The 144,179-nt window shown below is 40.0% G+C and overlaps 3 protein-coding genes and 1 long non-coding RNA gene across 4 annotated transcripts in view; 2 read left to right on the forward strand and 2 right to left on the reverse strand.

The window, feature by feature from the left end:
* The window catches only part of LOC137272291 (sodium- and chloride-dependent glycine transporter 2-like), a 19,360-nt gene extending 4,902 nt beyond the window's left edge, over positions 1 to 14,458 (forward strand). Inside the window, exons 8-14 of the mRNA XM_067804656.1 lie at positions 425 to 549; positions 2,435 to 2,547; positions 2,865 to 2,993; positions 3,451 to 3,550; positions 13,056 to 13,156; positions 13,357 to 13,524; positions 14,321 to 14,458. Of these exons, the coding sequence (XP_067660757.1) occupies positions 425 to 549; positions 2,435 to 2,547; positions 2,865 to 2,993; positions 3,451 to 3,550; positions 13,056 to 13,156; positions 13,357 to 13,524; positions 14,321 to 14,458 (874 nt within the window). The remainder of the gene's footprint in view (positions 1 to 424; positions 550 to 2,434; positions 2,548 to 2,864; positions 2,994 to 3,450; positions 3,551 to 13,055; positions 13,157 to 13,356; positions 13,525 to 14,320) is intronic.
* Positions 14,459 to 59,622: 45,164 nt separating this feature from the next.
* On the reverse strand, positions 59,623 to 61,002 carry LOC137271600 (uncharacterized). Its single transcript, XM_067804042.1, has one exon. It carries the CDS (start codon positions 61,000 to 61,002, stop codon positions 59,623 to 59,625), a length of 1,380 nt encoding a protein of 459 aa, XP_067660143.1.
* An 11,300-nt stretch (positions 61,003 to 72,302) lies between these two features.
* On the reverse strand, positions 72,303 to 110,501 carry LOC137273305 (aminopeptidase B-like). The gene is made up of 14 exons (XM_067805862.1): positions 110,232 to 110,501; positions 102,045 to 102,163; positions 97,064 to 97,166; positions 96,576 to 96,685; positions 95,607 to 95,807; positions 94,652 to 94,864; positions 93,576 to 93,638; positions 92,307 to 92,426; positions 89,711 to 89,890; positions 89,140 to 89,216; positions 86,886 to 87,018; positions 85,930 to 86,076; positions 74,878 to 74,962; positions 72,303 to 74,282 (listed from the first exon to the last, which is right to left on the reverse strand). The coding sequence occupies exons 1-14, from the start codon at positions 110,395 to 110,397 to the stop codon at positions 74,128 to 74,130; spliced, it is 1,872 nt and encodes a 623-aa protein (XP_067661963.1). The 5' UTR covers positions 110,398 to 110,501; the 3' UTR covers positions 72,303 to 74,127.
* A 27,696-nt stretch (positions 110,502 to 138,197) lies between these two features.
* Positions 138,198 to 144,179, forward strand: part of LOC137272292 (uncharacterized) — a 10,695-nt gene continuing 4,713 nt past the window's right edge. The window contains exon 1 of the long non-coding RNA XR_010956083.1: positions 138,198 to 138,280. This is a non-coding gene — a long non-coding RNA (uncharacterized lncRNA). The remainder of the gene's footprint in view (positions 138,281 to 144,179) is intronic.

A 144,179-nucleotide genomic window follows, 5' to 3' on the forward strand; every position in this document is an offset into this window, starting at 1 on the left:
CGTCCCTGTCTTGTGATCAGTCCCAACTCCTGCTTGAGTGAATGTTCTTCAAGGTTCTGTATACAGAAGGGAGTGGCAAGTCTGCCATCCATTTTATTGCATTTGTTACACTCCTTTCAAAAACATCTAGGACCAGCCTTGTTTTTCTGTTCTGTTGTCAAATCTGTCTTGTCAATAAAGGGAGCCGTCTGCTACCCCAAGGAAGATAACTCTTGACGTAGTAAGGTTCATTCTTAAGCCTCCATATTGAGTACCTGACAACATAATGAAAACCTATATATAACTTTTTGCTGTCAGTATTAGGAAACAAAGACTTTATCAATAATTTCTGGGAAAACTGAACATTTGTTGCGGTAGAAATGTATGTATGTGAACATTCCCGTCTCAAATGTGATTTGTACATGCTTTATGTTTGTGAATTTAGGAACGCTGTATTTTGCACATTTGTGTGTGAAGGAACAAGCATGTTTGCCGGTCTTGTAATATTCTCAATTCTTGGATTCATGGCACATGAAGCTGGTGTGCCCATGATGGATGTCGTGTCATCAGGTACGCATGCTATATGCTGCTAGTCTTGTTAATCAAAAATTCATTTTAGAAACATCACTATCCCTGCTTCCCTGGACAGTAACAATTAACAATGGAATTTTAAATTCTTGTTATTTACCACTGTTACCTTTAAAACCAAATCCACGAAGGCATGATGTAGGAAGCAAATACACTGAAAGTCCCCATGGTCCTTAGTATGGTGGTCTAACTTAAGTTGTTAGCAATCTATGTCCTGTTTATACATTGTCTTGTTATTTCTAGTTAACATGTTTTAAATTTAAATACTAGTTTTAAATGGATATCTGTGATACACTAGTGGTTGTACTATTCTTCGTCATCGGGGTTTTAATTTCTAATAATTTCTAATTATTAACGGGTTGCTCCCCACGATATCTTTAAAGTATTGCAGGTGTAAATATGAACTGACACACTCTTTAAGGACAATGTTGACATTGTGTCCTATAGGCTATGTTACTTTGCTATTGAGGGCGATGGAGTGTTAGTTTCTATAGTAACAAAATTAGTCTAGATTAGTCTGGGAGTCTCTAGAACAATTTAGACTAATCTGTCCTTGAAAAGACTTTTCTTGAAACCTTTCATACACATTAGATCACGGGAGCGTGCCTTAGGGATCAAATTAGATGATCGGCGGATCGTTTGTCACCCTGAATTATCCAGGATGGGTCCTTTATTTCTATCACTACTGACATCTCAAATTATACTAAAATCGTAATCCAGCTGACAGAGTTGTCATTCCTTTGCAGTATTCTATTTTAGTGTATCAATTGTGTGACACTCCAGTGTTGTTAAAACTGAAGCAATCATCTTGTTCCCTGATATTACATATATATACTTCAGGCGTAGTTAAGATCGTGGAAGCATGTCTCTACTTGGTTTTCTAGATCTGTGTACAACATTTCGAACTATTCACAAACACACAAGTCCATATCTTCGACAGGAGGAGTTTGGTATTGGTATGAGGACTATTGCTAATTGCCATCACCTCCCGCCGCTAACTGCTAAAATAGTCGACAGTGCTTTCTACGAACTTAGGGAAACTTAGGTAAATCCAATAAGACCCACAGAAAGTAACATTTGTCTGAAAATAACGGCTTTTGCATTGTACGACAGGCTTACCTTGATCGAACCTTGATTAATCAGAATGAGATACAAAATTAATCCAGCTAGGACATAGCAAAGCCACTGTAAGTCCTTGTGCTTTCCAGTGTGGTGACCAACCTTCGGTTGTAGCTGATCTATAGTCAGTTTTTGTATTGCACTGTTGTCTATAGTGATACATTTTTATGATAGTACACTAATTTTAAATTACGAGCTGTGATAATCTGCTGTTTTCACTGTATTTCGATGACACGTTTTACGTTGTAATTTTATTGATTTGAATATTGATATTCTTGACACGATATGGCTGCAATATTGCCGGTGTGACGCTAAATGTGAACTCACGTACTCACTCAATATTCAGAACAACAATAGCAAGTATAGCCACTCTATAACATTCTGTATGTTCTAGGGGGGTGATGTAAATCCAACTAAGGTCCATGCAGGCAGCAAATGTACTGTAAGTCCCCATGGTCCTTAGTATGGTGATCTACCTTCAGTTGTTGGCAAGCTATAGCTCATTTTTATATTGTACTGTCCTCTATAGATACATTGTTTTAGGTCTATTCACTAGTTTTACATTCTACTCTGTGATATCCTAGTTAGTTTTACTGTCCTTCGTCGACAGGGTTTTACAATGTATGTGCTATTAATTCATTTGTATTTTCATAATTACTCGTTCTCGTCACGATATGGCTGCACTATTGCCGATGTGACGTTAAATATTAACTCACTCACTCACTCACTCACTCACTGTATGTTCTAGGACCTGGATTAGGCTTTGTGATCTACCCGGAAGTCCTTGCTCAACTTCCGATTCCTCAGCTGTGGAGTTTCATCTTCTTTATCATGGTCATAATGCTGGCACTGGATTCCATTGTAAGCGCATCTGACACAGTAACACATTTCAGAAATACCCATTTCCCCAATCTTAAAACCATCGTTTTAATACCATCTGTTTTAGAGGTTTCAGTCGTTAGTAAATGGCATTGTTAAAGTATGTGGTGTATTCTCGTCATTTGAAAAATTGGTTTGGAACTAGATGTTTTCAAATATTACAAAATTGCAAATTAACCATTGTGTTCCTCTTTTCCAAAACTGTCCACCATGCTGGTCATTTATTACAAACCATTATATCATAGCGTTATAGCATTCCACGTGTCACATGTCTCGTATCTCGTGTAAATATTTTCTAGTTCTCAGCAGCTGAAACTGTGATAACCGCCGTCACTGACCAGTTCCATTACTTGTTGAACTGGAGAGTTTTGCTAACTGCAGCTTACTGTTCATTGTGTTTTCTGGCTGGTCTGGTAATGACGACTCAGGTTTGTGACAAGCATTAGAATCTCTTTTTTTGTGTGTGTGTGTTTAGTGTTGTATGAAATAGCCTCTGCTGCTCACCTAAAACAATGGAGCGCAAAACTCTTTAATGCGGTTGGGCAGCCTGGCGTTTTTAGGTCGAACTCAGCGATTATATCTAGGGGCCGATTTCACTTATATAATACATTGTACTTGAGTCATCCCGCTCAACTCTTTTTACTGCGGACATTTTTCTTCCCACATTTCAATTAGGACATGTTTAGACACTCGAGACACCCCTTATATACCTTACTGGGGACATGTTACTTCATTATTATACTTCAGACGTGTTACTTTAAATATAACTGGAGAGATGTGCGAGGCCTAATATGTTTTCTCTGGGTACTTCTTTGGGTTAATTGGTATGTGATAACTGTCGTGGACTGTTCAGTTAGACAGTGATTATTTTCCCTCTACTTTCAGGGGGGAGTATATGTTTTTCAGTTGCTGGACTGGTACCTCTTTGCTCTTTTCCTCATCGTCTGTGGTTGTGTGGAGTGTATAGTGGTTTCGTGGGTGTATGGTAAGTGCTGCGGACCTCATGTTTGACCTAATGTTACGGGAAAAGAATTTTGGAATTTCTTTAGCCACCTGATAACGTCTTCCTCAATATGAGCTGCAATGTTTTTATTTGTTGTTATTTAACACCACACGCACTGTTCTATGTATCAACGGTTTGTAAAACAATAGAGTCCAGGACGGACAATCCAGTGGTCAACATCATGAGCATCGATCTACGCAGTTACGATACGATGACAGGTGTGAATCAGGTCAGCGAGCCTGACCATCCGATCAGGGTACGACAGGCATAAATTACTGAAGACCAATTCTAACCCGGATCTTCACGGGTCACTTATGTTTTTACATGACTACATGAATACTGGATGACACGATACACATTTGTCTTAGAAAAATAAATATTGGTTGTTATGTTATTTTAGAAAACTACACCATTACCATCAAAGGTTGAATGTTGCTGGTTACAACTTTTGTTGATAACATTTCAAAATTTGATGCACCAGTGACAAAATGATGTCTTCCTTAGGAACGCCGTCCCCCAGAAGTTATATATGTCACATTTGTAATATGAAAACACTGACAACAGGAATTTGTGGAAATAATATATACAAGAAAACTACAAAAATCTTTCAGTTAGTTTAATATATCTATGTAAATGTTCAAATAATAATTCGTTTTCATATAGTGAGAGAGCATGACCAAACAACAATAAATCTAAATCAATGGGTGTACGATGTTAACGACAATATTTACAAACAAATCTTTGCGCTACGTTGTATGTAAAGGACATTCTAAAAGGTAATACCATTAATTTGAGAAAAATAAAGTCACACACAAGAAGTATCTGGTCTGTAATTAATTGTGAATAAATTGTAATTTAGAGGAGTTGTATTGTACCTTAGTTTTGTGTGAATAATGTCCATTGACGGAAAGAAAGATGGGGCTGCATTTATGTTACTTTGAATTTTCAATTTAAAACCAGTTAAAGAATCCATTTGTCATATTTATATGGGAATATTGTTCCACATTCGTAAAGTAGATGGAAAAGAGATGAAAAGGAAACTTTCAATATCGTACATGGAAGGGAGAAGTTTTAAGAGTGGCGTAGGTTGTAAGATGATTTTTGGCCTACAAATGTAGGTAATATTTCCTGAAGGTAAAGAATCTTAGAAACGAACAAAGATTCCTCATTCTCATATGTTCGCTAAGAAGTCAACAAGTTTCAAAAAATAAATGATCACGAGAAGTATCTTTTGGAAGTCCTGTTATTGTACGAGCTGCTTCTAATTGTATCTATTCTAGAGAGTTAGCTTGTTCAGCTGTGCATCTATCCCACAATTCACACGCATGTTCAAAATGAGGAAGAATGAAAACAGTGTTGATCTTATTTAGCGTTGTTCGTTTTAAAAATACTTTAACTTCCTCATGGGATTTATCACTTTGGAGGTTTTCTTCTAAATGTCATTAATGTCATGAGACCAGCCTCCATTTGAAGATAAAGTTACATCAAGATGTTCATGAAAAGGTACAGATTTAATGTTACAGCCGTCAAGATGGTTAGCTTGCCACTTGCTATTGTAGAGAACAACACAACTTCAGTCTTATCAGGGTTGTATTTGTGTAACCAGTTCTTAGTCCAATCGCTTACGTTTTCGTTCATAGTTATGTGTAATAACTGCATGTTATTGGAATGTGCACTCTTGTTGAACAATTTAATACATTGGCTATTTCATTCACATACACAATGAAAAGAAAAGGACCATAGACTGAACCCTGTGAGACACCGGCTTGTATGTTTTCACAAACACTGATTGGGTACGTTTCCTTATATAACTAGCCAGCCAGGTTGTATAAAACCAACCCTTTCAAATATTTTACCGACGCAACTGATAAGTGATATCAGCCTATAATTAGATACAGCTGAATTTTCTCCTTTCTTAAATAGCAGCCTAACATAGGCCTTTTTCCAAACATTTGGGAAAATACTCGATCGAGGAGAAAGATTGAATAATGAACAAAGAACTCTGCCTATGGAGTTGACAGCCTTCTTCAACAATTCATGACTAATTTTATCTGGACCGGTTGCTTTCTTGGAACGAATGATATTAATGATATTAGAAATTTCCCTCACTGTTATAGTTATCAAATTAACTGATGCATCGGTTCTCTGAAAATATTCAGGAAGTTCAATGTGTTCATCATTAAGGTTTGAGACTGATTGAAAATATTCATTGAGCTTGTCAGGTTTACCCGATACAGACAAAAATAGATGGGCTCTCATCGTTACTGTTATCGTTTAAACCTGGAATAGTTGAGCAAGACCCGAAAGATTTCACAATGTAGCGTACAGGTTTCCAATAAGACGAATTGTTTTCTGCTTACATTTCAAATAACAGTTCATCTAGGTTTGAGTAAAAAAACAATTTTGGCATAGATTTTGATGTTATTTACTTTGTTACGTTGCTTCCTATATTTTGTAAAGTGACCATACTTCCTTTTTCTTAAAGCTTTTTTTTCTTAATCTTTCTATTTTCCTGCTTTCTCTTCTTAATTTTGAATCTTACCAGATTTTATCATTGGGTCTGATGGTGACCACCTTTGTTGGGATGCACTGCTTTGTGATAAAACTGGCACCCATGAAGAGCCACCTCCTCGTGGTGGGTGCTGGGTATGTGCAGAATGTGTCCACAGCACCCCATTGCTTGTCGTAAGTGGCGACTAAATTGGGCAACCTGCTTGCCGTGGGTTGCGTCCCGTGTCGGTGGAGGACGGGATCCTGGTGGTTGAGGGCAGTTGGACTTTTAACTGCGTTCCATTTGCCCAACACACCACTTCGGCAATTACTTCACCTAGACGGGTGGTTGAATTGGCCCGATTCAACCAATCGGCTGGTCATGCCAAGCCCTGTGCATGGACTATGTATGTGTCATTGCACAAATTTGATTTGGAATTGTTGTGAATTTCGGTCTTGGCACTACTGTTGATCTGTAACTTTTTCGATTGTGAATTATGCAAATTATGATCATATGAACTTCGCCTAGAGTCGTATGCCCAGAGGGCGGTGGCTCATGGGTCAATCTGGTAGATTAATTATTTATAATTCCTCTGCTGGAGTATATCATCCGGGTATCCTTGGTGCTGCAAGTTGGAGACCCACTTGCTTTTAGCATTGTCCTCGTGATACTCCGTGGTGGGCGGGGAGCTCGGATGATGAACCGTATTACACTAACCATGGCTTATGAAATCCCACCAAAAAACAAAATGTCCACTGTTGATACTGACCACAGACCGTCTGCATCGATTGAGTATTGGTCACGTTTCCTTATAATTGAAACTCCTGACAAGAAACCATTAAAGTTGAACCCTTTTGCAGTATCTAAGGGTATTGAATGTATTACTGGGGATGTTAAAAACATTAGACGCTTACGTTCGGGTGCCCTGCTAGTTGAGTGCAGAAAAAACCCAGCAAGCAACCAATCTCATGAGTATTGAATCTTTCATGGGCATTCCGGTCACCGTCTCTGCTCACCAAACCCTGAACACAAGTAAAGGCATTGTCAGAGATAGTGATCGACTGTTTGCTGACATGTCAGAACTTGACATGGCATGCGAAATGAAAGATCAAGGTGTGCTTTATGTCAAGCGTTTTTCCGGAAAAATAATGAAACTATCCAAACAAACACGTATCTCTTTTCATTCTCGTATCCAAATGTTCCTAAGTCAGTGGAGGCAGGTTACTGTAACATCCAAGTCAAGACATACATCCCCCAACCCGCTCAGGTGTTTTAAATGGACACGGTGTATCTAGCTGTACATTGTCTGTTGTGTGTGCTCACTGTGGTGAGAAGATACACACAACAGAAGATTATGACAGTGATTTTAAAAAATGCACGAACTGCTCAGGCGACCATTCATCTTCTTCGAAACAGTGTCCAATTTGGAAAGAGCAAATGGAGATAAGCAGAATAAAGTTCACCCAAAATATCTCTTTTCCTGAGGCAAAAAAACTCGTGAAGAGATGTGACCTTACAGAAAGTTATGCTTAGTTAGTCCAAGATTTTACACCTTCAGCGATCTGACTCCAAGGGACATATTTAAAACAGACAGGTTCATTTCACCTTCGTCATTGTAATGCTTATCATTGTTTTTCACCTCCAGGTGATAGGGCGGATCATCCATTCTAGTCAAACAAAACGTTATATATAGCCCTGTTTCACTTATTATTAATATACAGGATGTTGTAGTGAGCATTACTTTACATGTAGCGTTTACACTATGCTCTCTCTATATCTTCCGTCTTCGACGTTTACCAAAACTGATCTTCTAGCTCTATATGACCAAGTCCCGAAGCCCTGTATTGTAATGGGAGATTTAAATGGACACAACCCACTCTGGGGTAGTATAACTATAAACGCTAAAGGTAAATTGTTGGGGGACTTTTGTTCTGACAATGATTTATGTATTTATAGTGATGGTTCCAACACATACTTACACGCTGGTACAGGGACCTATTCTGCTCTCGACTTGTCACTCACAAATTCTGAACTACTAAATGAATTTGAATGGTCAGTCCACGATGACCTCTGTGGAAGTGACCATTTTCCCACTATACTAAAATCTGTAACTCCATCTGATGTTCCTCCACCATCAAGGCGGAATTATAAAAAGGCTAACTGGGCTCTACATGAAACACTATGTGCTGAAAAACTTAAACCTAAACGTTTTATTGACGTTCCTGATGCTATTAAATGCTTTTCGGATGAATTGAACTCCATAGCTGATGAGTGTATACCAGATTCCTCTGCAGTTCCACATATTCGAAAACCATGGTTCAGCGATGACTGTAAACAAGCTTTTAAATGCTAAAGCACGGCGTACTTTTAAACACAACAAACGCCAATCTTGGTAAAATTATGTATACAAAATTAATTCTCGGACACCCATGTCCAAGGTATGGATCATGGTTCAGGAAATCAAAGGTAAAGGTACTAAATCTGGTGTCCATCATCTTAAACATGGAGATCAGCTGCTTACTGATAAATCAGATATTGTTAATAAACTGGGTGAAACCCTCGCTAAACACTCTTATTCTTCGAATTACTTACCTAAATTCCAGCAGTATCAAAGACAGCAAGAAAAAAAACTCTTAATTTCAACTCAGATAATGGGGACGATTATAGAGAAACTTTTTCTATTCATGAACTCCATACTGCTCTTGATCAAGCTCATGACACTGCTACAGGAGCTGATAACATACAGTCCTGAAGCACTTACCAGAATCCTTAAAGCTAAATGTCTGAAGGCACTAGATTTATTGAAAGTTGTTTCCAACTCAAAGTGGGGAGGGGATCAAACTACCCTCTTGCACCTGTATCGCTCGCTGGTCCGTTCGAAACTCGATTATGACTCCATCGTATATGGTGGAGCCTGCAAAAGCAACCTTAAACTTCTTGATCTTGATTCTGTCCATCATCAAGGTTTAAGACTTTGTCTTGGGTCTTTTAGAACTTCCCCTATTGACAGTCTCTACGTTGAGGCTGGTGACCCAGTTCTTGAGCAGCGCGGTATAAAGTTAGCTTTACAGTACACTACTAAATGAATGAATGAATTACAGTACTCTAATGAATCTAACCCTGCCTATAACTGTGTTTTCAATCCAGCCTCTAGGATAGCATTAAACCATTTCTGTCTTCGGCCGTCATTGAGCTGGAAAACATAGCTTCCTCCCGTCTTCTTTCTTCTCCTCCTTGGCAGTTGGTCAGGCCCCAAGTGGACCTAACATTGACCACATTTAAGAAATCAGAAACTAATTAATTACAATATAAACAAGAGTATAAGCGACTAAAACATAAATATAGCAATTATAAATCCTTATTTTCAAATGCGTCCAAGGACGGTGGCGCACTGTCTATGGATCCAGAACAATATCTTCTAGATTATCAGACAAAGTTCTATTTTTACAACTGAAGCTAACGCCATATTAACAGCTCTTAAATATATTCAAAGACAACCTAAACATAAACAGTATATAATACATTCCGACTCTCGTTCTTGCCTTCAGGCTATTAAAAATATTTCTTGTAAACATCCACTTTTAATTGAAATTATTGAACTGTATAATACTCTTGCTACTGACCAATACGACATCGTCTTTTGTTGGTTACCCAGTCACGTAGGTATTTCTGGGAATGTGATGGCCGATCTTGCTGCAAAAGCAGCACTCAACAAATCTGTGACACCACTTCTTCTTCCATATTCAGATTACAAAGCGAGCATTAGTACGTATATCCGTGATCTGATGCAGAAGAAGTGGGACACTCAAGTAGGTATCAATAAATTACATGAAATAAAACGAGAGCTAGAAGATCAGTTTGGGCAAACGTCGAAGATGGTTCTGACTAGAACGGATGACCCGCCAGTGGCTCTATTACCCGGAGGTGAAAAACAAAGATATGCATTAAAATGACGAAGGTCAAATGTATCTGTTTGTTTTAAATATGTCTCTTCGAGACATATCGCTGAAGGTGTAAAATCTTGAACTAATAGCTGTAATTCATGTTAATTAGTCCTCAATCCTCTGCAGTTCCACTGTACAATATTATTGGAATAAACTATCTTTTGGGTGGATTTATTGGGGATCTACCCAGCACTCTTTTGGAGGGCGACAAGCTATGTGCCCTAGAATGGACGTTTTCAGAAACGTCCATATCTTCAAGAGACCCATATTTATTGAACAATTAAATTTTATTCTGCGACCCTTTAGGAGCTCTGCCACTTTGTTGTTTTGAAGCATCAGGCATAGGCTTCGGTTTACCTTTCACAGTTTGTTGACCATCAGCTGTCGATTGAGACTTTGAATTTCACTGAGATGATGATGATTTGTGATCAGAAGACGACTTTCATGTACGAGGAAGTGATTCCTCAGTCTGAGATGACATAGCAGGGTACAAAAGCTGTGGAGAATCGAAATTTATCCAAGTCAAGGTAGTCTGGCATCCTGAGGATGATTTTGTTATTTTAGAGGTAGACTCCGATGATGTTTTTGCTACTGTAGCATAACTTTCTGGAAGATCAGACCTTTTTACCAGTTTTTTTGCCTCAGAAAAGGAGATAATTTGAGTAAACTTTATTCTTGTTATCTCCATTTGCCCAATTTAGTCGCCTATTACGACAAGCAATGGGGTGCTGTGGACACATTCTGTCCCGGGTCCACACGGGAGAAGAGCACTTAGCGTTACCCAGCACCCACCACGAGGAGGTGGCTCTTCATGGGTGCCTCCTCCCATCGGTTACGGACACACAATATCGACTCTCATCCGAGAAGATCACTCTTCTCCAACGTCTCTGATGCCAGTGTTGACGCAGGTGTGCCCAGTTTAGACGTTCACGTCGGTGACGTTGTGTAAGAACTGGACCATGAGCAGGACAAAACAGATGGCTGGCTTCAAGGCGACGTCGAACTGTACGGTCACTGATCGATGCCGATGGTGCCTAGAGCTGTGTCTGTTGCCTACTGAAGCGATCTTGCACGCGTTGACGGAAGATTTGACGGTAGTGGCGGTGCGTGGTTACCCGGGGACGACCACTACGTGGACGGTCATCTGTGCTGTTAGTGGCGTGGAATCGCTTTCTGAGACGTTCACTCGTTCTAACAGAATAGTTGAAATCAATGGCGATGACAGAAGCGCGTTGTCCAGCATGAAGGCGTCCAATGGCCTATTAACCGTGGCATAGCTGCTGTAGTCAGGAAACGACTGATGTGCGAGCAGTCAGGGTTGCAATTGATGCCCACGAGATGCACTTACATTGTGCTTTCAGATTTGAGTTTGGGTGTGATCCTTGTCCAAAAGCAGTGAAAAGTAATCAAATGTTCAAGGAAAATGTTTCCGGACAAAACTTTATCTTTTTCACTTTAAATAATGTTTTCTAAATGTTGGTTGATATTATCAAGTGAAAAACAGTTGACCTAACTATGTCATTGATATACATTTCATGAACTGAAAACTACGACGTTTCTTTTGCCTTTCAGTATATAATACCTCAAGTCACAACACATTTAGCGATTGTATTTGTCCAGATCCGACTCAGTATGAATTACTCTGATTCTCCCCTCACATTGTTCACATATATAGACACGTCCATCACGAGTAAGTCGAGTAGATTCGTCCTTGACGTCTCAGATCTCTCGCCATCTTGAATAATCGGTTACGACGTTGATTTAGTTCCACCTTAATGGAAACTGATATCTTTTTTTGTTGTAACTTTCTCCTGTTAGCAATCACTTTGTTAAGATCCCAGTAAGTGACAAACTTAACAACAATCGCCCTATTTTTACCTGGAGCTGGTGGACCCACACGGTGACACCTATCGATATCTGTAGCTGGTATTTCCTGGTGCTCATCCTTAGGAACATCCAAGGCGATATCTTCAACACTCTCTTTATCTTCTCCCTATCGTTCCTTGATTCCTGTGATCCTGGCTGAGTTACGCTTGCTCAATCTTGAGCTGCAGCTGATTCTTCAACTCACTGGTCTCGTTCTTCAGTGGTGTCACAATGTCTTGAATAACGTCGCTCACCGCTTCCTTGGCAACTCTAATGAACAACTCCCTGAGTTTTCTCTGTAGATCTGGTAACATTAGGGCATCACTCAACTTTGTGTTTATCAAATCCATTGAAGCTTCGTTGATGGAGTCGATCATCGTTGATGGGAAAAGACTTGTCCGGGATGGTTGCCTTGTTGTCTGGTTGCTCACCATCTTGTCATTTGTCTTTTCTTTTGTAGATGACGAGATTGGTGTACTGCAAGATCCGAATATGAAGACATCAGGTAACTCCATATTCAGGATGGGCTGCACCAAGGGCTTTGACGTTTTCGCGATCGGTGTCACAGAATCAAGTGGCGATCCGGAGTTCTTTCGCTTCTCACTTCTGCTTCTATGTGTCGGCACATGGCTGATTGAATCCTTCTTTCCTCTTCTCTCACGGGACGACATTTCGGCGATAGACTCTCAATTTATGGACCACGAAAATGCTTGCACACTTCATTATTGTATAGTGTGTATGTAGTTGTCCTATTTCAGCTTTGCAATAAGATAAGGTGCTACACTTACCCCTGTCGCCGTCTTGAATCCTTTTTGACGGATGTGGAAAGGGTTTTGTAACCTGCATATACACCAGTTATGAGAAGATCAGATTTATGGAATACCTAATCAGGTAAATACTTCCAGTGGTCTGCACATTCAGACATTGAGGTAATACTCGTATCACTGAAGAGGTTGGGTAGCCTAGTGGTTACAGCGTTCGCTCGTCTCGTCGAAGACCCGGGTTTGATTCCCCGTATGGGTACAAAGGGTGAAGTCCGTTCTGGTGTCACCGACCGTGATATTGCTGGAATATTGCTAATCAAACTCAGTCACTCACTCGCTCACTCACTCACTGACTCAAATATATCCCCGCTGAACCTGATATGACGTGACAGCAGTTATGTCTTCTATTTTTCACATTCTAGGGGTGGATCGGTTCAGCGACGACATTCAGATGATGATTGGCAGACCAGCACCATTGTTCTTCAAGATCACGTGGTGTTATGTTACACCATCCATGCTTCTGGTTAGATTCTTCACGTTGATAGCATTTTAATGTAACTTGCTATATGACACATTGGTCTTGTTAGGAAATTGTTCGCTAAATATTACCACCAAGAAAAATCATACATTATAGATCACAAAAATAGTCCGGTTGGCACTGTCAAGTAGTTGTCTGCAAACCCATGTTACGAGTCAAACTCGTTGCTAACTTTACATTTTCAGATTGCCTTAATTTTCACCTTTACTCAGTACGAACCTCCAACCTATGGACATTATGTCTTCCCGAACTATGCATCAGGCATTGGTTGGTGTATTGCAGCCCTCCCCATGTTGCCAGTCGGCGTGATGATGGTTGTTGCTGTATCTCGGGCGAAGGGCGACATTCGGCAGGTAACTAGTCCGACATCTTGACGTTTTTTTTGTATCTCGTTCTCTAATGTGGGGGTATAGAACGAAAGAATTTAGTACTTATCTCAGGTGCACTATGGCATTGACTCACCTGGTATCATCTCTATTCCCTAGTAATTCGCTAACACATGGCCAGATTTCACTGTTGACAAACAATGTCATAAAGTCGTATTAATTCTGAAACGCATATATGCAGTTGGTTTAGTTCCTGTGGATGTGGAAAGGGTTTTATTGCTTTTATTGTCTTAATCAAATCATCAGTGCTGATGGGACGTTATTGTCTGCGCTCAGGATCCACATAAAGTCTACAATGTCAGTTTCTTGTGTGTAACCCGATAAGATCTATGAAGGAATTTGTCGTAATCTCAACTGCTAAGATTGAGGTTCATGCGGTTAATCACTGGATTGCCTGGTCCAGACTTGGTTAACTTCAGACCTCCGCCATGTAGCTGGAATATTGCTGAGTGTGGCATCAAGCACCAAATATATATATTTCGAACCGTTTTGACGGTTGTTTGTTTGTTGTCAGACAAGCTACAGACTTTTTCCCAAACCGGATATCCACCAGTACAAACAGTGTTCGAGGTGGAATATGCTTTTTGAGTGATTGGAGTGATCCTGGCAATATTCCAGCAACATCAAGGCGGGAACACCAGAACTAGGCTTCATGAGGAATCGAACCTGTGTCTTCAGCGTGACATGAACTCTGGGCAATCAAGCCGCCTCCTTTTTTGTCCAAACATAGGCATTACGTTGGTTGTATGTTTTTATATTTCAGAGACTAAAGACGTCCTTAGAACCAGATGTAGGATGGGGTCCCACCAATGCTTTCTACCGCACGTGTTACCTAAAGAAGCGAAAACAGCCCAAGTCACTGAGACGCGTTTTGATGTCCTCTGTGTCATGTCGATCATAGAAAGAGCATTGAGAAAATGACATCATAATATGACACACTAGACTGTAGCTTACCCGTGTGTCAATGTCCAATCAAATTTAATGAAAACGTTGACTCCAATGTGATACCTGACATTCGGTGTCATGTCAATTGAAGACTTAGGGAATGCTGTCCAAACATGACAAACTATGTAGGCTGCTGTTTACCCGCGTCAATGATCCACTCACATTAAATCAAACGCTGATTCCAATATAATACCTGGCATTGTCCGCTTTTCTTACATGTTAAACAGTTTCAAAGTATTTTTCATTCGTATTGTTTCTTAAGTTACATTTCTAGAGAATAATAGGATCCTCTTTGAAAATACCTTTGGGTTATTGCAGTTGTGTGCATGCGGGAATGGTTTGTGGTATAGGCCACAGAAGTCATCTAGGTGACAGTTAGGATTGTTGCTGGTGCTGTGCTTACGAAGCACATCTTCCAATGGCTACTGGAGGATAATACCTACCCTGTGTTATCACACAAGACATGTTCATATATTTCATTGTCATTATTGTCGTTAAAGGTACTTCATGTGGAATATGGAACCAAAACCACGATTGACGGTTAAAGTGCCATGTTTAATGAGAATCGAATGCTAACACAAAGTCCATAATTGACTCCCGCGTAGTGTAGCAGATTTGTAAATTCCAAGATGTGTTGCTTATAAACTGACAGACCCCAGTGCTGAGAGGTACTAATGAGGCATATTTTAAGTCACTTGCCAGAAGGAAGACATTATATGAGGAGAAGGACAAGGGTATCGACAAGTTGAAACATCTGATATGTTTAGGGGAAGTAGGGTAGTCTAGTGGTTAAAGCGTTTGCTTGTCACGTTTGTTTGTCCCGAAGACCCGGGTTCTTTTCCTTACATGGGCTGGTGCCCCAGATATTGTCTGGTGCCATGACGTTGCTGTAATATATTTAAAAACTAAACTTACTCACACATTTTGACATGTTTAAATAATAGATAGGTAACGTCGCTAAAACCGTCAAATTAAACAAAGCATTCCCGAAGACCATCTGCTGACGGTAATGTGTCTTAAGCGTATATGCCTTCTTGGAGGAAGATTCTCTATTTTGAAGAGATCTGAATCGTTTATAAGGTTATGAACTGAACTCATGATTTTACTGTAACCTGTGTGATGTAGGTTGTCAATAAGTGAGTGAGTTTGGTTTTACGTCGCCTTCAGCAATATTCCAGCATTATCACGGCGGGGGACATGGGAAATGGGCTCCACACATTGTAATCAAGGGGAGAAACGAAACGTGGGTCTTCGGCGTGACGAGAGAAGACTTCAACCGCTATGCTACCGCTGATAATACAATCACGATTGACTCTTTTACCATGCAACGTTTGACGCCTGAGGTACGAGAGCACTGGGTTACTTGAATGCTGGATGGACAACTCGGGAAGTGGCTTAAATATTCATCTCCCACCATTCCTCAATCGTCAGACACCGCCGCTTGCAGGAGATTGGAAGTACCAATCTGGAAGTCTCAACGTCCTCGACAACCACGTATCACCATATCCATACACGTTGTGTTGTCCCACAAAACACTACTCCTACCACAACGATCTACCCGTCGGACACAGCAAACGCGACGTCGCCAAATAGGAACTCCTCCATCTGGGGGACCGAGATGAAAACGAAATTCATCAGTGAAGAGCACACCTTCCCACTGTCGCTGCGTCCATCGTCGATGAGTTCTAGCCCAGTCAAAACGTCGGTGTCTGGGCTTGCAGGAGACTGCAAGTACCCGTGAGTCCAATGTCCTTGTCAACCACGTATCACCACACCCACACAAGATTGTTTTGTCCAACAAGACCCAGACTGCAATACGTACAGCTTTGGCACTAAAAGGGCGACGTGAAATCATCAACGGCGCCGTTTACGTCAGTGTGGCCTCAGTGCTCGGCGTCCCTTCAATGACCTCATATTGACACCCAGACACCGACGGTTAGACTGAGATAGAACATATCGAGCCACGATCTAAGAAATAACCCCAAACTACATGCATGGAAACGCCCTACAGAACATTCCATTTGAAAGAAGAGTGAAACAGGTTGTCGCTTAAATATTGAAAAGCTCAATTTCCTCGTGCGAATCGTGTCGTGATGGTGTTTTGCTGAACAAAATCACTTTACGAGACACGCGTTAAACAGTACCGGTATTGATTTCACGCCACGGTCACCATGTATTGCACGTGCTGAATCGCCAATCTACCTCTAGAAACCAAGTGTATTCGTCCAGATTACTTGCCCCGCCTGCTTGACAGAAACACGTTCACTGCGCTGGCTCATATAACACTTGTCAAGCAGTAGTTGATAAATGGGGCCTTGGGGCAGCCTTGTGGTTAAAGGGTACAAAATGTGAAGTCCACTTCTGATGTCCCCCTACGAGATATTACTGGAATATCGCTAAAACCGGTGTAAAAGACACTCACTAGTTTATGGATGTCAGTGTGTTTGTAAAGAATATATGTTAAATAATTTCAGTTGAACTTTACATCACAACTGCTCCACTATAGCGTGAATATGTAGCAGTAAATTTGTATCTCATTTCATTTGCATCAGTGAAATACAGTCCCGTTCATTTTAATCAGTGTCATTCAATGAACTGAAACAAACACGTTGCACACATTCAAGCATTTGTCTACATTCACAATTGTATGCGCACGCGTGCAAACGACAGAAGCATATGTCCTGCTAGACAGTTATCAGACCGTTCGAGGATTTATGAGAATACAAACAGTTCAAATACACTTCGTACATTATGACAATGGACAAAGCTGTGGCTCTTAAGGGCGTGCAATAATGCACTAGTACATTACTCACAAACTATTGGCACATCCTTGGAAACACTTGAACAGCTGAGGCTGTTTTGTTAGGGATACAGAATTATTATTGCACACAAGTTTTCAGTTTCATGAATATCTTTAATATCGTTAATGTCATAGTTAACGGAGACCTGTTGAATATGCATTGTCGATATAATACCTTTGTAGCAATTTGTTGACTACGACACATTCCTTAAGGTGTTGGGTTCACATCAATTTCTTTAACTATTGGTTCCGAGTTACCTTTTATTTCCAGATTGGAATTCAACACAACAGTATTCACACAGGGAGATGTAATCCTTAGTGTTTACCAGTCTTGTCATAATAGTTATACAACAGTGAGGATACTCTTGTCAATATCTGAACAAAGAATGTCTTCTAAATCCATGGCTGACATGACCGGAAACACTTTGGCCATCACAACATAATCAACATACATTGTCTACATTTGCTCAAACAATGTTTCATAATAGACGGTATACCACATTTGAAACGATTGTCCAATATGAAATCGATGTATCTGCAAAGTTGAAAACAAACCCCAGATACAAGGCACTGCAATCGTCTACACTTAGGCGACACGACGTGCCCGTTGGCACTTCACTGCACCTGATAACACCAACAATAATGTAGGAAGTTTCATGACCTGAGCTGAGAGTGTTTGACAATTAGCTGCTGCACCATATACAGCTGGATTAGTGCAACGTTACAGAGTAAGTGATCATGAACGTTGTGAACTTTATGGTCCGCAGGTTTGAAGGGATGAAATAGAACAAAGTGAGACGGACAATAAACAACACCAGCTATCCTAGGCGTAAAGTCAAACGATAATTCTTTCTTTGTGATTGCGATGGTCTGATCATGTATGGGTTTTTTTTATTAGTAATGTAACTTACAAGTTTTACTATTCTATAGAATACCATATACAAGAGCATCAAAAACATGAAACTAAACTTATAAGTGATATAAGTTTAATGTTGGCCTTAAATATGTGCTTCACACAAGAAGCCCATCAAATTAATGCAGAGGACATCATCCCACCGATATCCGTTTCGTAGCCGGACATAACTTAGGCAGTTATTTGTAGGCCACTTATCTGGAGCTGTCTCCCTCCAGTAGTCATTGACGATGAGAGTCCCATCAATCCACGTCCAGGTTTCCTTGTATAAGCCCGACGTCATGCCTCCAACCCACACTGTCTTGAGGTCTACTGAAAGCAGTCGTTGATAGTATTACCTGCACTTTACACAGTCGATCTAGTTTGTCACATAGGCAATATTTCAGATATTGGAAATGAGATTTCATCATAACACCTGTCAGCAAAAGACAGTAAATCAACTGGAATCAAAGATAGAAATAGCAATGGTATAACTTTATAGTTAGAATAGTATTAAGAACAATATAATATTAAGAAACCGGGTCAAAATATAAACTTCACAATTAGGAGATAAAGCATTCTGTTTTCATTATTGCGGTCCTTTATATGAAACATTTACCGGTCTTAATCATTTACCGGTCTTTATCTCCATTCTAGCACGACTGACACGCGTTTGAAATCCGGACACTTTCGCGTGCAAGAGCACAGAGTTGTGATGGGGTGTTTTTCCAGGAATCGATATGGAATCGTCGAACTCAAGAACAGGATGCGCAATGATTTCGACAAAACATTTGCAAAGTACAAGAACTTTATTTTGAATGTTCAAACAACTGGTTTGTGTCTCTTACATGTGGATACAATGCTGTCAGTTACATAGTGTAGAACCCCTAAACAATGTTATACAATTATATGCAACCGAAAAATCACCTCACCCCAAGAGTACATTACTATAGACACGCCCATGACCTACAAGTAGGGACGACTGTTAAGTGTTGGCGCTTCAAACTTTCAAACTTACTCACGGAAGAAATTATTAATCACCACGCTGCTTTTGCCAATTTGGAATAGACCAGACATGCCAGTTTTAATATTGGACACGTTTACAGCAGCTGTGGATAGTGCAAAAACTGACGATGCAACGGGGACCAAAGGCATCAGGTTAGGGATAGGCCGAGTGTTTTCATTGCCAGTGTGAAGGATGGCTGAGTAATGGCGTTGTGTTCTGTCTGGGGAGATAATGTTAATATATTTTAAGTTTATTGCTGTTTATAATAATAAATTTCATTTTCGTTTTAATTCATACTTTTTGTGCTTTGTTTTGGAGTGGCATCCGTATGCAGTACAGTCTTGTACGACTGTTTTGTAGAGCGGTGTTGGGTATTACCGAACAAGCGGCGGTGACGGAACAAAATTCCATCCCCGTATATATAGATATTGTGAGATTCGTTTTGTGTATTTATTTGTGTTACGAGTGATGGAACATCGGGGGAATTACTAACTTGGGCGTGATGTGATGTCAGCAGTTCTGTAATACCCGGCACCACTCTATGTGGAATCTAGCGTTAATTCAGTGACACTCAGCGTGTGCCGAAAGATGCACCTGTATTTCATTTGTACCGCTTGATTCCAGTAGGTCGTCATCGAACCACTCCGGTTTTAGATTAACTTCCTCCGAATATCTCGTAGAAGGTACCAAGGTGAACATCGCCTATGTCTAATTCAAACGACATGTTTGTTTACAAACAAAAAGGCCAGCGAGTGCTATGTATTCATACGCAGGTGAAGCGGTCGACGTGTAATTAGCGGTCCTTTGATTTAGATTTAAGGACGGTCACGTGCAGCAGTCAACCAAACAGAATCGAGTATCTCACAATGTCGTGCTAGAATTCATATTTAACCATACAAATATGAATTCTTATGGAAACCAGTTCGGGGGTATAATAATATTACACAGGCGGATCCGTGGGTGGGGGATAGGTGGTGGTGGTGGTGGTGGTGTGTGTGTGTGGGGGGGGGGGGGGGGGGGGGGGGGCCACTGGTCACATGATCATATCGTTGCACCTGCATACACTTGAAAGCACTATTCGGAACACCAACTCTTATGCCCCCGCACTCAAAAGTGCAGTGTGAACGTGCCTTGATAGGACAATGGGGTGCAGCCGACGGACTGTTTTATATTTACAAACACAACTCCAACAAACTAGCACCACTGCTGATCGCCCCTTGCTCACCACTCGCCCTTGTCTTTAGCCTCCAAGAAGCCTCTTGTGAAAATACGACAAACCAGTGAGAACGTGTGGAATGATTGCTGTGCTTTGATGAAAATAATCCTGAGTACTTAAATCGTTTGTAACATTATGTCGTTGTTTAGATTTAAATACACGCACGTGCGTTTCGTGACATAACGGCTCTCGTGGGAGTGTATTTCTGACCATCTTGGGGATTGTTAGGGATATTGTTTCAACGAGTCAGCACAAATCATCCTAAACCAGCGACGAGCTGCTCACCTTCCTGCTCGACGACCAACGAGTCAGCACAAATCATCCTAAACCAGCGACGAGCTGCTCACCTTCCTGCTCGACGACCACATGGAGCAACCATTTTGACGCCATTACATTCACGTCATCATGTGCTGTGGACCCCACGAAAACTCCGATGGACTCAAATGGAGAGTCTGGAACCGACTTGTCTTCAGTGATGGATCAAGATTTACCTTCAGATTCGCTGATGGTACGATGAGGGAATGGAGACGACGCGTGACTGTAATGTTCAGTGTTGTGTACAGGACGCTGACAGATTTGGAAGTGACAGTTTTATGTTTTGGGGCGCTATCTTCTGATTATCCGTGAGAACCTTACTGCTGCAGTACTAGCCCCCGAACTTGTGCCATTCATGGAAGCACGCAGTCAATGTCTTCACTTTCAACATGACAATGCCAGACCCAGTACAGACATCTTGACCAGGACTTAGCTTCTTGAATCAATATTGTTGACCAAGATCATCTGATCTAAATTCAATCGAGAGAATCTGAAATGCTATTTGTAGACACCTGCGCACTCTCAGGAACCAAAACCAGAATTTATGGGATTCTGGTGCTGCTTTATAGGATGTGTGGGGCCCACTTGTATGATTGTTATTATTCTCAGTTCATCCCATCGACCCTAACAAATACATGATAACCTCTTTCTTACACACACACGTGAGTGAGAAAACCATGTGAGAAAAGTGGTATCACGCATGTGTGTGTGAGATCGATTTCTAATCCCGTGATTGGCGACTCCATGGTGATGACCTAGGGTCAGGTTATGACGGACTACTTTCCTGATTAAAATTCATTGCTGTCGATGTCAATTGTGTGTATGAAGATTTTGTGTACATGTGTATGAAATTTATTATTTTGTTGTATGCGGATGATGCGATTCTTCTTGGTGAAACCCAGAAACAACTTCAAACTTCCCTTGATGCTTTCAAAACATATTGTGATACATGTAAACATATCAAAAAGTAAGGTTATTATATTTGGAGGGGGTGTCGGTAATAAATTTAAACTATCCTTTCAGTTTGACTCTAAACCAATTGATATTGTAAATACTTATACGTACCTTGGCATCAACTTTCACCGAAATAAGAGATTTAATTTCGCAATCAATGATTTACTGTGTGTCTTTCTGGCACACCTGGTTGTCCCTTTCTCTGCACTCGTCCCTCGTAACAAATAGTGAATTGGTTCAATATTTTGTTGATAGATTGTTAAACAAGTCTTTAATTTTGGACGAAAAAAATGCAAAACCCCTTACAGAGTTGGTATGATGTTTTTATCATGATCAATGAGAATGCTATGTTTAATACTTTTCGAGTTAGATTGTAATTCATCCATCTGCTTTTAAAGGCAACGGACTATAGTGATTCGGAAGCCATGTAACGTCACTCATTCATGAAGGTTGTGTTGTGCATTATTGCGCAGCTACGATGGGAAAATATGAAATTTCAATCTATTCGACGATACAATGATGCGATTTTATGGTGTGATAGAAACAGATTACTGTACTCATGTCTGTCAGATACCATTTATCTTACAACATTGAAAAGGTAAACGATATCTGACAGATCTTTTAGTAATCTCTATATACCACATTCTTGTGTCCTTTCTTTGATATATTACGTCATATATGATTGTGGAGTTTCTATTTTGACTCAGTATAGATCACCAACAACTGAATGTGGATACAAGGGATTTTGGAACTTATAGTACTTTTGTTACCTGCGCCTTTGCTTGATTTACGTCTCCTCTACTCAGCAAATGGCGACTGTACTCAGGTTTAGCCATTACTCAAAATAACAAATATTCAATACGCATATAATACTTAATCCCCCTTTGTAATGAATACATCGAAGTCATACATTCCAAGACAACTCACGCTTGCTCTCGGCAACAGATATGAAGAGGAGGTGTTTTTCCAACGTGTCTGCTTTCATCAACATCCCTCCAGACTTGCCACACACTAGCATTGCATCTTTCCAGGTCATTTTACTAGATGCCCAGTCTTGGTAGCAAAAGTTGCCTTTGGCGTGGTATACATAGCGTACAATATGTGAGGGACAGTCATTATCTGTAAAAAGAAACAAAGTCATATCAGATTATGCATATTGGTATTGTGATTTCAAAGCAGTGCTCTAAGCTTGCTATACGATAGTTCAATGTCCAAACAGTAATTATCCCCAGTAGATTGGTCTGTGATGTACTGGTGCTTGGTATTTTTGGAATTCTGAATAGATATTTGTGCTCCATGCCAGCGAGTTTGGTTTTATCTGAATTTGGTAGTATGGCTCCTTTCCGGGGCAGAACCTATAAAGCTTTCAATAGTCTTTTTTCCACTTTGCCATATACTCATCAAAACATTTGACATAATCATAACATTGAGGAGGATATTTAAGACTTTGTCTTCTTGTTGTAAAGTCCGGTGTAATGCTCAATTTGAAAAAAAAAATAGAGTCAACGATGCGGTAAATTTATTCAGGTATGCGGGACATGCTATCAAAGATTTTACCAGAACATAAGACAATCTAGCAGTTAATTTAGACCGTAAATTCAGAAACCTAGCCCGTCGGACAGGCCTTTAGTGCTCTAATGCAAATTAAAATGCTTGAAAATCAGACTAAATGTTATTTTTTTAAAATATGCATACCGAATCTCTTTTTTAATCTCTGTTTAATTAACATTAAATGAGGATTTCAGATCGAATACAAGGATATGTTCAGGTTCGGGAATTCAAGGCAGCAGCAGGGATCAGGCTGCTGCGTTAAACTATAACAGAAACGATATATCAACATGTTATGCTACTACAACATACCTAATATTTCCGGAATGTCTAAAATGGCTGAAATGTCTGACGGCTGAAAACATTTCATACTCTTCCAAAAAATAGGTGAACTTCAGTTTTAATTTACGATTGAAAAGAATGAGAGGTACAGGAGATTGAGAGAGTCAATTAAAGTTGATATGATAGTAATGAATGTTTTGAGAGTGCATCACCACTTACACTTCCTTATGACCATTCTTGTTTGTACAGTGATCGCTTTTGAAAGATGAATGGTGTGCGTAATTTGCATGTATACGTTTTCATTTCAAACAAAAGAAAACGGCTATAAACATTCTGAAACACGAACAACTGTGTCATGCAAAATTGTCAAAATTAATGGTGTTCAGTGATTGATCAACAATCTTGAAATCCGTCAAAATCAAGGATGACACCATACACGTGTATGGGGCCAGTGCGTTGTGTTTTGGGTTGGTGATAAAAAGAAATAGCGGTGCCTTCATGAGATCTCTGTCTTTGAAAGACTAGAAAACAATTGAAAATTCAGGCTACATCCAGGGTTTGACAACAACTTCGTATCGAAAGCTGGATAAAAGCTGTTTTGTGCTTTTATGGAGATCACTGATCAGTCGGTTCCGTAAAGTAACAAAAGTACGTAGGTGATGCAGTCAAAGCCAAGAAGGTGAACATATGGTAATAACAACATTTATCTCCCTTTTTTAGTTGTATGAAGGGGGTATATACTTTAAAACAAATAAGCAAAAACAAAAACAGCAGTGCAATATATGAGTACTTCAGTGATATTAAAAACCATTGGAATCGAACAGGCATATGGCTGTATGAATTCCTTCGAGAGGGGCACGAGCAGCTTTTCGGCTTGTCTCGGAATAACACGAGTTGGTCACGAACGGATTCCAATATGCAAACTACTAACACAAAGAAGTAACGCAAGTCAACTATAAAGGATATATGTATAAATTATAATTTTCAATATTAAATACAAGAAATACAAACAGGATCCGATAGACGTGGTAAACGTGGCATTGTTTAACAAGGACTAATAGACCTAACATTTGTCTTATACCCACTAATGGTGGTGCCTATTCGTCCATGTTCGATTTCACGAGAAGTGTGTGCATGAGACCCACATGTTCATTGGTATGGTGCGTTTTGGTAATACTCTCTATTAATGTGTTTTCACTCGGGCCTTCCAAAACAAGCATTATTGATAACACAGTCAGGCTTCACTATATGCCAAAAACTCGTATCAAATTATGGCCCCGAGTTTGCTTCCTACATGGATAAAACAAAAACAAAACAAAGGAAAAAACACTTGCGTTTGTTATGTGTGTGAGCATATATAATACATACCAGCTTCCTACTCCGTATAGCAATGAGTGATGTAATATCCCACACAGGTTAATATTTATTTTGAAGGCGTGTGTGTGTGTGTGTGCGCGTGCGTGTGCGTGTGCGTGTGCGTGTGCTTGTGTGTGTGTATGTGTGTGTGTGTGTATGTCTTCAGAACCCAAACCACATTTCCAAGGAAATCTTACTGTTGCTAATGTGATTGACGCTATCATTATAAATTCTGACGCACTACGTACCTTTAAACAGAATACACGGGAATAATGGAGAAATACGTTTTATTTGATATTTCCGATGTTCACGGTAAAAGGATCCAGACACTATTATCTATCATTAACTGATAACTGCTCCATCTTTACGACAGAAGCAAAATGAACATCAGCAGCTCTGAAACCTATTCATTCATCCATCTAAGTAATATGCAATCAAAATATATGCCATATATAATATTTTCATATGTATTGTCCGTGTCTTTTAATGTAATATCTAATGTAAACGTACTTTTCTCGTTACGATCCGTTTATGCAGGTTGAAGACGTCAGAAGGAAGGAAAACAACAACAGTGCATTGATTCGCGTATTTAAAACGTATTTATGACGTGGGAATTTTTATATATTGTTACAAACGCGATGAGTATACATGGAACTTTTTATATTCGGCATTGTCTAGCCTTAACAGCAAGCAATATTACTTCATTGAAATGTTTTACATTTTCAAGGTACGGCTTGCAATGGCAGTATACCCCTTGAGGTTATTTGCTGTTCATATTCAGGGCACAGAGAGCACAGTCGGTAGTATTAATATAATCGGAAGGATGCCCAGAAAATAGACGATTGGTATCTTTGTAGACATTTAAAAAAAACATTACTGTGACAGGATTTCGTTCTTGTTTCACTGTATTGGCTAACAGTGCAGGATATGTGTGCATGCTAAATCAACCATAATATCACTCAGTGAGTATAGCTCTACGCCGTTGTAAGCAGTCTACCAGCTATAACAAGGGTGGAGACACAATAAATGGGTTCACGCATTCCACTTAAGCGAGCCATTTGATGTCATTCACATGATGCCGGGGCCGTAAATTAAGAAATTAACACTAAAAATGAAACTGTTTACTTTCAATCTTAGCAACACCCCTTGACAAAGGCAGCGGCTGTGTAAATTGTTATCAAGATCGAAACTGTGGATTAATAGCGCAAATTAATCACCCAGCGCATTGATTTGTTAAACTGCCTGGCTAACACGTCAGTTGCAATGTGATTTCTTTGACGTCATAAGAACAGTAATTACCTTCTATAGAAAATGAAATTAAAATTCAACCCGCCGGAACAGAAGAAGGGAAACTCTTTTGCATGGAAGGAATGTAAATACACCAGAACCAGTTTTCGGCTTCATGTGTAAAATAAAACATTATCACACGGCGTATTAACTGCCAACGATAACATTGCAGTGTGTTCTTTGTTCTTTTTTGAGAATATGATATCCCACTATAACAGTAATACAAGGAAAACATTTGGTTTTTAAGGTTGATGACGAATTTATATCCTGGGTAATACACTCTGTTGGTTGAATTTTATATGATCAACAAAAAACAGTCAGATGACAAATCGACTCTTTTCCAATGAATGACATTACTCTGCTGATATTTTAAATTTCAAATAAACCTGAACCCATTCTAACAGGCAATACGAAACAACTGAAAGGCTTCTTTTCAATGGCTGCTACATACCATTTTTATTCTGAGTTTAACTTTTAACTCATAGTTTAACTGCACGAGAGGCATTGTATGTAGTTCAGTGGGCAGGGTGTTCTGGAAATGGGACTGTCATCACGGCGGACATGTAGATTTCTTGTACTCCCACGCGGAACCTAGAACCATCCCATTTTTATTTTCCCTACTGTATTTTCTGGGGCTAACAATAACTGTCTGACGCCTACCAACACTACACACATATCATAGGGCTATAGGAAAATTGGGTTCTACAGACAACACATTGTCAACGATTACATTTTACGACCGGATCGGTCAAATATGTTCCACCTATATTAACTAATACGACAAGCATAACGTTGATCTGCCAGAGATGCAAAGAACCGATCTGTCCTCGCTTGTGGTACGACCAGTCTTCACTACATTGCCGAGTCGCCATCTCTCATATCTCCGAGGGAAGGACCGTTGTGTTATTTGTCTTCGTAGAGAAACAGTATTGATTAAATTATTACACAGCCATCAGACATGCGCGGTGTATGGAATACGCCCTATTAATAATTGGTTGCTAAATTGTTTATGCAGAATTATATTACTGCTGTGATTAATATATTCCCATTACCTCAACCGTTATCTGTTTATAACAATGTTATATAGGTCAAATGGTATTGGCCAATCGTCTTCGTAGTCTCGCGTAAACGTTCATTCTGAACTAAATATTCTGAAAGCCATTAAGAACGCAATTAGTATTTGTTGTCGTGGAACTTGCCAGTCTAAGTAAACTTGGTCTCAGTGTATTTCGTTACACTCCACCACTGAGTCTAACAAAACCTACTAGAAGGTCGCGTCAGGTAATCTTTGAGCGACAAATGGCCGTCCAATCAAACGCGAGACGGTTAAATAAATTTAACCAATCAGACAACGGCTACTATTTAGGGATCGGGGGGACTTTCAAACTATTCAAGTCACTGACACAGATCTCACCACAAACAATGTAACACAGTTATTTTACCTATATACGCGTTGGGTTTTCTGTTGACATAGTTACCATTAGCTAATATTTCCGCAAGATAACATTCTTGAATGTCGCCAAAAACACTATTTTTAGGGACTGTTTACTCTCCGTTGTCATGGTTGCACGTACGCCGTGTGCATCACCCGGAAGCGAGCGTACGCTAGATAGCATTCGGAATCGTTCGGGTACGAACCTTTTCGAGATAGAAAGTTCAGAAGGTATGTGCGAATGTGCACTTTCGCGATTTGGTAAGCATTGTTCTGATTGGTCAGTCTCAAAGGTTACCTGACGCGACCTCCCATAAGGTTTTGTTAGACTCAGTAGTGGAGTGTGAGGATACGTTTATTTAGGCTGTGGAACTTGCAAAACTTCTATAGAAGATTTGTACCTGCGATACAGAGGATGTAGAGATAAAAGACTGACATTCTTGCCCATTTCGAGTCTGAATCACAGAGACTTCCTCTTTTATGAACTTCGATGCATAAAACTGAACCTTTGACATTTCTCGTAAACACAATCACATTGATGAAAAACCTTGTGCACGCGCATTACCTGCACCCACGCCCTATAAAAGCACAAGCAATTGTGAAACTGAATCACGTTGAGAAAATGCCACGCTTGACACACGACGACAAAAATCAGGTTCTCGCTATGGTTAGCGCGTTTTCTTCAGATGTGATGATTGTCAGGCACTGAAATGTGCATCCATACACCGTTGGTCAACAGAGACAACTGAAGTGATACATTTGCTCGCAACCTGGCGCACGACCTTTGACGGCAGCTCAACAGGACCGTAATATCCGAGTCTTACACTTCCGAAATCGGTTCAAAACAGCTGATGATACTGCAAAGAGGACAACTGGGACAAGACAGAGTAATGTCTGCGCCAAAATGGTGCGAAGATGCCTTAATGCAGGTTTAACGTCCCCTTTGCGGATGGACGTCAACGAATTTACAGACGTGGATCCATCTCGTCCCAAACATGCTCTATCGGAGAGAGATGCGGTGAATTTGCAGGCCAAGTCAGTAACTCAACGTTGTGTGGTTGCGATGTGGTTGCGATGTGGTCGCCGTGTGTGGGCGGGCATTTTCCTGTTGGAACAATAACCCAGGGCCATGACGTTGCAGAAAAGGGACTACCACGGGTCGAATTATCTGACTCCTGTAGCCCACTGGCCTGTGCATAACGTTCTCCTACGCGTCTATAGGCACGTTGACGTCCATCAGTATGGGAAATGTTAAACCTGGACTCATCTGTAAAAAAACATTTCTCCTCCAAACAAGACTCTGCGGACATGATTTCGGCACCACATTCAGCGAGCTTACCGATAACGTTCTGTCAGGATAGGTCGTATCTGATCCCGTGATGACGTAAACGTTGTCGAACTGTGTTGGAGTGAATACGGCGAAGTCCTGTGATGGTCGGCGCAGTCATCACTGCAGTCTGAAACCAGTGGCAAAGATGGGCTACCCTTATCCATCTGTCATATCTTAGCGTTGTGACACGTGGACGTCCAGAACGTGGCCGATCGATGACGTCATTTGTGTTCTGGTAGCGTCTCACCAGTGCAGAAATGGTGTTCCTGTGGCAGTGGAAATGTGCAGCCACTTGTCGTTGAGACATTTCACCTACGGACCATCCCAATGGCCTCATGTCGTTGTGCAGATGTTAGCCTTGGCGTGCTATGCGTTTCAATAACCGTTTGATTGTTTTAGTGATCGCAAGGGCAAGGGCTGAGCTTTCCAAAGTGACAGTATTGTGTGGCATGCATTTGCATTTGCACGTGCAACAACGAAGGACGAAACTGATTTCACGGAATGTGAAGTGTAGGTTGGATAGATGTCACTAATGTCTGGGTTTAAATCCTTATGTGTCTACACAGGTTTGATAAATTTTTATCTTAATTTTTTGTATGCACAGTCTCTTTATGTGCCTATAGCTAGTATATAATGAATACGTTATCGGAGGTCCACATGACAAACGTTTGAAAGGAATTGTTGGTGCTTCTTTCAAATGTGCTTTCCTTAAGCAGGTCATGAAATTTCAGGGCATTTAGGAAAATCGTTGTTCATCAATGATACAAATATCAATTCACTTGAAATCGTGCATGAAAGGGTTTAAGCTTCTATTATATTTTATACTTTAGTAAATATTGTGTCAAATGAAAATAGATTGTTACCATATTGAAAGTAAATAGGATTTAGTTCCATAATATTAGTTAGTGTGCATCAGCCGCTTCAGTGAGGTGATATTTAAACCCTTCAGTTCTGGTGTCGAACTGACTGCATCACTTATGTGGTTCATGTACATACCTGCAATTTGTTACAGTATCTTTCCAAGATTCAGGTATAATATTTCGAACATATCTATGATTTCTAATTCTGTTCCTTTTACTGCATATATATTTTTATAGATTCAAAAGGCATCAAACCACACATGCGTTTGATGGTAAATCTTCCTTTATTTGCAAATTGTCTGATTTAATGATTTGGATATTTAGAATTATTATTAAGCCATACTGGCTGTGACAATGATTCATCAATGTTTTTTTCATGTATGGTAATATTAATACAATATATTTATATTCCATACTTTCAAACACCTTTCCAAAATGCATGATTAGCGTTAACAATATTACAGAATTTCGCATCAAATTGCATAATATTATGTAAAGGAAAATTGTATGAATTACATATTGATGATTTTATGAAATATAGTCCCACAGTAGATAATTCAAGGGCATTCAAGAAGTTTTTTATGTTGATCATTCTTAATCCCTCCATGCTTGTACTTTTTTCAAAGTAATTCTGTTAATTTTGCCGCTCCAAATAAATTTATCAAGGGAAGTAATACATTATTGGGTTTTGGTTAAATCCCATCAAAACTTGCAATAACTATGAACCTACTATGGTTAAAGTATCATTTAAAATATGTATGACATCATGAACGCTCAGCCTTCTGACTGCATACACTTTAGGTTGTTTATGTGCCTTTAAACGAATTAGAAGTGTATTCGTCAAATGTATCGGCGCATAACCAGAATCAACGACTATTGCTGACTTAAGGCACTTCAAGTGGAGTGGTGCACAGTCTGATATTTTTTTCATGATATAATCCTTCTTTAATAATATGATCAATATGTTTATTCTTTGGTGAAGAGCACAGCCCCATTTCTACAATGTAGCAACGTATAATTAGGTATAAACAAAAACGATCTCAATGTTACATTAAGATTGGATACAACGGCGGTGGTAAAGAAACAACTCAACATCAATCGTGATACTGAAAAACTTTCAACTATTTTCGCTAGAATTACTTACATGGTCCGATTACATAAATTTTAATGTTTTCAAAAGAAATTTCATATCCATCGAGTTTACAATGATAAACCTCCGACACTGTCATTGTTGACAGCCGCATGTGTCACGTGAGGGCGTGGCCATGTTTCTAGATGAAAGGACACGATGAAAGTTAAGAACTACGTGTTCATAAGCAAAATCTTAACCTATGTATGCTACAGAAAAAAAAAACATGTATAATCAGTAAATATGCATGAACATTTCAGTAATTATGCATTATGTCAGATTCTCTCAGGATTCGTGTGTATTTAGTGAAAGTGTAATTCCTGAAATTTAAGAAACAAAATTATTTGAAGTACTGAAATATTGATATTATTCAGTCAGGTTGCCATAGATATATATTTATTATTAGGAACAAAGATACAGCACACTGATTTTGATAAATTCCTTGTGGTCATCAGTTGTTATGAGAACATGATCGACTGATTCCTGTGTGGAGACTGGGATTCTTCTGGAATTGAACGAACTCACAGTCCAATCACTTGTATCATTATCACCAATCCAAGCAAATCCAAGTACAGCCTAACAAAATGACTCAATACCTTAATAAAGCCGATCATGAAAAATAATCACAGCTATCTGTAATTGTATCCTTCCTTGATGAAAAGAAGGCACTTACTGCATCGGACACGTGGAGGTAACATATGCATGAGTTCCATTTGTACATTTGATACAGTTGTATTAAATAATTACTCAGATATAAGACAATAACTAATTTACACTTTGCTAATGCACTGATAGACCCATAACCATTTGTGAGAGTGAAGGACTAATTATATAATTAATGACAATTAATATGTAAATATGTCTGAAAATGTTGAAAGCTGGAAACAACAGTGAAATATTAAGCATAGACAAATCTGTCGTAAATGTTCTAGAATCATTTCAATTTATTGAAAAAATTATATATGTAATTGAAACAGTTCGGAAGTAGGATGTATACCATTGGCATACATGTAAAATGAAAGCACAAGTTAATAAATCATCCCTAATATTATGTGAAATTCAAATTTACACCATATTATAGTATGCAATCAAATGTATCGTTTTGAGGATGTGTATTTTCGTTAGTTATAATATCACACTTTTAGTTATTATGGGTCATAACAGTTTAAAGCGGTGAGTTAGGATTTGAACTCGTATCTTGAGGCTGTGTAATTTTACATGTTAAGAGTAAGTTCGAGTTACCTCCCTTGTTTTGCTTCCGATTGAGGATGGTGGGATTCCAGCACTTTCTTGATTGTTGGATACATATTTTGCTACAAATATCTAAAGTTGTATGATGTGTATGTATAGGAATATTGCTGAGACTACTTTGGATTTACGCTCATCTGCCTGCCATCATGGTCTACTCAAGTGGTCTGGTCTACGTTCAACTTTCAACGACTGTCAACAATCTTCAATCGGTACATCTCTGTTTTCCTTGGAACGCCAATACTTCCTGGAGTTAATATTTGAGATTTGTGACCCATTTGTGTCATTCAATGTAACCTTGTTCATTCAGTGCGTACTACCATCAAATGTTTAGACTTTGTAGTGTAATGTAGCTACGTTTTCTGTCATGGTTTCTTAACTAGACTGTGCAAAATATTCAATACTGTTTAAAGGTACTGTTTACACATGAAGTCATGTTTTGTAAAACAGATCCGTAACGTTGAAAAAATTATTGTCATGAGATAAAAAAAATTATGTAACTCAGTAAGGTTGACGAATTCTTAATACATCTTTTCACTAAAATGCAGTTGTTCACATGCACGATATCTGCACATGTTTTTCAGCGGTTTGATGCATGATCCTCGTGCATTTCATTTGATTACACTTTAACAATATTTCATCCAAGCTCACGCTGAAATACTTCTTTATGTCATACACACATATGTGCATACACAGACAGACAGACAGACAGACAGACAGACAGACAGACAGACATGCATGCATACAGACAGACAGACAGACAAACAGACAGACAGGCAGACAAACAGGCAGACTTACGAAGAATTTGAACTTTAGGTAAATATTTGACACCGCCCACTTAATGCTGAATCTCAACTTGTGGTGGAATGCTTGCCGACGACTAAACGTTTGAATAAGAAACGTTGAACACAAACGTAACGAATCGCTAAGACACATCCAACATGGAATGCACGAGTATCAATGTACACACCGAGCTGACGCCTGTGAGTGTAAGCTTTAAATAACCACTACAGCAATACTCCACATGTAATGCTTTCAGCTACTACGAGAAAAGAATACCAAGACTGATAGACGATAGCTCAACGACACAACGCCATCGGCCGTTGAAAAGGTGGGTCATCGCAATATAAGGTGGCAGTTTAGGCACTTCTGTTTCCAGACAGGCCACCTCAAACCTAGGAACCCAATACAACAAAACTACGGGTGTTAATGACAGAACCATGTCAGGTCGATCTAGTGTTCACCGCCCCCCAGGATTGCTGTATCCGGTTGAGACCTCTTCGTTGAGTCCACATCCACAACAACCGAAATCCCTGAACTGCGCTGAATCTCCGACCACTGACTATGGAAAGCCTGACGCTTTACCAGGAGGCCGGTTTGGCGTAAGGTCTTGACACAACGTCACCGGACTGAATGTCTAGAACGTTGGAGACGAGTGAGGTGGTAGCGGGAAACCCATGGGACACTTTTGTTCTCAGATGATTCTCGGTTCCTTCTCAGACGTGCTGATGGACGTTCACGTGTATAGAGATGTCGGAATGAACGTCACGGTGATAACTATGTACAGCATGTCGACATTGATGGTGCAAGTGTCAAGGTGCGGGCAGCTATCCACTATAATATCCACTATAACAGTTCGTGTGCACGTGGTAGGTGCATGGAATGTGTTTCGCTATAGAGACGACATGTTCCAACGTCTCTTTGTTCCCTTCACCAGCGTCAACGGTGGACCTATTCAGCATGACAATGTTCCATCTCACTTTGCACGTTCTGCCTGGTCTTCCTCCAGCAATTTAACGTCCATGTATTACCATGGTCTTCTCGATCACCTGATTTGTCCTCCACTGAACATCTACTGAATACTCTTGATCGACGCTTGCTCCAGCGTAATGCACCGCCTCTGACACTACAAGAACTTCACGCAACGCTTCAACAAGAGTATCAAAATATTCCTCAAGACATCGCCCGGCATCTCCTTTCTTCTAGGGGCCTCCTCTGCCAAGCTGGTGTCGTTTCACATGCTGGTCACACTGATATATTACTCTCACCAAGTGGATCTTTGAGCCATCTGTGGTTTTACTAAACACTTTCTGGGTGATTATGTTTGGGGAAAAGTGATGACTTTACTTTAACTGAGCAATGATGTTTGAATCGGCTGCCTTGACAGTACATTGATTTCTCCTCATTGATGACTGACCCGCGAAGGTCCCGGGGTAGAATAGGCCTTCAGCAACCCGTGCTTGCCATAAAAGGCGACTCATCTTGTCGTAAGAGGCGACTAACGGGATCGGGTGGTCAGACTCGCTGACTTGGTTGACACATGTCATCGGTTCCCAATTGCACAGATCGATGCTCATGTTGTTGTTCACTGGATTGTCTGGTCCAGACTCGATTATTTACAGACCACCGTCATATTGAGTGCGGCGTAAAACTAAACTCACTCACTCACTCACTCATTGCTGACTGTTGTCCTTGTTTAAAATTAAAACAAGTTAATAGCACTTGTTACATTTGTTTCATATAGATACACAAAGTAATGTTATTTTATGTTAAATGGAATCGTAAACGCCCTAATTTGGCAGCCCACATAAAGACATATGGTTTGATCCTGTTGGGCTGTATCAAGATGTTGGAATTGTAACGTAATATAAATGTATACTCAATTGTTCACTGAAAGAGTCATCGACTGTGCAAATCAAAATTGTCATTTCATGTCCCTAATGCTGCCCATAATCATCTATTCCATATTCTAAACCAATAAACAAGAGTATGAATGAGGAGGTACACTGATCTCTCACAATATGAGAAAATGATACACAGTGTAAAAAGTAAACTTTGCGTTGCTTATATTGCGTGTTTATCAAAACGTTATGACATTTCAGAATGATCTTTGGAATTTTTATTAAAAGCAACAACATATTCGTTATCCGAGTAAATATTGGACTGTGAGTAAAGGGGCGAGATTTTCGATATAGGCAGTGTACAGAAATATTACCCTCGCTACAACTAGAGTATAAGGGTAAGACAGAAGCCTGTGCATCAAGACACAAGAACCACACACCTGTACGTACAACCACGTAAAGAAACCGGTGACATCAAATTGCGACGGACATAATTAATGGTGTGTGGAAAACAGGAAACAGCGCTCTTGGTAAATTTACCAAATTGAAATCGATATAACTAAAAATACTATTTATAACATATGTTTTATTTGGGATTGCACTTTCTCAGGAAAAATGTACGTCCCAAATGGTATATTTTCGTTTTAACTAATCTTTTAAGGTTGCATTAGCAGTGCTCAGTCTGTTGCTTACTATTGTTCCCCACAAACAATGGTTTCATATTTTAGTGAGTACATTAAACGGATGCGAAGCATGGCAGTACTTTATTAACTGCCCATAGTAATTTAGTCGTCGATGTATGAACTTAAATGATAATTAATAATTTGAGCATTTCAGAACATTATTTTATGTTTATAATATCAAACCACGTATATATTCTAATTCTTCATAGTCAATAATATCTTCAAGCCAAATGCTTGGTTAATTTGTTGCCGAAGAATTATGAAGACAATTAGAAGAACTTACCAGATACATGATGCTGCTTGTCAACTTGATCCGCGGCGTTAACGCCTACAATAGCTGTCGATGGTGACTGCAGACCGCCTAAATGAAAGGCATTCTGAATAATGTATTGTTCCCATGAAACAATTGTTCCATATTTAAGGGAGTAAACCGAAGATGAGAAGAGCCATGTTGTAGATTGTACTGTTATGAGTTATGAAATGTGAAACAACGATCTCCTTATACATCCTTAAACATATCTAATTTTGATAATGTTTGCGGTGTTCAACATGTAATATTGAATTTGAATAAGTGCCTGACCTTATGGGATACAGAAACGTGTAATTTGAAAATGTGACAATTTATGGAAGACAATTAGAGAAACTTGCCAGATACTTGACTTTGTGTGCCATCATGATCCGCGATGCTATCCCGATCAACAGGTGCAGATTGTGATTGCAAACCGCCTAAATAAAACATATTATATAAAGAAAATAACGCCTTAGAACCCATTGCTAATGACAGCTCTCCAAAATGCCCTTCAAATAAATGAAAAGAAAACAACATGGGCATTTTGAGTCGTGTAATTCGATATATATGTATTTGAAGAGCAATCCTCTTTGAGACAATAGCAATGTTTAAAACCCGTTAACCAAGTCGTTGTTGTTGAGAACACATCCCAAAATGTTTGTTAAGTTAAACAATGAAAAGTGCACGCAGAAACCGTTTTTCACATACTGCACGTGCAATATGTCGGAAACATGAGTAGAGACATCGACTGTAAAAGGCCAAACTAAATTTCTCATTTCATTACGAAATTGATATCGTAAATATGACGATTAAAAAATACCGAGATTGAAAGCTGCTGATAGAAATATCGCCACTGGACGTTTAAAAGAAGGTGAGTCCCAGTCTGACGATGCACTACACTTTAACGTTCACCACAGTACCATTTTCTCATTATGACACGTAACGTGGCCACTTCATTTTGACCAATGATCGTTCCAAAATTGCAAGAGTAACCACCCCTGCTCAGGACCGATTGATCCGAGTGTTCCACCTCAACGATTTGTCACTGCAACGTACACTGAAGGACAGGTCTTTGAAGAATATTCGACCAAACAATCAGACATCGTCTGAGAGAATTTGAAATTCGACCAAACGTTGCGCCCGTCCTGACAAGACGACACCGACAAACGTGTCCAACGGTGAAACAGGGTAAAGGCATGGACACTGGATAAGTGGCGACGCGTTTGGTTCAGCGATCAATCGCGTTTTCTGCTGCACTGACGGGGTGGGAGACAACGAATGAATGAATGAATGAATGAATGAATGAATGAATTTCTTTATTTCCTCCAGAATTTACATCCGAAGATTTACAGCATCTCTGATGTTACTCAGAGCAAACACATAATGTTAATAGAATATGAATTCTAGAACAGAAATATGAATGCAAACGTCATAAGCTGTGTAACTATTCAATAACATATGTACACAGACTGCCGGTTATTGCTGCACAGAAAAGAGAGGACTGTCCAACACATTCTTGAGATGAAATACATATTTACAAAATAATAGTGACACATTTTCCCAAGTGGTCAAGCTAACAATTCCAGGTAATGTTTGAGTCGCTCCCCAGAATAATGCAAGCATTTCATTTTCATCCAAAATTTCAATTTTAACATAACTGTCAACATCCAGTTGGTCAATGAAGGTGGAGATGAATTCATTTCGTTCAGTTACATAGTACTCACAGTGCAAAAGTACATGCCTGTCATAATCAAATGCATGTCTACCACATCTGGAACATTCGCGAGATATAATTGGTCTAGATGCTATCTTTAGAGAGTATTGGATGCAATATCTAAGATGTGGATATGCTAGCGCTAATCTCCATAGTATATGAAGCTTATGTTTTGAATGTGTTGACCTGTATCTGACCAGATCTTCTCTTAGTAATAATCTGTTTTTTCCACCTATTTTCCTCATACCATTACATACCATTCTTCTCCATTCGGTTTTGCAGGGGAATGTTCCAGTACTGATAAAGATCGAAATGACATTATGAAGGTTGTACTTAGAGGCAGTTGATATCATTGCGTCACATATACTGGTGCTAGTATTTGTATTATATTTGTATTAATATTGGCCGTCGCTAGGTACGAACATACTATATGTTTCATGGTAGGAAAACATGAGTTTGTGCAAAGCCTTCCGAGGAGCAGTAGTCTGCACTTGTCAATGAATCCTGTTAGTGACCACATTCCTAGGTTAGCTATTGTAGTGTCTGTTGATGATTTGTGGTCTAAACCTTGAATGACTAGCAAAATGCCTTTGAGTATTCTCTAACTGAATGGTATCTCTGGCGCGTATGCCGCTAAGCAACTCACATGCATAGAAACTAGTGGAAAGAATCATTCGGTGCCATATTTTGACACATACAATGGGATGGAGATCATAGCTATTTAATCCTACAGTTTTAGCGAGCTGACTGTGCGTCTTGCGCTTTGGCAGCATCGCGTTATCATGTTTGTACATGTTAGTTTTGAGTTCAGAATTACTCCCCCATACGTAACACTATCAGATATTTGTATGGGAACAATGCCAAGCTGGAACGTAATGGGGTTTTGTTGGGATATCAGTCTACTAAATACCAGTGCGTGACTTTTGGTGGCATTGTATGTTAATCTCCAATCAGAAGCATATTGCGTAACAGTGTTGAGAGCAACTTGTAGTCCTTTCGGTGTGGCGCTGACTAGTGTAGTATCATCAGCGAGCATGATAACTGGAATTTTGAGCCCATATATAACAAGGATACAGTCTTTTCTCCTAAGTTCACGGATCAGATCATTGATGTAAACAAGAAAGAACCATGACGACAGCACTCGTCCTTGCCCTACACCTTGTTCGATAGGATAACTATTTGACATTTCACCACTGTATGTGACATACGCATAGCTATTGCTGTAACTTTGATAGAGAAGATTCCACAGCTTCCTCTTCATGCCTAGTTCATATAGTTTTACAAAGAGACCAGCATGCCAGATACGATCGAAGGCTTTTTCATTGTCAAGGAAAGCTGCGTAAACAGATGATTTGTTAGATAGATAATAATTAATACATTCATGTAATGTAAATACGGACATAATAGCTCCATGTTCTTTTCGGAATCCGAATTGTAGAGGGTCTGGAAAAAATGGACAGTGTGTGTTGCACCATTGTTCCAATCTTTTTAAAATTACTTTTTCAAGTAATTTTCCCATACATGATGTTAAAGTAATGCCTCTATAGTTTTTTGGATCTGATTTTTCTTTTTTACCTTTATATATAGAGATTACCATTCCAAGTCTATAGTTCTTTCGTAGATATCCCGTTTCGAGAATCATATTAAATAGAATAGTAAGTTTTTCAAGAAGGCTATCGCTTGCAAACATCAAATGACCATTACATATGTTATCTGGACCCGGACTTTTATTCTTACATAGATTGTGTATTTGCAAAGAGATTTCTCCAGGATCTATAGTTTTGTATAGCTTTTCGTCTGTGCCAGTTTGTTTATCCTTATTATCCATGATTGTCTTTAGTTTTTCGCTTATGTGACTTTTGAAATGCTCATTAAACTTTCAGAGTGGTAGGGCTGCGACAGGTCGGCGTAGTAGTTGCCCCACAGTTTGCATATGCCAGACGTAGAGGTTTCTGTTTGATCACGGTAACAGAGCTTAGTCACTGATCTATTTTGACGTTTTTGTTTTCTAACAGTTTTATAAAAAGTGTTAATATCTGCTTCACAGGACTGCGCTAGTTCCGTTCTCACCTCTTTGTTATATCTTCTTTTAGCGATCCTATGCTGACGCCTGAACTCTTTTTTGGCAGTTTTATATTCAACATATGTTGTGGAGTTACGACCTCTTGGCTTACCATCAGCAGACCAGAGTCGCCTGGCAGCCCTCATTTCATAGTGAACATTATGTAAGCCGTATTTTTTCCAGTAGGGGTTTAGGTGGGAGTTGTAGGAAGAAACCGGAATGGTACGTCCAGAGGACACAAGTAAGGCATCAGTGATGGCAGCGTTATATATTTCCACACTTGTGGGAGAAATGGTACCTGCTGGAGAATTTATATCTCTCAGACAGAGGTCCAACTCAGATTTATATCAGTCAATGTGCTCGTTGTCTGCCTTTGTCCATTTAGTGCATAGTTTTGTCCTTACATTTACGTCACTACTACACCTCGTCCGGAGGAGTGATACGTAGCACGCTAGGTGGTCCGATGTACCGTAGCTGCACTTATCTAGAACAACACATGCTATTACTGACGTTTTCAAGTGAGATGGTATCAATATGTAGTCAATAAGTGACCTATGTAAATTGTCTTTGCTCCTATGGGTGAAACCTGGTCCTCGAGTGCGTACCGTGGACACTGCATTTATCAAATACCGTTGTTTAATTGCGTCAAGGAGTGATTTATCTCGGGGGGTTGGGTTATCTTTGTTTATATCTTAGTTTAGATCACCCAAAATAATTACATCGCCATTTTCACTGAAGTAGTCGTAAGCATCTATGAGTTCATTAAGGGCATCGACATAACCAGACTGAAGTACATTGGTGGAAGGAAGGCGACATGATAGTATATAACTCCTATCAAAGATATTAGATTTTACAGCTACTACAACAACGAACTGACTACAGATATGAAGTTTTTGTATTTTCCATTTTGACGGCTTATTTGCAAGAATGGCAATTCCACCAAAACCTCTTGTGTTGTTCATATTGTTTTCAAATTTGTAATCAACTAGCTGAAATGATGACAACACATCAAAATGATTTACGCTATGTTTGTGAAGCCAGTGTTCCTGAATAGATAATACATCTATATCATTAGGGATTGATGCACAGATCTGATCTGTGTTGTAGAGCAATCCTCGTACATTCCAGGTAAGAAGGGTAAGAGCCATGAGAGATAATAGTGTACACATGTGCATCAAAATAATTAGTTTGATTGTAGAGTAAGAACCTATTAAGTCACAAACGATGGTGACGATTGTCATCGGGTACATTGTTACCTGTGTTATCATAGCGTCTGTTCCATGGTATGAAGTCTCTGCATACAATGTCTGGAGGCCAGAATGTCTCATTACACATGACAGTCTCATAATCAGCAGAGTCAATATTCACTTGTATGGTGAAGGTCTCAAATTTGTTGTAGTGCCGCCTCTGCTTCAACAGTTTAGCATATGTTGCACGCACATTGCGGTGACGACAGTAGTCAAAGATTATCTTCTTAGTTTCATCAAACGTTTTATCGGCACGAATGTTTGAAAGAACTATCCGGCTGGTCCTGACACGAAATACACCCTCCAGTGAAGAATATGATTTAGCCAGAGATCTGACATTCTGTGGCTTTTCCTTCGTGTTCTTCGTGACATTGCGTTGTGCATGTGTAGATTCTGCAGTGTGCACCGTGTTTCCAAAAGTAAGCCCATAGTCATTTTCGAAATACAGATTCATAATATGATCTCTGTCGGAAAGATCAATGTACTTACTCGACGGTCTAGGCTGTTGTGACGTGCTGTTGCTAGGAATCTCTTTTGTATGTCGTCTACCTTGTCCAGTGGCACGATGGGGAGACTTGACACCTTCACTCTCCTTACATGTATTCCTTGTAGATCTGTTATAAACACGGTCGTTACTTGGAGTCAGTGATGGATCATTTTCGTTATCCGCGGATACAGATAGGCCCTCTGTACGTGACGAATGTCAGGAGGTTATTTGGTCACCTGTAACTGTTGTTTCAGTGTCCGGTGACAAGGTACTCTGTGCAGTATTGTATGGACATGACCAGCTGTCTGAGACGTTGTGGTGGATTTTAAGGCCTCAGCATAGGAGGACTTCACTTTGCTGGATATGTTTTCCAGTTTAGCCATAGTTGCCTTGAGTTTTGAGTCTATAGAGTAGTTCAGTCGCAACAGCTCATGTTCAAGTTCATTTATCCTATCTTTGTACGTTTTGATTTCTTGGTTTTGAAGCTTTATTTCAGATCTTGCCTCGGCTCGTCTGTTTTCCGATTCCACAAGTTTTTCTTTGAGCGTATCCATTTCCAGTCTTTGTGCTTCCAATTCAGACGTCCGCTGTGCCTTGGCTTCCTCAAGTTGCTTTTCCAGTATACAGATTCTGTTTGACATGATGTCAGTGTTTTTAGAAATGCATTGCTTTAGCTGCATTACATGACTGAGAATTAAGTATATGGTACCCGAGTCTGTTACTGCACCGTCTGTATCCTGCAGTATTCTTTTGTTTATTTGACTGCCCTGGTTGTTTTCACCCCGAGTAATAATATTGTCACTACTCTCAGTTGCCACGTCATCTACTAATAATCTGGATGTGGAATTGCTGCTTTGGCGCGTGCTTGGTTTGCTAAACACTTTAGTCTGTAGAACATGTCCAGGAATACCTCCCTCAATGAAGTGAAACAGGAAGTATACGTCCTGTGAGTATTTTTCCAGGATAGATTTTGTGTTCGCGTTATTTAATCTTCTCCGAACTAATTGGCCAGCTGGGAATGAGTTAGAGTTGTCCTTTGCATAGTCGTAGACGCTTTCCCGATTATGATTTATCTCTTGTGCATTCGCACTGTAAATATTTGAAAGCTCTTATAGAATACTGTGCTGGTCGAGGAGGCCAAGCTTCCTTTTAATTTCGAGGTATATGTTTTTGTCCAACTCATCAGCGGGTTGAGTATTGTAAATTTCATCGCTTTCCAACATTGTTCAGCTTCACTGCCCACGCTAGCCCCACAGTGGATAAGTGACGACGCGATTGGTTCAGCGATCAATCGCGTTTTCTGCTGCACTGACGGGGTGGGAGACAACGTGCCGACACAAAAAAAATGCCTTCGACATGTGGACAGATGAGAGTGTCATGGTGTGGGGAACCATGTCCTACAGGTATGGTATTTTACATGGTGAAATCTACCTTTGCTTGTGAAGGGGGTTGTTTCTTTTTTTTATAGTAATAAGGTAAGGTGTATATACCTATGTCTTTCTAACGCTGTTTCTAAGCGAAACACGCCGTTATGCTTCCCAGGCCTCCCAAATCGCCCCATCGATGGGACGTGCGTGATCGACGCGCACGTAAACGTCACCATCGTCCTCAGACACATGCAGAACTTGCCTACGCGCGGCATGTGGAAATGCGAAGATTTCCCCAAGCAAATTTAATCAGACCTTTATGAGTTCATATGAACAAGGTTTTAGACATTGGTGAAACTGTAACAATGTAAATCCTGTATTTGACGCACTGGATGCATATCTTCTCTTAGTACCGATAATAGGAACATATATAAACTGTTCAAACGCATATTCTTGATTTGAAATACTGAAAGTTTCTAAGGTGTTCAGATTGTAACAATGTAAATCCAATAATTGTCATACTGGATGCATATCTCCTTTTAGTACCGATAATATGAACATATATAAACTGGAAAATATTGGACAATTTACAATCGTTTCCCTGTTTGAGGAGGTGGTCATATTTCAAAACCTAATAAACATAAAAGAGATTAGGAAAATAGTGTCGACACATGTACAATTACAATAAAAAAACATATATTCCAAATACTCTATTATTAAGCAGCATTTGACGAGGTATCAAACTTTAAATCTAGGTTTGAAAATGAATGCTAATCCGGTTATGGCAAACATGACAAAGGTCTGCATACGGCAATACACAATGAAAATATGTATCAAAGCTTCACATGAAAAAACAACGGTTAAAGCTAGTAAATACATGGTGCATAACTGGGAGAGGTATCAGAGAAACAATGCCAAACAATTTGTAAAATTTGTCAATCATCACCCACTTATCATAATGCTATGTTCAAAATATATATAAAGAAAAAAGTACTGCAACACCCGATTTTCAACATAGTAGTTTTGCGTAAAGTCGAAGTGTGGTTTTTCGCGCATGAAAAACCAGACAAAATCTTTTCAGTGAACCTTATCATCTTCAGTGAATCTGAATAACAAGTGAACTTTTTCAAATTGAGACATCTGATGCATTTTGTCTCTGTAACAAAACAAGGCTAGTTTTCACAAATATTGCTACACAATTAACTATGGTTGTAGCGGAAATGCTAGCTGGGATTTCAAACTGCAAATTGTCTCTAATCGAAGGGTAATCATCACAGTTCCTGGACAGTCAATATCTTGTGTATCCCCCAGCGGCAGCAATCACGGCATTCATCCTTCTCCTCATACCCTGGACTAGACGTTGGATATATCGTTGCGGTAAACGCCGCCATTCCTCGTGTGTTACCAGAGATTCCTATATGGCTGAGTAACCAACAGAAGACGATGTCGTATTGTCCAGTAGCAAGATTATTATACAATTCAATAATTTCTATTAAAAGTGGATGTTTACAAGAAATGTGTTTAATAGCCTGAAGACACGAAAGAGAGTCTGAATAGATCATATATTGTTTACGTTTAGGGTGTCTTTGAATATATTTAAGAGCTGTTAATATGGCGTTAGCTTCAGCTGTAAAAATAGAACTATTATCGGGTAATCTAGAAGATATTGTTCTGGATCCAATGACAGTGGCACAAGCCACTGCGCCACCGTCCTTGTATCCATCTGTAAATAAGGATTTATAATTACTATATTTTTGCTTCATTTGATTATATTCTTGTATGTATTGTAATTCATTAGTTTCTGATCTTTTAAATGAAGTTAATGTTAGGTCAACTTGTGGCCTAACCAACTACCAAGGAGGAGAAGAAAGAAGACGGAAGGGAGCTATGTTTTCCAGCTGAATGCCGGCTGAAGAAAGAGAGGATTTAATTCTATGCCCTAGAGGTGGAACCAGAGAAGATTTCTTGTTGTATAAATCTTCATAAAGGGGATTGAAGACACAATTAAATGCAGGGTTAGATTCATTAGAGTATAATTTAGTAATGTACTGTAAAGCTAATTTTATACGACGCTGCTCAAGAGATGGTTCATCAGCCTCAACGTAGAGACTGTCGATAGGTAATGTTCTAAAAGACCCAAGACAAAGTCTTAAACCCTGGTGATGGACAGAATCAAGAAGTTTAAGGTTGCTTTTGCAAGCTCCACCATATACGATGGAGCCATAATCGAGTTTTGAACGGACTAGTGATCTGTATAAATGTAGGAGAGTTGCTTGATCGCCTCCCCACTTTGAGTTGGATACCACTTTTAGTAAATCGAGGGCCTTCAAGCATTTTGATTTTAGTGATTTGACATGCGGCAAAAAAGGTTAAGTGAGAATCGAAAATTAGACCCAAGAACTTGACCTCCTTTACAACTTTGATGAGAGAACCATTTAAAAATAGTTCTGGGTCCTTATGCGTCTTATATTTTCTACAAAAGTGTATACAATTAGTTTTCGATTTAGAAAATTTAAAGCCGTTTTCTAGACACCATTTATGTATTTTGTTTAAACACAATTGCAATTGCTGTTCGATAGGAAATATTAAAATCATCCACAAATAATGATCCATCAACTGAATCATTTAAAACCTTGGATAAACTGTTTATCTTGATACTAAAAAGTGTTAAAGACAAAATGCTGCCTTGTGGAACACCCTGATCCTGATTATAATGGTCAGACAGGGTTGAAACTGCCTGTCTTTTAAAAATTGTGAGATAAAAAGAGGCAGACGACCCCTTAAACCAAAGTCACGTAAATCCTTTAAAATGCCATGCTTCCAAGTGGTATCGTATGCTTTCTCCAAATCAAAAAATATCGATACTGCATGTTGTTTCTTTACTAAAGCGGTTTTGACAAATGATTCTAAACGTACCAAATGGTTAATGGTACCACGATTTTTCCTGAAGCCACTTTGAATATTTGTTATAAAATTATTGGTTTCAAGATACCAAGTCAATCTATTGTTTACCATTCGTTCCATGGTTTTACAGACACAACTAGTTAAAGAGATTGGCCTGTAATTCGAAGGATCAGTATGATCCCGGCCAGGCTTTGGTATAGGAACTACAGTGGCTTGACGCCATGAATTTGGGAAGGTCCCTGTAGTCCATATCGTGTCAAATATATTTAGCAGTGTTTCCAGGCATGATTCAGGTAAACGTTTCAGAAGTTGATAATGAATATCATCAGAACCTGTTGCTGTATCATGAGCTTGCTCAAGGGCTGTATATAGCTCATGTAATGAAAATAGTTCTTTATAGTCTTCACCATTGTCAGAGTTATTTCTTTTTCTTTTCCTGCTGTTTCTGGTATTTCTGAAACTCAGAGACGTAATTTGATGAAGACGAATGTTTGGCGAGAGTTACACAGGCAATATTACCCTTATCTGTCAAAACATCGTCACCATCCTTCAGATGGTGGACAGTTGATTTGGAACCTTTACCCTTTATTCGTTGGAGCACATTCCATTCTTTTGAAATTGGTGTGCGGGAATTTATCTTGGAAACATAATTTCGCCAAGATTGACGCTTATTCTGTTTGACGGCGCGTCGAGCCTTAGCATTTAGAATTTTAACTTTGTGTAAATTGTGGACTGTAGGAAGTCGCCGAAAACACTTCTCGGCCTTCTTCCTGTTCTTTCTGGCCTGCTTACATTCATCATTAAACCATGGTTTACGAACGTGTGGGGTTGCAGAGGACTTAGGTATAGTTTCATTAGCTATATTCTTCAGTTTATCAGAGAATACCTGAATCGGATCCAGACTATTGGCAAAAACGTCATTATTCAAGTTTTCAGTGCAGAGTGTCCGAAATAATGGCCAGTTGGCCTTACTAAAATTCCACCTGGTTGCAGGTGGGTTATCAGTCGGATTTATAGCTGTGAGAAGTGTTGGAAAAAGGTCACTTCCACAAAGGTCATCATGGACTGACCATTCAAACTCATTGTATATATCGGGATCTGAGAGTGACAAATCAAGTGCAGAATACGTTCCTGCACCAGGATGTAAATAAGTGGCTGATCCATCATTAAATATGCATACGTTGTTATTAGTTATGAAGTCTTCAAGTGCTTTCCCTTCATTATTAGTATCAGTACTTCCCCATAAAGGGTTATGTCCATTAAGATCACCCATGATAATACAGGGTTTGGGAAGTTGGTCGTATAGCTCCTGAAGATCACACGGCTGAACAGCTGAAGATGGTGAAATGTACAGGGAACAAAGCGTGAACGTTATGATGATGAAGCCTGAGGATTGCTTTTAAGTGGAACAGGGCTATGAATAACACCCTGCCTCACCAAAATAGAAGCACCACCAGTGGCTTTATCACCTGGAGGTGAAAACGAATGAAATGAGTTACTAGTATACTGACGCAAGTCAAATCTATCTGTACTTTCCAGGTATGTCTCTTGTAAACTAAAAGCTGGTGATTTAAAATCTTGTGGTAATAGTTGAAGATCATTAAAATTGTTTCTGAGGCCTCTGCAATTCCACTGGATAACATTATAACTCATGGGGGCTCAATAGGAGAGCGTGAACGAGACGAAGTCCCTTTGTGCTGGGATGACTGTGAAGGGCTTTTCTCCATATTTAGCGGTTCATAGGTGTTATGAACCTCTACAGGCACTTGTAATGGTAAAGGCACCTCAATATGTTTAATGACCCTGGCTTCCTTTCGTCTTTGTTGTTTCTGTTCTTTTCTGGACATTGTTTTCTTTTCAGGTTCATGGTGTTTTTTTTGGTTCAGGCATCATGTCTGTCTGGGTGGATGTTCCTGTATCCTCGTCAGAAATTGTATACAGAATGTTCAGTTTTTCTGAGACCCAGGAAACGGAGGTCTGGTACTCGTGATCAACTGTTGGACGGGAGGTAGATACAACAGCAAAGTAGGTTTTCTGTGTGGAGATTCTATCTGTGACTGGTAACAGTTTCTTTGCCTCAGCAAAAGATATATTATTTGTGTGTTTAAGTTTGAGAATTTGAGCTTGTTGTTCAAAGACTGGACAGGATCGTGATGAGGACATGTGATCTCCATGACAGTTTGCACATTTGATGGTATTTGTGCAGTCGGCATTCACATGTTTCTCACCACAACGAGAACATTTTGGGGAGTTTTTGCACGTGTTAAAACCGTGTCCGAACAGCTGACATTTAAAGAACCGAAGTGGATTAGGGATGTAGACTTCCACTTCAATATTAAAATGCCCAGCTTTCATTGATTTTGGTACTGTACCAAGACAAAACGTCAACAGATATGTGTTTGTTTTGACAGTGTTATCGCCATCTTTTCTTGTGAATCATTTCACAGAGGTGACACCTCGAGATTTAAGTTCTGCGATATCAACTTCTGACATGTCCGAGAGACATTTTGCAAGAATACGAACAATGCCTCTACACGAATTCAACGTTCTGTGTGGTGACACAGGATTGCTGTAATCCTTGTACATTGTATTTGCAAAATGGCGAGCTTTAAGCAAATTAACTGCCTGTTGTTTTCTGGCACATTCCACCAGCAAGGAACTTGTTCTAAGACGAGTAACGTTTTTCACTTCGCCGCATATTCCTGCAATTGCTTTTGATATTGCAAAATGGTTCAGTTTTAATGGTTGTCCTTCAGTTCCCTGTACGACCAGGAAACGGGGCCAAGAATCTAAATTTGTTGTTTCTGATTCATCAGAAGAAGACAAGACAGTTTCTAAGTCTGCATGCTTTCTCTTGGATTTAGATCGAGAACCAGAGAGTTGTTGGGAAGCCATAATGAATGGATGTAGATTCGACATCCCTGCTCCCAACCCACCATGGAGTGTCAACAAGGACGGTGTTAAAGTGGAAACCAACGATGAAACACCAGGGTTACAGGGATGTTATACTCAAACAATACAGACACAGGTAGCCAATACTATCAAACAGAATAAATGTCAGGTTGGTTCCATCCATGACAATTTCTGAAGACAATTAGAACCTGGAGGTCACTAATGCAAGATTGGCCCATGAGCCACCACCCTCTGGCATAGTGCTCTAGGCAAAGCAATATCATGAATAATTTGAATTTAGAATAGCCAAGACCAGAAAAATATATATGTGCAATAATACTAACTATGCACAGGGCCTGGCGTGACCAGCCGATTGATTGAACCGGGCCCATTCAACCACCCGTCTAGGTGAAGTCAGGGACAAAGTGGTGTGTTGAGCAACAGGAACACGGTTGCAGGCCCCTATTGCCCTCAACCACCAGGATCCCCTCCTCCACCGAGGCAGGGCCACAACCCACGGCCAACAGGTTGGTGGACCAAATATGCCCCCGGGTCCACAACGGGAGGTTGGCGAGCTACGGGTGCCTAACAGATGTAACTCATTATAATTAGTCTTCAATCCTCTACAATTCCATTGTACTATATGTTTGGAAGACATTATCTTTTTGGTAGGTTGATTGGGGATCTACGCCTCACTTTCCTGGAGGGCGACAAACTATGTGCCCTGTGGTGGATGTTTTCTGACATATCCATGTCTTCGAGTGAACCATATTTATTGAATAATTTTATACGATTCTCTGAACCCTCAGTCTTTTTCCCATTACCTGTTCTCGGTTTGACAGTACTTTTAGACTTTAAATTTGTTTCAGATCGAGAATGTTCTGTAGATTGTGCCAATCTCTGTTCTTCACCCTGAACTGAAGATGATACACGAGCGTTCATATTTGTTTCTGAAGTCTGAGTAGTTTGTTCAGGCGTGAAAAGTTTCGGGTTATCAGTTTTAACCCAAGTCAGGTGTGTTTGAGTAACACTTGATGAAGTGGATACTTTTTTTAGTCATGGTTTCAGAAGGTAATCTGATGACTGATCCATAAGTCGTATTAGGTAGCGTTGATTCCACAATCTCTTTAGCATCTGCAAACATTTTGAGTGAATTGCACGTTGTTTATTTCCATTTGCTTTTGCCATATTTTACATTCTTTGGAAAAAGACGAATGAGTGCCTGAACAATTTGTGCATTTATTGACAGTGCTAGTGCAGTCTTCCGTTACATGAGACATTTCACTACAATAAGCACATGTCACTGGCTGTGTACAGATATTAACTCCATGACCATATTTTTGGCATCGAAAATACCTCAGTGGATTTGGGATGTATACTGCAACTGCGATATTACAGTAACCCACTTTAACAGACTGGGGGATACTTGGAGATGAGAATGGAAAAACATATGTGTTTGTGGATATCAGTTCATTGTTTTTCCATGTAGTAAATCGTTTAACATATGTCACACCTCGATCTGTCATTTCCGACGCAATGTCCAGTTCTGACATGTCAGTTAACAAACGGTCTCTATCTCATATGATGCCTTTGCAGGTGTTCAAGGTTCTATGGGCAGTTACTGAGACAGGAATGCCAGCCAATGTTTGCATTGACGGTAGGTTGGAGGCCTGCTGTTTTCGATTGCATTATATCAGTAGAGATCCTGAACGCAAGCGTTTGATGTTCTTAACGTCGCCTGCCTATATACCCTTAGAAATAATAAAAGGGTTCAACTTCAGTGGAGTCTCGTCAACAGTCAAGAACAACGAAACGTGGCCAATTTTCTGTTACAGTGGATTCATTCTCTTCATTGTCATTATCGAGTTGACGTTTGGTCTTTTTCGAGGGAGTCTGGTAAGCCATAGTGAGTTCATAATTGTTTCATCATCCGAGCTCCCCACCCAACACGGAGTATCACAAGGACAATGCTATAAACAAGCGGATCTCCAGCTTGCAGCACCAAGGATACCCGGATGATATACTCCAGCAGAAAATTTAAAAGTATAATCATTCCACCAGATTGGCCCATGAGCCACCGCCTTCTTGGCATAAGATTCTAGGGAAAGTTTATGAAAAACGTATCACGAAGTGAAATCTTTTTCTATGAATAAGGGTGCCCAGACCATATTTTCAAAAAAGTCCAAGTAAAGAGGTTGTGCAATCATATAAAATATATGCACAGGGCTTGGCATGACCAGCCGATTGGTTGAACCAGGCCAGTTCAACCACCCGTGTAGGTGAAGTAAGGGCCGAAGTGGTGTGTTGGGCAAATGGAACGTAGTTAAAAGCCCAATTACCCTCAACCACCAGGATCCCGTCCTCCACCGACACGGGGCGCAACCCACGGCAAACAGGTTGCCCAATTTGGTCGCCTCTTACGACCAGCAATGGGGTGCTGTGGACACATTGTGCCCCGGGTCCACACGGGAGAAGAGGAGGTGACTCTTCACAGGTGCCTTTCTCTTCTGGATGTGCAACGGGGTCGTCCTGTACGTTTCAGGTCTTTGGTGTCATTCGTGTGTTGATGCTTCTTCACTATGCGGCTTACAGTGCTAAACTGGTGTCCAGTTCTTCGTGAAATTTCACGGTATGACAGGCCTGCATCCCTCATTCCAATAATCTGCCATCGTTTGGTTTCGGATACTTTTCGTGGTCTCATTATATGCACAAACGTATCGATAGATCAGTATAACCATATAATGTTTGTTTGCAATGTGGTTTGACACTCAAATCAACATATATTCTGCTCATGTCGTGCGTCTTAAGATACTGAAACGCTTTGCATGAGCGGGTACCTTGCTTCTTATGTATCTCATGCTCGCACAAAAATCATTGAGACAGTGCTATTTGTGTATGATGCTGCATACATGTCATATTTACTATTTTCGTCAACAAAAATTGCACGGCTTTACTTGAAGTACTTTCATAGCTACGTATGTTCGGTGTTGCAATACGTTTTTCTTTATGTACAGATTGATTGGAAATCGGAAATCGGATTGAGTGGAAATTACTGAAATCCTGTTGGTATGTGTAAAGTCTTAAGTGTGAATGGTGAATATTTCCTGCAAGTTAATATTATGATTACGTTGCAGTTGTGATAAATGAAGGAGCAGTGGGGTACCTTAGCGGTAAAGCCTCTTTCTGATATTGCTGGATTATTGCTAGAAGAGAGGTAAAACTAACCTCACTCACTATGATAAATAAAGGATAGATATTAAAGTGACATTTGTAAACGAATATGGTTTAGAAACAGAAGAGTCTATACTTCGATTAAACGTATTTAAAGGGTGCTTAATCACTAAATGTATCCACCATAAAAACAGAAACCTTGAACGGGTAGCGAACATTCAAATATTTATGGAAGACACTTAGAATAGCTGGCCGGCTATCTTAGGTCGCTGACCATCATGATGTCTAGGCCTATCCGGTATAGCACTTCTACATGGATTTGTCACATAACCCAAAAAATGAACTCTGTGACCTATACGATTACGTTTCTTCAGTTTCTTCTTCACCACTTCAGTAACCCATGCTTGTCGGACTGGGTGGTCACTCTCGCTGACGTGGCTGACACATGTCATCGTATCACAATTTCTTAGATCGATGTCCATGCTCTTGGACACTGGATTGTGTGACCCAGACTCAATTATGTACCGATGTCATATAGCTGGAATATTGCTGAATGGGACATTTCACAACAACCCAACTAAACGAATCAGTATTTTGCCGTCTCTTCCCCATGGATTTTTTTGAACAGGTATTCGAGTAATTATTTCCAAGTGTTGACGTTCTGACTATACAATGAATGCTACTAACTGAAAGGATACTCACTCGAAATCTTCTTATACTGTCTCATCCCAAGTATTGGGGCCATCTTGTGATGGCCTGTGGTGTTCACGTCCAATAGAAAGCAATTCCTTTCATCTCTTTTGTAAAAGAACGATGAGCAGGACCCTTGATCAGTACATATGGCAGCACAAGATATTTTGGATATAATTATCTTCTCTAAGGCGATACCCGAATACATTTGATCAGAAAGTACAAGTTGAAAACTGATGAGAACAAACTCGCAACCAGAAGCCATGACGTTCAGATGAAATTGATGCTGGAATACCACCCTGAAGAATGATGATAAAATATTAAAGATGTTTCCTGGATGACACGAATCGATGCTTCCAATGTATCTGTCAACAAATCATGGATACGTCATTCTTATATTACATCCCGTTGGCACCAGTGAAATGGAAGAGTTTGTTTTGACTCTGGTTTGTGCAAGTATTTGTGACCATCACAAGCGAGAGTAAGTGGGTATGGTTTTACACCTCTTTTAGCTATATTCCAGCAATATCACGGCGGGGGACACGAGCAATGGGTTTCACACATTTGTTAAAATTTGCCGTGACAAAAAGTATAAGAAATCACCTCACAACCAGCAAAGTATAACACAGACAAATCTAAACTGTGCAGTATTTTATATTCAACAGAGAACAAGATACAATGATTCACAATAGAGGTTTCATGTACAAGGCAACTGAGTCGAATCTAAAGTAGTGGGTCACAAATATAATATCAATTCATCAAAGTCTTGGTTTGAGAGTGAGTAACAGTTATACTGAATGTAACGAGAGTGAGTAACAGTTATACTGAATGTAACGAGAGTGAGTAACAGTTATACTGAATGTAACGAGAGTGAGTAACAGTTATACTGAATGTAACAGTGAGTGAGACAGTGACTGAGTTAACTTATTAAGGCTGAGAGATGCGTATGTGCGTCAAATTAATTAGCTTCTCACAGCGAGAGCCGCGTTTGGGCGGTAATAAAAAACACCTCGTATTCAGCGAGAGCCGCAAATGGTCGTCAGCAGGAAGCACCTATATATATATCATTCAGCGAGAGACTCACATATGCGGTTTTACATTTTAAATTCATGCTGTACCTATTATTTCAATCAATTTAGCAGTAATGATCAAAGATTATCTTTGGTAACGAGAGAGGTTACTTTCTCTGTTAATCAGAAGAAGTATTAAAGTGATTTGAAAACAATTGCTAGCAACGTCATGGGCTTATGCAGGTAAAGATGACAAGAATTTTTTTTATGGATGATCAACTTCTTTATTGCAGGGTAGCGACGTTTCGGTATAGATTCTTATACCGTTTTCAAGCGTGTGGGGAATGGCAGGGGGAGTACAATATATATACAGCAGAGATGAGCATGTGATGACAATACAACAATAACAGGATTAACAATAACTATTTGAGGTAACAATACATTAGAGAAGTGTTGAGGTAAGGACTGAAGCCAGCGGGTGAGTTGACAGAAGCCAGAGTGAGATGAGTGGATTAATTGGTGGAAGCCAGGGTGAGTTGAGTGGATAAATTGAGACTGGGGGCCAGAGTGGGTTGATTAATTAGTGTTAATGATGCAGTTGAATGCCGGAGAGACAAAGACGCCTTGATCCCTGTTGATTGTTGGGTTGTGTCTGCGGATTTGTACTGCTTCAGCAAGTTTGCGTTGTTTGAAGTCATGTTTGTTGCTAGCAAGTGTTGTGACAGTGTCCCAGTTGATGTTGTGGTCAGGAAATTTGGTGATGTGTTCCGAAATGGCTGATTTTGTGTCACCTTTGTTTGTGGAGGTTTTGTGTTCTTTGATGCGTATGTTGAGTGGTCTGGATGTTTCCCCAATGTAGTTGCTGCCGCAGCTGCAGCTGATGTTGTAGATGACGCCTTTAGGGTGTTGTTGTTGTGTACTGTGTTTCCTACCGTTGGCCTTAATGATTGTTTTGAGGGGTGTTCCTGTTGTAAAGTAGGTGTCAATGCCTGCTTGTTGCTTGAGTAGGCGACTGATGTGGTGTGATGTTTTGCCGGTGTATGGTAGTGAGATGCGTATGGGAGCGGGATCAGGCTTGGTAGTAGTGGGTTTGGGAGGTGGGTTGACAGTGGAGTTAATGACACGGTTAACAAGTTGGGGAGGGTAGTTGTTTAGTTGAGTGAAGACATGCTTGAGATGGTTTAGTTCGGGTTGAGGAGAGACAGAGGATAGGTTTAGGGCACGGCGGGTGAGGGTAGAGATGATGCCCGTTTTAGTTCGGAGTGAGTGGTTTGAGTCAAAGTGGAGGTATTGGTCAGTGTGAGTGGGTTTACGATAGACAGAGGTTTGGATGGTGTTGTCAGTAGTGCGGGTGACGAGAACGTCAAGGAAGGGGAGTTGTGAGTTGCTTTCAGTCTCAAACGTGAACTGAATGCGGGGGTGTTGCTGGTTAAGGTGCTGAAGGAGAGCGGAGGGGTCGTTAGCTTGGGGCAGAATGACAAAGGTGTCATCTACAACATCAGCTGCAGCTGCGGCAGCTGCAGCTGCTGCAGCAACTACATTGGGGAAACATCCAGACCACTCAACATACGCATCAAAGAACACAAAACCTCCACAAACAAAGGTGACACAAAATCAGCCATTTCGGAACACATCACCAAATTTCCTGACCACAACATCAACTGGGACACTGTCACAACACTTGCTAGCAACAAACATGACTTCAAACAACGCAAACTTGCTGAAGCAGTACAAATCCGCAGACACAACCCAACAATCAACAGGGATCAAGGCGTCTTTGTCTCTCCGGCATTCAACTGCATCATTAACACTAATTAATCAACCCACTCTGGCCCCCAGTCTCAATTTATCCACTCAACTCACCCTGGCTTCCACCAATTAATCCACTCATCTCACTCTGGCTTCTGTCAACTCACCCGCTGGCTTCAGTCCTTAATCAGCTTACCTCAACACTTCTCTAATGTATTGTTACCTCAAATAGTTATTGTTAATCCTGTTATTGTTGTATTGTCATCACATGCTCATCTCTGCTGTATATATATTGTACTCCCCCTGCCATTCCCCACACGCTTGAAAACGGTATAAGAATCTATACCGAAACGTCGCTACCCTGCAATAAAGAAGTTGATCATCCATAAAAAAAATTCTTGTCATCTTTATCTCAGCAACTTCTAGAATGCCTCTCAAACAGTTTATGCAGGTAAATGAATACATGTCTGCGAGAAAGGAGATCATGAGATGTTGTTACAGGAAGTAAGTGTTTGTTACTCGTCATATGGAGTGAATACTAAAATACTATTCTTGCACATTGATTGAATTAACGGTGACAAGGTTACAAAACCTTCTTCTAAATTAAATTATTCATACACATAGACACACACACACACACACACACACACACATTACACATTACTACACATTACACATACACCATACAAAGGCAACTGGAGCATTTTGTTCAAGCTTTTGAAAGTTTCATGTTGATTTGATGTGATTTTTCAATGCAATTTACATCAGCATTGTGTAAAAAACGTTTGTATTTGATCTCTGTAATTATCTTATCCAGTGTAATGATCACGTGTATCAGATCCATAGCCAATAAAAGGAGGATAATGTGATGCGTTTAATCAGTCAATCAGACTACACTAAAAAAAGAGATATTTGAACACCTCTTTCAACCTCGAAATAGCAGCCTCTGGCAGAATGCATGTCCAGGTAAAGTTTTGTCCAGGGACATGTGTAATACAAACTATTGCGCTATTATATCATCGGACAACCTGTTTTATGGAGTCACGTCCATTATTAATCTTCTGAACCTCGTTTGCATTAAACAAAATATAGGCATGTCCATCTTCATAAATATTTGAGGGGATTCAACTGCAAGTGTATACATTATAATAAATCAGTATCGCGTCTCTTTTTGAATTCTATAATACATGTACTTGAATTATAATATCCATTTGAACAAAGTCTGAACCGTGTTTCTTCTGCTCAACATACCACTTTGGCCCTTATTATGTCTTAGCGAGGCATTTTTTCTACTAGCCTCAGCTCTTTCTTTATTCTTCATCGTGGTGACTTGGCACCCGTGAACGGCCACCTCCTCGTGGTGGGTGCTGGGTAACGCAAAGAGCCGTTCGAACCCCCGTGTGGACCCGGGTCAGCTAGGTCCACCCCATTGTTGGTTGCAAGGAGCGACCGAATTGGGCAACCTGTTTGCAGTGGGTTGCGTCCCGTGTCGGCGGAGGACGGTAGTCTGTTGGTTGAGGGCAGTAGGAGTCTGAACCGTGTTCCTCTTGCTCAACACACCACGTCGCCTTTACTTCACCTAGATGGGTGGTAGAATCGGCCCGATTCTATCAATCGGCTGGTCACGCCGTGCCCTGTGCATGGATATTATTTTTGATAACTGAAAAAAGGTTAGAACAATTTTGACCATTTTGACTTTGTATGTTCTAACGTGTCATAGAATTACATTGCCTAGAGTCCTATGCCACAAGGCGGTGGCTCATGGGCCAATCTAGTAGGATATGTCTTTTAAAGATATGTTTCTACTAGAGTATATCCACCTGGTATCCTTGGTGCCATCTTTTGGAGATCCACAGGTGTAAGGCATCGTCCTTGTTGACACTCCGTGGTGTGTGGGGAGCCAGATGGATGAAACATAACTACTACTAACATGGCACCCCCTTACAAAAAACGTACTCATGAACCACTCTCTTCCGAAGATGACGATCCTTCAACACAAAAAATGAACTCTGATCACTGGGTTAGATTTCCAGTCATGTCTTCCACTGATGGAAATCCTCTACAGCTGAATCCATTTGCCATTGCAAAGGGTATCGGAGGTTTAGCTGGGGAAGTTAAAGAAGTTAAAATGTTCCGTTCTGGCTGTCTTTTGATTGAGTGCAGGAAATACATTCAGTCACAGATTCTCCTTTCCACCGAATCTTTAGCGAATATTCCTGTGCAAATTTCTCCTCACAGGACTTTGAACAGCGGCAAGGAGATTGTACGAGATGCAATACGGTGTCTACCGGACATGACCGAAGCTGAAATTGTCTTCGAACAAAAATCACAAAATGTTATTGATGTAAAACGTTTTACAATGGAGAAAGACAATGAAACGGTCAAGATAAATACGTACTTGTTTGCATTTGGTCTTCCGGCTCATCCTGAATCACCTAAGGCTGGATATTGTAACTTAATGGTAGATGCTTTCATTCCGAATCCCCTGATATGTTACAGCTGTCAGAAGTTTGGCCACGGATCTAAGTCATGTCGTAATCCAGCCGCTTGTCCTCGATGTGGTGGAACATGCGAGGATGGCAAGTCATGTACAAATCCACCTTCGCGTGTCAACTGCTCTGGTGGCCATCCGTCCTCGTCAAAGGAATGTCCTACATGGAAACTTCAATCTCAAATCTCTCGAATAAAGCATGACCGTAATGCAAGTTATCTGGAAGCACGGAAGATTGTTCTAGCTTAAGAACAGCCAGGATCTACTTAAGCCACCACTGTGTCTACACGACTTTCAGACCCGAAGACAAACCATGTATCTCTTCAAACAATTGCTTGCCAGACTGACTGCACATGGACAAAGAGGTCTTAACCTACTTTGATATCTACAACTTAGATAAATTTAAAATTATCAATGCTAAAGCACGGTGTACTTTCAAGCAAAGTAAACGGCAATCTTGGCGAAATTATGTATCAAAAATCAATGCGCGTACGCCGATATCAAAGGTGTGGAATATGATCCAGAAAACCAAAGGTAAGGGCTCTAAATCTGACATTCACCATCTAAAAAGATGGGAAACAGTTATTAACCACTAAATCAGATATTGCAAATAAGCTTGCAGAGATGTTAGCCAAACATTCTTCCTCATCTAATGATCTGAATTCCAAAAAATATCAAATACAGCAAGAAAAGAAAGCTATTAATTTCAATTCATTCATTGGGGAAGACTACAATGAAACCCTTTTGAGACATGAGCTTCATACTGCTCTTGATCAGGCCTACGACACTGCTTCTGCTTCCATTATCAACTCCTGAAACACTTATCTGAATCATGTTGGGAGACACTCTTACATACTTTTGATGGCTTTTGGACAACTGGAACTTTCCCTTCGTCATGGCGCGATGCTATAGTTGTCCCGATCCCCAAGTCTGGACGCGATCATTCTGATCCTTCCAATTATAGGCCCATTTAACTAACTAGCTGTGTTTGCAAGACCATGGATCGCATGATAAATAATCGACTTGCTTGGTACTTGGAAACCAATAACCTAATAACAGATATACAAAACAGAAGTACTATCGATCATCTCGTGCGTTTTCTTTTGCTAAGAATGTCATAATAAATAAGCAACATGCAGTGTCGATCTTTTTTTATTTAGAAAATGCGTACGACACGACATGGGATTTTAAAAGATTTGCATGACTTTGGATTACGAGGCCGATATTGCCTCACTTTATATCCAACTTTTTCCATGACCGGCAATTTCAATTTAGAGTGGGTTCAACCCTGTCTGTCATTACAGCAGAATCAGGGTGTCCCACAAGGTAGTGCAAAAGCAACCTAACACTATTAGATTCTGTTCATCATCAAGGTCTAAGACTTTGTCTCGTCTCCTTTCGAACCTCACAGGCTGAACGCCGAGGCTGATGAACCATCTCTTAAGCAGCGCCGTATAAAATTAGCTTTACAGTATATAGCAAAACAATATTCCAATGAGTTCAACCCTGCATTCAACTGTGTCTTCAGTCCTTTGTATGAGAATTTATACAATAAGAAATCTTTCCTTGGGCCGCCTCTTGGTTTAAGAATAAAACCATTTACTTCTGCTGCCAGCGTTGAGCTGCATAATATAGCTCCTTCCCAGCTTCCTTCTTCTCCCCCTTGGCAGGTGGTTAGGCCACAAGTTGACCTAACATTAACATCATTTTAAAAAGTCAGAAACAAATGAATTACAGTATAAACAAGAATACAATCAATTAAAACATAAATATAGCAATTATAGATCCTTATTTACAGATGGGCCGGTTCCCTCCCATTACGACTACTCTCCAACTGGACTACTCATTAAATACACAAACTTAATGGACGACTGATTTCTAATTACTACCTGTCACCCCTATCATGCGACTCTTGGATCAGTTCATTTTCAACAAAAATATAAACACACGTGTAATCTCATGTTTATTTTACATACAACACATTACAGATTTATCACACATTTATCACATAGCGCATTTAATTTGTCGCATAGCCAAAATAGTCATCACTGAATGTTGCTAGGTACAGGTATATCATGTGCACAGTGTTCAGTCTAATTTCAGCAATCTTCCTGCAGCGTCCACGAACTCCAAGGGTGTCTTCTGGTTGTTCTGCAGCTGGGTCTTCAGGTTCTGCAGACGAGTGTCCAGTTGAACATACATCCTCTTCCTGGGTGGAGGGTTGGCACCATGCATCATCTGAGCAAGCAGTCTTCTGTTTGAGGATTCCAAGGACTTGATGGTGGAGATGAAACTGAAGATGTTGGGATGACAGCGCTGCACAGTTTGGTTCAGGTGATGGTGCCAACCCTCTAGGTGGTTGTTTGTTCTCGGCCCTTCAGTGTTGTTGTGGTTCCAGACAGCAATGGGGAATCTAGCACCGAAGTCCACCCAGTTGTTCACGATGTAGTCTTTAAACTGCTCGCACTTGGCATGACCAATAGGGCCGTCATTCATGCAGTCCACCCACACATCTTGGACATTCCCTGCAGGCAACAGTGCCAGTGCAGCAGCACGGCGAACCAAACGTCCAACTTCAGGGTTGTCCTTATAGGCACGTACAAGTTCCAAGTCCTGCACCTTTCTCCAGACACACTGGGAGTAGTGGAAATAACAACCTCGGACTGCGGTGGTAGGAAACTCTGCGTGAATAGCCTGGTGCACAGGATACTCGAAGTCTACCTGGATGACGTCTGGGCTGAGGGGTCTTCCTACTCTGTCCTGGGTAACTTCTTTCAGTTGCTGGAACAAGCGAGTGTAAGTCTCTCGGCGACGGTCTGGTAAGAGGCAAAACATGAGGGGAAACATCTTGCCGCCGGCCATGGAGTGGATGACATACAGCTGGTGCCACAGTCCTGGACAAGAATAGAAAGTGCCATCCATATACAGAATGTTCGCTTGTTGGGCCATCTCAAGTGTTTCATCCGTCGCAAATACAAGAATCTTGTCTTCTCTGCCACTGTTAACTGCCAGGAATCGGCGACCGTCTTTGGTGTTAGCCCAGGAACCCTCTATGTTGACCGATGCTAGGTCCTTTGGAAGTGCAGGCGTTGTCTTGCGTCGGTGACGATACAGTCCAGACTTCACAGAGCACAGGGGCGGGACAGTGGCGGCAGCTTCTACAGGGATGTTGTTGATTTCGTCGTTGTAGATTTGTTGAATTGCAGTCGTTTCTTCACGGGAGCGCTTGCGGAGGTTGCTGATCAACTTCATTGATGTCTCATCTTCTGGTGGGTGGTTGTGTGCTCCTGTAACAGTACGAATGAATTCGCCAACTGTAGAGATGTTTCCTTTGCATCCAGTCTGAGCACATCTCCAGTAGACTGCAGTATCTCCAGTGCGGTTCAGCTTGTATCTATAGCTCTGATGTATAACCTGCCGGGCTCCTCTCTGTGATATCACAAACTCTGCTCTCTGAACATTCGCCATAGTTATAACATGAAATTTCCATTCCAATCTTTTATAGTTAAGTTTTGAAAAACTGAGACGTTGAGACATTTAACTCTCTACTACCTCTTGCTACTACTCCTTTGTTTTGCATTGAAGCTTGTTTGTTTGTTTATACAAGAATACTTTGATCAGTTCTGTTAAGGATCATCACAAACACAACTTTAAAGATGCAATCAGATAAAACTAATGTTTGTATTAACAAATAGCTGATCAAACAAGTGAGGATTATCAATCCGTCCTGTTTCCTGGTTATTTAATTATTTTTTTTTAAATGTTATGTTCTTTACTTAACTAAGTCAGTGGAATGAGTCCATTATTATAAAGGGTGCCTAATTGAAATGAGTATTTCAACAGTAGTCGAGTTGGGAAGTAGTCCAGTTGGAGAGTAGTCGTATTGGGAGGACACCGATGGGCCCAAGGACGGCGACGCAGTATCTTGTGCCACTGTCATTGGATCCAGAACAATATCTACTAGAATAACAGATAACAGCTCTATTTTTACAGCAGAAGCAAACGCCATATTGACGGCTCTTAAATATATTCAAAGACACCCTAAATATAAACAATATATCATATTTTCAGATTCAGGATAACAAACATCTTTCTTGTAAACATCCACTTTTCATACAAATTATTGAATTGTATAATGATCTTGCTACTGGCAAATACGACATCGTCTTCTGTTGGTTACCCAGCCATATTGGAATCTCTGGTAACTCACTGGCTGACCTCGCTGCTAAGGCAGCACTAAACAAATCTGTGACACCACTTCATATTCCATACACTGATTATAAAGCTACCATTAGATCTAATATCCATGATCTGATGCAAAAGAAGTGGGATGCCCAAGTGGACATAAATAAATTACATGAAATAAAACCTTATGTTGGTTATAGCTACTTGGGTTGTCAGTCCAGATTTGAAGAGGTCATCATGCGGCGATGTCGTATTGGCCATACGAGATATACTCATGAATACTTATTGAAAGGTGAGGATCCTCTGTTCTGCATCCCTTGTGATGAAATAATCACGGTCAAGCATGTCTTGCTTGACTGTGTCGAATATTCCATCACAAGGGATAAATATTTCAAATCACGAACTATGAAGGATCTTTTTAGTACCAGAACTTCTCGTTTAATTCTAGCATTTTTAAAAGACTTAGATTTGATAGCAGACTTGTAAATAGATAAATATTTTATGATTGGAAGTTTAAATCGATAACTAAGATTGTTAGTGGCTGTAAAATTGAAGTATTGTAAAATTATTGTCCTCATGAGAGGGTACGTAAGTCCACAAACGTTCAAAGTAAATTCAGACTCTCCGCTATTTTAATCACAGTATATATGTCATTTTAAATGTATGGCTAGATGTGCATAAATTGTTAACGACTGAGTATCTGGTGTAAATCCAGCTAGGGTCCATGCAGGTAGCAAAAGTAATGTAAGTTCCCATGGTCGCTAGTGTGGTGATCTACCTTCAGTTGTTGGCAATCTATAGCCCAATTTTATATTATATTGTCCACCATAGTTAAACTGTTTTAGATTCAATAAATGGATATCTGTGGTATATATTAGTGGTTTTACTGTTCATTGCCAACAGGGTTTTAGTTTCTTATATTTGTTCATTCTACAATGTCATTATTACTTGTTCTCGTCATTATTACTGCGATATGGCTGCAATATTGACGATGTGACGATAACTATTAACTCGCTCACTCACTAATTTCCTCTGTGACAGATATCTCATGATACGATTGGTCATAGATAACAAATCGATTCTTAAACGATTCTTTATTGCGTAAAAAACGTCTATAAACCACGATTCATGTTTTCCTCAAACTTGACTTTCGGTGTTTATTTTCTTTTAAAAAGTTCAAACACTCAAATACTTCAATGTCAGTTCAAATATTACGACGTTTCTTTTAGCTTTCAGTATATATGCCAAAAATGTTAAAGTCATCTTCCTGCTAGTCTCGACTATTTTCTGGGCACAGCATTAATTTGCTTCCAATCAAGACTGCTTCAGTTTTCTCTACTTTTGATCTAAGTCCAGACATGCTGTAAAATGTTTGTAAATTTTCTCTATAGCTGCTTTCAAGCGTTCTTCAGGTCCATCTAAGTATAATTGAGTAGCATTTGCGTATTTCTTATTCATTTTGATTCTTTTTTATCCATTGCCATGATTCCGGGGATTTCAGCTACCAGAAACCCATAAAGATCCGGGTTAGAATGTACCTTCAGTAACCCATACTTGTCGTAATAGGCGACTGACGGGATCAGGTGGTCGGGTCCAACTAATCGCGCTGATCAGTGCTCATGTTGTTGATCAGTGGATTGTCTGGTTCAGCCTCCATTATTTACAGACCATCGCCATATTGCTGGGAGATTGCTGAGTGCAGCGTAAAACTAAACTCACTCACGTAAGCTACCAGAACGAACACATGGAGAAACTGGGTCTCCTTGTCTGTAGCCACGTTCATTATGAAAGAAAGAGGAGATATGACAGTTTGGGATTACACATGACGAAACATTTTGCTAGTCCTGGGCGCTAATTATTTTCATAGCCTTTACTGTTTCAGATATCCCCTCCATATTATTGGTTTATAGTGTCAAAGTTAGTGTTTAACAATTAATAGTATTATCAGGAAATAGTTTTTGATCGAAAATTAACTTGTCCGTTTAAAATAGCCCTATCATCAGTTAAAAAATCCTCCTTGTCATTAAATAAGGAGTTGATAAGTTTACTAGTATAATTTCTGTTTTCTAAAAGAAAACGATATTTGGTTGGTTTCTCCCCCTCTTCATACCATTGAATTTGTTTCTTATTTGTCTACCTTCTTTCCTTCTCTTCTTTTATGTGTTCGGGTGTTAGGGTATCTTTAGATAAGTTGGCAAGCAGTTCTTATTGCCAGTTTGAACGTTTTCCCTAATTGTTCCTTCTAATATTTGAACATCTTTTTCTAGCTGTTTGTCTTTTGTTCAGTTTTCTTTTTCTTCAAATAAGATGAAAACGAGGTGGATTTACCTCTTACATTCATAAGAAAAGTCTTCAAAAAAAGTTCAGCAGAGATGAGGTTGTCAGTATCTCTTGTATAAATATTTTCTAAAACACATTCTTCTTTAGTTTCATCTAAAACGTCCTTCACTGATCACGCTACTTGACATTTCTTCAACTCACCATGTAGCATTCCTGACCAATTTGATCTTTTCAGGACTAGCCGAAGAGCCACTCATACACCTCTGGAAGGATGTCATTTTGTCGTATGAACATCAGAACTACTTCTAACAAGAACGACAATTCTATTTCTGCTGAACAGTACTAATTTTACAGAAAGACTCTAAATTGCTGCTTCTCTTGAAATCCGCGACAGTTACTATGACATTCCGCCGGTTTTGAAAATGAAAGAAAAACATGCAAAACCCGTACTTAGGTTTACAACACTGACACAGTATTGAAACAACGTATTGTCCATGGACTTAGATATATCCGCCATCATTCTACAGACAGATTCATACATGATCAGTTGCAAATAACTGGGTCATGGGTCGGAAGTAGTTCCTATGCAAATTAGCAATGAGGTCAAGAAAGTGTGAAGTTTGTTCACTTGCCGTCTTTCTACCAAGTGGGCAAGGTGGTTTGAAAGTCATGGAAAGGAGATATTGACTTTGGTGGAATTCAAGTTAGTTATATTTGATTTTACATAGGAGGAATAAACTACCAAAATATGTTTAATTGGTGAAAAGTTCATTCAGTATTTATTGTAGCTGAATTAATGTATTTGGTGGAGGTATATTTTGACTTAGGGTTGGAAGTTGTTGTTGTCAATAATTTTACTTACAATTGATTCAGATTAATATTTGATTCCAAACAGATTGTACGTTTACTTTTCTGGTGAGAATTAGCATTTCCATGCTAATTAAGGCATACATACCTTAGGTCCTTGGATCAGGTGTATAATTTTGGTTCCTCACAACATGTTTGATGCAAGTTGTTCCATAGATGGTAAGACAATCTGATATTAGGAATTACAGCAAATTTGAAGGAATTGCATCTCAAATGTAAACAAACGCAGCCCACTCGCGAAACAATTGCAGCGATATAGGTAGTTTAACGGTAATAACAGAAACCCATCGGCCCTATCGGAAGCAATGTCGGTAATACTGGAAACACGCTCGTATGGTGGCTGATTCGGGCCATCGCTTTATCGCCCTGTAAAATCAAGGCGACATTGCGACAAAGCGATAGCACGACACGACATTGCGATACGCCGACACGATATAGCGATATTGCGATACGGCCAGAAAACGAAATAGCGAAAACACGACACGAAATAGCGATATCACGACACGAAATGGCGATAACAAGACGCGAAATGGCGATAACTAGACACGAAATGGCGATATCACGACACGAAATGGCGATATCACGACACGAAATGGCGATAAAACTGGGCGACATTGCGATATGGCGATAACGCGAAAAGGCGACATTGCGATATAGAGACACGATATGGCGATACAGCGACATTGCGACATAGCGATACAGCGACATTGCGATATTGCGATATTGCTTCCTTTCCATTTATGAAATATGGAAAAGCGGGTAAGCTGATTCTGTTTTAGAATCTGATAGGTGAAGTATGTGAGATAAACGCATTTGTAAAACCATCCAGTTTACAGAAATAGCTATAGCTCATCCAAAAGCACGATGAGTGATGACATATTTCAAACTGTGATAGTTGTGCAGGCCATGGTCATGCTAACTTTGTAGGCTATAGGATTTCACCAGAACGGATTTGCCATCATACTGTGCCTTTTGTTTCTTCTTTACGAAATGATAATATGATCATAAAGAAAAGTTGTAGAAGACTTTTTATTCTTGTATCTATATATAAGAAAATATTACATTGTACACTGAATTAATTTCAGTAAGTATAGTAAGTCACTCTCAGAATTTAAAGAATTTAAAGCAAAATATATTTGACGCCGAATACAGTATTGTGGACCCACTGATGACCTTCAGCGTTTGAGGAGACAGCCCAATTAAACAGTCCGAGATACAATATTACACATGATTAGATTAAACAATTTGATACAAAATTGGGTGGAATTGACTTTATTTTAGGTTTGTTGAGGCTAGAGCAATAGAATTTTACAGGAAAGGTACATGTGCGGGGATGTAAATGTTTTTGTGGTGAAACATCTAGTTAATAAAATACAATGTATATGATTAATGCACATGGGTTTCAATCTATCTCTACAGATATTTATAGATTAAGAAAGTGTAGGTCTTGTAGTTGTTATAGCATGATCCCTCTGGTAAACGATTTGAAAACAGATAAAAACATGTATGTTTGTTTGTTTGTTTGTTTGCTTTCTGACCATGTCAATGTTGTATTTGAATGGTGGGGTGGTTAATACTATTACAACGTCGACACATTGTTCCATACATAAGGACAAAAAATATAACACTAAATGTAGAAATGTTTGAGATATTTACCGATTTTTTTCTAAATAGTCATTAGCAGGGTTGGGTGTTACCAAAATCTTCGTATTGCGATGTTTTGTGATATACGTTAGCGTACTGCAATATGTATTGCAATACATTATGAAAGTGGAACACATGGTTTAAGGTCATGAAATTACTGTTTCATTTCTTTTGAAACAATGCCACTAGCCAGTTAGGAATCAGGTGTGATTGTAGGAGAGCTCAAATGAACATGTTTCTGAATGCTTTGCTCTAATGTTTGGAACTCGAGAAAAAGCGTCTGCAGCAGGGTCCACCATTTCGGTTTGTTTAACCCCACAACAAGTGCCCTACCACTCTATTTTCTCTAATTCACATGGTTTAAAATTCATGCTAGTACAATCACATGACCAATAAACATTTTCGAAACTAAAAATATGCGGTTTAAACAGTATTTATTTTAAAAAAAAAGAAAAGACATCAGAAAGACAACAGAGAACCCACAAAAAGGAAGGCAAACAGATCGAACAAGGCCTGTATTGATGCCTCTCCCAAGAGAAAACAGCTTAAACGAATTAAACACGATTAAGAGATTGTAAAAGGATGTATAATTCAATGAGGCAATTTTCAAAACCAAGAAAAGGAGTTTATGTGTTATTTAGCCATACGTTTGGAGTTGAATTATGAAATGATAAATGGATGTAAGAAGTAATTCTGCATGAATATTGGATACGTTATCTTTGCCACAGATTATTTCTTCAACAGAGAATCTATTGCGGTAGAAGTACTGGTTATATTATGTCTGATATGACGAAATACAGGGCAAAAAGTGAAGTACGGGGTATCTTCTGTTAAAAAGCCACATTGGTATGAACTGTTTTCTTTTTATGTCTTTCGAAATGGTATAAGTTTAAAACACTACACCCAGTCTCAGTTTGGACATGATAATTTGGAAAAAGCGCGTGGCAATAATTAAAGTATTTATAGCTCTGAAAATGAGAGTGTAATAAGTAAGATATAATTTAAATTTAGACAATAACTTTGCCGATTTACATAGTCGTTCAGATTATTGTAGCCTTGTATGACTAATGGAAGAAGAGAGTGTTATAGTGTTAAACTCGTCTAGTTGTTTTTGTTCTGGCTGTCTTGAGTATCTTTGGCATTATGAAGGAAATAGTGAGTATTTTTGCCCACTTCTTGTGGAGCTTATCTTGTTAAGTACTCTGGCGTTAAACATGTACCATCTTATAAAAAATAAACAATTTATGATTCTTTCTCCTTTGAAAGAGAGATGGCATACATGTTTCTTCGTCATTTGTTTAATGACTGATACCCATGATGGCCTCACTTAAGGTACGATGAGCATCAAGGTGTAATCTGTCTAGTACTGATCCTTGTTCTTGGGATCAGTTGTCCCAAATGAAGTCACAGTATTCAAAGACAGGAAGGAGGAATGATATATACAGTCTTTCTGTTTAGTTTATTAGTTCACATTTAAGATTCCAAAAGCAATATATTATAGGACTAGTTTCTTTACTTGATATTCGATTTGCATATTCTATATACCATTGCTTTGAAATCGTAGCCCTAAATGTTTATGATAGTCATCCATCATTAAATCTGTTTTCGCTCTAGGTATTGCCTTTCAGTGAATAACGTAGGCACTGGTTTGGGGGGACTAAACGACACCTGCAATTCATTTCTTCATTGAGACAGATTAGCAAGATCACTGTTCAACATTCTTGGTGCATCGGTGGGGTTACGTATGATTATGTAAAGGGAGGTATCATCAGCAAATAAAAGTATGTTGCTTGATACCAATAAGTGATTCATTTATCTAAACAAGGAACATAAGAGGACCCAATACGGAGTATATTAATATATAATGATATAGAGGAAATACGAATATTATTAGTAGTTTGGCTACATCACAAAAATGGCAGATCGTATCGGGTGAACCGGTTTGCGAAATATAGTACTGTGGAGCTCGTATGACAATATAACGGTTAAGCGGTATTATCGGCCACGTCCACAAATTTATCATTGTCGTACTTTAAAACGAACTTCTAAGCTACAACCAAATCGAGAAAGTGTTAACTTTAACAAGTAAAAGATAAGGTTCTAATTTTAAATAAATAAATAAATAAATAAATAAATAAATAAATAAATAAATAAATAAATAAATAAATAAATAAATAAACTTTAGATGTTACTAGAATGCGCACGTAAAGCACGTTCTTCATCCAGTATATACAAGTCGGCGGCAGGATGATGTGCTGTGAACGAGCCTAGCACATTGAGGTATACTAGTATATTTCAAAATTGCACTTTGTGCATTATGAACTGATAAAAATCATGACATTACTACTAAACATTAACTTGACACGGCAAGACGTAGACTTTCGGAAAACGGGAAATCAGCTTCATTAATCCTTTTGTGCACATTACCATGTCCACACATGATTTTAACTGTTTGTTTCCAAATCGTCTTCCAGAGGCATCATGCAATAACAACTACAAGACCCAGACTTTCTTAATCTAAAAATATCTGAATCTGTGTCGCTATATCGCAATGTCGCTGTATCGCTTTATCGCAATATCGCTGTATCGCTATATCGTGTCTCTATATCGCAATGTCTCCTTTTCGCGTTATCGCAATGTCGCTGTATCGCCATATCGTGTCTCTATATCGCAATGTCGCCTTTTCGCTTTATCGCAATATCGCAATGTCGCCCAGTTTTATCGCCATTTCGTGTCGTGACATCGCCATTTCGTGTCGTGATATCGCCATTTCGTGTCGGGATATCGCCATTTCGTGTCTAGTTATCGCCATTTCGTGTCTTGTTATCGCCATTTCGTGTCGTGTTATCGCTATTTCGTGTCGTGTTTTCGCTATTTCGTTTTCTGGCTGTATCGCAATATCGCTATATCGTGTCGCCGTATCGCAATGTCGTGTCGTGCTATCGCTTTGTCGCGATGTCGCAGCAAAACATGGCGTCGTTGGAAGAAGCACCCGTCTCGGGGAGTTTTGTTTTTAGTTCCTACTATTACATTTTCATACTTATCCATCTTTGACCACCCGTGTTGAACGCGTTTAGGTATGAAGTGTTGTCGGGGCAATAGCTTATGTTTTTAGGAAAAGATTGTCACTGCAGAAGAGTGTCACAAGTCATGCCCCTGGAGATTGTTTACATCTGAACATCGAAGTCGTGCCGATGATTACGAACATCATGAACGTGCGCCATGAAGAAGTTTATGAGTCATAATTTTTCTTGCTATGAAGTGCAATTGACAAATTTAAACACATTTTACAAAAAAAACATGATGTTATATCTAGCGCACGTTCGTAATCACGTTCTAAGAATCTCATTATGTAACTGAACCATTACGTTTGTGATGTCCATTTGTTTGAGTTCTTTTTATACTTTCATTGGGAGTGGAACCATTGTTATCTGAACAATGTGCAATAACTTGAATGTGATAAAAAGGGTTATTTTGCCGGAGATTTATATATAGAGGATACTAAACGACCTTCCGTGTAACACCATTTTTATTAAACGAGTTAATGATTTGGTTATCAAACGAGCGAAAGCTCGATACTAAATCTTTAACGAGTTTAATGAAAATGGTCTTTCACGGAAGCGAGTTTAGTATTCTGTTTATTACTCGCCAACATAAATTGACAGAAACTGCGGTTGCCTATAGTGCCTATAGTGTGAGGACACTCAGCTTTCAAGTCAAGCAAGGTCTAGTAAATTCGCGACATCAACATTAGCATTGTGACGTCACAACTTTGAACCATTTTGACGTCATATGCCAAGCGATATTACACCTGTGTAATATTGAAGTGAAAATATTACACTGCAGTATCTTCAACAGGCGAGGAATAAATTCATATACATTGTTTCAGACTTGTGTTATTACGTAGTCAACTACAGCAATAAATCCGAACTACAGCCTCAGCTGAGCTTGGTTTTCTGTTGTCGAGCCATCTCCGTTACATATATTTAGTCAAGCATCCCCTGACATTCCTCAGGATTGAATAAACCCCAATCTTCACCGTTTGGAGCATACCTGGACCATAAATTAAATGGTCGCCTTGTTCAACAGTGTGCAACAAAGGGATCCTCCTGTACAGAACCTGGCCCAGTTGGAAGCTGATTTACACGAGGAATGGTGTAGACTGCCCCTTCAGAGGTTCAGGAGGTTACACTTGGTACTGACCTTGAATCGTGTATGGCATGCAACATGACATTTCATGCTCACATTCACCAATAAATTGAACATTAACCATTCCAGGGTCATACGCAAAGTTTTATTTCCAAAACATTGTGCACAGTCTGTTATATTTTGTATGTCAAAATCAAAGTGATCAAACAGAGATCGTGTAATAAGCAATAAGCAGTATTGGCCTCTCGGTGTGGAGAGCTTTAACTGCAAAGCTACCTTGATGCATTATTTTTAAAGAAATCGTAAATGGTTAGATTTGTTTATAAAAGACAGCTACTTAGTTGACACGTGTCATCAATTCACAACTGACCCAGAAATACTGGCTAGAATGATGATCTTCACTAACGAATGATTGTCCGAAAATGTGACTATCGCAATCCGGTGGTTAGGCTTGTTCATTGTGTCCCAGTTTTGTACATCGATGTCCATGCTGTTTATCACTGTACTGACTGCTCCTGACTCCATTATTTACAGACCACTGCAAAATTGCTTATTAATATGGTCACTGATCACAAGTACAGAGAGATCTCATGACTAGCTACATATCCATCCATCTAGATGGTCTACTGATAACAAATTTTGAACCAAACCATAAATCGAAATCAAAAGACCCAGAAAACTAAAGATTCTCGGTATGTCTTTTGACATTACAGGTGATACACTTCTGTGAAAAGAAATTCATTAAAAAGGTGCATTATGATATGTCGAAGGACAGTTTGCATAAATGTTTTGATCTCAAAGTTTTAATTTGTCTACAGTTATTATTCAATAGTAAAAAAGGACACAAATACCAAGGCAAACTTGAGCACATATAACAAGCAGATATCAATAAGGTGACATAATCCCCACCCCACCCTCGCACATTATCAATCAAACTTAAAAAGTCATGAAAGTGAAGGCCATAGTTTAAGATGGAGTTAAATGTCAACAAAAACAAAACACAATCAGTCAATCTCTTTTGGTATCTTATGCTGCAGCTGTTGAAACTTACAAATATTTTCAAGACTCACTTTGACTTTGACATGTCTGTCATGACATCACAGTCTGCTATTATGCCAAAATCAAAGTGAAATATGAAATGTTTAACCATTCAAGCATTAACGCCATGCATGAATGTCATGGTGCATGAAACATGCAAAAAATAGTAATAAAGAAATTGCTGATCCAAAACAAGTCCTGAAGGTCTGTGAAAAAAATCCAGTGAAACCCTCTTGAGATATCTTGCTGACAATATTAGCAAGCTGAAGTCTTCAATGTCGCAATGACCTTGAAAATTAAGTGTATTCACTGACAAGGGTGAAACATTAAAGTCCTCTCGTGACCTTGAAATGAAGGTCAAGGTCACCGAACCAAACTGGGACCTTTATCATATTATCAAGAACCTAGGTACCACTTATAAGAAGAATGTAGTCCATTGTTCTTAAGATATTCCAATTTGTGGGAATGTAGTCCATGGTTCTTAGGATATTCCATTTTGTACCTTTGGATGGACGGATGGACCCTAATACTATATTCCCCGCTTCGCACTAAAGGTGAGGAGGGGGGTAAAAACATTGAATCCATTAAAAAAAGGACACACAGTGCTGATCCCTGAGTATATTGTACAAATATCACAAGCTTGTTACACATATTTGTGATAACATTGTTTGCGTTGCCTGACATACACAGCTGAATGTAATCACATTCTCACTGAGGTTTAACAACCAGAACATGAAAACATTCTTAGTGTTGTTTAACATGTACAGCTAAATGTGATCATATTGTTAGTGGCGTTTAAGTTACACCTAAACATTGGTTATGTACACAGCTGAACATGGTCATATTATTTGAGCTGTTTAACATACACATATGAAGTCTCCAAGAGAAATTTTCCGAGAGAAATCATGTGATTTAATGCAATGATAAAAAATCATGAGTCTGGGGAAAATCGATTGATACTAATACGAAAGAAGGTGTGATGCAAAACGTCATATTGACAGAGATGATATTTTACCCATGAAGTACATTTTACCTACATTACAAGGGCCTTAACTCTGTATGCAGTAACTATATCCAGGTATTGATTGAAGGGTTTCCTGACAAGAAGAGTAAGTAAGTGAAGTTAGTTTTACGCCCCCTTCAGCAATGTCACAACAGGAATACCAACAATGGGCTTGACACACTGTAGCCATGAGGGGAACTTAACAGGGGTTTTTCGTATTACAAGCAAACACTTTAATTACCTGGCCTCCCAGATACCCAGACAAGAATAAGGACTAATGACATTTATCAGTACACCAAAATCCATCGGCGACCACCTACTTCCCAGAATGGGGTACTGTTGGTACTCTCCTTCTGTCATTATGTAGGTACTGAGAGATCAGCCTACCAGCTACCAATGTGAGCTTCTTGTATTATCTATACCACGGGGCTTAACTCCCTCTACATCATGTGTGAATTAATAAAATAACTCATGTGGTTTTAATACTACTGTGTCCTTCACCAGTTACTGACTGTATTCTACTGTCAAAGTACCAAGATTTTTACACAGAAAAACTTATCATTTGAAACCTTCATTTATTAGTGAGTGAGTGTGTGTGTGAGTTATTTAGTATGTTTAGTTTTACTCTGCTTTCAAAAATACTACAGCAATACCATGGCAGTAGACACCAGAAATGGGCTTCACATAGGGTTTGTGAAAGCATCATGAGCAGACAATTTAACATTAAGGTGCTCCACAGTCTCAAGCGGTCGTCAACATAATAAAGTGTAACTTTGTGTCTTGTATCATCTGGGTGAAATACTGTGAAGCAAGAGGTTCTGTATTGTGATCACCATCACTAAGCAGTCAGATTCATATATACCCTAAAATCACAGAACTGTCATGAAATACAGGTCATGAAATTTCAAATGACAAATCAAAATAAATACTACCATTCAAAAACAGTAGGGGATATTCCATTCAGCAAGCATACAACTGGCCAGTGTCAATGCATATGAGAGAAAGTCATACATATATATACATATACATACAGATGAAATATTTCCTAGAGAATGGAATGAATTGCCACATGTTCCATTAATTTCTCTTCATCTGTTTCCTCTTTGGCTTCGTCATTTGCATTTTATCAATCGTGTAAGTCCATTATCCCTGCATGCTGCAACAACTGACTCCCTCGATATGACATAAAAAGATCAGTAAAATATAGTTCATCAACTTCATATAAACTAAAGCATCATTGCTACTCTAGAATCTATATCATCAATGAAGACAACCTATGCTATAATTTGAACTTCTTCATGCTTTCAGTGTGACATTTTAGCATTTATTAGCATTGCTCCCACAAATTAAAAGTAAAATATAAGAAAGCTGACTGTGTATTTCTTCCTCCCACCCTGGCCTCTTCTTCTATAGCACCAGGTCTCCTGTTATTTCTTCAGTCCTAATTCTTTAGCCACATAGTTGGCCACCTGGACATGCAGTTGTCCTTTAGTTTCCTCATAGACTGTGGAGGCAAATGCCTTGGCTGCATCAGACCCTTTCATCAGTGCCTTGTAGATCGGCAGTGTGTACTTTTGTTTGCCTGAAACATTGAGTGAGTGTGTATGGTTTTCCGTCACCTTTAGCAATATTCCATCAATGTCACAGAGGGGACACCAGAAATGGGGAATCAAAACCCAGGTTTTCAGCATGACAAATGAATGCTTTAACCACTAGACTACTGTACCAGACCTCCTGAAAGAGGCAGGATGTCAGGGTGAATATATGGTACAACTGGAAATCCTTATATGAAAAACTCCTCACATAAATATCATGAACAATGGTTTGTATGTTTGTTAAAGCTGCACTAAACAATAGTCCAGATATATGACAGGCATCTGTAAATAATCAAGCCTGGATCAGATGATCCAGTGCTGAACATCATGGGCACTGATATACACAATTGGGATACCATGCAATGTGTCAACCAAGTCAGTGCACCTGACCACCCAATCCCATTAGTCTCTTTCGGAAGACCAAATATATCCCAGATCTTCTGCTTTGTAGATGTATAAATGAGATTACTGAAATCATAGTTTCTGAAGCAACACTATATACCATGTGACATCAGGTAAACATCAGTTCTATGTTAATGAAGGTGCCGTCATGCACTGTCTATGACTAAATACAATCATTACCTTGGCTTTGCAGAAAGTCCCTGATGTTTGGAAAGGCTGGTTGGTAGTCATTTTTGATGCAGATTTGAGCCCATCTCAAACAGATCTGGAACCAGTAAGGTAAATTAATTACATGGGGAGCATATGATATCACTTAACTCTTGATAGTGACACCAAAGGACCTGCCTCCAACTGTACTTGACATTCAGCCCAATACTGACAGTAAATATGTGTAAAGACTTTAAATCTGTATCCTAAACTGATGTTAAGATGCAGTGTTGAAATAACTCTGAAATCACAAACTTTAAAGTCCCAATTACAACCATTTTTTTTCAAGAATGTGCACGGAAAGAGCATGTAATATTTCATCATGATATAATTTATTAAAATCTAAATATTTTAGATATTTAAATACTTACCTTACCATAGGTCTATAGCATATTACCTCAAGCTTCGCTTAATCAGAGATCTGATTCAATCATGAATGGCTTCCTCGCAATCACGACTGTCAGGATACGGAAGAATCCGGATCTCACCACTACGCATGCGCGCAGACTCCACAAAAAACTTCACTCTTACTTCCCAGTCCAAAGAATCTGAAGTGGGGAGGAGCATCCAGCGTTGGGAGGGAGTAACTGCCCTATGGTAAGGTAAGTATTTAAATATCTAAAATATTTAGATTTTAATAACTTTTTTACTTTCCATAGGTCTGTAGCATATGGATACCACAGCTAAAACGGTTGTGAAGGATTCCCGAGGACTGCTAGCATGTAGTAGAATCCCACATATGCCTCAGGGCATGTACCACTACTGGTACTCTAGTGTGACAATCTGCCGCAACATCCTTTCCAATGGGGAACTGGAACAAAATCAGAGTAGTAGGTAACATACTAACCACCGGAGGGGTACGGCATCTTAACTCATGTAAGTACAAGACCCCTATAGACCAAGGTAAGTATCCTCATACTTTAAAGGGAAACCGGACGGGTAAGTTGCTGAGCAACTACTAGAGGTATGAAAGACTGCAATCCCTCCATGTCTGCTACTGCCAGGTCACCTAAATAGTGACTCACGAAGACCATTGACGACTTCCAGGAACACCCTGCCATGATGTCCGGAACAGAGCAATTGCTGTGCAATGCCATAGTTGACACTAATGCCCGAATCTCATGTGGATTATTAGTCATCGGGTGAGGAAGATTCTGAGCATCATACGCTGCTAAGATGGGCTTCCTCAGCCATAGCTCTATGGTGTTTCTGTTGACTTCACCTTTCATCGATGTCGAAATAGGTAGGAACAACCTGTTCCTACTTCCTCGATGTGCTGCTGACTTCTTGATGTACAACTTCAAAGCCTGACAGGGCATAGTAGCTGTTCTTCTCTATCTCCTGCCCTGACTATGGATGACAGAGGCGGGATAGTAACCAACCTGTCCAGTTGGCCATGTAACTGATTCTTAGCCAAGAAGTCCCACAAGTGTCCCAAATGTGCCACGCCTTGTCCTGTCTGATCAAAACGGACCCTGGTCACGTCTAACGCGTGAATCTCACTTACTCTAGCTGCCGTAGCTAAAGCCAGCAAAAATACAGTTTTCCTGGTTAGTAAATCAAAGGACTTCCTCTCCAAAGGTTCATACGCACAACCTCTCAAATGCTGAAGTACAATGTTCAAATCCCAGGCTGGTGGTCGGAACTTTGCCTTCTGGTCCGCCAGTTTTAATGCCTTCAGCATCGCAATCAACTCTGGGATCTTAGAGACCTTCTTATCACCTTTCACAGCCAACATCGTGTTCAAAGCTGACAGATAGGTGCCGATAGTACTCCCTCTGAGTTTCTTCGAGCAGCGCAGGTATCGTAAGACCTCAGCCAGGAACTGGGGTGATGCTGTGAGAGGGTTCTGGGACTTTTGGGGGCAGAACTTCTCTAAGGTAGTCCACTTATCATCATAAAGTGATCGAGTAGATGCTCTATGCGCCTTGGCAATAATCTTTGCCACTTGAGACGAATAGCCCTTGGCCTTCAAAGCCCGATGCAGATGGACCAAGCACAGATATGAAATCTCGCTGGGTCCAGATGTAATATTCGACTGTGGGGATGGTGCAGCAACTGGTCCCACTCTGGAAGCCAGAACGGGTTTCTTCCTGCGAGACAGCATAGTTCTGGGAACCACATCCTTGCTGGCCACCAGGGCGTGATGAAAAGCAGTCGAATCCTCGCTGTTAGTTTGAGTTGCGCCACAATTGCTGGTACCAGTACTGGCGGTTGGAACGCGTACGCGTCTAGTCCCTCCCATGACAACGACAGAGCATCGGTTGCCCAAGCTGCTGGGTCTGGTACAGGTGACATGTAAATCGGAAGTTGAGTGTTGAACCTTGTGGTGAAAAGATCTATCAGCGGACATCCATGCTCTCGGCATAGGAGTTAGAACATCTCCGGGTGGAGCATCCACTCGGTTGGAGACGGTTTTCCTGGTTAAGAGAGCACATCGGCTAAAACATTCCTGCAACCCAGAATGTGCAAAGCTCTCACTTCATCCAACAAACTGGCCAGGAGAAAGATCTGATCTAGAAGGGACTTGGATCTGGTTGTTCCTTGTTTCCAGATTAGCCACACCACAGTTGCGTTGTCCGACACGATCGATACTTTGGAGTGTCACAGTCGAGACGTCCAATGACTTATCGCCCGAATTACTGCCTCCATCTCTAGGTTGTTGCCAACCTGCCTCCACGAACTGCATGAACTCACTCAAACAAACTCCTTCACAGGCATTTGACGGATTGTCCACCAACGCAGGTACCTGTGCAGGTGCACTGGAAGAAGCAGGTGCACTGGAAGTCTTGATGTCGTCTTCTTGTATATACGGGAGAATGAACCATTGCAATGGTCTTAGCATCAGGTGTCCTCTGCAAGATAGATCTTGTGCCGACGTTAGGAGGCCTAAGAGTGACTGCCACTCCCTTAGGCGTAATGGCTCCAACAAGGCTCTCGTCACAAACCGAAAGATCTTCTCCCAACGATCGGCGGGAATCCGTACTTGATGTCACTGCATCTGGGATCTGAACACTCCTGAGTGGGCTGTAACTGCGACTTCTTTCTGTTTAACAGCCACCCTAGTTGCTCCAGAAGACGTATGGCGAAGTCCAGCTGTCTGCGTAGCAAACTGAGGTTAGCCCTGATTGAGTAGACAATCGTCTATGTAGGGGTTGAATTCTATCTGCTGAAGATGTAGATAGCGAGTGATGGGAGTCGTAATTCTGGTGAATAGCCACGGGGCCGTAGTAATGCCAAACGGCAGGACTCACCACTGGTAATGATGACCATCGAACACAAACCTGAGGTATCTCCTGGGCGCCAGGAAGATCGGGACATGTAGGTAAGCGTCTTGAATGTCCAGACTGCACATCCATGTCCCTGGCGTAAGTTTGAGACGTAGTTGTTCCAGGGACACCATCCTGAAGTGTGGTGGCTCTACCAGATATCGCTCATTGAACATCGCCATTTTGTGTATCATTCAGAGCTTGTTTGAGTCTTTCTTGGGGATGAGGAAGACCGGCGAAAAAAATCCTGGTGAGAGGTGTGGATCTGGTGCTTCCTTGATGGCACATTTTTCCAGCAGCACTGTCATGTTGTCTCTCAACAGCAGACTCTGCCACTCCGAGTACATCCGCATCTCTGGACATAATGTTAATGGCGGGGACGAATCAGCGGAAGTTTGTAGCCTCTTTCCAAAATACCAGTCACATAAAGATCTAAGAGGATGGGCCAATTCCTCCAGAAGATACCCAGTCTCCCGCCTACTGGTGTTGGGAACACTGGCACGGCTGGGGGCAGGAGGTCCCAGTTGTGACATGTGGCGCCCTCAACATCTGGAGTAGGGGAGCTTCCCTCTCCCTCTACCGGGAGTGGCTGGGACATCCCGGCTTGAATCAGCTGGTCTGCGGCAGTCCGAAGATGCAAATCTCTGGCCTCGTCCTCTAGTGATAGCTGATCTAACTGATTCCCTTCTAGGGATATAGCGCCTTCTGCCTCTGTCCTGTAGTCCCGACTTGCCTGTAGTCTCGACAGCGATACTTCACTGTTCCTTAGGTCGGCGTGCTCATTGTAAATCTCCAGTATAGCATCACTGAAGAGCACTTGAGAGGAAATGGGCACTCTTATCAACTTCCTCCAAGAACAAGCCTCTAGGAAGCCTGTTCTGCGAATCACAGTAGTCATGGCTAAAGCTGTCCTGATGGTCCATGGCCCAAGAAGTCATGTAAAACTTTGCCTTGCTAGACGAAAAGCGATGATAAGTGTTCCACCCTCAACTAATTCTGCTTGGGCAAGTCCGCTGCCGCTGCCGACGTGGCTGAAGCTAGTGCCGAAATCGGTTTCAAACTACATCTCAATTCTGTATCTATAGCTTGCAGTTGAGCGTCTTGAACCTTGCAGGATGTTGACGAGGATAGTCTCTTAACAGCCTCGTCCAGTCCTGCACCTGAATCCGCAAAGTGTAAGTCGTGAATCTTGTATTCTTGCTTCTTGACTCTCGGCGGTTTTATAGTTGCATTTAACGATACTTTGGCGAAATCCTCATTCAACAAGGAGATGGCATCTGCAACCATCAGGTGAGGTGGGATCATCACCTGTGGCTCAATCCTAATGGCCTTGTCAGTATCAACACCTGACGAAGGAGAAGGACAATCCGGTAGTCTATCCGCTATCCAATCGAATATGGATGACAAAGGTAGATAGGATCCCTCCTCATCCCCTAGCTGCATAGGATCCTCCTTGTAATCAGGGGAAAAACACTGTTCATCTGCCATCCATGACACAGTAGATTTACGCTCCAACGTCTGTCTCCTATATGATGAATGGCTAGAACGAGGTGACACCGATCTCGAACGCCTATCCCTATGTCTGCGATGGCTTGATCTACCCCGCCGCTCTGGTGATCTCGACAGAGAGCGTCAGTGACAACAGGTGCTCGATGTACCACTGCTGGACCGAGACCTTCTACCTCTGGAGCGATCCATTCTCCTCCTGTCACACAGTACATTATCGGCACTACCCAACACTCCAAGGGTAAGGACGTCCGATCCCGACGCCGGTCTGCTTACAGTAGCTATTTGGGATGCGCTAATAGGCGCTGGCGCTGGCATACGACTGTAATTCTTGCACTGCGACGATTCACTCATGCCTGGCATCACTCAAGGGGTAGGCAACAGTAATGCCCTCAAAATCCTCTGTATGTCTGGATGAGTAAGGACGTCCCATCTCAACAAATCCACCCAAGCTGTCAAAGGCATCGGCGTCGGAGGTTGCAACGTCGTCTCTACTGGCGCTGCACTAGACATCGACGTCTGTATCCGTTCAGGTCTCTGAGACACTGTCTCGCTGAGTAGTAGTCTCTGCCAATGACAATGGAATCTCCAATGGTTGACTTTCAGGCGTGCAGGGGAGGGGTAGCCTAGATCCCAAAGACGATGCTGGTGATCTGGACATCTTCCTAAGTTGTTGGGTTCTCCTCTTCTTGACAACCGCCAAGTAAGTCTTGAAGTCCTGTGTCAACAGCTCAGCACACGCTGCACACCGCTGTAACAAGGAGCAGGCATCCACAGTACAGTCTGGGCAAAAGGGACTTCAGTCCTTTACAAGTCACACAAAAGTGTTGTGTCATACACAACAGCTGTAACCAATTGAAATAATAACAAACGATAAGAAAAGGGTGGAAAATACCACACACACCCTATCATAAAATGGACTGTTCCACATAACATGCTACGCTTGCTTGCAATAGACAAGTGAAATTGCTGTCACTCACAGAAAAAATGACATTGACTAAAATACGTTAAATAATACAATCGTGATTCTGGTGGATCTTATAAATAAAATATCAAAAGACATGGCCACCTGCCAATACATTACTCCTCCGTAAAACTACACAAGAGAATGTAAAAAACATGGAGACACTAAAACAATGCCTCATGCGAGGTAGCCGGCAAAGTGTACCAAACGTAAAATATACGTTAAAATCGACACTAAGATTGAAAAGTATACATACAACACTGAAATGTCCATAAAAGAACACAAGAAATTCAAATAAAGTGAAACTTTATTAGATCTCTGAAAAAAAATTTCAGCAATCCATACACGTCTCTCACAGACTTCGCTTGGAGTAAAAGTTTTTGCGCATGCACAGTGGGAAGATCCAGATACTTCTATATCCTGACAATCATGATTGCGAGGTGGCCATTCAAGTTTGAATGCAATTCAACTCCGTCAGATCTCCTATTAAGCAAAGCTTGAGGTAATTTGCTATAGACCTATGGTAAGGTAAGTAAAAAATATTTTATAATGTATATATAAAAATGACAAACAGTGTGCAACAAAAAAGGAAATTCAACAGCAAAAGATAAATTGTGTTGTATTGTCTTCTCATCCTGGAACAAGGATATAATTGGATTGTTTCTGCGACATTCATTTATCTTAACAGATTAATAGAATCAAACCAAATAGTTCCTTTAGTTTGGGAGGAAACAACCTCAGCAGTAGTCCTCAGAATTACCAAAGACTTTATAGGTGCAAAACCGCAAACATAACAGAGTAGAGTGAGTGAGTGAATTTTACACCACTTTTAGCAATAATCCAGCAATATCACAGCAGGGCACACCAGAAATGGGCTTCAAATATTTTAACCAAGTGGGGAATTGAACTTGGGTCTTCAGTGTTATGAGCAAAGACTTTAACCACTAGGCTACCCCTCCTCTATAAACACAAATTAGATCCTGACAAAATTTGTTATTTTCAAAACAGTTGCAGAAACTTCTGAACTAACATTGCTTGGTACAACTATGCCAAAACGTCTAAATGTAATTCATAAAGAAAGTTTCCTGCAACATACTCTGGAGCATCTGAAAACTGGTTTTAACTGATTAAACTGTTCACACAACTAAAAAGTGACTGATTGGGAACTGATGACATGTGTCAACAAAGTCAGTGAGCCTGACCACTTGATCCCGTTAGTCCCCTCATACGATAAGCACGGTCACCTTTCATGGCAAGCATGGGTTGCTTGAAGGCCTATTCTACCCCAGACCTTCACGGGTCACAAAGCGTAATTCACACATTTTACACAATTCCACAAAACTGATGATAAACAGGATGATAATAGCAACATTTAATGTTAACTTTTATTTGTTTTCAGACATACAAGCATGTTACTTCCTTGTCCTCACAACAACAACAGGAAGGATGCTGTTCCATTTTAATTCTGATTTGTTTCTGTTAATAAGGCCAGACCAAGTTTATTTCTTGTTTTACAGATTTTGGTCCTCAGCATACCTAAAGGCAGGAGGAAAGAAATAAAGATAGAATCACCAGTCAAGGTAATATTGCTTCTAAATATTAACTGCTCAACACCTGGAACCCTGTGCTGATTGCCTGGCTGGCTGTGGAGAGACTAATTAGGGCTATTCACGCCTGATATCCGTAGCACTTTTCGGAGATTACAGGAAACTGTCTCGTCATACAAGCAAGTCCTGACTGTTTAATTGTTTAATTGCGTTGTAAAGGTATATGCTGAAAGAAAGCAGGAGAGAATACATGTCATATATGCAACGTTTTACATAATTTTATAGCACTTTGTCTTGTAGACTTTTGGAGGCGTGTGCATGTGTATTTTCGTAACACGTATGTATTCTTTGTATGTAAGACATACTTAAACAAACTGTCCCTCTCATATCATTGTGTGAGGTTAAATTATTCAAAACATCTATGTCAATGGCAGTAAAGAAGAATTTACACACATGCCTAATAATCTTCTATGAAAGAAACGTTTTCGCTGATATGTTGCTAGTGTATACTGAATATTTTAAGGTAAGTACTAATAAGCTAGTGTGTGACTTACATGGAACAGATTCACATTTTGTCACATTGGTTCATCTAGATTTAACGCAGAAAATGTACATTATCACACGAACATACATGTATACATATTGTATAATGCTATTCCTTGCACATACATAAAACAAAGTCAAGGGATGGGCGTCATCAAAGTTCCCGAATAGGACATTGTGTATCTCAACAGTTCAATACAGTGGCTGATTTGTTATCTATGACCAATTGTATCATGAGATACCTGTCACATAGGAAATGACAGGTGATAGGGCGTGTGCTAAATTTCTGAAGAGCATGTTCGGTCACTAGACAGCTTGGATACAGATTGACTATTGGTTACATCGTTGACCAATCAATATTCTGGATTTTGGCTTTATCAACTCTAGCTATCATGAAAAAGTTTGTGTATCGTGTACATACATAATCGTTAGGATGCCTGAAATGTACACGTAGGACAAACAAGCACTTTGACGAGTATATTTTTCTTTAAAGCGCTCAAAGCGCTACAATCCGATTATTTTTACCCCGCATAACCCAATCCAACCATTGAGTAGAGATAGCATTTATTTGCATATACATTTTGTGCACACTACTTGTACATCAAATATAATGGCTTGCTGAACATTTCAATATAATCTGCACATTGTTACAAATAAATATCATAATTCAAGTACATGTATTATAGTGAGTGAGTGAGTTCAGTTTTACGTCGCACTTAGCAATATTCCAGCTATATGGCGACGGTCTGTAAATAATTGAGTCTGGACCAGACAATCCAGTGATCAACAACATGAGCATCGATCTGCGCAATGGGGAACCGATGACATGTGTCAACCAAGTCAGCTAGTCTGACCACCCGATCCCGTTAGTCGCCTCTTACGACAAGCATAGTCACCTTTTATGGCAAGCATGGGTTGCTGAAGGCCTATTCTACCCCGGGACCTTCACGGGTCACATGTATTATAGAATTCATACAAGAGTCATCAGAAGATAACATATCCCCCCCCCCCGCCCCAACATGTTTGAAACGATAAATAATCTGAGAGTTACTCATTGTTTTTTTAGACTAAGTTTGAATTGTTTCCATGGAATTCATGAAAATTATAAATGCCATATATATGTAACCAGCAAAGTCACAATTTCAAGATCTGTCTCATATATCTGCCAAGATCTGTTGAAAGATATGAAATGGTTTTTGAGTTGTGCTTTGGGAACGAAGCCCACCCCTCCATTTTGAGACTAAGTCTGAAACGTTTCCATGGAAACCAAGAAAATAATACATCACAAAAATCTTTGAAAGCCAAAAAGGCACCACTTTGGGGTCTGCCACACATATCTAGAAAGTTTTACTAACAGATATTAAGAAGTTTTTGAGTTCTGCTCTGGAAATGAAACACACCTCTCACTTTTCAGACTAGGTCCAAAACGTTTCCACTGAAACCAAGAAAATAATAAATCACAAAAACCTGTACATAGCAAAAGGCACCACTTTAGATTCTGACTGATATATCTACCACGTTTTGCAGAAAAATATTGAACGTTTTTTGAGTTCTGCTCCGGAAACAAAGCCCACCCCACCATAAGACTAACACCAAAATGTTCTATGGAAAAACAAAAAAAATATAAATGCCAAAAATCTGTAAATAGCAAAAGGCACAACCATAGGCTGAGATTACTATATCTATCAAGTTTGGTCTAAAAATATCAAACGGTTTCTGAGTTATGCTCCAGACACAAAATGATTACGGACTTACGGACGGACGGATCGACGGACAGACAAGGCATCGACTATATCCCCTTACATTACATGCCGTGGGGATAAAAAGTTACATGATACTGATTTATTGTGATGTACACACTTGCAGTTGAATCTCCCCAAATATTTATGAAGATGGGCATACTTATATTTTGACAATGGGTGTGACTCCACAAAACAGGTTGTCCAATGATATAACAGCGAATTAATTTGTTTTACACTTGTCATGGGACCAAACTTTACCCGTACATGCATTCTGCTAGAGGCTGTTATTTTGAGGTTGAATGACTGAGGTGTTCATATATCTCATTTAGTGTTGTCTGATCGAATGATTATATGCATCAATTCCATAACTGATATATTATCCTCCTTTTATTGACTATGGATCTGATACACGTGATCATTACACTGGATAAGATAATTACAGAGATTAAATACAAACGTTTCTTACACAATGCTCAGGTAAATTATGTTGAAAAATCACATTTCAAATCAACTTGAAACAGCTTGAACAATGCCCCAGTTACCTTTGTATGGTTTATGTGTACTATATATGTATATTATGAGTAGATGCAAGAGTTATATTCGATTATACATTATTGTCAACTTTAAAAATCAATAATCGCAAATGAGTTAGGTCTAAATAAGTAACTTGGTTTATTTCAAATCTACACAAACCATGTGTATAATACAGTATTGCTATATTTATGTCTACAATTCAATAAATGAATTACTACAACGCATGAATGAATGATTTAATTTAGAAGAAGGTTTTTGTCACCGTTAATTCAATGTGCAAACACAGTATCGTAGTATTCACTCCCAATGACAAGTAACAAACACTTATCTCCTGCAACAACATCTCATAATCCCCTTTCTCACAGACGTGTTCATTTGCCTGTATAAGCCCCCGACATTGCAAGCAATTGTTATCAAAACACATTAATAAATGATTAACACAGAAAGTAAGCTCTCTCATAAGAAAAGCTAATCTTTCATCATTACTACTAAATTGATTGAAATAATATTCACAGTACAAATTTAAAGTGTAAAACGCATATGCTAGTCTCTCGCTGAATGAGAGGTGCTTTCTATTACCCCCAATATGCGGCTCTCGCTGTGAGAAGCTAATGAATTTGCCGCACATACGTATCTCTCGGCCTTAATGAGATAATGGTATTTTACTTCTGGCAATTAATGAAGTGTATAGGAGACATAAATCAGTCAAAAAATGACTTCTTGTATGCTTACATCTTTGGCCCATATGAACATAAGGATTTTATTTTTTGAGTGGGTAAAATTAACAGATCAGTAAAACAAGAAAAAAATGTGTCTGGCCTAAATATCTGAAAACCAATGATATAAAAAACAACAGGAACAAAAAGGAACAGAAAGTCCAAATTGATAATATTGCTGCAGTGACTACGCTACCAACTGACCTCTGCATTGTGGGATTTGGCCAGATGAGGGTACTTATCCGCTATGGCAGCCAGGGTCTCGGCCTTCAACGCAGGCTTCTCCATCAACTTGTCAAGGAAGTGGAGCAACTGGTAGCTCTTCCAGGAACTGACGTCATGGAAACTCTCCTGGGGGAGTGAGTGAGTAAGTGAGTTTAGTCCTACAACCCTCTCAGCAATATTCCAGCAATATCTCAGAAAGAATTTCAGAAATGGGCTTTACACTACACGTGGTAAATCAACCAGGGTTTGGGGAGTGAGTGGGGAGTCCCCTTTTCTGGAGGAGTCACAAGGAAATGAACATAATCTTCTCACGAACACAAAGTCACACAGACAATTGTTTCCATTTGAGTGAGAGTGAGCCTAGTTTTATGCCGCACTCAGCAACATTCCAGCTATACAGCAGTGGTCTATATGATCATGCCTGGGGATCAGACAATCCACTGATCAACAGCATGAACTCTAATCAATGCAATTACGATACAGCGACATGTGTCAACCAGGCCAGTGAGTCTGATCACCTGATCTCACCAGTCGCTTCTCATGACAAGCATGGGTTAATAGAGATCAATTCTAACCCTAAAGCTCACTGTTCAGATGTTAATGTGGAACTGATGAGTACTGTAGACAGTAAAATAATAGCAGATCACATCACGAAGAAAGGGCTTTATCTACCAATGCCTTACCAGTAATTCACTGAAATATACTGAGATATATAACGTTCGGGGAATATAATACCCTGTTTTGAAAAGAAATGGAGAAATTCAGCCGGCATTTGTAAACAGTATAACTCACAGTTAGGATGAACTCGGTGCGAATAGTGGTAGTAAGAGTTGTATACTCCCTAGTGGCTTGTATGTGTATTGAATGCATATATGTACGGAAGCAATTACAATATACATCATCTGATGGTACACATATCTGATATGTTGCTGTACCTCAGTTATCTCCCCTGCCAGGTTATCAGCCAGTTGTTCGGCTGGGCTGGTCAGCTCCTTGCCGGCTGAGAGATCAGGGACATATGGTGGCCAGCCAGAGGTGTTCAGCCATCGGTCAAACTCCAACCCTTCACTGTCAACAGATTTGTAGATTGTCAGGTGGTTACAGACAAACAGTCGATGGTCAAAGACAGGAGTAACAACAGATGGCAGGGAAACCTGGGCCCTGTTTCACACAACTCTCTTAAGCTTAATGTCTTGTAACTTTTCTTGTAGTATCCATACCTCTTATGTTAAAGTACAAGAGGTTCGACTGCTATGAGAAAAGTTATGAGATCTTAAGCTCACGAGTGTTATGTGATTGCATATAGATCACACATTGGATAGATAAACATAATATATATCATATATTTTGTGTGTGTGTATTGGTTTCTTTACCACCATGTACAGTCTCGACAAAATCGACATTGATTTAAGCTTGACCATGTTGACATGACTGAATATGACTCCAAAGGTAACTCTGGGTAATACACATCAGACATAAAGCTGGATTGATGAACAGGTTGAACAGAATTATCAGTGGTAATTGATGACTTCATGCTTGTCACTATTATGACTAGTAGACAGTTAAAGGTTAGATAAAACCAAAAAATCAAACATGATTAAAACACAATTATCACTTATTCATGACATATAATATACACTGCTGCTAGTAAAAACACAAATAAACAAGATAATAAGCGTACAATCCCAATTCAAAAGTGCAATATTTTGTACTTGGGCTTACTTCTTTCGAAATGAAGACCTCGGGAGACCCAACCCAGTCAAAGTGGGTGGGTGTGCAGGCATTTTAGAAGTATGGCGAGTCACAAGAAAGTAAGATTCTTAATGGATAACAACTTCTTTTATTGTACTTGAAGCATCGTTTCAGTATGGATTCATATACCACTGTCAAATAAAACTATAGACACTAGAAGAAGTTGTTATCCATAAAGAATGTATGTGGAGATGTTGGGTTTTATAAATACATGTTCTCTGAATTTGCGTTCGATCCAATCAAAAATCATCTCAGTAGAGATGGTGAACTACTGCGTGGCTGGAAACTGTCATTCATCCAAGTACAAAGCAGGACTTGAAACTGATAAGAGTTCGCACCAGTTTCCGTCAGATCCAGCCATCTGATGGCTGTAGTTTGTCTGCAACCCACAGACATAAAAACATGTCATGTGTTCAAGTATCACACCTGCCTAATTACATAATGTGGCAGAGACAGGACTCAGGTGCACGAGTCATAAATCAATTAAGTTTGTTTATGGTGTATAGCCAGGTAAGTGGTCAATGATTGAAGCTGTGTATTGCATGTTGTCTTTAGCAGACAGGCAGGAAGACATATAGGTGTCAATAAACCGGATATTGAGCTTTCTCTATGACAGAGGATGCTTACCACAATCAACAAGTTTTTTTATGTAACGAGTAGATTATTTACTTGTTTGTGTACACAACCAAGATTAGACTACTGCTCATGACCTCATACTCCGGGCATGCACACTGTTTCAAGCTCCGTGAACCTATTCACTGCATGTACGTTATGGGTGCAGCACAGCATTGGTATTGAAACCACTAATTCCAGTTTCAAATTAGAAATGTCTTGTTTGCTCTGTAAACAAGCATTGGGTGCAGGGAACAATTTGTTCCATAAATACCAACACAAGTAGCCATGTTTCTCTCTTTCTTTGCTTAATGGCGCACTCAGCAGTTTTATGGGTATGTGTCTTCACAATTGGGACATGATGACATGCATGAACCAAGCAATCATAGCCACCTGATCCTGTGGGTCGTCTCTTACAAGCATGGTTACAGCAGACCAGTTCTGATGCAGATATACACTGGTGGAGACAAGCATAGGTTGCTGAAGACCAATTCTAATGGGAGCCTTAATGTGTGGTGACGAATGGATTGGTGAAGATCAATTACACCCCAGATGTTCATGGGCAGAGACAAGCATAGGTTGCTGAAGACCAATTCTAATGGGAGCCTTAATGTGTGGTGACGAATGGATTGCTGAAGATCAATTACACCCCAGATGTTCATGAGCAGAGACAAGCATGGATTGCTGATGACCAACTTTAACATGAATCTTTATGAGTGGAGACAGAACAGATTGCAATCATAACCAAAATCTTCAAGGGTTGAGACAAGCTTGAGTTGCTGAAGATCAATTCTAACCCAGACCTTCATTGGTTTACATACACACCGCTGATCTACTTTCTGTTCCTTTAGGCTGGGGAAGTACTCCAGAAAGTACTCCAGCGTGTCATCAGCTACCACACTCTACAATGAATGCCACAAATAATTATCAATCATCAAAAAACAAATTACAACATACACTGAGGCCAGACCAATTTTATTTCCTCTTTTACAGATCCCTCCGTCCTACTGTTTCAAGAATTAGAAAAATAACAAATTAATTTTCCCACTCAAAAATTAAAATCCTAATGCTTTTATTGGCAAAAAATGTGAACTTACCAGGAATTTTTAGATAAAACACGTTGAGTACTTAGAAGGAATATAACTTGGATTGGTGATTATATTTTTTTATACATTTTTCCATCCCCTTCCCACCCCATTTTTTTGAGGACAAAAAAATATGATTGGTCTGGCCTAATGATATACAGGAATATCATGCAGATATAGTCAACAAAACAAAAGTTTATGTTCATCCTTTAGTTCATGTTTATGTTCTTAAATCCATCTACAATCACATTTATCACTAAAATCACATTTACAGTGAAATTTTCGGAATAGATGTAATGAGGTCCATTTACCCTGTATTTAAACTTGTCAACATAGTCCTTGAGGAACTGGTCAAACTTCTCAACATCTCCAACTAGATGCTGCAAATAGCTGACGAAACAGTAGCCCTTCTCATATGGCGTCTCATTGTACGTGTCATCAGGGTCCACACCAGGCTCAATAACAACCTTCAGCTTGTTGAGGGGATGGTCCTAAATACATCAAGGCCATGAACACAAGCGCTACTACACTATCAGAGCAGGAACACAAGCAGTATCACAGTATCGTACAGTCAGACCAGGAACACAAGCTGTATCACAGTATCATATAGCCAGGCCAGGAACACAAGCTGTATCACAGTGACGTACAGCCAGGCCAGGAACACAAACTGTATCACAGTATCGTACAGTCAGACCAGGAACACAAGCTGTATCACAGTATCATATAGCCAGGCCAGGAACACAAGCTGTATCACAGTATCGTACAGACAGGCCAGGAACACAAGCTGTATCACAGTATCATATAGCCAGGCCAGGAACACAAGCTGTATCACAGTATTGTACAGCCAGGTCAGGAACACAAGCTGTATCACAGTATCGTACAGTCAGGCCAGGAACACAAGCTGTATCACAGTATCATGAAGCCAGGCCAGGAACACAAGTTGCATCACAGTATCATACAGCAAGGCCAGGAACACAAGCTGTATCACAGTATCATACAGATAGGCCAGGAACACAAACTGTATCACAGTATCGTACAGCCAGGCCAGGAACACAAGCTGTATCACAGTATCATATAGCCAGGCCAGGAACACATGCTGTATCACAGTATCATATAGCCAGGCCAGGAACACAAGCTGTATCACAGTATCGTACAGCCAGGCCAGGAACACAAGCTGTATCACAGTACAACAGTATCATACTGCCAAGATAGGAACACAAACTGTATCACAGTATCATGCAGCCAGGCCAGGAACACAAGCTGTATCACAGTATCACAGTATCATATGGCCAAGTCAGGAACACAAGCTGTATCACAGTATCATATAGCAAGGCCTGGAACACAAGCTGTATCACAGTATCATATGGCCAAGATAGAAACACGAGCTGTATCACAGTATCATACAGCAAGGCCAGGAACACAAGCTGTATCACAGTATCATACAGCCAGGCCAGGAACACAAGCAGTATCACAGTATCATACAGCAAGGCCAGGAACACAAGCAGTATCACAGTATCATACAGCCAGGCCAGGAACACAAGCAGTATCACAGTATCATATAGCCAGGCCAGGAACACAAGCAGTATCACAGTATCATACAGCCAGGCCAGGAACACAAGCAGTATCACAGTATCATATAGCCAGGCCAGGAACACAAGCAGTATCACAGTATCATACAGCCAGGCCAGGAACACAAGCAGTATCACAGTATCATATAGCCAGGCCAGGAACACAAGCAGTATCACAGTATCATACAGCCAGGCCAGGAACACAAGCAGTATCACAGTATCATATAGCCAGGCCAGGAACACAAGCAGTATCACAGTATCATACAGCAAGGCCAGGAACACAAGCTGTATCACAGTATCATACAGCCAGGCCAGGAACACAAGCAGTATCACAGTATCATACAGCAAGGCCAGGAACACAAGCTGTATCACAGTATCATACAGCCAGGCCAGGAACACAAGCTGTATCACAGTATCATACAGTCAGGCCAGGAACACAAGCAGTATCACAGTATCATACAGCCAGGCCAGGAACACAAGCTGTATCACAGTATCATATAGCCAGGCCAGGAACACAAGCTGTATCACAGTATCATACAGCAAGGCCAGGAACACAAGCTGTATCACAGTATCATACAGTCAGGCCAGGAACACAAGCAGTATCACAGTATCATACAGCAAGGCCAGGAACACAAGCTGTATCACAGTATCATACAGTCAGGCCAGGAACACAAGCAGTATCACAGTATCATATAGCCAGGCCAGGAACACAAGCAGTATCACAGTATCATATAGCCAGGCCAGGAACACAAGCTGTATCACAGTATCATATAGCCAGGCCAGGAACACAAGCAGTATCACAGTATCATACAGCCAGGCCAGGAACACAAGCTGTATCACAGTATCATACAGCCAGGCCAGGAACACAAGCTGTATCACAGTATCATACAGCCAGGCCAGGAACACAAGCAGTATCACAGTATCATACAGTCAGGCCAGGAACACAAGCTGTATCACAGTATCATGAAGCCAGGCCAGGAACACAAGCTGTATCACAGTATCATACAGCAAGGCCAGGAACACAAGCTGTATCACAGTATCATACAGCCAGGCCAGGAACACAAGCAGTATCACAGTATCGTACAGTCAGGCCAGGAACACAAGCAGTATCACAGTATCGTACAGACAGGCCAGGAACACAAGCAGTATCACAGTATCATACAGTCAGGCCAGGAACACAAGCTGTATCACAGTATCATACAGCCAGGCCAGGAACACAAGCAGTATCACAGTATCATACACATAGGTCATAAACAAACCCAGTAGTACCAGCATCATACACTGATGCCGTGAACACAAGCAGTACAATTAGTAACATAGCCTAGTGTGAGTGTCATACCTCTCCGGAGTGATCCATGTGGAGCCGGAGCAGGGCCAGTCCAGTGTTTGCCTCCAGGCAAGTGTATGGCCGTCCCAGTATCTCTTCCATGATGCGACGCTGTGCGAACATTGTGAAACCCTGCCCATCGAAATACAAGACAATTTTGAGGACAGGTATCCGAATCAATCCTTACATTTGTACTTATAGATTGTAAACCAAAAGTCACTGTGTTCTGTAATCTGATTGGTTGAAAAACATGATCAAATGGTATTTGATTTACGGAAACTGCAAGACTGTTCCCGGCATATTGACACACAGAAATATCGCAAACGATTGTTTTGTTGCATCATCAACAGTGGTGACGTCATTCAAATCATATTGTGACGTTAAGTCAGAATGATGTCACAATGAGCAGCTCCAGAGGCTACCATGGGAACCAACTGAAACGGCCAGCAGATGACACTTCACTGCTGTACCCGTACTCGATGTAAATGAGTGCAGACAGTAAAACCCTTTGGTTTACTTTTTTGTTTACAATGTCAATAAACGTCATGTGTTGGCTAATTTCCGGGTGTTATTGAGTTTTGAGTATTGAGTACAGTCACAGTGGTAAAACAAGATGTTGGGTAGTGGTCAACACATTTCTATACAATCAAAGTGGTAAAACAACATGTTGGGTAGTGGTTGATACATTTTTATACAGTCAGAGTGGTAAAACAACATGTTGGGTAGTGATCAACACATTTTGTTAAGTCACAGTGGTAAAACAAGGTGTTGGGTAGTGGTCAATACATTTTTTAAACACAGAGTGGTAAAACAACATGTTGGGTAGTGGTCAACACATTTTGTAAAGTCAGTGTTGTAAAACAAGATGTTGGGTAGTGGTCGACACATTTTGTACAGTCACAGTGGTAAAACAACATGCTGGGTAGTGGTCGACACATTTTGTACAGTCACAGTGGTAAAACAACATGTTGGGTAGTGGTCGACACATTTTGTACAGTCACAGTGGTAAAACAACAAGTTGGGTAGTGGTTGATACATTTTTATACAGTCAGAGAGGTAAAACAAGATGTTGGGTAGTGGTCAACACATTTTATACAGTCAGAGTTGTAAAACAAGATGTTGGGTAGTGGTCGACACATTTCTATACAATCAATGTGGTAAAACTACATGTTGGGTAGTGATCAACACATTTTTATTCAGTCACAGTGGTAAAACAAGATGCTGAGCAGTGGTTGATACATTTTTAATACACATAGTTGGAATGGTAAAATGGAAGCATACCTCATTCAGCCAGAAGTCCCCCCAAGTGGCGTTGGTGACAAGATTACCGAACCAACTGTGGGACTGCAATTATAAGACGATATTACAATTACCTCCCCTTAAGAGCTAGTTTCTTACCTCCCTGTTGTATCTGGTTTAGAACCTCCTCTCTATCTGATTTCTCAATTCAACTTTATATCTGGTTTCAACCAGCTAAACTAAACATAGCATGCCATACATATAAAGATATATTACTGGTTGGGATAAAACAGTTGTTTTGTAATATATTGTGATACAAGTATCGATAATGTGATACATGGTATATTTTACTGCTACATTCTCAATATCTCCTGGGTATACATTCCGATAAATCTTCACTATACCCTGGATGCATCTATGGCTTGCCCCAATGAATTTGCTACCTCCCATGGCTTGGAAGTTGAGTGTACCAACTACAACTCACTTTCACTTTTTAAATTATCTAACCAATTAAACAAATGATGCAAATGTAAAATGAGTTCTTGCATATTTTTTACTTGTCTGTATGATTTCCCCAAAAATCTGAATCGCACCAGAAACAAACCTTCACTGCAACTGCTATTTTTGTTGCGACTGACAAGATCGGTTGTATTGGAGGCTTAGCTGACTAAATGCAGGACCAGCAGCGTGAGGTAATGAAATATGCATCCAGTGTATAGTGGAGATATATCAGAACGTATATCCTGGAGATATCAAGGATGTTTGTGACAATGCTAACACTGACTGCATATGCAAATACTATTTTCAACATACCAAAGTAAATATTACCCAGAACTGTCAGTTACCATCATCTTGTAGTCATGATGTAGATACTAGTATTTGTAACACACTTGCATGCTGGTATGCTGTGGAGTCTACAAAATCTAAATAATTTGTCGTAACTAAACCAGACAATCCAGTGATCAACAGCATGAGCATCGATATAGGCAATTTGAATACTGTGACATCTGTTATCCAAGTCAGCAATAGTTTGCAAGGATTTGAGTTTCCACTCTGCAATATTCCAGTTACATGGCAGTGATAAGTAAATAATGATATAATAAACATAATTCACTTACTATTTCATGGATGACGACGTCTGTTAAAGACTTGTCCCCAACAAGTATACAGGGTGTGACAAAGGTGAGACAAGGATTCTCCATGCCCCCATACGGGAATGATGGTGGCATGATGAGGATGTCATATCTCCCCCACACATACGGTCCAAACAGTCTCTCCCCTGTTGATATGAACTCCTCAACAACACCATCAAACTCTGCTCGAGCCTTTTCCTGCAGACAGTTTCATCACAACGAACCAATGAAACTGGTGACATGAAGTCAAATCGGGTTGAAAGAGTGTCACTCCGCCTTTAGCAATATTCCAGCAACATCAAGACAGGGAAAATGGGCTTCACACATAGTGCCCATGTGTAGAATTGAATCTGGGCCTTCCTCATGATGAGCGAATACCTTGCCCAGAAGGCTACCCCACCAGCCCCCCAAAAAATTAACACTTTTTGTCAAGATAATGACGCTCTAACAACTGACCATCTTCTCCCCAACTGACACTCCATCCACTCTATCATATGAGGGAGACAGAGAGAGAAACAGTCAGGGCATCAAAGCCCCAGTATCCAACTCTCCATACAGATGTTCTAACTACTACACCTGGCAGGAAAATTTAGATTTGATATGTAAAATCAGGAATTACACTGATCAGCCATTACCAACAATAAAGCAACATCCTCTCCAGTATGCCTTGTACATAGGTTCTTCAGGCGTGTATACTATACCATGAAACTGTTCTCATTACTGTGGAATGTTCAGAATATCTACATACATTCAAAGGTTCCCCGTATTGCATGATTTATAGTAATCTCCTGTACATAAATCAGTTATTTAGAACAGTGAACTCTTGACAATGCAGTTTAAGTTGACGTCTGCTCAGTATTGAGACACTGCCAAAAGAGTTCCTCATATTGACTCATCTTTCGCTAAAACAGAATCTCCCTACTGCTGAGACCCCTCTCACCAGAACACTAGGCTCAGCATACACTTTGCTCCGAGGTCCGATGTCTGCAGCCTTGAGATCTCCGACTGCCATGGCAACTAGGTAGACCTGTATGGGCACATGCTGGCTGAAGTAGTATGTGTCCTTATCGCCAGACAAGTTGGCCACTTCTCCGTAACTGCTTTTGCTTGCACTCATCACTGGGGTAAAGCCTTCTGCCACCTACAACATCAAGTATGTAGTCCCTGATGAGAACACAGGGTTGTCTATCTAAATAACCAATAACAGCATAGATATGAAGGTATATTACATTGACGTGACAGGTCGGTTATGTTCCAAAACCCATCTTGGCGAGAGATGTGAATGCTTATGTGAAATGTGCTTGTTTGTTGGTAGTTTAATGCTGTACTTGGCAATATTCCAACTATATGCAGCGGTCTGTAAATAACCGAGTCTGAACCAGACAATTCAGTGATCTACATCGATCAGCATCAATCTACACGGTTGGGATACAATGACAAAAGTCAACCAAGTCAGCAAGTCTGACCACCCGATCCCATTACTTGCCTCTTACAACAAGCATGGACTACTAAAGGCTAATTATCTGCATGAGTGAAAAAACATGCATGTTCCAGGAAGGTAGTAAGAACCTGGTACAGAACTCAACTTCATATTGAGCATGTCCTTGCCGAGTGATAACAACTTGTTAGTAATTCAGAACTCACCTTGACATCAACCACATCCTGGTAGGAAAAGGAGAGCCTGTTACACAACTCACCTTGACATCAACCATGCCCTGGTAGGGAAAGGAGAGTCTGTTACAGAACTCACCTTGACATCAACCACATCCTGGTAGGGAAAGGAGAGTCTGTTACAGAACTCACCTTGACATCAACCACATCCTGGTAGGGAAAGGAGAGTCTGTTACAGAACTCACCTTGACATCAACCACATCCTGGTAGGGAAAGGAGAGTCTGTTACAGAACTCACCTTTACATTAGCCGTGTATGTTGATTTGATGATTGGCGTGTCCTGGCAGGGGAAGAAGGATCTGTTACAAGCTGCCTGTCCCTGTGTGTACATGAAGGGCATCTTCTTTCCTGTAAACCCAGTTACTAATCTTTAATGTACGTGACAGCATTAAGTGCTATGCACATATCAGCAATATTTCCGCCATATGACAGAGGGAACCTTCACACATCACACCCACAAGGGGGATCAAACCCAGGTTGGATGTGAAGAGCAAACACTTTAACCAGTAAGCTCCCCCGCCATCCTCTTTAATGTTTATAACAGTACAATACACCTCATCCTTTCTGTATATTATCTGTAATGATTCTGTACATGACATGCAGGGAGGTTACTTACTTTGTAGATACATTTTAGAAGGGGTCACTCACATTGTACATGATTCTCCATAAAAATCATAATCATGGTCCCTTATCACATGACCTACAATAGATAACAATAGGGAGCACCTGCAGTTTGCTGCGGGTCAAGCCAGCAGACTCCTGGTCCCCCTGTACTGGTGAAAGAGAGACGGATCTTGAATTCCTCTCCAGCATTCTTTTCAGTTGGCAGCTACAGACAAAACAGACAAAATTAACTGTAATTTTCTTTGGTGATAAAATTCTTCCCACCATGCAGACTAAACTTGTTCTGTCAAACATGGATCTGCTAAATTTGCTTATACTCTGATCGGTTGGACTATAAGTGTTGCCTAGAAGAACCAAGTATTTAAATCAAGCACAAATTTCCCACATGCCTCAAATACAAAATGTATAATATTGTATAATTACACTTGGGACACTGAAAGAAATAATTACATGCTTCAACTTTTGAAAAATGTAGGTTGTATTTTAGATATTTAAATACTTACCTTACCATAGGACTTATGCATATTACCTCAAGCTTCACTTAGATGAGATCAGACAGTCGTTGATTCACCATTCCCATGAATGGCTACCTCATGTATCAACGAATCCATAGTCACAGAAGTGGTGTGATCTCCTGAACCGCGCAAGCGCAGACCTTTCAAAATTCACTTTTACTGAAGTGAAACCCAGTCCAAAGAGCCCAGAGAGGGGAGGAGCATCCAGCGTCGGGAGGGAAATCACCGTCCTATGGAAAGGTAAGTATTTAAATATCTAAAATATTTAGATTTTAACAAATTTTTAACTTACCTTACCATAGGACTTATGCATAAGGCTTCAACAGTAGGTTGGCGGTGTCGGGCCCTAGAGGACCAAACCAATTGACTCCAGCACATATTGTGCAGTCCTGAGAAACCACTGCAGTCAGGCACAGGAACAATTCTGTAACAATAAAACAGACAGTAACTCAAGGTACTCAATGGAGCCGATCATAGCACGATATGAAAAAGAACCATGAGACCTAATGGTAAGATAAATAGTTACCGAATGATTGGCATGCTGAGTGAGTTGTTGAGCAACCACTAGAGGACCAAAGGACTGTAGACCCTCCACGTCCTCCACTGCCAAATCTTGTAGGTAGTGGCTGGCAAAAACAGTAGACGATTTCCCAAAACAGCCCTCCATGATAGCTAGAACAGAGCAATTCCTATGGAGAGCCATCGTGGAAGCTAGTGCTCTAATTTCCCGAGGTTTGTGAGCCGTGGAATGAGGCAAACCTTGAGCATCATAAGCAGCCAGAATTGTAGAACACAACCGTAAGGCATACCTCACCCTTGCACATAGACGAGAAAGGGATGAATAATCTCTTCTGACCCCATCTCAGTGGAGCTGATTTGGCAACAGAAAGTTTTATGGCACGCACAGGGCAAAGCAAGTTTTCCTGGTAAACAGTCTATTGGGTTGACCTGGTAACAGAGTCTTTGCAACTATGTCCCACAGCAAACCTAAATGGGCACATCCATGGCGAGACTGTTCGAACTTTATCCGAGTGACATACAAGGCGTGGATTTCGCTAACCCTGGCAGCGGTAGCCAAAGCCAAAAGAAAAACTGTTTTTCTGGATAAATCTTCAAAAGAAGCCACCTCCAAGGGTTCGTCGGGATGGCTTCGAAGATGTTGTAGGACAATGTTGAGATCCCACGCTGACAGAGTTCAGCGCTGACAAATAAGTTCCTGTGGTACTTCCCTTGAGATGTCTAGAAGAATGGAGGAAAATAAGGAACTCAGCAATAAATTGTGGTGATCGATGCTGATAAGGGATCTTGAGATTTTTGAGCACCAAACTTCTCAAATGACGTCCACTTATCGTCATACAAAGATCTGGTGGAGGTACGGTGAGCTTGAACAATGACTTTGGCTACTCTAGAAGAATATCCCTTAGCTCTCAATGCCTTTTGTAAATGATCCATCCGTGCATATAAAACCTCATCAGGTCTGGCAGATTGTGAGGGTGGCGCAGTAGATTGGGCCACTCTGAGTAATTGAAGCATGTGTCCGTCGGCAAGATGGCGCAGCTCTGGAAACCACAACCTGGTTGGCCACCTGAGCGCAACCAAAAGCAGACGAATCCTCTCTGTCTGTCTGATTTTGCCGAAGATTGCCGGAAGTAGAACTGGAGGTGGAAAGGTGTAGGCATCCAGTCCTTCCCATGATGGGGACATGGCATCGACTGCCCAAGCTCCTGGATCCGGAATTGGAGAGACATACACCAGAAGCTGATGACTGAGGCTTGTGGCGAACAGATCTAGCAAAGGACACCTGTGGTTCTGACACAGAACCATTCTGTTGGGAAGGCCAACACGCTCCTGCAGCTCGGAATGTGACAAGCTTTGCTATGATGTTGCTGCTGTCCAGGAGACCAGCGAGAAGAAACATCTGGTCCAACAGTTTCTTCGACCTAGTAGTTCCCCGATACTGGATGACCCATACCACCGTGGAGCTGTCTGACGCTATGAGGAGCTTGGAGTTCTTCAAGACAGAAATCCAATGGTGTACTGCCAGAATGACCGCTTGCATCTTGAGGTTGTTGATGTGCCAACCTTGTTCAGCATCTGACCACAGCCCTGAAGTGGTCTGCCCCTTGAAGCGCCGAAGCATGAGGCAACCTCTGTGGGTACGGTCTTGAGCCAAAGTCAGGAGGCCCAGCAGAGACTGCCACTCTATGAGGGTCAGAGGCTGAGAGAGAACTAGGCTCTCAAACTTGAGAATCTTCTCCCAACGGACAGTGGGGACTTTAACCAAGCTGGAATGTGTTACAAAAAGACCTCAGATAAATGTCAGTTCTTGCAACGGCACTAGTTGCGACTTTTCAAGGTTGATTATCCACCCCAGTTGCTGAAGAATTCGAGTAGTGAAGTCCAACTGTCTGTGAAGCTACTGAGGCTCGAAGTTGTTAAGGAGGCGGTTGTCTATGTAGACGTCGAAGTCTATCCCTCTCAGATGCAGGAACTGGGCGATCGGAGAAGTGATCCGCGTAAATAGCCACGGGGCCGTAGAAATTCCAAGCAGGAGGACCTTCCACTGGTAATGCACTCCGTTGAAGATAAACCGAAGGAACCTCCGGTGGCGTCGGAAAATTGGAACATGGAGGTTGGTCGAGACTGGCTAATCATGTACCTGGCCACAACTTGGCACGCAGTAGATCTAGGGTAACCACACGAAAGTGAGGTGGGTCTGAGATGGGGTCTTTCGGGAATGTCCAGTTGGGCCCAAAGATCCCTAGTCTCCCACCTACAGGTATCAGGTGAGCAGGCACAACAGGGGGTGGGAACATTCCCATCTTCAGCGGGAAGAATAAGGACGCTTGCCCTTCACCTGCCGGGAGTAGAGGGGGCATCCTGCAAACGGTCCTGGGGCCTTGCTTACGCGTCGGTGTTTTGAACTCTCTTTGTCATGCGCATGGGTCCACGTTGAGGCAAAGGCGCCAAGCTCGTTCTTCCATAAAGTGTCTCTGCGAGTCCACCTCTTGTGAGGAAACATCCAACAAAAATATACGCAGGATGCGGTATCCAGAAGATGTCGGTGTCGGCATCGAACACAGTCCAGAAGTCGGCGTCAGCGCTGGAAACACAAGAGAAGATCTAGCCGCCAAATCCATCAAACTTCCATCAGTTGAGGGAGGCGACACAGGCATCAGGGCAGAAGGCATCAGCTGCATCAGCGTCAATCCGGGATGACACGCCCCCGCAGCAGGCTGTAATAAAGATCGGAGCAACTTCTGCAGAGAAACGCTTCCTTCTCGCAGTAAGGTAAGCCTTCAACTCTACTGTTGACACGGGCTTGCAATGTAGACAGCACTGGACAAGCGAGCACCTAACGGAGGCGCAGTCTGGACACCAGGGGTGGGGGGCTTTGCTGACTTTAAGACTTTACACACAGTACAAAACTGACGAGTCATAAACAGCTACTGCAACATCGAATCACGGGAGAAAAGTTATTAAACTCGCCTAGCAAACACCTCTACGTGAAAAATGTGACAAACACCCCTAAAAGAAAAAATAAGCATGCCCAGAGGCAGGGCAGACACAACAAAAAAGATGGCTGACCCGCAACCAGAGACATGCTACGTGAGAACAAATATAGGAAATACAGCATATGGGCAACCCATGAAGAGAAACAAGTGTAAGATGGTGTAGGAACTAACCAAAGTTATGTACACCAAGCAAAGATCACACAAAAACAGTTGAGATGTGAGAAACCACCAACATTGAAAAACAAGTAACAAGTGCACACGAGGTAGCCAGGAAAGTGAAGTTTAATTCTTTCTTCATTCAAGTAACATGAAAGAAACAAACATACCTACCATGTAGTAATAACCTAAACACAAGGTAGAAGGTAAAAAACTCTAACTATAGCGAACCAAACGAACGTCCGATCACAAGGACGCTTGGAGCAAAAGTGAATTTTAAAAGGTCAGCACTTGCGCGGTTCAACAGATCTCGCCACTTCCGTGACTATACATTCATCGATACATGAGGTAGCCATTCATGGGAATGGTGAATTAACGACTGTCTGATCTCATATAAGCGAAGTTTGAGGTAATATGCATAAGTCCTATGGTAAGGTAAGTTAAAACTTTGTTCTTTAGGTTAGGATCGGTATGGATATTATGGTGATGATGTGTCATTGCTTGTAAAGCAAACAATGCTGCAATGTTGAGCTGGACACTAAAAAGCTATGTTAATGAGCTAATGAGTTAATCAATTTGAGCTAAAAAGGTGGCACAGTGTAGTTTGTTTGTTAGTTGTTTATTGCCGCACTTATCAATGTTCCAGCCATATGGCGACAGTCTGTAGAGAATCAAGTTGAAATCAGACAATCCAGTGATCAACACACATCAATCAACACAATTGGGATAGGATGACATGAGTCAATCAAGTCCACATGTCTAACCATCCAATCAAGTTTGGCACCGAGGTTGCTGAAGACCAATTCTAATCTGGATCTTCATTGGTCAAGTGGCTTAGTAGATAAGTATGTGTGCAGAAAATCTTCCAAGCCTCATATGGTCTTGGCAAACTCTTACATCTATCAGCAAGGCTGTGCCGTAGTCGGTGAAGTCTTTTTTTCTGATGATGAGAGCCTGGTCCACTCCCTCTAAGTGAGCACTGTGAACCGTCAATGTCTCGTGGGTGTCAAGCCGAACTGAAATAAGAAACTGATCTAGAAACGTGGAATGAAAAAATCGACAAACCTATAGTCTTTCAATTAAACATATATTTCTTCAAGAATACAGATGCCTAGTTAACCCGAATGCGCAGCACCAAGACCTGCTTTCTACAGCTATGTTTTTAACTCTTGCCACTCCGTTGAACCAAACTGACATTACTCTTCATGAGTAGGTGCGCACCTAGCACCTTCTATGACTGTGGGACATTTATCCACCCTGCAATGTTGCAAACTGTAATCTGAATTCACTCTTATTTGGGTTACCATTTATATTCCATCTGAATACAAATTTATATACTCTCAAAACACAGTGTATGTTGTTATCCTTGGCCCCACGTTCAAATCAGAATGTTGGGGCCCCAGATCCCTCACTATCAAGTGACTATCAACTATCCCTCACTATGAAGTGAGGGACATCGGTATACAAATTCTATATTCTTTTTTATAAATTTGTATACACACCTGGTCTTGTCACAAAACCTTATACTTCCAATGTTTATTTTTCACATTTGTGTCTAAAACTCCATACATTCAGCCGCCACACCATCAACCGCGATGCTTAATGTGATGCTACTGCCATAGCGTCACCGGCTACCACCGGCACCCCACCGATAGCCACCACCCAACACCGGCCACATCACTGGTAACACCGACCACCACCGGAATCACCATTGAACCACCACTGCCACCTGCCACCAGGCAGCATTTACACTGTTCCCTAGCCAAAACACCAGACTCATCTTGGCCGGGCTGCCAACCCCTCCAGCTCCTCTAGAGTATATATACCCCCGTCACCGCTAGCTTCTCCGTCTGATAAGTCTAACTCAGACGAATCTAGTCACCTTAGTGCTAGCATCACAGCCCCTCCTCACCCACTCCGGTCTCTATCCCTTCTCTTATAAATTTTTATATGCTAGAAGTATTAACAAAACCTAACACAACAATTACCAGAGGTCACACACAAATAACTAAGCCCCCAAAATAAGTACAACATATAATGTTAGGGTTAAACCGCTTAGTATTACCTTTGTTTATCTGCGGAAGAAAGAATAGGGGGAAACAGAAGAAAACCTTTCCATATAAAGGAGCCAAGAGATTTTGCACCTAAAGCAGGGATACTCTACAACAGCTATAGGTCATTCCCTTGCTTTCTTTACCATTTGTACTGATTAATGTGTGCCTCGTCATGCTCCAACGCACGTACTGAATTGGCTCGTTCCCAGCACAACTTCAGCTGTGTTGAACAGTACTGCAGCCAGTTTATTGTATCAGTCGGAATTTTACAATGAATGGATTATAGTCAGAATAAAGAGCACGGATTATATGTGAATGAATGAAAGAATAAATGAAATGCAATGGCCATCCATCCGAAAAAATGTTTAAGAACACAAAAGTATCACTAGAACACGTGTTAACATCAGCTGTCCTCATAAAAAGAAATCTACTATGAGACATTTTTGTGTTTACATTAATAATTAATTCAGATATCTTATGGCATGTGGGGAATGGCATGGATGTTAACAAAATGTTAACTTACACTGTCACACATCCCTCAAAAACAGAAAGTGTAAAATTATCGCAAAGCATTATAAACACCTTTCCAGTGTTGTCAAATAATAAGATCAGCAAGAAATATTAACATCAACAAGAAAGAAAGAAGTTACAGAACTATAACCCTCAAACATCACAAACATCAATGGTGGATCAGATCAGACTGTCATATTTTTCATATACATCACATACGCCCTAACAATTTTTCTAACACCTTGCAAACACCTTTCACCTGATGGTATATTCACTTCATAAAAATTAAAGGTGTATGTGAAAGAAGTTTTAGAATAATAACTAGAAACACTCGAACAACGCAGTGCAATATTTCAATGACTGATCAGATGAAATTAAGAAATACAGTTCGTTCTACCACCATGTATAGTGTAATAAAGCACACTTTCCCCTGAACTATTATATCGTTAAAGCACTCAGACGCAAGCGGTGGTAGAACGAACTGTATTTCTTTTCTAAGATGCCATATTTAATAATTTCTAAGCCTAATTTCGATTAATCTATGGCAAAAAAGAAACGACGGTGTCTGTGACCTAACTTCAGAAACCTCGCACAGGGCTAACTTACGCGCTGTTCTTTTGACATGTCAGTCCCCTACGTTAAGACAAATGTTACAAGAAAAATAAATGATGAACAGTTTGGTGAAGGTTTATGTTCGGGCTAAATATCTACACTAGATCATTTTAATTACGTCTGTGATTCTCTTAAACCATACAAGGCAAAACGACCATCTCATTTCTACAGAGGCCCTGCTGCAACACTTGAATTGCCAACACCCAAGAATTCATTTCACAATGGAAGAAGAGACACACCAACACCGTCCCTTCCTGGACATTCTTCTCCACCGACGCCAACAATCCATAGCCACCAGTGTTTACCGTAAACCAACACATACGGATCAGTACATTCATCACCAGTCCAACCATCATCCCCAGATGAAGAAAGGCATAGTAGCTACCCTGGCACGAAGAGCAAAAGCGGTCTGCAGCCCAGACAGCCTCCACAGCGAATTAAAACACCTGAAATCAACCTTCCAAGACCTTAACGAGTACCCACCCCATCTAGTCAGCAACACCATCACCAAGACCCTGAAAGTCAACTAAACCGGAACCTTCCCCCATCAGAATTAACATACCATACCATGGCCAGATAAGTCATCACATCAGCCGTCTCATCAAGAAAACAGCAGGAATAGACGTCACCTTCTGTAGCGACTCCAACCTGTAAACGCTACTATCAGCTAATGGACGTGGGCCAACAACACCTAAATGCAACAGCCCAGCAGGATGCATCTACCAGATCCAATGCAGTTGTAAAGAGACATATATTGGTGAAAACTGGTCGACCACTGACTATCAGGTTAAAAACATCAGTTCAAAATTTGGATCAGAAGTCTGCTGTATGTGAACACATCATGCACAACCCCAATCACAAGATTGTTTGGGACAACACCAGGACATTAGTTAGGAACGCCAATGACTTAAAAAAACGGAAGCTCCTAGAAGCCATTGCAATCAAGCGGAACAATCCCTCAATCAACAGAGACGGAGGTGTTTACTTACCCAATGCATGGAACCACCTTATCCTCAGCGACTAATCTTTATCCAAACATCTTTACCTGTAACTCGTTAACCTAATCAACACAACCCGGCACACCTATCAGTTGAAGCCTTTACATAAGTTGAAGCCCATACATCAATCAATCAAAGCCTGTACATCAATTAATAGAAACCTGTATATCTTCTTACCCATTGTTATCAGTCTACTGTTATGTGTATATATACTACAACCCTTTAGTTTTACCCTCACTTCACCTGAAGAAGAGACTTGAATCTGTCCCGAAACGTTGTGACCTTGTATAATAAAGAAGTTGAACCATAAAGCACTTTTAGTTTGATCTCATTTCTACTACCAACGAAAGTTTAGATCAGTACATTCAGCTGAAGCTGACTAGTCATGCGACATTCCATGATTGCATTGTGGGAAGGTAAACACTGCAAACATTACCATGTCTCTTTAAAGTTTTGAGTCGAACTACGAGGCATTTTATCCTTCGGAAAACATTAACATAATGTTTCCACCAGTGATGTTAGCTGTTTGATGCAACTGCAAACCAAGAAATGGGATGCAACGAAGCAGTTTACTGTGGGAGGCTGTAAGAGGCGATGGCAACTGACATCCATCGTGACGTCAGTAACGTTCTGACGTTTGTTTGATTACGAGGGGGCAGACTGGAATGGCGCAGCGACGTCAACACATTGCAAAAAGTGCACATTATCGTCTGATAAAGTATTGTCGGCGCCTTTGATCTTTCACAGAAGCATATTAGAATCAATGATATGTGACAATTTACACACACCTCATATACCCCCTAACACGTTTTTTTAGACGGTGAAATTATCACTATTACTTGCAAATACATTTCACCTGATAGTATATTCCCCTCATAAGAATGAAAGGTGTATGTGAAAGATGTTTTTGAAGCAATAACTAGGAACACTCAAAGAATGTTGTGTAGTATTTCAATGGTGGATCAGAACAGATCAGTGATAGGTCATATTTTTCACACACCTCAAATACACTGTACCCATTTTTTTAAGCCATAAAACTATCTCTATTAGGAAAGAGTTCCGCCCGTACCGCCCCAATCCCTCTTTTTTTAGTAACAAATGCAGTCCCAGGAAATTATTCCCAGATGTAATATTCTGAAAAGGGGCGATTGGTATAAATTTTAGGGGGTTAAATGGGGGTTTAGAAGTTTGGAGGTAATATTGAAAAAGTGGGGGGAGGGGCGGTAATAAAAAATAAAATTCCTTTGTCCTTCTACTTTGTGTCCGTTTTTCTTCCTCCAACTTTGCTCCATCCGTCTCTTGTCGTCACCTGCAACTTCCTGTGAATTAACATACTTCTTTCATACATCTAATGTTAGTGGTGTAAGCTTTCAAGTGAACTACATAACTAACAATTTTAACTAAGAATCTAAGTCTGAAAGAAATGACGTTGCTTCTGGGAACCGAACCCGGGTCGTCTAGTCAAGAGTCCTCTGTCGTACCTCAGTGCTACTGAGACAGGTGACCGACAGAGCGGAACTTATTGTATTTAGACGCTGGTTTGTAGGCTTACGCGTGGGTTGTATTGTATTAATTAACAAGCTCATTTCAGAAGTCTCGGTGACTCTGAGGAACAGTGGAGATGCAGTAAGATATGAGGATGGTGAGTTCATGAGATCGAACCTCATTCCCCGTGAATTTTTAATTTTCTTTCCGTTACCGTTGACATATGGAGGTAATACTGGCATAACAACTAATTGTAGTAAAGGAATTAGGATGTTGTACTCTGTTGGTGGGTGTGAAATTTGAATGAGAGATCACCTAGAGTGCTTTTAGCATGTATATGATGATTTTGGTACGAGTTGTTTGTATGTAATGGCGTCCCATGACTTAATGCGTTGTCAGACCCTAGCTGAGTGTGGTACAAAATTTAGAAGCCATGTTGTCATCCTCTAGTTTTAACGTAGTATGAGATCGTGAGCCTTCTTCTTCACCAGACCCACCACCTGTATAAACCTGATCGAAAACCGGTTGTGGTGCATAAAAAGGCAACTACCGACAACACACACTCAGCAACACTACTTTGCTTTACATCCAGTCTAAGTAAACTTATCCTCAGTACTTTTCGTTACACTCCACCACTGAGTCTAACAAAACCTTATGGGAGGTTGCGTCAGGTAACCTTTGAGACTGGCCAATGAGAACACAGCTTACCAAACCGCGAAAGTGGACATTCGCAGATACCTTTAGAACTTTTTATCTCGAAAAGGTTCGTACCCGAACGACTCCGAATGCTATTTAGCGTATGCTCGCTTCCGGGTGATGCACATGGCGCATGTACAACCATGACAACGGTGAGTAAACAGTCGCTGAAAATAGTGTTTTGGGCAGTATTCAAGGATGCTGTCTTGCGGAAATATTGGCTAATGGTAACCAAAGCGTATATACTGCAGGTCAAATAACTGTGTTAAATGTGGATTTTTGTTTGTGAAGAGGTCTGTGTCAGTGACCTGAATATTTTGAAAGTCCCTCCGATCCCTAAAATAGTAGTCGTTGTCTGATTGGTTAAATCTATTTAACCGTCTTGCGTTTGATTGGAAGGTCACTGGTCGCTCAAAGGTTACCTGACGCGACCTTCTACTAGGTTTTGTTAGACTCAGTGGTGGAGTGTAACGAAATACACTGAGACTAAGTTTACTTAGACTGCTCTACATCTAGCCGAATATAGGTATCACTATAGTGCCGAAAAAGTCATTTTTATGCAAATCCTAGAGGACATTGGATCCATTTACACTGGAGGACAGTAGAGGTATGTTGTACTTTTCTTGAGTATTGATCAGTTGTGTGGAATATAGCTTACAAATGGCGATGTAGTTATGCTGACCTCAACCTATCTGGATTCCCGAGGCTGAATATGGGTACAGCAGTCATTGCAGGTCATACATTGTTTTTCATGCCTTACACACATTATTGATGGTATAACTAGTGATTAATATGAGTGACAGTACTTAAGGTAATGTTTTGGGAGAGGGGGTACTGGCAGAACTGTTACCCTCTATTTCTTGCAAATACCTTTCAACTAAAGGTATGGTTTCCTTCTAAAAATTAAACGAATGGGTGAAATAAGTTTTTATCGACTTAATTTAGTCTATCTTCCGGGTGACTCGAGAATGGAAGCCAGTGAGCTATAACATACCAACAAATGTACTGTCCCAATACTGACACTAATAACAATTATTTGACTTAAACTGAAGTGACAATATGGTTAACTTATCTTCTACATATAGGTGTTCAGTTGTCACAACACTCAGTGAATGTAATCAGCTGTTGAAAATAAACCGGGCTCAATCTTAAATACTAAGCTGTCGCCATATTGGCTACACCGGTTACGTAACGAGGCAAGACATATGTTAAGCAGCTGTTCGAGGAGTTTCTTCTCCTTTTATACGTAGGCTCCCTGCCTTAAGTTACTGAACTGGCGGAACCTAAACTTGCTACACATTATAACCTGTCTGTGCCTTATTGGATGTATCTGTTTCAGGGTCTGTAATAGCAGGGAGCCTATATAGAAGGGGAGAGGAAACTCCTCAAAAAGCAGCTGAACGTATGTCTTGGGTTGTTACGTAACCAGTGTAGCCAATATGGTGGCAGCGTAGTATTTAAGATTGAGCCCGGTTTACTTTCAACAGCTGATTAAGTTTGCTGAGTGTTGTAACAACTGAAATCCAACATGTAGAAGAAAGGTTAACTATTTCGTCACTTCAGTTTAAGTCAAATAATCGGTATTAGTGTCCGTATTAGGACAGTAGATTTGTAGTAAAGTTTCAAGTCGGTAAGTTATAACTCACTGGCTTCTATTCTCGATTCACCGCGAAGTTAGACTAAACTGTGCCGATAAAAACTTCTTTCACACACATTCGTTTAACTTTTAGAAGGAGAACATACCTTTAGAAAGGTATTTGCAAGTAATAGTGACAGTTTTATGACTTAAAAATTGTTAGGGCGTAACTGAGGTGTGTGAAAAATATGATATTTCGCCGATCTGTTCTGATCCACCATTGTTTGAGTATTCCAAGTTACTTCCTCAAAAACATCTTTCACATACACCTTTAATTCTTATGAGGGGAATATACTATCAGGTGAAATGTGTTTGCACGTAATAGTGATAGTTCCATAATCTAAAACAAAATGTTAGGGTGTATTTGAGGTGTGTGAAAAATATGACATATTGCCGATCTGATCTGCTTCACCATTGATGCTTGAGGGTTATAGTTCCATAACTTCTTTCTTTCTTGTGGATCTTATTATTTGACAAAAATGGAAAGGTGTTTTAGAACGCTTTGTGAGAGTTTTACACTATACTTTTGAGGGCAATGTGACAGTGTCAGTTAACATTTTGTTAATGTCCATTCCATTCCCCACATGCAATAATTAAGATATCTGAATTAATTATTAATGTAAACAAAAATGTTTCAAAGTAGATTTTTTAAAAGGACAGCTCATGTTAAGACGTGTTCTCGCGATATTTTTGCGTTTTTAACATGCTTTGGGTGAGAAGGCCGCGGCGTATCATTTATTCTTTCATTCATTCACATATGTACTTCTTCCTTTGATTCTTTTTCTTTAATTCGTTCATTCACATAATTCTTGCTCTTAATTCTTACTGTAATTCATTCATTCAGTGTAAAATTCCGACTGATATAATAAATTGGCTGAAGTTTTGTTAAACCAGGCATAATCTACAACGTATATGCTCTATACAGTCTGGTTAAACACAACTGAAGTTGCACTGGAAACGAGCCAAGTCACCGTGTGCGTTGGAGCATGACGAGGCAAACGTTAATTAGTACTAATGGTAAAGAAAGCATGCGAGTGACCTATCCCTGGTAATAGCTACTGAATCCACAGTTCCCAGCTTCAGCCTTACCTACCTTCAACTAGTCGTGTAGCGAGTGTCTTGAATGTGATCAGAGAGGTCCCTTTAATCTGTTTCTCGGTGAAATCCACATTAAAATCAAGGTGATAGTTGATGACGACGACCTGTCTATAATTTGACACCGTCGCCACGTCAACGGCACTATCTGAGTGAAGCACCATGATCACGCACAGATTTTGACCACTAGTTAAATACAAACACTTCTACCACAGGAGGGGTACTTGCCGAGTTTAACTTTCGTTTCCTCCCATATGTCACATGTTGTAAACTTCCGGTTAGGGCGGGTAATTCTAAAAGCACCCTCAGCGAAACGAAACCATGAAATATGTCGGGGATTTGAGATAGACAGGTCACTTGTCAAAACAAGCAAAATTTCGCATCCAGACATAATGACAAAGCTGAAAAATGTCTTTTATTGAGTAACTGATTTAAACAGTATCACATGAGTAGACAAATGCTTAATAAATCTTCTAAGTGCATTTATAAGAGGAATGCGGTAAAAAAGCAAGATTGATTGACGTCAGCTTCTTTGATGTGGATAACAAGACGATTGGGAGAGTGTGTCCTTTCATGTCCTTGAGATGAATGGTTAGGGGGTATTAGGGTAACACACACACACACACACACACACACACACACACACACACACACACACACACACACATTAAGGCATGAAAACATGTTAACACTCTTCAGAAAATGAATATGTAATGCAAACATGAGACAAGTGAAACGCAGGAACAACATGGTAATAGATGTAAAATGAGAGAATACAAACACGATGATGCCAGTGATACACTAAAGTAAACTGGTAACAGATGTGATGGGATATGTAATGCAAACACGTGGAGACCAGTGATACACTAAAGTAAACTGGTAACAGATGTGATGGGATATGTAATACAAACACGAGGAGACAAGTGATACAGTAAATACGCTAGGATGGGAGGACAGTGGTACAGTATACAAATGTGAGGAAAGGAAGCCAGTGATGCAGTACAAATGTGAGGAAAGGAGGTCAGTGATGAAGTACAAACGTGATGAAAGGAGGCCACTAATACAGTACAAACGTGAGGAAAGGAGGTCAGTGATGCAGTCCAAACATGAGGAAAGAAGGCTAGTGGTACAGTACAAACATGGGGAACAGGGTGATGTTATGACGATACAGAGACATACCAGCAACTCCCTTTCCTGGTCGCTCGGCACTCTTAAAACCGGGTTCGATTTCCCATGTGGGTACAGTGTAGACCATTTGTAGTGTCCCCTGCCGTGACATCACTGGAATATTGCTAAAAGCGTAAAATCAAACTCATTGAAACAGACCAATCCCCATCTGGCTTAGATGAGTGACGCAGTCACTGGTTTGGGTTGCATAGTGACCACGGACAGGAGACTGGATGTGGACTATAGATCCCTAATTATATATGATACACAAAAGAAGCAACCAGATGAAAGATTCACTGGGGGTACTCTGATATGAAATTGTATTTTACCACTTGCCAGTAGGCCATCGTGTTAAAAGGTGACTGCAGTTTTCTGTCACAGACACAGTGTCCATAACATTGTTTCACCATAGAAACCCGTTTTCGTTGAACCGTGGGTTTTGTCACGTCCGTGTTCATGGAGGAATGTAAATAAAGTTTCAGTTTAATGTCTCTGCATAAATGCACGTCACGAACTTACGATAGATTGTCTATACAGGTAAACTGAGAGTCTCCTGTAATGATCACAAGAGTCCCCTTGATTAGTGTGCAAACTATGGGTTTGCTTGCCTAACTTCCATTTCATGTACATTCTTGTAATGTGTGGAGTCTGTGTGTAGCATACATTCTTGTCATGTGTGGAGTCTGTGTGTAGCATACATTCTTGTCATGTGTGGAGTCTGTGTGTAATGTACATTCTTGTCATGTGTGGAGTCTGTGTGTAGCATACATTCATATAATGTGTGGAGTCTGTGTGTAATGAACATTATTGTAATGTGTGGAGTCGATGTGTAGCATACATTCTTGTCATGTGTGAAGTCTGTGTGTAATGTACATTCTTGTCATGTGTGGAGTCTGTGTGTAGCATACATTCATATAATGTGTGGAGTCTGTGTGTAATGAACATTATTGTAATGTGTGGAGTCGATGTGTAGCATACATTCTTGTAATGTGTGGAGTCGATGTGTAATGTACATTCTTGTAATGTGTGGAGTCTGTGTGTAATGTACATTCTTGTAATGTGTGGTGTCTGTGTGTAGCATACATTCATATAATGTGTGGAGTCTATGTGTAATGAACATTATTGTCATGTGTGGAGTCTGGGTGTAATGTACATTCTTGTCATGTGTGGAGTCTGTGTGTAGCATACATTCTTGTAATGTGTGGAGTCTGTGTGTAATGTACATTCTTGTCATGTGTGGAGTCGATGTGTAATGTACATTGTTGTAATGTGTGGTGTCTGTGTGTAGCATACATTCATATAACGTGTGGAGTCTGTGTGTAATGAACATTATTGTAATGTGTGGAGTCTGTGTGTAATGTACATTCTTGTCATGTGTGGAGTCTGTGTGTAATGCAAATTCTTGTAATGTGTGGTGTCTGTGTGTAGCATACATTCATATAACGTGTGGAGTCTGTGTGTAATGAACATTATTGTAATGTGTGGAGTCTGTGTGTAATGTACATTCATGTAACGTGTGGAGTCGATGTGTAATGTACATCGTTGTAATGAGTGAGTGAGTGAGTTAGTATTTAACGTCACATCGACAATATTTCAGCCATGTCGTGACGAGAACATTCAACAGTGATAAAGACCATATGTACATTATAAAACCTGTCAACGAAGGACAGTACAACAACTAGAATATCACAATTTGAATTAAACCTAGCTGGAAAAATAAGACTTATATCACTATTTAGACAATACAATATAAAAACAAGCTATAGATCGCCAACAACAGAAGGTAGGTCACCACACTAGGGACCATGGGGACTTACAGTACCTTGGCTACCTGCATGGACCATAGCTGGATTTACACCATCCCTTCAGCTGCTGGCGATTGTACGAAAAGTTAGCCAACATTAAAACAGCCAGAACACTACGTTTAAAAAGCCTGGTGAGTTCACATAGACTTGAAAGTTTTTGGACTTACGTACCCTCTCAGGAGGACAATATAATTTTACAATACTTCAACCCCCTTTGAGGGTATAGTCAACTAACAATTCAAGTTACTAATCTAACAACAAATAATTAAACTGCGACTATCTACAGAACATATTATTCAAAATTCAACAAAAAATTCAATTTCTTTTAAAAAAACAATAATTAAATGAGAACTAACGCTGGTAGAAAGGTCCTTCATTGTTTTAACTGTAAAATACTTATCCCTTGTGATGGAGAATATAACACAGTCAAGCAGAATATGTTTGACCGTGACTCTCTCATCACAAGAGATACAACCGGAAGGATCCTCATCTTTTAAAAGGAATGCATGAGTGTATCTTGTATGACCAATACGGCATCGTCGCAAAATGACCTCCTCAAATCTGGACTGACAAACCAAGTATGTATAACCAATGTAGGGGTTTTATTTCATGTAGTTTATTTATACCTACTTGGGTGTCCCACTTCTTCTGCATCAGATCGCAAGTGTAAGCTCCAATGCTAGTTTTGTAGTCAGAATAAGGAATAAGAAGTGGTGTTGCAGATTTGTTGAGTGCTGCCTTAGCAGCAAGATCGGTCATTGTATTCCCAGAAATGCCAGCGTGGCCGGGTAACCAACAAAAGACGATGTCGTATTGGCCAGTAGCAAGATTATATAATTCAATAATTTCAATTAAAAGTGGATGTTTACAAGACAAATTTTTAATAGCCTGAAGGCAAGAAAGAGAGTCGGAATAGATCATATACTGTTTATGTTTAGGGTGTCTTTGAATATATTTAAGAGCTGTTAATATAGCGTTTGCTTCTGCAGTGAAAATAGAGCTATCATCTGGAATTCTAGAAGATATTGTCCTGGATCCAATGACAGTGGCACAAGGTACTGCGCCACCATCCTTGGACATGTTTTTGAATAAGGATTTGTAATTACTATATCTAATTTTTAATTGATTATATTCTTGTTTATATTGTTGTTCATTACTTTCTGATTTTTTAAATGTAGTTAATGTTAGGTCAACTTGTGGCCTAACCAACTGCCAAGGAGGAGAAGAAAGAAGTCGGGAAGGAGCTATATTTTCCAGCTCAGTGCTGGAAGCAGCAAGAAATGGCTTAATTCTGAGCCCAAGAGGCGGAACAAGAGACGACATTTTGTTAAACAAATATAAGATCGCACGAGTGATCTATATAAGTGAAGGAGGGTAGTTTGATTCCCTCCCCATTTTGAATTAGAAACAACCTTTAATAAATCGAGTGCCTTCAGGCATTTGGCTTTTAGAGATTTAGTATGTGGCAAAAAGTTCAAATGTGAATCGAAAATAAGTCCCAACAACTTGGCCTCCTTGACCACTTTGATTGGGGTACCACTTAGAAATAGCTCTGGGTCTTTATGGGGTTTGTATTTACGACAAAAATGTATGCAGTTTTTGATTTAGAAAATCTGAAGCCATTTTGAAGACACCATTTACCTATTTTATTTCAACACAACTGTAGCTGTCGTTCAATAGTAGCATATTTTTCCCACGACAAGAAATATTAAAATGATCCACAAATAACGATCCATCTATTAGATCATTTGAAACTTTAGATAAACCGTTGATCTTCAAGCTAAAAAGAGTGACAGACAAAATACTGCTTTGTGGAACACCCTGATCCTGACTGCAATGCACTGTAATGTAGCTTGCAAACACAGCTAGTTAATGAAATTGGTCGGTAATTGGAATGATCCGTGTGATCACGTCCAGGTTTAGGTATTGGTACTACTATAGCGTCACGCCATGAGGGAGGAAATTTTCCTGAAATCCAAATATCATCAAAAATACATAACAGCGTCTGTAAACTTGATTGTGGTAAGTGCTTCAGAAGTTGATAATGTATGTCATCAGCTCCTATAGCAGTGTCATGAGCTTGATCAAGAGCAGTATGGAGTTCATGAATAGAAAATGTTTCATTATAATCTTCCCCATTATCTGAGTTGAAATTAATAGTTTTCTTTTCTTGCTGTTTTTGATATTGTTGGAATTTAGGCACATAATTAGAAGAGGACGAATGTTTAGCGAGAGTTTCAGCCAGTTTATTTGCGATATCTGATTTATCGGTAAGTACTTGATCTCCATGTTTCAGATGATGGACACTAGATTTGGTACCTTTACCTTTAATTTTCTGGATCATGTTCCAAACCTTGGACATGGGTGTTTACATGAGAATTTATTTTGGATACATAATTTTGCCAAGATTGGCGTTCATTCTGTTTAAAGGTACGCCGCGCTTTAGCATTTAAAATTTTAAATTTATTTAAATTATCCACCATGGGATGGCGACGGAAATAATGTTCTGCTTTTTTCCTTGCCTTCCTAGCTTATTTGCACTCGTCGTTGAACCACGGTTTTCGAATACGTGGAACTGCAGAGGCCTTTGGTACACATTCATCAGCTATAGATTTCAGTTCATCAGAAAAGCATTTGATAACGTCAGGAACATCAATAAAATATACAGGTTGAAGCTTGGCAGCACACAGCGTTTCATATAAAGGCCAGGTAGCCTTTTTAAAATTCCATCTTGATGATGGGGGCACATCAGACGGAGTTACAGATTTTAGTATAGTAGGAAAATGGTCACCTCCACAGAAGTCATTGTGGACTGACCATTCCAATTCATTTAGTAATTTGGAGTCAGTCAGTGACAAATCAGGAGCTGTATATGTTCCTGTGCCACGATGTAAATATGTATTTGTACCATCATTGTATATACATAAATTATTATTCGAAATGAAATCCTCCAGAACCTGACCTTTTGTGTTTGTGGTCACACCACCCCAAAGTGGGTTGTGTCCATCTAAATCACCCATGAGTATACATGGTTTGGATAACTGATCGTAGAGAGTTTGTAGATCAGCCTGCATAAGAGTTGATGTGGGTGGAATGTACAATGAACACAAAGTGAGAGTAACGTTCAAAGTAATTCGCAGTGCAACTGCTTGAAGATTAGTTTTGAGAGTCACAGGGCTATGGATAACATCATGCCTTACAAGGATTGACGATCCTCTTGTGGCTTTATCACCCGATGGAGAAAAATAATGAGATGCATTATAGTGACGAAGTTTAAAGTATCCATCTGTTTTAAATATGTTTCTTGCAAGCAGAATGCTGCAGGTTTAAAGTCTTGGACTAACAGGTGTAGTACATTCAAATTTGTCTTCAGGCCTCTGCAGTTCCATTGAATAATATGTGAAGAAACTATTTCTTCGGAGGGTTTATTGGGGATCTGCCCCTTGCTTTCCTTGAGGGCGACAAGCTATGTGCCCTAATTTGGATGTTTTCAGACACACCCATGTCCTCTAAAGATCCGAACTTATTATGTAGTTGAACTTTGCCAGTCGAATCCTTTGAAGCTCTGCTACTTTGACATTTTTGTAAGTCATTTCTGATTTTTTATTTTAGCTTTAGTAAAATGCTTCAAATTATTTTGAGATTCATGTTTCGCTATGGATCGTGATGATGATGATGATGATGATGATGATGATGATGATGACTGTTCCTGAGATGACCATGACTGAACTTGAACTGGTGTTTTTGGAAGGCATTCAGCAATGTGAAGGGACTCAGCAGTCTGAGTGGACTGATTTGGTGAGTATACTTCAGGGTTTTCTGTATCCACCCATGTCAGATCCGTTTGGCACAGTATTGATGAAGTGGACACAGCTGTTTTGAGGCTGATAGCGGAGGTTGCTCTCATAATTGAGGCATAAGATGTAACAGTGTCTGGTGTGGAAACAATAAGTTTCTTAGCTTCAGCAAAACTGATAGTCTGTGTAAATTTAATTTTGTTTATCTCCATTTGTTGCTTCCAGATTGGACATTGTTTAGAAAAAGCGGAATGTGTCCCAGAGCAGTTGACGCATTTTTAATAGTATTATTGCAGTCCTCGGTAACTTGAGTTTTCTCACTACAATGAGGGCATGTTACTGAGTTAGTACAGTTAGTGACACCGTGCCCGTACCTTTGGCATTTGAAGCATCTCAGTGGATTGGGAATGTAAGTATCAACACTTATATTACAATATCCTGCTCTTACTGATTTTGGAGTGAGTGAGTGAGTGAGTTAACATTTATCGTCACATCGGCAATATTGCAGCCATATCGTGACGAGAACAATATAAGTTATAGTAATGTTAGGATGAGAAAAGAGAAAAAGTAAAACCTGTCAGCGAAGGACAGTAAAAACACTAGAGTATCACAGAACATAAAACTAGCATTGAAAGTTAAAACATTGGAATTCAAGAAGACAATACAACATAAAACCGGGGCTATAGATCGCCAACAACTGAAGGTAGATCACCATACTAAGGTCCATGGGGACTTACATTACTTCTGCTACCTGCATGAACCCTAGCTGGATTTACACCATCCCCTCAGCTATTGGCGATTATCCTGAAATTTAGCCATTACTTAAAACAACAAATATTCTACGATTAAAAACTAGTAGTAGATTTAAATTGACTATGAGAGTATTGGACTTACGTACCCTCTTAGGAGGACAATAATTTTACAATACTTCAACCCCCTTTGAGGGTACAGCCACTAACAATCTAAGTTACTAATTTAAACTACCAATCATTAAAATACAACTATCTACAGAACATATCAATTACAATTCAATAAGAAAATCAATTTCTTTTAAAAATCCAAGAATTAAATGAGTACTAACTGTGCTAAAAAGATCCTTCATTGTTTTGACATTGAAATAGTTATCCCTTATGGTGGAGAATGCAACACAGTCAAGCAGGATATGCTTGACCGTGGTTCTCTCATCACAAGGGATACAAAACGGAGGATCATCGCCTTTTAGTAAATAACTGTGGGTGTAACGCGTATGGCCAATGCGACATCGTCGCATAATGACCTCTTCAAATCTGGACTGACAGCCCAAGTGAGTGTAACCAATATAAGGTTTTATGGCATGTAATCTATTTATTCCCACTTGGGTGTCCCACTTCTTTTGCATCAGATCACGAATGTAAGTTCTAATGCTAGCTTTATAGTCACTGTATGGAATAAGAAGTGGTGTCACAGATTTGTTGAGTGCAGCCTTAGCAGCAAGATCGGCCATTGCATTCCCAGAAATACCTACATGGCTGGGTAACCAACAAAAGACGATGTCGCACTGGCCAGTTGCTAGATCATTATACAATTCAATTATGTCAATTAAAAGTGGATGTTTACAAGAAAATGTTTTAATAGCCTGAAGGCAAGAAAGAGAGTCAGAAAAAATTATATACTGTACATGATTAGGATGTCTTTGAATATATTGAAGAGCCGTTAATATTGCGTTTGCTTCTGCAGTGAAAATGGAGCTGTTATCAGGTAATCGAGAAGATATTGTTCTGGATCCATTGACAGTGGCACAAGCAACTGTGCCACCATCTTTGGACCCATCTGTAAATAAGGACTTGTATGTACTATAATTATTTTTTAATTGCATAAACTCTTGTTTATATTGTAATTCGTTTGTGTCTGATTTTTTTAACTTTGTTAATGTGAGGTCAACTTGTGGCCTCACTAATTGCCAAGGAGGAGAAGAAAGAAGACGAGAAGGTGCTATACTTTTCAGCTCAATGCCGGCAGCAGAAATGAATGGTTTAATTCTGTGCCCAAGAGGCGGAACAAGAGAAGGCTTTTTGTTGTATAAATGCTCATAAAGAGGATCGAAAACACAGTTAAAAGCAGGGTTGGATTCGTTAGAGTATAGTTTTGCTATATATTGTAAAGCTAATTTGATACGGCACTGTGTAAGAGATGGTTCATCGGCTTCGACATAGAGACTGTCAATAGGAGAAGTTCGGAACGACACAAGACAAAGTCTCAGACCTTGGTGGTGGATAGAATCAAGGAGTTTTCGATTGCTTTTATAGGCTCCACCATAAATGATGGAACCATAATCAAGCTTCGAACGGACAAGTGAACGGTATAGGTGCAGGAGAGTAGCTTGATCCCCTCCCCATTTTGAGTTTGACACAACTTTCAATAGATCAAGTGCCTTCAGGCATTTAGTTTTCAAGGATTTGATATGCGGAAGAAAAGTTAAATGAGAGTCGAAAATCAAACCTAAGAACTTGGCCTCCTTAACGACTTTGATAGGAGTGCCATATAAAAATAATTCTGGGTCCTTATGTGGTTTATACTTACGGCAGAAATGGATGCAATTAGTTTTTGTCTTAGAAAATTTAAAACCATTCTCAAGACACCATTTATTTATTTTGTTTAAACATAATTGCATTTGCCGTTCAATAGTATGCATATTCTTACCGCGACAGGAAATATTAAAATCATCCACGAAAAGTGATCCATCTATTGAATCGTTTAAAACCTTGGATAAACTGTTGATCTTGATACTAAATAAGGTCACAGACAAAATGCTGCCTTGCGGAACACCCTGATCCTGATTGTAATGATCAGACAGGGTAGAACCTACCCGGACTTGAAATTGCCTGCCTTGTAAAAACTGCGATATAAAAAGAGGTAAACGACCCCTTAAACCGAAAGCATGTAAATCCTTTAAAATGCCATGCTTCCAGGTGGTATCGTGTGCTTTCTCGAGATCAAAAAAGATCGATACAGCACGTTGCTTATTGATAAATGCATTTTTACAAAGGATTCTAAACGTACCAAATGATCAATGGTACTACGATTCTTCCTGAAACCACACTTAATATTTGTGATAAGGTTGTTAGTTTCAAGAAACCATGTTAATCGATTGTTTACCATACGCTCCATGGTTTTACAGACACAACTCGTTAAAGAAATTGGTCTGTAATTCGACGGATCAGTATGATCCCGGCCAGGTTTTGGAATAGGAACTACAATAGCATTACGCCAAGAAGACGGGAAATTTCCCGAAGTCCATATTGAATCAAAAATATTTAGCATTGTTTCCAAACATGATTTGGGCAAATGTTTCAGGAGCTGATAGTGAATACCATCAGCTCCTGACGCTGTATCATGAGCTTGCTCAAGGGCAGTGTGTAGCTCATGTAATGAAAATAAATCATTATAGTCTTCGCCATTGTCTGAGGTAAAATTTATTCTCTTCTTCTCCTGCTGTTTCTGGTAGTGTTGAAATTCAGGTACGCAACTGGACGAAGAAGAATGTTTGGCAAGAGTTTCACCAAGCTTGTTGGCAATATCAGATTTATCAGTTAATAACCGGTCACCATCCTTCAGATGATGAACAGTAGATCTGGAACCTTTGCCCTTAATTCTTTGTATCATATTCCACACCTTAGACATAGGTGTACGGGAATTAATTTTGGAAACATAGTTCCTCCAAGACAGACGCTTACTCTGTTTAAAAGTGCGTCGAGCACTGGCATTTAAAATTTTTACTCTATCTAAATTATGTACTGTAGGGTGGCGGCGAAAATACTTTTCCGCTTTCCTCCTACTCTTTCTGGCCTGTTTACAGTCATTAGTAAACCATAGTTTGCGAATATGTGGAATTGCAGAGGACTTGGGGATAGTTTGGTCAACAATGTTATTGATTATATCTGAAAACAGCTGTATAGGATCTTCGCTGTTTACAAAAACATCAGGTTTTAAATGATCAATACAAAGTGTTTTATATAGGGACCAGTCAGCCTTCTTGAAGTTCCGTCTGGATAAGGGTGGATCATCCCCAGGGATAATGCCTTTAAGAATAGTTGGGAAGTGATCATTCCCACATAGGTCATCATGCACCTCCCATTCGAATTCATTACATACATTTGAGTCGGCAAATGATATATCCAGGGAAGAATACGTTCCCGTAGCTGGATGTAGGTAAGTAGGTAAATGCATAAATTATTATCGGAAATGGATTCCTCAAGGATTTTACCTTTAGTATTTGTGGTGACACTACCCCAAAGTGGGTTGTGCCCGTTAAGATCGGCCATGATAAGACATGGTTTCGGAAGCTGATCATATAAATTTTGAAGATCTGAATGTTGAATATTTGACGAGGGAGGTATATACAAGCTGCACAATGGCAGTGCCATGTGCAGAGTAAGACGAACAGCAACAGTTTGTAAATGTGTATTCAGAGCGACAGGGCTATGGATGACGCTCTGATGAACCAAAATAGAAGTGCCTCCAGTAGCTTTATCTCCTGCAGGAGAAAAAGAGTGATAATCACTGTACTGTCTCAGATTAAAGTTATCTGTATTTTTAAGATATGTCTCTTGAACCGTACTGACGGTTTAAGATCTTGTATGAGTAACTGGATTTCATTTAAGTTATTCTTCAATCCTCTGCAATTCCACTGAATCAAAGGCTGAGAAGTATTCATTTCTTGGGCGGGTTAACAGGAGATCTTGTTCGCCCATTACGTTTCGGCGATAAACTTGTTGTTCTCTGAGGGATGCTCTCTGAGACATCCATCACTTCAAGTGATCCAAACTTATTATAAAGTTTGATGGGATCATCAGAACCTTTTGATACTCTACCCGTTTCATTGTTACGAGAAGAGTCAGTTTTATATCTAGATAACGAATTTTCCCCCTTCCTAGACTGTGAACTGGCTAAATCATTCTGTGCTCCTGTCGGCTGAACTGAAGTTACAGTAACAGCTGATAATGTAACAGGAACTTGTTTAGCTGAAGAAGGCTCAACAGGCGTTTGTGTACTGGAATCTGACGTGCAGGTGGGCTCGGGATTGATAGAATGTGTCCATGTCAGATCTGTTTGACAGCCAATTGAAGATGTTACTGCAGCTACTTTTCTAGTTACAGAAGCATATTAACCATTTGGATCACTGGATGGTACGAGTTTCCTAGCCTCATTATAACTAATGTTCTGAGCAACTTTGATTTTACTAATCTGCATCTCTCTTTTCCATATAGGACAATCGTTAGATGAAGATGAATGTTGACCAGAACAGTTAACGCATTTCTTAACGTTGCTGTCGCAATCTTCCGTAACATGTGTTTTCTCTGCACAGTGAGCACAAGTAATAACATTTTTGCATGAATTTACCCCATGACCACACTTTTGGCATTTAAAACACCTCAGTGGGTTGGGGATATATTGCTCAACTGCAAGGCTGCAATAACCTGCTTTGATACTTCTTGGTATAGACGGAGACACGAAAGGAAACAAGTAAGTATTGGTTTGAATTACTTCCGAGTTTTTACGCCGAGTAAAGCGTTTCACATTTGTCACGCCTTGATCCTTTAATTCACAAACAATATCAAGCTCAGACATGTCATCTAGGAGGTGATCTCGGTCCTTTACAATGCCTTTGCTTGAATTAAGTGACCTGTGAACTGACACTGAAACAGGGAGTCCCGCCAATGTATCAAGAGAGAGTAAGTTGGTAGCTTGCTGTCGCTTAGCACATTCAACTAGAAGTGATCCAGATCTCATACGCCTGATGTTCTTTACATCTCCTGCTATACCATATACAGCTTTTGAAATCGCAAATGGATTTAACTTTATAGGTTGTTTGTCCAGAGATTCTATGACAAGAAATCTCGGCCAGTACTCAATTTGTTTAGGAGTTTGACAACCATCATTGTCATCATGATCACTATCAAGTTGACGCTTCTTTTTCAAGGGGGTTTCAAGAGCCATGTTGAAATTCATCACCCCAGCTCCCCACCCACCACGGAGTATCATAAAGACAATGCTATATACAAGTGGGTCTCCGACTTGCAGCACCAAGGATACTGAGGTGATATACTCCAGCAGAAGGATTAAACAAGTAATCAGTCTACCAGATTGGCCCATGAGCCATCGCCTTCTGGGCACAAGACTCTAGGCAAATGAAAGAAGACATATTTCAAAATTGAATGACATTGTACAACCAAAAACACGAGCCAAGACCTAAGTCAAAATATAATTCATAAGATAAATTGTACAGATACAAGTAATACCACAGGGCTTGGCATGACCAGCCGATTGGTAGAATCGGGCCCATTCTACCACCCGTCTAGGTGAAGTAAGGGGCGAAGTGGTGTGTTGGACAAAGGAACGCTATTCCTGGAACCAAATGTCCTCAACCACCAGCCTACCGTCCTCCAGCGACACGGGACGCAACCCACGGCAAACAGGTTGCCCAATTCGATCGTTCCTTGCGACCCGCAATGGGGTGCTATGGACCAAATTGACCCGGGTCCACACGGGGGTTGGCAAGCTCTTAGCGTTACCCAGCACCCACCATGAGGAGGTGGCTTGCCACGGGTGCCTACTGATTTTGGAATACTTGGAGAAGAGAAGTAGATGAGATAAGTGTTAGTAGGTTTTATTTCCGAGTTTATCCGAGTTGTAAATGTTTTAACGAAAGTCACCCCTTGATCTTTCATTTCTGATACGATATCAAGTTCAGTCAGCGAACAATTGACCTAGGTCTGTGAGAATCCCTTTGCTCGTATTCAGAGTGCTGTGTGGAGTAACTGAAACCTGAACTCCAACAAACAGCTCAGTTGACAACAGGTTGGTTGATTGCTGTTTCCTGCTACATTCTACAAGTAGGGAACCTGAATGCAGTCGTCTGATATTTCGCACCTCACCTGCGATACCCTGTATACCTTTTGATACCGCAAACGAGTTTAATGTGATGGGTGACTTATGTCTCGATCACTAGAAATCGTGGCCAGTATTCAACGGTCGGATTAGACGGTCGTAGTTCATCATCATCATTGTCGAGTTGACGTTTGTTTCTTTTAATGGGGGTTGTGTAAGCCATAGTTAGTTTAATATGGTTCATCATCTGAGCTCCCCACCCACCACGGAGTATCACAAGGACAAAGCTAAAAACAAGTGGGCCTCCGACTTGCAGCACCAAGGATACTCAGATGATATACTCCAGTAGAAGAATTATGAATAATTGATCCACCAGATTGGCTCATGAGCCACCGCCTTCTGGGCATTAATACTCTAGGCAAAATATGTATTTGTTAAAGTTTTAAATCAGTAGAAATTTAGTGAAGTATTTGATCAATACCTTTATCAGGATCATTTATTTAAATCAAAGGTGTGCAATATCAAATACAATGCACATGGGCTTGGCATGACCAGCCGATTGGTTGAACCGGGCCCATTCAACCATTCTTGGCGAAGTCAGGGCCAAAGTGGTGTATTGAGTAACAGGAGCACGGTTACAGGCCCCTATTGCCCTCAACCACCAGGATCCCTTTCTCCGCCGACACAGGGCCGCAACCCACGGCAAACGGGTTGGTGGACCAAATATCCCCACGGGTCCACAACGGGGGGTTACTCAGCACCCACCACGAGGAGGTGGCCGTTCACGGGTGTCCATTCTTGTAATGTGTAGAGTCTGTGTGTCATGTACATTGTTGTAATGTGTGGAGTCTGTGTGTCATGTACATTCTTGTAATGTGTGGAGTCTGTGTGTAATGTACATTCTTGTCATGTGTGAAGTCTGTGTGTATCATACATTCTTGTAATGCGTGGAGTCTGTGTGTAGCATACATTCTTGTAATGCGTGGAGTCTGTGTGTAGCATACATTCTTGTAATGTGTGGTGTCTGTGTGTAGCATGCATTCTTGCAATGTGTGGAGTCTGTGTGTAGCATACATTCTTGTCATGTGTGGAGTCTGTGTGTAGCATACATTCTTGTCATGTGTGGAGTCTATGTATAATGTGCAGTATCGTAATGTGTGGAGTCTATGTGTAATGTGCAGTATCGTAATGTGTGGAGTCTATGTGTAATGTGCAGTATCGTAATGTGTGGAGTCTATGTGTAATGTGCAGTATCGTAATGTGTGGAGTCTATGTGTAATGTGCAGTATCGTAATGTGTGGAGTCTATGTGTAATGTGCAGTATCGTAATGTGTGGAGTCTATGTGTAATGTGCAGTATCGTAATGTGTGGAGTCTATGTGTAATGTGCAGTATCGTAATGTGTGGAGTCTATGTGTAATGTGCAGTATCGTAATGTGTGGAGTCTATGTGTAATGTGCAGTATCGTAATGTGTGGAGTCTATGTGTAATGTGCAGTATCGTAATGTGCGGAGTCTATGTGTAATGTGCAGTATCGTAATGTGTGGAGTCTATGTGCAATGTATATTTTTGTAATTTGTGCAGTCTGGGTGTAATGTACATTATTGTAATGTGTGGAGTCTATGTGTAATGTGCATTATTGCAACGTGTGTAGTATGCGTGCTGACGACACCTGAATATTGCATGTGTGTAAATATTTCTGATTACCTGTATAAAAATAAGTATGCAAGCGCAAACTTGTAAATAGCATTATGTACAACGGCGAGCGTTAACGTTTGCATATATGTGTGTATATATTGTGTAGATATGAGGCAAACTAGCTTGAACTTGTTAATCTGAAAATATTCCCTAGTTTCTAGTTTTTACGTTTGTTGTTTGTTGTTGTTGTTGTTTCTGCTATAAAGGCGCATTTTGCCGTTTTGCTTCTTTTTATTGAGCAGTATGGTAGTTACACAGTGTCATGTGACCTACACCTAGATCAAATACCAACAAACGTGTTTATATACATTGATTACTTTAGTTCAGTATGTGCGTGTCTACCCGCACTTAATCACCCACCGAAACCCACTGTCCTGCCTGTTATAACTATATGTATGGCATTTGATTACTGCTGATAATAAATCAGACAGACAGCGGGTTTCTTTGCTGGAAAATTGCATTCAATCTTTGCAGTCTGATTTATGAATCTATACACAGATTTACGTCCTTGTGTCTCTACAGTACTCATATATATCTGTAATTGTCTCTCTCATGCTACTCTGTTGTGCTGACATCCATCCTAATGCAGGGCCGAATTAGGCAGAGACCTTAAAATAGTACATTGAACGTACGCAGTTTGAAAGACACAATTGATCTACTTGACGCAGAATTTCGATCATATGTCTGACAAAACCCTGACAGCATGCTGACATCAGCAGTGTTGATATAGCAGGTACCTGGATACCCCCGACCATTCAGGAAAGATGGGCAATCTCGTGGTGGCGGTGTCGCGATCTTTGTTTAAGATATCTATAAACATATGGACACTCTTGACACTCTCGGGTTTGAGGCGGTGTCGGTACAGTTAAAATGTATAAAACGTTATTATGTAATCGGTTCCGTCCATCGAGCAGATACAATCGCCGTATACTAGTACTGGGGTCTGATTGAAGAATCTGTAGGTAACGCCTGAACATGTAGGCAGAACACCTGAACTTGTACACTATCGTTGTAGGTGACTTCAATACTGACGCCCTTCGGGACAATACAACACAAACAGATTACCTTATTAATGTATTGTCGTAAACAGGTTCAACCAGAATTACTTCAGATACAAGTACCAGGATCGATATGCTTTCTTTGTCTCGAATATTAAAACTGTACATAAATCGGGAGTTTTTGACGCAGCCAGTAGTGACCATTCACCGATATTTGTGACCATCATAGAAGCAGTTCCCCTCACCAAAACAGCTTGTAACTATTCGTTAGCTGATTCAGAAAGTATGTAAAGGAGTGTCGGTGACATGAAAGATAATTTTCGTCCAATGATATAAGTAACATTGCAAGTGATTTAACATCCTTAATAACGGAAATCTGCAATGAACATATTTCAAACAAGACTGTTGCTATTAGACCTGCACATCTGCTATAGTCAAACAGTATATTTGATTCGGAAGCGTAATCGTTTACATAAAAGTGCAAAGAGAAGTAACCATCCAAACAAGTGGGTTAATTTCAGAACAGCAAGAAATAAAGTTACTTCCGCTATCGGAACTGCCAAACAATTATTCGTGTCTAAAACCGAAGATTATGTTGATAACTCGGTACCAAAACGTGATGACGCCCTACCAAAGCGTTCATAAAATCACACAAAGATGACAGGCAGTTTACAACAATTATTTTCAACGATATAGTCTATAATGACCCCGAAGAAATCGCAAATACCAGCATCCTTGTAACTCGACATTACATAGCATTACTCTAGCGCTCGATGATGTCACATGTAGTTTATTCTCATTGGACTCATCAAATGGGAGTGAGTGAGTTTAGTTTTACGCCGCACTCAGCAGTTCAGAAGTATGTCAGCTATATGGCGGCTAGGAGTCATCAAAAGCGTCCGGTCCCGATGGAATGGGAAATAAAGGGTTTACTTATACTTATACTTACTTATCGCCAATCAACTTATTCAACTTATGGCCAATCTGTTTTGCCCTGTTCATGGATGGAAGCATCGGTTATACCTTTTCACAAGAAACATAGGTACATGAATGTTCAAAGTATCGCCCTGTCGCACTCAGATCTTGGCCATTGAAAGACTTTGAGAAATGTGTATTTAACTATGAGACAACGACAAACTGACAAAATTACAGACAGGATACGTGCCAGGAGATTCCGAAGGGAATTAGCTAAACTACATGTATTTCTTTAAGCTCATAGCTAAAGCTCTTGACGAAGGAAAAGAGGTTTGAGCAGTCTTCTGCGATATAAGTAAAGCATTTGATAAGGTCTGGCACAGTGGAATTATTTATAAACTGAAAACTTATGGTGTCAAAATTAACTGTAATTCACAAATATGTGTGTTGAACTTCCTCTTCGTTTCTCGGCGACATTAGGTGAATTTTACCTACTTACCATCTTTCAGTCATGATTTTTGTGTCCGTGTGCGTGTTTGTGTGTGTGTGTGTGAGAGAGAGAGAGAGAGAGAGAGAGAAAGAGAGAGAGAACGGTTTAACTACTCCACTATATCTGAATATGTGGGCATTTGTGCTTTGTAATCCATAAACATGACATGTTTGTGTCGTTTGGATTGTTAATGACATTAAATCGTAATGAATAGGATTGTTAGGAATGCGTATTCCCCAAAGTTATACTCATATAGTGTGTCGGTACTGTTAGTCGGGATCCAATAATATATATTCTACTCTATATCGAAATTGTAATAGCTCTAAGTCTGATTTAAAACTAAACACGCATTCACAGCGTATAGGTTAAAATATGTACCTATACATTTACAGTAAAGAGCAACGTAACAGGAGATCGTCTTTAATAAGGTTTTCATAGAGAGCTGTACATATAATATTGACATTTTTAAGAAGATTTATTAGATATATTTACATATCCATTTTTCTCAGATATTTTAGTCGCATTATATTATGAACATTCTACAATGTGTATTATGTTAATGTGGATACTGTTGACAAAAGAATTCAGTTTAAATTCCCTAAGGATAATAATTCACTAACGGGATCGGAAGGTCAGACCTGGTTAAGGAAAGTCATCGTTTCGCAGTTACGTAGTCCGATGCCCTTGAACCTGATCACTGGATTGTAAGGTCTAGACTCGGATTTTTCGGAGTTCGGAGTTTAACAGCAAATAAACAAACAAAACTCTTTGCAGGTTTCATGTTATGATTCTTGGTTCTTCTACGCCTTTATATATTATGATGCTGCGCCGTCATATAGCAGGAATATTGCTGTGTAATCTCATTTGGAAAATGGAAATCTGAATGATATTTTTCGATTAATAATCAAACACAAATACTTTGCAATGTTCGTATCCATCATTTAGTAATATTTGCAAATTATACAAAAACTTGGGTGACAACCTGGTCAGAACCAAGAGGTATTACGAATGAGGGTACAGGTTTTCTAATCACATTGACATCCCCTTGAGAGAGTTTGAGGACGTGTTACTCTGGTGCTCATTATCTGTATATTGGACTCCGTGAGTCACTCACCTTCTTGACACGTGGAAAGTATATCATGTTTCTTTTTCAGGTTTGAAAGTTCCAGACAACTAAAACATCTAGTTTATTCCTATAAAAACGCGGAATTGTCGGATTTTAATTATATTAATTGAAAGTTTCATAAGGAAGGAATACAATCAGTGTTTGCATTAATTTAATTTACCGGTTGACCATCTGGGCCTGCTGCCGCCTGCACTCTTTAAAATCTACAGGCCCATTTTGTTAAAATCAAACCAATAAAATCAAAATAGACTACATTTACCCAGTTTCACATTGTTTGTACAAAATCAATTACGAAAGCCTATGACGCAGAGAGAGGTTTTATTTGTTAAAGACTGGTGTTGACATTCCCATGCCCAAAGAGCCGAAATACCAGGAAGTGAAAGTGCAAGTTATTGTAACATGGTGGATTATGAATGATTCCAGAACAGTAATGACGAAAATTATCATGGGGAAAGATTCCAGTTGAAGAAAGAAAATCGACAAATGATTTACTGAAAGCCACAAGAGCCTACAAATATTTGAAACTGGAGGCAATAACAATAACAACCGCCGCTTCGCCTCCGGGCCTGGGATTATTTCAGACGCTGAATACGATTAGGGTCAATCAAGTTCGAATTAATTTAATTAATTTTTAATTGTATTTATTTCTGATTTTGTTTTCATTGTCTGCTTTGTTTTGTTTTTGTTTTTTTGCTTTTCTTTGTTTGTTTTTTTTGTTTTTGTTTTTTTTTTTTTGGTTTTTTTTTGTTTTTTGTTTTTGTGGGCTTTTCTTTGTGTTTTTGTTTTTGTTTGTTTTGTTGTTTTTTTGCGTTTTTTCTTTTCTTTTACTTTTAGTTGATATTTTTGGCCACCCGTTTCAGTGTTGACGAATAGTGTCTGACCTTCTGACAAATCCGGCAGATTTGCCAACGCTCAGACAGAAGTTCCGGGCCTGTGATTATTTTAGACGCTGAATACGATTAGTTCGAATTAATTTAATTCATTTTTAATTGTATTTATTTCTGATTTTGTTTTTATGTTCTGCTTTGTGTAGTTTTGTTTTGTTTTGTGGGTTTTTCTTTGTGTGTGTGTTTTTTTTTTGCGCTTTTTTTTCTTTTTCTTTTAGTTGATATTTTTGGCCACCCGGCCGTTTACGATTTCACGTTGGAAATGGGAAACACAAAAACACAACACAGTGACATGGCAGTCTGCAGCGTTAACACCTCAATGAAATTATAAAAGAGCATTAACCAATGAAACTATTCAGGCAGTACGTTTGCAAGCATTTGTAACAGGTCTCTAACCGGTAACCTGTATCACAACTATGTGATAGTTATTCATCCACACATACTTGTAATGTCGTCGCTATATGACTGAAATAGTGTTGATGTGACGTACCATTTTAAGTCACTCACTCACACATAGGATTCGTAAGCACATGCTAATTACAGGATCGATGTCGTTCAATGTGGAAAAGGAGTTGAGTGAGTGAGTGAGTATGGTTTTAGATTGATTTTGGCTATTTTAGCAATATCAACCCCAGAAATGGGCTTCATGCATGGTACCCATGTGGGAATCGAACCCAATGACGTAAGGTAAATACTCGAATCTGTACCCAGAAGAACCCAGTGGCTGAAAGTTTGAACATTTATAACTTGATTGCGTATGGATAGTTTTGTTTTTGACAATGGCGATATCTATCAATACCCCTTTTCTCTCATTACAGAGCGTTCAGCCAGCAATAAAAGTTGTCTTGTACAGCAACACCAAACTAACCGGCGACTGTGTACCAGTCACTGAGGACATAAGTGATTTGAAAGCCTTTAACAAAAGGGCTCAGTCAGCCATTGTAGTCCATGGAAAGTGAGTATATGTATGTCACACAAACTGACCTATAATGTCCCACAATATATTCAGTTAGGTGTGGATGATGAGTGGTGCCATTGCCTTGTGCCCCAACAGAAACAGGACGTCGCGGGGCTAGCTTAGGTCTAGGGCAAGTAATGAACCCAGACATAACCCGTAGTGTACTGACTGCTCATCATGGAAACATAATGATGTTCTGAAGTTTTCTACCGTTTTGATTTCTTTCAGTTGGGAGCTGAGAGACACTAGGGGAAATACATACCCTCTTAACGACAGTATCGGAAAGTATACTGACCTCGGATCTTTCAATCAACAGGCCATCTCTATCGCCCGAGTATAAGGTATATATATTTTTTCTAGAACAAAGACTGCCTTACAGGTCTTCATTTCAAAACCAAACGATAAACTTCTTTGTTTCGCACCTACATCGAAAATACCTTCAAGCCGCACGTAAGGAATTATAAACAACATGCCTAGTGTCACAATCATATTTTTCCGCCATATTCGCATACCCTACTTGTAAATGGAGCCAAAATGAAGAACTGCAAATGGTCAGTGTACGTATTTATGGTCAGCCTGTGAAACTATCAAGCTTGTCTCTGACCTTAATAGATTGTTACATATGGAAGTTTTGTCTAGACGGCATGTTTGGATAGGATATTGCAATATCGTGAACATGTACTGGCATCACTGATACAAGTGAAGACATGATCTTCAAATAGTACTGTACACCATTTTTCATCTTTGCAACATAGAATTTCATAAAGTCGAGAATCTGGTATCCTAAATGATGATACATATATAGTATAAGAAAGTAAAAGAAAAAAAATGCAACTGTTGTTGATATTTATTGCAAAATAGACGCATTTAAAGTGTTTTGGAGGTTATCGAGCCTGTTCATTTGACCTTGGTCTTTAAACAATTTGCATATCCATGTTTTTAAACAGTAGAGCTGTATGTTACACAAGCAATCACTAAAACATATGGATCAACCAAAATGTTAATGTTATCTTTGATATATTTTCATATAGAATGTCATTGAAAGTCCTGGTTTCCACGGTGACGCCAACAAAACATCATTTTGTTAGACATTGTTCATTTTTGCAGAAGTTGGTTTAATAAAATAGTAAAATAGTTACGTACGTTGACGTATGAACAATTTATGAGGAAATTTAGTCGACATTTGCCACAAAGTTGATGTGACCTTGGCCTTTGACGTTGAAGGTGTTTATGCACACGCGCTTATGTATTTTGTGAGAGAGCTGGGTGCTTGAAGTGTCTTATGATACCACGTTCATGGTGCTCTACGAGTTCAATACCTAGATACTTAGATACAATACTTAGAAAGATGACATACTAATGATAGAATTTCAAGCAGGAATAGCAACAAAGAGGATTACTGTGAACTTGACCTTTGAACATAACCTTATTGCTTTACATGGTTCACTGGAGCATTGCTTGGATCAGGGAGTGTATTCTCAAATACGATAAATCACTATATATATTGAAGGCACACTATAGACCTATCCCCTCTATTTTACTAGCTAGTTGGAGATTGTCACTGCACTAATGAGATGTAAATATTATCTCGTGTAATGAACGTTGACAGCAGAAGTTTGCATTACTATCATTTACAAAATGTGCCTCGCCTAAGTCAATGGAACTGGCACTGCCTACTAGTTACTGCCTTCAACTATAATCGAGACACATGCTCTTACTTCGATACCGTCCATGTACTGACGCATCAATCCAGTCGCTTATTCTGTGGGTGTCCTGTGTTTATTTTGCAGGCGGCGTTGCCATGAAGGGGACCCTCTCAACAAAAGAAGACACCAGCAACCTGCATTTCCCGCTGCACTTTCTTGTAGTCCTAGTATTCCTATACTCCAGAATATTATGCCTTTGATGTCTTATGTCTACCTACGTTTAAGTTGGTTTGTTTGACTAGGGTGTCGGAATCGACGTAAATTTAGGTTGTTAAGATGTGGTGATGACACTGTACAGGGACAGATAGGTTTGCTGTCACGCCTCTTGGAACAGTTGTTGAAGGTCAAAATCACCAAGGTCATAATGACCACAGATAAACCTACCCGACAGAGTAATTACATCATCTTAATCTTATTTCTATTGATTTTATTTTCTTAGTCAGATGATAAAAAATAAGATGCAAAGTTGTTGTTTTTTTCTGTGGTTCTCTAAAACGTTTCCACCTGTGCGCTTTGCTTCAATAAAGACATGTTCATTTTGAACAATGAAAGCTAAAAGATGAATGTCACATTACGTTGTGGAAATTAAGCCTCAAATTGAAGTGGCTGTATTGACATTTGAAAATGTATTAGGTAAGATGGGGACAGTCCGTTTTTAACTCGTTCCAGTTTTTATGCAAGTTTATCCTAGTTTTTCCATGGCTTGGCATTTAGTAATGGTATTTGACACCGAATAGAGTAATAGACAAAACCGAGTCACAAAAGTGTGACATCTTTCGTTGTTGAAAATAAACATTTGATGAAATTTAACGATTCTTGTGTTTGTATTCGTTCCTATGAAGTATGACGGTGTCTTTGTCTGTTGTAAATGAACACTGGGATTTCGAACTACGTGTTACACCGCACTCAGCAATATTCGACTCACACTGCGGCTGTCTGTAAGTAATCGAGACTGGAGTGATCAAGATCATGAGCGTTATCTGCGACTTTGGGATACAATGGCATGTGTCAACTACGTCGATCAGTCTGAGCACCCGATTCCGTTAGTCGCCTCTATTACAAAAAGCCGAGTTGCTGAAGACCAGTTTATAAATAGGAAATTCTCTGTTTAAAGGTGCTCTAATCTAGAATTGGTACAGACATATGTGACTAATGTTCGACCAGAAATAGTCTGTTTGTGCGCATACGCGTGTGCGCGCGTCATTGTGTGTGTGTGCGTGCGTGTGTGTATGTGTTTTCTGAAGTTTGATTTAACACTTTGGTACCTCATCAGTTCTTAGTGTATAATCCTTATGGGATAAAAATGAAATCTTGCTTTGGTGAACGTTACCACAAGATCAAGTAAATTTGAAGAAAAGTAGGTCATACTGGTGGTGAAAATATTCAAGGCCTGACATGGCTCTGGCATGCTCTCACATCAATGAGTAGGGTTGTGTTGTAATTAGTGAAGTCTTTAAAGCACTAAATCTTCTATCAATTTACGACTAGCACTCGTATGTGCGTGGGCGTGTGTGTGCTTGTAAGATATATCAAACCTTAACTTGGATCAGCATACTGCTTGTATAAAAATGAGAAAGTTTATAGTATGAGTAATTGTGTATAGTTTTACTCCACTTTTGACGATATTCAAAGATAGACACATTATTTTGTTGACTACAGCACCTTCTGGGTGTGGATGGATAGTGTGTGTGTGTGTGTGTGTGTGTGAGAGAGAGAGAGAGAGAGAGAGAGAGAGAGAGAGAATGAGTTGGGGGTGGGTGGGGTGTGGGTGGTGGTGGTGGTGAAAGTCTGACCAAGTTATAAGAGCCAACCCTGATCACACCCATTAGTTAACGGTAGCATGCAACGTAATACACAGCTTTGCAGATTCTGATACCTTTCGGTGTGCACTTAATGTACAAATCGTCAAAAATGCCATTTCAGCCAATAAAGTTGCCAAAACTCGCAATGAAAATAATCCCGCAAAATCGGACTTTGAACGATTTATTAGTTTTCCCACAGTGCTGGTGGAAAAATGATTGTAACAGTTGTGCTGCGCTGCTCTTATGACACATGCGAAGTGAACAGGTTCGTGGAGCTTGAAACAGTACGCCTGCCCGAAGTATGAGGTCGTGAGCAGTAGTCTAATCTTGGTTGTGTACACAAACAAGTAATGTACATTCTTATAATGTGTGGAGTCTGCGTGTGATGTACCTTATCGTAATGTGTGGAACCTATGTGTAGCATACATTCTCCAAATGTGTTGAGTGTGTGTAATGTACATTATTGTAATGTGTAGAGTCTGTGTGTAATGCAAATTCTTGTAATGTGTGCAGTCTATGTGCAATGTACATTATTGTAATTTGTTGTGTCTGTGTGTAATGCAAATTCGTGTAATGTGTGGAGTCTACGTGTAATGTGCATTCTTGCAATGTGTGGAGTCTGTGTGTAATTATTTCAATGTGTGTAGTATGCGTGCTGACGATACCTGAATGTTGCATTTATAAATATTTCTGATTACCTGTCTAAAAAAGAGTATGCAAGTGCAAACTTGTAAAAAACATTATATACAACGGAGAGCGTATACGTTTGAATGTGTGTGTATATATTGTGTGGATAAGAAGCAAATTACCTTGAAATTGGTAATCTGAAAATACTCCCTAGTTTCTATTTATTTATTTATTCATTCATTCATTCATTCATTCATTCATTCATTCATTCATTCATTCATTCATTTATTGTCTAACAGAAACCCGGTAGCATGCTGACATCAGCAGTGTTGATATAGCAGTACCTGGAGGCCACCTACCATTCAGCAAAGATGGGCAAACTTGTGACGGTGGCGGTGTCGCGACCTATGTCAAGCTAGTCAGTCATATGGACAGTTTTGACACTGCGGGGTTTGAGGCGGTGTTGGTACAGTTAAAATGTATAAACCGTCACAAACCGTCTTATCGTCCATCAAGCAGATAAGAGCGCTGCTACAAATGTGATGACGCCCTACCAAAGCGTTCATTAAATCACGCAACGATGACAGTCAATTTACAACAATTATTTTCAAGGATAGAGTCTATATTGACTCCGTAAAATGGCAAATACCAGCTTCCCTGTAACTCGACATTACATAGTATTACTCTAACCCATCATGACGTCAGAGGTATTTTATTCTCATTGTACCTATCAAATAGGAGTGAGTGAGTTTAGTTTTACGCCGCACTCAACAGTATTCCAGCAAAATGGCGACTGGGACACATCAAATGCGTCCGGTCCCGATAGAATAGGAAATGAACGATTTAGATATACCGCAAATAGTCTAACACCTACACTTACTAAATTATTCAACTTATCGCCAATCTGTTTTGCCCTGTTCAAGGGGAAAAGTATTGGTAATACCTATTCACGAGAAACATAGCTACATGAAAGTTCAAACTATCGCCCTGTCGCACTCAGATCTTGGCAATTGAAAAGTCTTTGAGAAATGTGTATTTAACTATGAGACAACGACAAACTGACAAAATTACAGACAGGATACGTGCCAGGAGATTCCGAAGGGAATTAGCTAAACTACATGTATTTGTACATGGCTAAAGCTCTTGAAGAAGGAAAAGAGGTATGAGCAGTTTTCTGCGATATAAGTAAAGCATTTTATAAGGTCTGGCACAGTGGAATTATTTATAAACTGAAAACTTACGTTGTCCAACTTAACTGTAATTCACAAATATGTGTGTTGAACTTCCTCTTCGTTTCTCGGCGACATTAGGTGAATTTTGCCTGCTTACCATCTTTCAGTCATAATTTTTGTGTGCGTGTACATGTGCGTGCGTGCGTGTGTGTATGAGAGAGAGAGAGAGAGAGTAAGAGAGAACGGCTTAACTACTAGGTCACTATATCTGAATATGCGGGCATTTGTGCTTTGTAAACATCCGAGATATGGCCTTTCCATAAACATGACATGTTTGTGTCTGTATAGTTAATGACATTAAATCGTAATGAATAGGATTGTTAGGAATAGGTATTCCCCAAAGTTATACTCATATAGTGTGTCGGTACTGTAAGTCGGGATCCAATAATATATATTCTACACGGGCGGTTAAACATGACAGCATGATAAAGCCATGAACATTTTTATAATCATATACTTTTCTATTCCTCATGACTAAAATTGAAAAAAAATCAAACGTAGATCTCATGTTCAGCAGTTAACAACAGCAAAAATGCTTTATCCATAATAGTAATAAAAAAACTAAATGTTTTCCCGGGTCGAATACATACTATCGACTTCTCAGGAATGAATCACTATCAAACAAGTAATGACACTGGTTAGAAATCGCCCTATGAAGCATCTCCATTCCCGGATTTCATTCGACTTTATCTGTGACTCGCCCGGTAATCCAAAGACTGGGTTTATTCAGTCAGTGTGGGTAATAACAAAATATAACTGAATTTATGTAATGAATTTTGCTAAACATTTCACAAAGAAGTGCCCTGATAGATTTTTCAAGAATGTTTCAAATGACGATCGGTGTACAAGGCACACGTCACAATAAGAAGAAATGTAACCTATGATGTATTTGGGATTACATTTTCTCAGTAAGTACTGGTTGTAGTGCTTTTTGTTGAGGGTGAGTCCCACCCAGGATTCAACATGTCAAAATATAAGGACTTTTTGTTGACAAGTTTTTTTATTTCGAAGAGATATATGTTATCACCGTGTTCAAAGTCAATAAATTTACATGATTTGTACTGGTATTTTGTCTATCTCACTTTTGTTCTGGTGAAAGTTTGCTTTAACTTCTTTTCTGCTCATTGTGTCAATATTCTTTGGTGTTAGGCAAATAATGTTTAGTGTGCTGTTACTTTTCTCCTTAAAACCAAATAATATAATTTCTAATGATAATTTAATTTGTAGTCCGCCGAATATCCGGAGGCATGAGGACAGTTCGGTCCGCACTACCTTTAGAAAACTACGAACAAACAATAGATGACATACAGACTCTCATGTCTGTTTACAAAATGTACACATAATGGTGCTTCTCAAATTCCAGTCTTGTGTAAATAAGTATTAGTTTTTAAATATTCTGAGTAATCTTGTATTGGAAATATTTCGTATTTACACCTATTGGGCATTAAATGTATATATCCCAATCATTCGAGGAAAATCATCTTCCCAATATTTCTTCCCATTACGACATTAAATCTCTCTTAATATCAATAAATAAAGTCATTTTTATACCTCTGTATACCTCTTTTTCTTCTTTCAAATAGAAGAGTCCAGTTTCAGATCATTGGGATGACGCTTGTTTATCATACTGCGTTTTCTGTGGTCAACAGACCATGAAATGTTGTTTTTTAAATGTAGGCGAATAGAGAACAGTCCGTCCGAGACAGCTACCCCTAGCACAGAAGTGAAAGGTCCGACGACCGGGACTCCTAACTGCATTCATGTACTGGCACTCTGGTATACAATGAATAACTCAACACAAGGTTATAAACTTCCTCGGCATCCCGTATCACTTTCCAGTGCTGACGGTGTTTTTTCAAGGTGTTCGACTCTGCTCTACCCTTGTCACATGACCCTATACAATCCCTTCGGTTCGTTAAAAACTTTCATCATCCCATGGTCTCGTGATCGGAAATTACTGTCAACTCTCATCCGTGAATCATGTTTAAGTGAGTCTTGTTCTGTTACTGACGGTTATATCCTGTTCTCTATCTCCTAGTTTATCACCAGGAAGTAACGGCATTGATTCCATGTCGAAATAACCGTAAATCTCAATCTCAGCCCATTTTATCTTACCGGCACTGTCTAAGTGTAACGGATGGACGGATCCAGGAATTTTGAAACGGGGCGGTTCAGGGTGTTCGGTGGTACACCACTGAACCCCGCTCTGGATCCGCTAGTGATATTATAGACTATTTTCGGTAGACGTTGCTCATGCATATCTAAATGATTTAAGAAGAACGTAAGGCATCTAATTTGTTACGTTGTATGTAGTGGATGTGTACCAAATTCTCCATAAACCACATAATTCCAAAGGTATTTCGTACATGCCAAAAATGGATTTTTTTCTCATCTCTCATTTCTGCTTGGGTTTATCAAAACAAAAAAATTACATAATCTGGCAAAGAAGTTTATTTAAAAGGCACAATGTCACACCGCACGTCTTTACAAATGATCATACATTTCTCTCAAAACTACTAATAATACGAAGCTTAAGTGAGTGCACATGCTCAAATACATATACATATAGTGTGACATTGGGCCTTTAAGCTGCAGGTATAACCATCAAATAGCCAAATCCCTTACACTGATTAGTCCACCTGAAGAAATGGGGAGAAATGTTTCATATTTAGATCTATACATAGAGATTCAGAGTGGCACAACACCTCCACAAGGCTGTATAAAAATGGAATCATTTCAACTTGTTTATAATTCCCTTCATGTCGGGCAATGGTCTAATAACTTTTGGTGTTTACATATCACAAGCTTTGAGATATCGAACAATATTTCAAAGAGCGTCATGCCACTCTTGCTCAGAAGATTACAACATCCAAGGCCACAGTAAACCATTCCACATGTTTTATGAATGATCAGTTGAGAACAATTCGAAATCTTTCACAACAGTGACAGAAAAGATGTTCGATGCAATTGTGCCATATGTTCCCGAATTGTTTCAGGTGAAAGGATACGCTCACCTTTCTAGAGCAGCTTGTGTAAGCACTATTTGATAGTGAATCCTAAACACTGGATGTCATTGAGTCGAGTGGTGACAATCACTAGATTGAGTAAGAAGAGTATGATGCATACAAGAACCAAATAAGCTCTCCTTTGTGTGCATTGAAGAGTTTGTATGTCGTTCAGTCTTCTCATAAAGCTTCGTCCCTCTGTTCCTTTGATGCACGTGCATTGTCATTATCATGAAATAAGCACAAAAAATTCGTCCCATCCTTACTTTAGTAACTGCGTTTTGACGACGTTTTTTGTATCAAATACGGAATCTGAAACCAAATTTTAATGAACTTTGACTACGAGCCAGGTCTAGCTAAAATATTAAAAGTTAAAAAATGATTAAAATTAAGATGAACCATATCTGGAAAATTTTATATTGTTTTCATCTCACCATCTCTGTTGTCTACAGTTAAGAATCGATGTGAACACCTTGCAAATAGTGTCAACGAGAGATGCACCTCTGTAATTGTTTACAGCATTTATATCACTAGGCTTAAACAGAGGTCACTTCGACAATTCAGGGGGTTATCTTTAAGAATTTCTTTGTACACAACACAGTGTAAATATTTTGTTTGTAAATGTAAATACAGTCGTATAACATCGCATACCCGTTAATCGAGATGTATTGTTATTTGGTCGTCTTACTCTATAATGATATGAAAATGAATTATTATTTGAACATGTACATAGATACAATAATATCACGAAAAGATTTTTGTCGTTTTATTCTTGTATTTATTATACACGTAGACCTTAAAGGTCTTGTAAATCCATTCATCAAATTGCTGTTGTTAGTGTTTTTTATATTGTAAATGTGACCTATGTAACTTCAGGAAGAGGGCTTGCCTGTGTTGGATACCTTGTGCCCAATCCGTTTCAGTTTCAAATAAAATATGTTTTTTAAAAAGTGGACACTTGATGCTCGTTCCTTTTTTTTCTCTGAGAACATTTTTTCTGTGTTATCGGGTCAAGGGGATATAGTATTCTAACCTGACTAGTTATATCTTTTGCTGAGACAGAATTGTTTAATGTTAGCACATTATTATCAGGGACATGGTACAAACTGCTGCTGAGTGCAACATCATGACTGAAGAAATTGGAAGAGTGAGTGAGTGAGCTTAGTTTTACTCCGCACTCAGCAATGTTCCAGCTGTATGTCAGCTTGGTGTAGATAATCGAGTCTGAACCAGAAAATCCAGTGATCAGCAGCATGAGTATCGATCTGCTCAAATGGGAACCGATGACACGTGACAACCAAGTCAGCGAGTCCGACCACCCGATCCAGTTAGTCGCCTCTTACAAGAAAAGCCGCCGTTTATAGTAAGCATGGGTTGCTGAAGGCATATTCTACCCCGGACCTTCACGGGTCCAAAGACGTGTAGAAGCTTGAATATATGCTCAATGTGGTCATACACGTTACTGAACACTGCTTCATTGTCCAAAACTGACCTTCATGTCAACATTTTGCGCCATCAATGCAGCACAACCAGATTTTGCACGATTGTTTCAAGGTACATGATTGTGATGCTTTGTAAGTCTATCGTTGCTCAATACCATTTCACTTCCTTTTGTAACTGTGTGTACATATACATGTATTTCACCTTTCTGTTGAATCATTCCATGATTTGCAATTTCAACAAATGCAAATAAGATTAAGAAATTTGTCTTGCTTAACTTTTTGTGAGGAGTATACTTCATGTCACACTGCAAGACAATAGTTGTAATCATGTTCAATTACGAGACATTCATCACACGGCCAGATATACCTTATTACATTTCTAGACACAGGCTAGACTTCTGACTTTGTTTACTGATTCAGTGGCTGCTTCGACTGGTTTATTATCATCACGCCGGTTGGTTGGTTTGTTGTTTGTCGCCACACTCAGCAATATTCCAATATGAAGGTAAATATTTTATCTGGACCAGACAATCCAATGATCAACAGCATGAGCATCGATCCATGCAACTGAGATACAACGAAGAGTGTCAACCCTAGCCAGCGAGTCTGACTACCCGATCCCGATAGCCGTCTCTTATGACAGGCATGGTTTACTGACGATCAGTTCTAGCCCGGATCTTCACAGGTATGTCCTTACGCACTTTCCAAACAAACTAACAGTTTTTCTCTGCGTGCCGTGCTTTAAAAAAGTTTCATTTCATCTATATGTGGCGGACAGGGGTTTGTGGGGTGTGGCTGCTCTGGACACAGCAGGTGTCAAACAAACAAGCCGCTTAACTGCTTCAAAGTCAAGCTGAAGTGCCACAGTCGCTGCCATAATAGTTCAAACTGTTAGTGACAATGAGTGATGCTGAAATTGTGATCCACTTTTGCAGATTACGTTATTAAGTGAAATTTTCTGAAATGAATGAAGCATATTGATTCGTGTTACACAAAATGATGCGAAATGGCTGAGATACATGTGTAATGTTATGGCTCAACTGACAGCCCGGGCCAAACAGGACCGAACACCTCTGATCCAGAAACTATGTTCAGAAGACAGAATGGTCTCCACTTTAAGAAATGTGTTTTCTTCAAATAATACGTTTCGAGAAGGTGGCATGTGGGCAGATATGATGCTAACCTGTGGGGTTCCACGTCAGTCAGGATACATATGCGAGGTTAACGTTGGACCGAACAGTGAGTGAGTGAGTGAGTTTAGTTTTACGCAACACACCGAAATATTCCATCTATGTGGTGGCGATCTGTAAATAATCGAGTTTGGACCAGAAATCCAGTGATCCCCAGCATGAGCGTCTATCTGCGCAGTAGGGAATCTGTGACATGTGTCAACCAAGTCGGCGAGCTTGTTTGTTTTTGTTTAAAGATCACATATACTCTATAGAGGTACAAGTACATAAATAATTTATTAACATCGTTATAAATGAAATCCCGTCATTAAAACTACTCTTTTCGACATTTAATTAAGAACACCAAATTAAATCATATAAGACACATACGCACCAGATTAAGCTTAATCCGATACAGTACATGCATATGAGCTTTGGCTTAATGGACAGGTTCGTGTCAAATACGATGAAAAGTCACATAATAAAGTGATATGCAGGTGCACATAATTTTACCGGATATCCACCAGTCAACCTAAAGACACAATGTTTATGCAGCCCTAATGAATATGACATACAAGCAGCCTTTTGGAAATTGATAATTTCTTACATTTGAGTGGGTTCATTCTGTTCTTAAGTCACAATGCCCAGCAAGCATTGAATATGATCCCAACACCCACACCCACACCCACACCCACACCCACACCCACACCCACACCCACACCCACACCCACACCCACACCCACACCCACACCCACACCCACACCATCCCCAAACACATTGAGTAACTGCATTATTTGAGGAGCATTTTGCATACTCCCACTAGTTGAAAGAATTGAGTACTTTTAAACATAGTGTCTTTTTCTTATTGGGTAATTAACATTTCTAAATATGCAAATATAAATGCTCCTCAACAGACCTAAGTTTTAGTAATTCTTATATTCCCAAATATAGTAGGCAGCCACTTTTGAACGGGCAACATGGAAGGCAAGTGACTAGTACAGTCAACTCCAGACAGTGGCTAAGGCTATAATAGTATATGTATATATATAGGCAGGACTAAACTTATGCTGACGCTGTTGTAGAGTTCGTGTTCCACGACGAATTATCATACGCAAGCATATTTATTCATCGAGTAAAGTATGCAAGGTATTATATACCTATTGGCTTTTAAGTAATTCTTATGCGTTTTTTTTTACTCCCAGATTTGTAATTAATTGAGTAAATGTGATTTTTATTGAGTAAACATCGAAAATACGCACCTTATCTTGAGCTCTAATCATGCTACTTACACACATGGGGATTAGAATGAGATCATAGTCAAATAATTCCTGATTCCTAGCTATGCAAGGAAGGACATTGTCGCTTGTCGGCCTCACAGAAACAAGAAAAAGTGGCACAATTAAACAATGTGCGACAAAGCATTCATTTTTTTCATTCATCCAACAGGCGACCATTTTCAAGGTCAAAATATGTAGCGTTATCGCATTGTCACTTTATTTAACAAGTGTAAGTTAAGCTCTGATATGCACAACAAACCGACAATGCGACACAATGGATTTGTCACACTGCCCCGTTGTCGGTCTTTCCGATTAATGGTGTGCATGTGTAGTATACTCATGGCCGTAGAAAAAAATTATATTCTTTTTCAAACATTTTTAAAAATCTCCGAAGGTATTACAACCGACGTATTAATGGCAACGAGAGCATTACACATAAAGCAAATCTTTCATTGTTGCTTTGGAAATTATTTCATATCCAGTAAACGTCGGCCTGTTTAGCCAATCACATCGTGATGTAGCAGTAATTGTTTGCGCTCGTATTCATTGTAAGAAGACACACCCTGTCAGTTTTGACGGGGCATTTCGCTGTGGTTCGAATCCCAGTACTATTCACATTCATCACATAGGGCATTCAACCAATAATATCAAGCTACAAAACTGAAATGCTGTTCAAGGATGCCTTAAAACCCAGACCACATCCGCAAGTGAATACCAAGTGAAGTCTGTTATCGTTGTGATATACCGCAATATTAAATCCATTTCCAAATGCGGCGTAACCTTCACTGAAACTAGGTTGAGGGAGCACGGTAAATTAGCATGGTAATTTATCGCAATAATGTGACGTGAAGTATATTTTCAAGTCTATGAAGTCTGGTTTATTTCAAGTCTCTTTGAATCCCATAGGATATTTTATGTCAAGTATGCCATGATTCATTTTACATCGATCCACCGATAATTTTCTCAGACGATACGATAC

This window comes from Haliotis asinina, chromosome 2, assembly GCF_037392515.1.
Source record: "Haliotis asinina isolate JCU_RB_2024 chromosome 2, JCU_Hal_asi_v2, whole genome shotgun sequence".
In the NCBI taxonomy this organism is placed as follows: Eukaryota; Metazoa; Mollusca; class Gastropoda; order Lepetellida; family Haliotidae; genus Haliotis; species Haliotis asinina.

What these genes read in the sequence shown, in the direction of transcription:
- LOC137271600 (XM_067804042.1), bottom strand. Translation starts at nt 61,002, where the DNA reads ATGGCGAATGTTCAGAGAGCAGAGTTTGTGATATCACAGAGAGGAGCC.
- LOC137273305 (XM_067805862.1), bottom strand. Translation starts at nt 110,397, where the DNA reads ATGGTGCTTCACTCAGATAGTGCCGTTGACGTGGCGACGGTGTCAAAT. An exon ending in TGACCCGCAGCAAACTGCAG is followed by an intron (nt 96,686 to 97,063) that starts GTGCTCCCTATT and finishes CTGGGTTTACAG; the next exon opens with GAAAGAAGATGCCCTTCATG. An exon ending in CATACACGGCTAATGTAAAG is followed by an intron (nt 95,808 to 96,575) that starts GTGAGTTCTGTA and finishes TTGATGTTGTAG; the next exon opens with GTGGCAGAAGGCTTTACCCC.